At 46.6% G+C, this 144,179-nt stretch overlaps 4 protein-coding genes across 6 annotated transcripts in view; 3 read left to right on the forward strand and 1 right to left on the reverse strand.

The window, feature by feature from the left end:
- Window positions 1–8,377, forward strand: part of LOC146208213 (arylsulfatase B-like) — a 23,165-nt gene extending 14,788 nt beyond the window's left edge. The window contains exons 7-9 of the mRNA XM_084578242.1: window positions 1,271–1,567; window positions 3,727–4,253; window positions 7,223–8,377. Of these exons, the coding sequence (XP_084434368.1) occupies window positions 1,271–1,567; window positions 3,727–4,253; window positions 7,223–7,390 (992 nt within the window). The 3' untranslated portion in view covers window positions 7,391–8,377. The remainder of the gene's footprint in view (window positions 1–1,270; window positions 1,568–3,726; window positions 4,254–7,222) is intronic.
- A 9,443-nt stretch (window positions 8,378–17,820) lies between these two features.
- Window positions 17,821–55,118, forward strand: LOC146208214 (arylsulfatase B-like). The gene is made up of 10 exons (XM_084587228.1): window positions 17,821–18,061; window positions 33,344–33,447; window positions 36,494–36,653; window positions 38,212–38,324; window positions 40,030–40,140; window positions 40,953–41,078; window positions 47,758–47,884; window positions 51,016–51,312; window positions 52,790–53,319; window positions 54,813–55,118. Exons 1-10 carry the CDS (start codon window positions 17,944–17,946, stop codon window positions 54,975–54,977), a joined length of 1,851 nt encoding a protein of 616 aa, XP_084443354.1. The 5' UTR covers window positions 17,821–17,943; the 3' UTR covers window positions 54,978–55,118.
- Window positions 55,119–71,475: 16,357 nt separating this feature from the next.
- On the forward strand, window positions 71,476–108,843 carry LOC146208215 (arylsulfatase B-like). Its single transcript, XM_084587229.1, has 9 exons — window positions 71,476–71,505; window positions 80,198–80,357; window positions 91,342–91,454; window positions 93,130–93,240; window positions 94,040–94,165; window positions 102,789–102,915; window positions 105,121–105,417; window positions 106,901–107,430; window positions 108,679–108,843. The coding sequence occupies exons 1-9, from the start codon at window positions 71,491–71,493 to the stop codon at window positions 108,841–108,843; spliced, it is 1,644 nt and encodes a 547-aa protein (XP_084443355.1). The 5' UTR covers window positions 71,476–71,490.
- Window positions 108,844–140,383: 31,540 nt separating this feature from the next.
- The window catches only part of Pak3 (p21 (RAC1) activated kinase 3), an 18,506-nt gene continuing 14,710 nt past the window's right edge, over window positions 140,384–144,179 (reverse strand). For all 3 annotated transcript variants that reach the window (XM_084591927.1, XM_084591938.1, XM_084591932.1), the window contains one exon: window positions 140,384–142,379. In XM_084591927.1, coding sequence (XP_084448053.1) covers window positions 142,254–142,379 — 126 coding nt within the window. In that variant the 3' untranslated portion in view covers window positions 140,384–142,253. The remainder of the gene's footprint in view (window positions 142,380–144,179) is intronic.

Here is a 144,179-nt window from a genome sequence, read left to right on the forward strand (position 1 = left end):
GAAGTTCGTAATATGTGGGCATGCGTTATTACAGGAAAAAAATACGAATACAGACGAAAGTGTGCCCCATGTCTTTGCTTTGAAAGGTCATTGCACATTGATTATGCGTGTTTATACTAAGCATACTCTACCAGGCCACTTCCTAAGCTTTTCAGCACGCTGATGTATTCCTGCCCGAGAGCCTTCCTGCGGAAGAGGCTCTTTATTAAGACCCCATAATATGAGCAGCAGAAAAGGCGTTCGCAGAAACTGTTTGTATGTGTCAGAATCCTCGCCTGTTGTAAAGACGCTCCGATGAACCTATCGCAGTTTATAAGCGCCAAGAACGGTTGCGTCACCTTCACAAAAGCACTCCATTTTTGGGCTCTAAATCAAGTGCTACCTCATCGCAGTTATTAGGCTCTTGAAGTAACTTTTGCGAGGAATTAGGGTTTCACCAACCTAAAAGCACAGAAGACAAATATATTTCCTTCTCCGAAAACCATAGAATACTGTCCGATTTCCGTCTTCATCAAGTTTCATGCCTTACGACCCCTCCATACAAGGGGCGCCTAATGCCTCCAGTCTGCGCGCTGCCTGTGGCGACAGCAGTGCAGGCGGCGAAAGTCCGACTGTTCAGGAGGCGCGCACCACTTAAGCGGTTCAGCCAACAAGGCATACCTCGTGGCGGAAATTCAAACATCTCAAATAATTGCCACCGACCGTGTGCAGTAGATTCATCTCGACCTAGCCCACCTCGTGCTTATTGTGCTTCTTTCCTTTTAGATGCTTAGCCAAGTATACACGCGTACGCATCGGCGAAGCTTTAACAAAGTACGGGAGCGATTATAAACATCTACTCAACACCTACCGACCTAGTATCCTCTCGGGACATGCTTGACCGGCGGTTAACTAGCATTTCAATGCAACATATTTATTGTTTGTTTTGGTAAGAGGGGGAACCTTTTTTGTGAGAGGTGGCGGGTCTAGGTAGACAGTGTTCTGTATTCGCGCTGGCAGGAAGCGTGCTTGCTCAACGGCATGGCGAGTTTACGACGCACAGCTCTCACGTTCGTTATAACCGGGCGGTGCAACCGAGGTTGTTCGTTTTTATCTGAGACGAAACGTCACAACGTAAACACGCATATTTTGACGGTATATAGCTGAACCGTCGTTCGTAATAAGCAAGCGTTTGTTATAACTGCTGCTTTTATAAGTGGGCTCCCGCCCCCCCTCCCCCCCTTAAATTCATCTTTGTTAACAAGTTGCACTGATTCTCCCATCTCTCCAGGTGCTGTGGACGCCCTGGACGAGTCCGTAGGCCGCATTGTCGCAGCCTTGCACCGTCGTCGGATGCTGGACAACAGTGTCCTGGTGTTCACTAGCGACAACGGCGGCATCCCCTGGGGAGTTTTTTCGAACACCGGCTCCAACTGGCCCCTGCGGGGCACCAAGGGTACCGTGTGGGAAGGCGGGGTTCGCTTGCCAGCTGTGGTGTGGAGCCCGCTGCTCGCTCCCGGTTCCCGCGTGGTTGTACGACACCTGATGCACCTTGTCGACTGGCTGCCCACGCTATATTCGGCAGCTGGTGAGGAGAGTTCTGCTTTGCTCGCTATGCGTGCAGGCAGAACGTCACTTTACAGATGACCCGCCTGTTCCATGTTGAGCTTGGCACTAGTAGCTAAGTAAGCAATGAGCTACTGGCGCGGCTACTCCAGATGTTATTGAGTAGCGTTTGGCGACTAGCCTAATGATTTACTGATTACCTGTAATGCCCTCGAACATGAGGTGATATGGAATAGCTCATTGCGTCAGGTCCCCTCTAACTTAGGGAGGATATACCTTACAGGTGACTTCTATTACGTTCAATGTACCCTCCTAGTTTAGCAGTCGCTTCGAAAGAGACCATAAAAGAGGCCTCGATAAAGTTACTCTCCGCTTACTGCAGTGAAGAACTGGAATTAGAGGTTAAGATTTTTGCCACCTTGCATTGCAAATAATAGCGGCAACTGCGCCACTAAAGCGAGATATCCAATAAATGTCGAAATAAAGCTAACCATTCGTGTCAAAGTTTTCTATCCTAGAGTTTGCTTCCCAGCAGTGTAATGAGCATTTGGAGGAATACTTAGCTTTCTAGAATAGTCGACTTTTGTGGCCTGCTTCATTGTCGTGAAGGTAGTTAGCAGACAGAAACCACGCCCCTAAGTCAACCGGTTCTCTAGCCAGAAAAAGCTTTCCACAGAGCTATGTCAAACTATTTTCTATTCAGAGGAGTGAGCAGGCCTAGCAGGAGCTTGACAGGCGGAACCCCTAGCAGCAGATGAAATGTGCTCCAATTCATCTGCGCACTATTGTCGTGATGTCTTTGTTAGAAGTTGTGCATACATCAACCACCATTTCCGAGGGAAAGCTTCTTGATAAAACAGTTGCGACCATTTCAAAATATAATAGAGAAATTGAGTTTTCTTAAACAAAAAATCAGCTCCGTACCCAACTCTAGATCTGGATTTGGCTCTTCTTCCGTATCAATAATCTCCAAGATGATCTTTAAGTTCAGCAGAGACGCTTGAGACATTCTACGTAAAAAGGTAAAAGCTCGCTCCCGCAACGCGCAGCGACGATGCCCGAATCTCACGCTTGTTCCTGTGGCGCGCGCCACCACGTTACCGCGGTATCGCGATGCATTCAGCACTATTCTAGATTGGTGTTCCTGATTGACTTAATAACTTTATTGAGCAGAGATAAGGGAGGGGATGTGTAAGTGGAGTCCCTAAGCGGCTGCCGCTGCTATCCGCGCGCGTGTCACGAGGGCCCGTTGGGCCTCCTAGTCAAGAGCTGGATAGGGCAGCCTCCCACCCCTCAATAGTCGGCACTGCATTTCGGTCATCAGGTGGATTGTGTGGGCAGGTCCACACCAGGTGATGCAGGCCTGCCTTCTACCCGCAATCGCAGAACTCAGTGTGTATTGTGTTTAAACGGACTGGTGTGTTATATGTAACTATCTGTAGGCGTCGCCATCTAACTTCCTCCGCTTTGGAGAGCCATTTGTCTATTCTAGCTCCTCTAACGGTGCCCTCTGCAATCCTGTGCGCGATGCATGACGGGGATTTTCTGCCGCTTGCTGTAGACACTTCCTGTCCAAGCCAACCATGAGCCAAGTAAGGCTTTCGCCTTAATAATTTTGTAGTTATTTCATTATTCTCTCAACATCATCGCGGTGTATCAAGGAGGTTTGCACCTTGGGGAGTATCAAGGATGTTGTTCTTTGCTCAGAGAAGAGAGAGACAACTAAAGAGGTGATGCACCTGTTATGCAGTCGGTGCTCACTTAAAAGCCGATTGGCTAAATTTATATAATAGTCACTCTGAAATCGCGGTGCACTGCCGAAGCATTCGGGCCAATCAAGCGACTAAACCTTCCTGCAAATAAACACAGTTGATTTATCACTATTATGAAGATAAGCAAGACTATCTTTGGTATACAATGCGAGAAATTACAAGCTGGCAGTGTATACAGCGCCGTAGCATTATACCACAACTGTGGTAACCCACTGTTCTTCAGAGATACGTACATCTCCGAGCCATTATCACGTAAATTATCATTTTCAGTACATATTAAAAAATGAAGTTCGCAGACAGGAACACGGACGTGCATTTCGTATACACTGATATACACCTGAGTTACCAACAAGAAAAGGCAAACAATGTAGTTTCATCTTACAAACGCACGCTCACTGTTCTCGACCAGGGGGCCTCACCAATGACCTGGGCGACATCGACGGGATCGACCTGTGGCCTGTTTTGTCTGCGGCGAAAAGCAGCAACGACACGTTATGGCCCCGCACCGATATTCTTATCAACTTCGACACCGGTTCTGGGTTGTCGGCGTACCGGCATGGCGCTTACAAACTCGTCAAGGTCACAACTCCGAAGGCCGAAGAGGCTCGATATCCGTTCGATGACCCCGGACTCCAACGGAATGTGCCTACGCCAGGCGGCATGCCTCCTGGCCAGGGTGGTAAGGAGGCGACGGAAAGGCTTAACACGCTGATGAAGTCATCTCTCGCTTGGAGGACTCTGCAAAACTTCTATGATGATGGTGACGCAAGCAGTCCTGACAGCCTGCCACCCGACTGGCGTGAGCAAGCTGCGGTGCTGTGCGAGCCGCAGGACGGGACCATTCCCGGCCTCGAGCAGCTGCGGGAGGGCGACTACTTGTTCAACATAGAGACGGACCCGTGCGAACTTGAAAACTTGGCACCCAGCCTACCGTCGGTAAGAAAGGGGCTCACATAAAGAAGCTGAAGCTATGCTCTCATTGCCACTCAAGAATGATGTGCAAATACCCTCGAACCAATGGCGGCATGCCATGGCGGCGTCGTAGCCAACTGATCTGCACCTTCTAGCCAGCACTGATGCTGGACTAGTACAGGACAGTTGACAGCGACGTCATGACAGTAGGCCGACGCATTTGTTTGTAAAGCGTTCGCTGCTCCGTCTTTTACTTGCATTCCGTCCTAGAATATAGAAATGGGTGTACATCGTCCGCGAACCTCTTTTCTCGATGAACCGACACACAAGCAGGTTGCTTGTACCTTCCTTTTACCCAATTTCCCTCAAAGACTAAATATCAATAATGAACATCTAAATTCTGGCAAATGGCACGCGAAGGTCGTTCGCCAGAACTGAACATCTTGAAATTAAGCAAACCACAAAGCTATAAATTCACGTATACCATTCTAAACGTATCATCGAATGATTTCTAGTGACTTGCGCGTGATGGGGCAAGCAGTAAAACTTGCACAGTTGCAGCTCGCCGCCGCATTATCATACGCATGCCCTAGCTCGCCCAGCGAGGAACCCTGGATTGAACCAACTTTAAACTGAGCCACTTTGTTGCATCACTACGTTATGAGCTGCACATTTCGGCACCAGAATTTGCATTCCTACGGGCGCTCCATATAAGATGCGTCTCTCCGCAAGCGAGCCTGAGTACATAGGTGACACTGACAGGCGCGGCATCTACAGCTTGCATTATCCAATTTCATGAATCGACCGCCAGTAACTGCTACATTTTAACGCGATAGAAAATCTGACTTATTCATTGGTGTGGTCACCTTTGTGAGCGGAGAATCCCTCGAAAAATCTTATTACAGGTGACAGTGAGAGGTGACAAGGCCGGGTACTGGTTAAGCGGTGGATTGCATGATGTCACGAGACCATGTGACGTGACTCAATTGGCAGGAGCGCCCAATAACTCGGGCAGCTGTTTTGATTTGAAAGTTTGAGTTGGTAATCGAACCAGGGGACCCTTTTAATCCAAGTCAGACACGCTGCCCCCAGCCACGCAGGCACATTAATTCGTAAAGCCTTGTTATAAAGCGGGGCTTTACGCCTGTGTCGAGCAGTTTCAGATAATCCAGTAGCTTACGATTATATGCTAATCCGTATGTGTAAGATTACAGAGACACAGATTAAGGGATTGGTGATTTAGTGAGCAGCACAGTAACAAGGATCACCAGGCAGAGTTAGGCGGACGCCGTTCGCTTTCGCCTCATACACTAAAAGCGGATATTAAGTGCACCTCTCCTAAACTTTTTTTGTGCGGATATCCATCAAAATGAAGAAACTCGACGCATCTGCTTCCAGGCCTGTGATGCCTTTGAGGACACGCGGGAAGAGTGCGTTTTGCGCTTTGTGGAAGTCTTTATATACTATATATATATACTCGTGTCAGCTGCTGTTTAAATAAAGGCTGAGCTCCGAGAAATAAACAATTTGGGTAATACGAAGAGCTTCACCACCGCCCTTAGTGAAACAAAGATTGTTCAAAAAGAGAATGTTAAAGTTTTAAAGGTTACAGGTCGAGTGATTTGCATCGGTTTGGTTTGGTTTGGTTATGGGGTTTAACATCCCAAAGCGACTCTGGCTATGAAAGACGCCGTAGTGGAGGGCTCCGGAAAAGCGAAAAGCGGCCGCCGATCTCGGTATTCAATTCCGCATCATTGGGAACAGTAGTCAAGCGCGCCCTAACCACTGCATCACTCCGGCGGGACTGCTTTGTTTCAATTGTTCATTGATTAACGAAAATGGCTATAATATCCAGCAACTACAGAAGTTCATAAAACAATACAGCCCATCAGGCTATTTTTCGGAGGTGTTGTTCGAGTATAGAATTTATTCACATTATTGATCAGGTCACTGCTGAATGGTCCATGTAACCAGCCTCTCTATGTGGCATTCATATATTACGGAAAAAGAATGACTCAATAGAAAGGTCGACAGTGGTGCAGACACTGTTTAAAGAAAGTTTGAAGAGAGATATGTGAAAATGCTGCCAAATATATAAACGGAACTTGTGGCGAAATGTAGATCGGAAAGCGTATTTATGATGTGATACGCAGTATCCGCGTTCAGTTCACGGAAGTAAAATAACAATTTTTGCATGCTGCTAGTACTCACATATATTTTGTAGACGATTTTGGAGAATATCAAGAAGGCTTGGAAATTGCATGACGGTAAAGGGGGCTAGGTACGAAAAGGAACATCGGTATTATCGCCGATATTATCTCAGAACGAAAAGTGATTGGAGCTAGCTAGCTCCAGAAATTTTTGACACAGCGTGAGCTAGTAATTGCCTTAGTATCTGTTTCATGTGTTTTATCGTGAATGCAATACTACGACGGCCAAAGCGAGACCTAGAGTGGCCGCAGCTACGCCATGAATAGACGTAGCTACGGTCAACAAAGTCAGCCTGCCATGACATTTGAATTCACGTTACCCTTATGCCACGGGCAGGAGCTGCCAACTTGGGTCGCTCGCTCTTTTCATACGGGAGAGTGATATCAGAGTCAGCCTGCCAGAACCGTTTGCATTCTCGTTACCCTACGACACGCAGGCACGTCCATACGGCTTGGTTGAAGCGTGACTTTATATGTGGGCTGGTAGCTTACGCTCTCGCGTCATACCCTTAAAGGATGAGCTTAAGTGTCCCCAATAATGTAGCGCCTTATACTAATAGGGCGTGATAGGGTATTAATGTAGCAGGCAAAAGAAGCTTCCGCCGTTGTTTTCGCAATTCAGCTAGGGTTAACCAGAGCTAAACCACAACTATGTTTTTCCTCATCACCGTACAAGCAATCATGAAATGACTAGCGAGTTCTTGAAACTGATGCTTGAGGCAACCTCGGTCGGTGCATAGAAGCGAGACCTGTATATGCAAGCAGAACTCGCTTTCTTTGCAGATGGTGGAAAAGCTATCCGAGAAGCTCAATTCGTACGCGCCTATCACGAAGTCACCAGCGAAGCTTACGACGGACCCAGCTGGGCTGCCCCGAGTTCACGACTGCGTTTGGGCTGCCTGGAAAAACACGCCGCCGCAGATGCCAAAGCAGAGCTGTCTCTGCCCTTGACGCCGACTGCGTGTTACTGTTATACCTGTTGCACTCTTGCCAATTTGTTGTAACTTCATAGCATCGTGTAGGGACAACATAGGCCACAAGCGATGTGCCACCTGTCATTCGTGACGCAGCAGCCCAGTGCACTCGGTCCGACCCAGGCCGCCGCCTGTTGTGTGGCCAGCTGCATAACGTTACGTTTCTAAAATATTTGTTTGGTTTCATCACAGAGTTAACAATCCCCAGTCGAAAAAAAACTACAGAGCTGTGTCAAAAATACGACAAAATATTGTGTAGTTCTGTCGTACACGTCAGATTTTTCGGTAGTTCTGTAGTACTTTTCTGTAGTTCTGAAGTTTTTGTGAGGTCGTTTTCTGTTGTCTGTAGTTCTGTAGCACTTTTCTGTTGTAACTACAGAAATTTCTGATGTTACTACTGAATGTCCTGTTGTCACAACAAGATTCTCGTCAAAAACCGCACAGAAGTTCTGTCGTAACAGAAACTTTTCTGTAGTTTTTTTCGACTGGATAAGATTAACTACTATGCGCGTAATCACTTTTCTTCGAAAGCTTTATGCTTCTGTGCAGTGTGATTGTTTAATACCAGTTTATTCGCTAATGACCTTATGATCAGAGTGTTATTGCGTCACAAGTGAAGAGAACAAAACGGCCATGATGAAACTGCTCTGCACTTGTCTCAAATTATTGTAATTTGAAACTTTTTTTTTCGCTAAAATATCCTAACAAGGAGTGGACAAAAAAAAACCATCTTTCGTTACACACAGTGTAAGTAGGCCCTAACCACGTAAATGGCGGCGAAAGACTGCCACCGTGTCCTTCCCTGCTGTTGGCTCCCCAAATAACGCCCGAAGGACTCATTGTTGTGCACGGACACACGTCGATGGGTCAGCTGCAAGCAGAACCAGCACCCTTCCTTCCCTTTAACAACAGAAAAAAAAAACAATGCCGACAGTGCATCGGCATAGCACAAGACTGCATTGGAATGTCGAATATAAGAGCATACTGCCTAGCATTAAGCAATTATTTTAATGAGGCCGCAAGTTATTGGTACAACAGAAAATAAAAAGCTAGTCCCTAAAACTTAACAAAACAGCTACTTGTGTCACTGTTTCTGAGCAAAGAATAGCCGCGAACAAGGTAGTGGCACAAGCCTACTCGCGTGCGCTGCTGTATTTTCCCTCTTGCATGGGAAGAGTGCAGCCGTGTTCCCATTCTTCGAACGTCTGGAAAATTTTCGTAGACGGAATTATTTGGATGAAAAGATACACATCAAAAGCCGCAAGGCACTTAAGACACTTTTAAGGTGACTAAACAAGAGTGGTGGGGGAAATGCATTTATAGGTATCCTGTTGAAGTTTGAAAACTTTATCTCTCGTTTTATCTGATGAAGATTTCGCTTTTCATAAAAATTATTGATAACCTAGGATTATTACCAAAATGTGCCTGTAGAGACGCAACAGTAGTCACCATTCAGAAGCACCCAATGACTGTCTGCGTATGTCAAGGTTGATGCTATGGAAGTGCATATTCTTTACATCTTTCGGATTCCGGACATCTCACCATCTTGCCAGCCTTCCGACTGCCCGGCCGCTTACCCCGTTTTCTAGGATGATTGATGCCCGTGGTGTTTTTCTGTCATCCCACTGTACACCGTGTCCTAGACCGCCTTATTATGTAGTCTGCACCACCTTCTTGTATCACTTCTATACCAGGCATCTAGAAGAATAGTGAAAACTAAACACATCACTTGGAATATTCCTATGAGATGTAAGGACACTTTTTGTACGTCTGCACCAACAAATCAGAGAAAACAGCAGTTCCATTGACTCCGTGTCACCTCTGTATGACTACACCGCTAAGGGTTAAGCCACCTCACATCATTGAAGTGTCTAAAACGTTTCGCTCTTCGTGCCTCCATTGATTACAACCATCATAAGATTCTTCAGCAGTGGTCTATTTTCACCGGATAAAAAGCAGTGCCTCAGGGCTTATAAAATTCCGCCTTCAAGGAAGGGCACGCAATCCTCTACCAACAACCCCTGAACACAGCGACATTAGAGGTCACCGAGCGGACGAAAGCGCGACCGCCCCACTATTATAGCGATTGTGTGTTAATACCATTATTAAGACCTGACCCAGTGACCTGGCTTCGAAACTTTGGCGATGGAGACGACTACATCCTGAAATACCGGCAAGCTTTCCAATCAAAGTCTACAATTCCTAGATCCTGAACTTAATCTCCTACTTTCACTCGGCCTACCATGGCGTGACTTTGCTGTGTCGAATGTGGCCTGGCGCTGCCTTCATGAACCACTTTCTTTTTTTTTTTGTTATATGCATGGCTGATAACAATGCGTACGACATCTACCGGAATCACCAAACTCTATCACATGCCCTTTGTGAATGTCCCAAATACAATGCGGAAAGACCAATCGTGCATTGAAGAATGTTGGAGAATTGGAGAATCTTGATCCAAAATCGCTGACACCGATCAAGATTCTCGAAGAGTGGCCATGACGATCATTTACAGTGATAGTTTGCCAGGCAGCCCTACGTCTCCTGAAAGCTTCAGGCCTGTACGACAGGCTGTGACTTTCCAGTGACCGTTTCGACTACTTACTTCTTAAGCCCCCTTAGCTTCCATATTGATTTTATCTCTTTCTGCCAGTGCAGGACAGCAAACCGGTTTGTTTTCCCGCTTAATCTCACCACCGCAACTTATATTCTCCTCCTCACTGTCTTCCTCCTCAAAATAGCCACTCTCTTGCGCTGCAAGTCCCTTGCAATGCGCTTTTTTGACAAAAATAGAATGCATTATAAAAAGTGAAAAATGGCCTTCCAAACCAGACTGCGGACCCGTGCTAAAGTATTACCGGACTGTTGACGTGGAAATTTCGTATCGTTGAGCAGAAGTCCTCTACCGCATGGCAAGCCCCTGCGTGAAAAGAAAACCATACAAACGTAATTGACTGCCCTTTAAAGCTATATTTATTCCTAATGAAGCGTAGTGCATAAATGTACATGAAACACAACGAGGAATTCGCAAGCGACAGCTAACCGCATTTAAAATTTTTCTTAGTGCTTCGGAATCTGCTTAAGCAGCTAAATGATGGTTATGACACTCCCAGTTAGAACAACTGCGGTGTAAACACGCCTCTCTTAACTTTAATTCACAACACCAGGCGCAATCCCGGATCAAGAGCTCGAAGCACAATTGTAAAATGACCTTTGAACCATAACTATCGCTCAATGTTCAAATTCAAACAGATGGAAGATGAAGTCCAATTATAAATTATTTAGAGTTCGTGGGAAGATACCACCCGGTTAGCAGTAGTGTGTTGCACAATAGTGACACGTGGTGGTGACAACAGACTAGCATGACGTGATATACGTGAACTAGGATCTGCAAGGCGTACTGACGACAGGAGCCGTTAACGACATCACGTCATACTTTTACAAACGAAACTTGAGCGCCGATTTCATCAATGTTTTTTGTCTTTTTTTTTTCTCTATTCTTCCGAAGAGCCTACAAAGTTAAAATGTGACAGACGACTGCTGTAGCATTCGTTACGTCTCTATTGGCATTCTACAGGTCAAAACATCCATATATATTTTTTCTCCTAGCATAAAAATGTTTAGTTTCGATCTTTTTCACAAAGTTCTCGTAGGCATGTCTCGACTGAAAAGAAGAAAGCATACAAAAATTTAAAATCGGTGCACTATAACAACAAACAAATGAAAATTAGAAACAATTTTCCCTTAAGGCCCCGGCCTTTGGTGCCAAGAGAGGATTGCACCACAAGCTGCCTTCCGCTGTCAAGGCTGTGCTAGAAGCACATAATGGATGTTGGAAGAATATTCAAGCGCACCGGGTAGTGTGTGTGTGTGTGTGTGTGTGTGTGTGTGTGTGTGTGTGTGTGTGTGTGTGTGTGTGTGTGTGTGTGTGTGTGTGTGTGTGTGTGTGTGTGTGTGTGTGTGTGTGTGTGTGTGTGTGTGTGTGTGTGTGTGTGTGTGTGTGTGTGTGTGTGTGTGTGTGTGTGTGTGTGTGTGTGTGTGTGTGTGTGTGTGTGTGTGTGTGTGTGTGTGTGTGTGTGTGTGTGTGTGTGTGTGTGTGTGTGTGTGTGTGTGTGTGTGTGTGTGTGTGTGTGTGTGTGTGTGTGTGTGTGTGTGTGTGTGTGTGTGTGTGTGTGTGTGTGTGTGTGTGTGTGTGTGTGTGTGTGTGTGTGTGTGTGTGTGTGTGTGTGTGTGTGTGTGTGTGTGTGTGTGTGTGTGTGTGTGTGTGTGTGTGTGTGTGTGTGTGTGTGTGTGTGTGTGTGTGTGTGTGTGTGTGTGTGTGTGTGTGTGTGTGTGTGTGTGTGTGTGTGTGTGTGTGTGTGTGTGTGTGTGTGTGTGTGTGTGTGTGTGTGTGTGTGTGTGTGTGTGTGTGTGTGTGTGTGTGTGTGTGTGTGTGTGTGTGTGTGTGTGTGTGTGTGTGTGTGTGTGTGTGTGTGTGTGTGTGTGTGTGTGTGTGTGTGTGTGTGTGTGTGTGTGTGTGTGTGTGTGTGTGTGTGTGTGTGTGTGTGTGTGTGTGTGTGTGTGTGTGTGTGTGTGTGTGTGTGTGTGTGTGTGTGTGTGTGTGTGTGTGTGTGTGTGTGTGTGTGTGTGTGTGTGTGTGTGTGTGTGTGTGTGTGTGTGTGTGTGTGTGTGTGTGTGTGTGTGTGTGTGTGTGTGATTAATATTACATTTATTAATCAGTTGTCATCAACTGCTCAATTGTAGTGAAAAACGAAGACCAACGCGTGAAACAATTTACTGACATTTCGGCTGTGGAACAGTCTTCGTCAGAATGTCGGTGTCGAAATGGAAATTACAGTATTTGTAGAAAGGTATACGGCAAGATACAAAAACAATCGTACGGAAAAGTGTAGACGCATCGGGCACGTGACTACAAGGCGATGTGTGAGTCACTGTAGGAGATGATAGCGGATGGAGTATTGTCTATCTTATAAATGAGGCGACAGCAGTTAAACATACATACATAAAACATACATGTGCGAGATATTCAGTAGGTTCATCAGTTCAAAGATAACCATGTACAATTGCTAGACAGCAAAATGAAAGAAGCGAGAAATTACACAACAAATAAAACGCGGCTCAATGATCGGCATAAAGATTAGCATGCTAATCGATCAAATCCTGAAAGAGAACGATATGCTCCACCCAAGTACAAAAAAGAAAAGGACACACTAGTGCTGTAGATATGCGAAGATAATGCACGAGAAGCGCCATTTTCCTGTGCTTTTATTTAAACCTGATGTTATGTATTTTAATTGTATGTTATGTTGAAGTTATCATTTTTCTGCCTAGCAAGACACTAATGCACAAATTCCTGTGTTATTTTATTAAGGTTTCCAGTCAGAAAATTGATATGTTTTCAAAGCAATCATGCACCTCCGTTCTCCAGGAAGTTCTTCGACACAAAGCCGTAGAGAGTGCGCATACGTCATTTTCCGTGCTCGACGTGTGACGAGTTTAACACCCTGTTTCACCACACAGTGACATAGGGCGCTAAACCCGTTCTCGATAAAACTGCATACGGCTGCCAAAACTGCAGCCATTGCCAGCTTACAAATTCGCCAACGAAACGAACAACTAAGTTCACACATTACTATTCCTTGTGATTAGTTCATGAAACCTGGATGCGGTGTCGATGGCTATCATGACTGACGTGTGTACGGGACACAAATGATGCAAAACCTTTCTTACATGCAATTAGAGATGCCTACAAATGATTAGTCTTAAATGGCTGACCGGAAATCATATTGGCTTGATCAAAATGCTTTTCCTGAGCACTTCAGCCCAGCTAATGCAGAACAAGAGAGCAAGCAATGCTCGTATTCATAAAAATATCTAAAAAATCCGGAAACACGGGGGATGAAACTCAGCACCCTCCACGCAAATTCCTGAGCTTTGGCAGCGCGCTAAACAATTTTTATCGGATACAGTGCAGTTCTGGCACGCAGTGCTGTTTTCCACCTGTGTCGCAATGCCATTTTCCCATCTGCGGTTTGTTACAGCGCTCTATTTGTGTGCTGTTTTGACGCATGCTGTTCTCTAGTGTGCTGTTCTTTCATGGCACCCTGTTAGATTACCGATATAAGTTTTTCTGTCAAATTAAGTTAAAATAAACCAATAAATGAACCGACACAGCCTCTTGTTCTTGGGCAGAGAAGACACGCGTTTTGTGAATATAGCGGCCAAATGTCGTTGTAAACGAAGGAACTTATAACAAGATATACTGTGAGGACCAAGCATCTGCTGCTGTACAGACTCTGAAAACTTCACGATGCCACTATTGTACGCGAGCGTGCGCATACACACACGCACTCACGCACACAAATGAAGCCTTCTCACTGCGCTCGGTGCACATAGTTACGCTACACACGTGGCAGGCCATATAGTGACAGAACTACGGTTTCTACATGTCAACCAGAGTTCTTACCCAGCCTAATCGAAGTTCAATGTAGGCAAATGAAAATCATAATGGCGAATATACGCTGTACACAGCTGCGTGATGCATTTTTTAAAGATGTTTATTACCTCAGGGCATCAGTAGGGTATGAGATGAATGAGCTAATGATTAAATGAATGGAAAAAGGTTGGCTGATTTTGTGAAGTCCAAGAGTGAGCGCTGATGTGGTCCCTGTGTCCAAGCGAGATACGAGTCAGGATTGCTGGCTGAAAGGCCAGCTATTGTCAATTGACGGATTAGTGTCGGTTCTTCGATGGAATGCAGTACGACAAATGTGGCTACGATTACTGGGAGAACGAGACGCTGGTGACCGACAAAGATGGCAGGTACGATACCGACTTCGTCCCCGACCCAGCTGTTGACATCATCTCCAGCCACGATTTGGACAAGCTTTGAGTCCTGCACATCGTGAAAGAGCGCCTTCACTCCTAGTTTCGAGTCTCTTCATATGCACTTTTCACCTGTGTCATGGTGGCAAAGTGTGCCCTATACGCGGGTTCCGCAAAATAAATAAATAAATAAATAAATAAACGCTGCCTATCCGGTAATCGACAGTAGACGTAAGCATGAAATGGTTATAGGCATAGCACGTTGTCGCCAGAGGCGTGCAGTTTTCTGCTATAACGTATAACTCTCAAAGCGTTATGCAAAACGCCCTACATCTCCTTTCATTAGGCTCCATTGCTCGGCTTAAGCAGCTGTGACGGTGATGACATTGAAATGAAGAACGCCACAGAAGCGTCTACGGTCACGAAGAGACGCTGGTCTGAAAATAACGTAGGAGAAGCACCATGTTCGAGTGCTGTCCGAGCGTGTATGCTGCCTTCTAGTAGCTGAACAGAAAAACGCCATTAGACGAGGCCGCAACACAGTGATGGATTTGATGACGAATGCCTGACCGCGCTTTGAACGGCTACCGCGTCGACCTCTAGCGCCATTGCATGCCACTGTGGCGCATCCCTGCGAACTCGTCTTATGCGGTGGCATATGTATTACTCAGTACGTTCTAGCATCATTGCTCTCCCTTGATTTATTATTAACTGGGTTTCAGCTTATTTCCCCGACCGATTTCAATATGTCAGTATCGATGGTCACTGTTTCAGCCAACTTCCAGTAACCTCCGGTGTCCCGCAGGGCAGTGTCCTTGGGCCACTACTCTTCCTTATCTATATTAATGATATTACCGACGTCGTTACTCACCCTGTTCAAATTAGATTGTTTGCCGATGATTGTGCTTTGTATAATGAAATTAATGTTCCTGGCGACCAGAGTTTACTTAATTCTAACTTATATAGTATTAGCGAATGGTGTAATAAATGGGGAATGGAATTAAATGCTGACAAGACAGTATTTATGCGGATTATGAACAAAAAGAACCGCCATAATTTTTCATACAGTCTTCCCACCCGGAACCTTTCAGAAGTCGAAGATTACAGATACCTCGGTGTAACACTAACGAATAAACTTAGCTGGAACAAACATATTGACACTGTATGCTCATCTTCTTTCCGTAACCTTTGTTTTCTTAGACATAAGTTAAAACAAGCACCTTCCGACGTCAAACAGCTAGCATATAACACCATGATTAGACCTAAACTTGAGTACCCGTGCACTGTTTGGGATCCACACACTAAAACTAACATTAATGTTCTCGAAAGAATTCAACGCAAGGCTGTTCGGTTTATATTTTCTAAATATCGCAGCACTGACTCACCATCTACCCTAATGCTTAAACATAACATACAGTCCCTAGAATCTCGGCGCAGAATACACAGGCTAAAATTCCTCTTTCTACTAAAAAATAATAAATTATCAATGGCTCCTGATTTGTATCTTAAACCGGCATCGTCTAAGGCAACAAGAATTACGCACACCGAATCACTAACACCTTACTTTGCCAGAACTAACATTTTCAAAATTTCTTTTTTCTCGCGCACCATAACCGAATGGAATAACCTGCCATTATCATCCCTTCAGGACTTTGATTCCTTAGAAAAGGCCGTGCATTGATTTGCTGTCTTGCTTGCACTTGTGTCATTTTTATGTTCATGTTTTTGCACTTTATGTTTTTCTGTTTTCTTTTGGAATTGTTGCCCCTCCTGCCAGGACCCTTCACTGGGTCTGCAGTATGATCAAATAAATAAATAAATAAATAAATAAATAAATAAATAAATAAATAAATAAATAAATAAATAAATAAATAAATAAATAAATTGAGCACTTATGCTTACACCTATTAACAAAGTCAATAGATTCCAATGGAATACAATTTGTACCAAGTGGATTCCTGAAGAATTCTTTCTTGGCGTGTTTTTTTTTTCTTTTTACACCCGCTGCAAGCAAGGATGCAAATTCCTCTGTTTGCTAATGCCTCACTGGCGTGTGGTGCTTCTGGTGGGTAGGTGGCTTTACCATTGCGTCTCTGAATGCGATTTCGCCCTTCCCTTGGTGCTTCCACCGATGAAGGTCAATGGGACAAAAGTCAAGGACTTCAATTGCGATTTCCTGAGTAACGCAGTCATCTTTTTGGGAGGTAGAAACGCCTTTAGTATCCCTGAAGAGTAACTTATTAGGGCGAAAGCCCTTATAGGCTCATACGTCCGCATAGAGTATCACACCTTGCCTGTAGAAGAATGACGTGATTCATGAATAAAATAATAATTGTATGGGGTGGACTGTGAAAAAAAGTCTCTATACGCAAAATTTATTTGATGTGAAATAATACGTTAATTAATTAAAGTCAGAAAAGTCAATTCGACGTCGAATATTTATGGACGTAAATATAGCGTGCAGTCTTCAAAACAGCCACGGACGTCGAAATTAGGCAAAATGCGTAAAAACAATACAAAAAAACGTACAACCGCTTTGCAAACCTTTAATGTCAGGCTTCGTCATTGCATTAAAACATTGAAAGAAGTCAGTCAACAGTAAAAGGGGAAAATAGCAGTAAAAGGAAACAAAGAGTAAAAACCAAAAACAGAGAAATGTAGAAACAGCAAAAAAAAAAAAAAAAAAGAGAAGGGCGAGGAAAGAAAAAATGAGCGCAAAAAAAAGAGAACAAATAGTAAGTGAGTGAAAAGCGGCAAATGAGTGCGAAAAAAAAATCTATGTGCCTCACACAAGTTTTTACTTTGTAGTAGCTTCTTGTTACGGATGGTGTTTTCCTTCATTGTCCCTTTAACCACGTGTTTGACGAGTCCACCGCGTTTTACCCAGTCTAGGCTGTTCCTTCTCAAAACTGCGCAAAAAAATGTGCGTTATGTGCGCTGTGTGTTCTTTCTTCCTTTTTGTTCCTTGTTTTATTCCAGAAGTTTCGAAGATAAATGATCTTCACCAACTAACCGGCCAGAAGACACCTCTAGGCTTCTTCTTCGTGGCTGGTCTTGAAATAGGAGGGGGAGTGCACTGGCCGACTGCCGACGGAGTCGATACCGCCACTGACGACGTGTAGATAGTTGGAGAGTGGGGGAGGGAAGGAAAGAGCAGAGAGAAAGAATCGCTCGCGCTACACAACCACCGTCAAGGTGTCATGTCCCTCAGGGCGTCTACATGAGGTCGGCGAGGCCGGTTTCCGCCAGGAAGGAGAGGAGCAGGTCGAAGGGCTTGTGCGAGACGGGCCCACGAGGAAAGAGAACCTCTTCTGAAGTGGAAGAGGGAAGGGAGAGGGAGCGATAGCCTAAGTAAAGGGCGCCACGCTGCAGCGCGAAAGATGGACACTCACAGTGTTTCATCTGGGTGTCCGCACTGCATACATGCCGGAGAGGGGGTGAGGCCGAACCGGTGATGTCGGGAGGCTGTCCGAGCGGAGCCGACCCGGAGTCGAAGGAGGAAGGACCGGTCGGCAAAGGAAAGGCCCTTGGTGGGGAGCGGACAGGAGGGGGGGGGGGGGGGGGGGGGGGAGCACCCATCCGCCACTCTGGAGTCCGGATGGTCCAGGAGCAGGTGGCGGCGGATGAAGTCTCTCGCCACGTCGTTTTGCCGGCGTTTTGCCTTGCGAATGGTGTCTGCGTACCGTTTAATGACAGCCGGGCCTGTTCATGTACCTGACATTTCCGGCGGCGCACGGACAGACGACGAACCTGACTGTGGACGCACCCGAGAGAAACCTCGCCAAATTCCCGTACATCGGAGGCCATAACAGAACTGTTCTCGCAGGTGAATAAAGCTTCCACTTTCAGACCGACCCATGGCGATACCACTAAGAGTAATTTAAGATCAAAACAATATTTTTTGGCCGCAAACTTCCTCAGCAAATATGCATGGAAAAAATATCGTCACGCAGTAAGAAAAGAGCTCCCTCGATTGTTGGCATATCAATAGTCTGACAGCGCTGACAAGCGCTAACACTTAGCGGCCACGGCACCGGATAGCATCCCCTCTGCTCTGTCTGAACATCGCTACGTTTCCGGCTGATTTTGTTTTAAATTGATCCAGAGGTTTTCGATGGTGTGTTCCTGTGCCACTTGCGCGCGAAACCATGATGATGGCGGCATATGTCACGTCATGATGGTGCCTTTCGAAATTGCACGAATTGGCGGTGGGGCGAGCGGCCACCGCTTGGTCGGACGCCACCACCTTGTCCTTAGCGCGATGCGACCAGGTTGACATGCCCGGAGAAAGTCGACTTACCCTTGGACATTAATGTGATACGCTTTCGTAGCGCATTACCCCTGTTTACATTAATGCAATGCGCTAGGAACCGGGTGCGATGCGCTACTGTCACCTTCATGTAAACGCGACTATAGACTTAAAGCAACCAGAAAACTGCGACGATCTAGAACAATTCTGAAACAATCCCACGTGGCTGCGATCGTATAATATGTTAAGAATACCTACCAACTCGTGTTTTTGCTTTCAGATGGGAAATCAAACATTTCAGGACCCATAGGTGATTATAGTTAGGCACGCTACTCTTAGTGTACACGGGTAACGTGAGCACGGGGCGTGAAGGCTTCTCAAGCTACTCATCAGCAGCTTTTTCTCTATCCCCATGTTGTGAAACATGAAATAATCCAAATAATCCATCCATCCATTCACCCACCCAAATCCGTCCGTCCGTTTGTCCAATCCATCCAAGAGTAGCTTATGACTGTATGCTAATGAACATGTGCGAGATAATACAGGTAGAAAGAGGGTTAGAGATTAAGCTAGCAACTACATGGATGTAGGCGAACTAGGATACACAAGAGGAGCCGCAGATGGTAGCCATAAACGATATCGCGTCATACCCCTCAAGACGAAACTTAATCGCTCACCAATTTTTTCTATATTTTACCGCTCATTATTCCGACAAACGCATACAGGGTTAAAGTGTGCAGAATCCATTGCATTTGTACCTGAATGTTACGAGTAATCACATCCGGCGATAATTTCTGTCGTACTACAAAATTTTCAGTTCCGAATTTTCCCTCTGCAGTTTTCGCAGATATGTCTCCGCTAAGGAAAATTCCCTGCAAAGGTTTAAAATTGATATTGGAAAAACAATGACTTTCCTTACATGTAGTGTGGTTTGAAGAGTACAACAAGCAAAGCGGCCTAAAATACAAAGAAAAAACACCGCGACTATATCTCCCGAACCAGGTGATCTATTCAGAAGACTGGAACGGAGAAAATTTTCAACAGTTCGAGCGTTTCTCAATTTGCTCAGCAACATGGGTCAAGAAACAATATTTAGAGTACTTCTCAGTGGGTTTAAGCAAAGAAACTTCAAGGTAACTTAGAAAACGAGGTATACAAGCTAGCAGAAAAAAATATTTTCAAGACAAATTTCTCCCACTTCTTGCTATTGTAGCGAAAGCTTCACTGCGGTAGGTTTTCAAGACCTCGAGTGGCTGCAGCTACGCCGTGAAGAGGCGTAGCTACAACAACAACAACAACAAGAAAGCTCGGTCACCCGCAGCTAATGCTTTCGCTCCAGATTCGGTTCAGCAGCTTTGAACCCTTCTCATTTTTTAAAGCCACGTCTCTCCATATGTGGCTGGTTCTTTTTCATTCAATTAACGCTGACAAACTTGTTTCATATTTCGTTGCTTCTCAAATACTTGCAGCACATACTTGGAGTGTTGCTGATTTGCATGCAGTGAAAGGAGATCACGGAAGTGATCTAAAAATAGACATTTATAAAAACTTTAGACAAGTGAAATCTGAGCAAGCATCTTTATTGCAAGCATGGCGCATGCGTTCATGATGTAACTGTCTTACACAAAGTAGGAATAATTGGCCTATCTAGGATTCGACTCTAGCTACCTCGTTCATCATGCAAGGCATGTTCAAATAGGAGTGAGGTCCGCGTGAGGTTCAAAAATGTCACGCGGCGGAAATCTTGCAACTGCCAGACCGCACAATGACCTTGCATAAATTTCAAAAGTGTGGCTACTCCGGCTGCTTGGTGCACATATAGTTTCGCGGAAATGATTGGCTCAGCGAAAACAAATATGTATTCGGACGTCTGCACATCTTGTGATGTTTGTGTGTACGCATGTTCTGTTGTTCCAACGTCCCGTTTTCGTCGGGCCATTTCATCCTGCGAAATTAGGCCTATATACACAATACGTCGCGACAACGCAAGAGCGCAAGGTCAGTCTAGACTCAGTCTAGTAGGGAACTTATTCTACAGCTATGTTTGGTTTTAATCTAAGACCGCGCTTTAATTACATAAAATAAGCGCGAGAAACATCGACTATATACAAAGTCGACATACTTTATCTATTGATCAGTAACAAACAATCATGCTGGCTGTGTTCGGCATATGTTTACTGACGCTCGACGAGGGGCGTTGAATTCCGATGGCCGTATTTCCATGAAAACGAAATCCCAAATAGCACGCGTGTGCTGCGCAGTGTCAATGCGCGGTGAAGGCCGTTGTGTTGCGATCATGCCTAGCATGTGCATCATTAAAGCCCGAACGAGGTCACTAATTCTGTTGAACCACCTGCTCCGTCTGGAAATCGAATATTACACATCACATCGCGGCCACGACAGGTGCATTTCGAATGCAGAAGCTCCCATGTGCTGCGCACATGTTAGTGCGCGCATAAAAGAAGCATACATTGCGCAGTCTATGAAAGCCCGTGTACATATGCACACAAGCATGTACTAAATATGTGATTTCATCGAGCAGCATGTACTTTGTGCGTTTTGCATGCTAACTGCGATGGTTTTATTTATTTTTTTACTCTAACAACGCGCCAATAGAAGGTGAAGCGCAAGCTCATTTTGGAAAAATCCCGCCGTGGTGGTGCAGTGGTTACGGCTCTCGACCATTGTGGCCAAGGACGTGGGATCGAGGGTGGAGGGCTCCAATCCACCGCGCTATAATGGCTTTTGCTTCATCGCACATTAGTGGTCCAAAGTGTCCTCTAGAATGTTTCAGCTGCTGAAAAATGATCTACATTCTGCGATGAGCTGTAAGACAGCCGAGGTCGGCTTGGCACTCTTTTAGGCTAATCGACAGGTGGATGCATCATCTTTACGAGGGGCGTTCATAAATTCCGTATTATCGGCATCATAATTTTGTGCCATGCGTGCACGAAAGGCATTAAAATGAGCATGCATCTCTCTAACTTTAGTGAAATGCAAAAATTATATTTACCATAGTACCACGCAACACTGCTAAAGCTTTAAATCAAAGATAGGGCAGCATCCATTGGGAAATCGGAAACTCTCTCTGATATCGTCTCTCAATATTTGGTTCAGCAGCGTTGAACCCTTGTAATATTTTTTCTTCTCTTCCCTACCATTAAGAATACAGTGCGCGGGTGTCATCACCGGGACGTACAAAAAGTGAATACTCAAGTCGAGCTCTTCCCGAACTGACAAAGTTAAGGGGACTACAGAGAATATTTGTGACAGCTCTTCCAACAGTGGCAAAAGTCTATGGTCTTGGGAGGAGAATGTGCAGATACATATTAAGCTCATACCCAGATATCACTTTTTTTACCTGCTTTCCTTCATGCCAATGATAACAACTTTATGAACGCCCTTCGTAGACACACTCGATCGCATCTAAAAAGGCATCATGGAGTGTGACGCTTTTTAAATGTTTTTGTTTTTTATTAACTAAATATTCTTGTTTCATTGTTACAAACGTTATCTGAGCTATATGGCATTAGTCACCTCGAATATAAAGCCTTTACTTTCGGTTCTTTAAATGTAAATATTAGGCACAGGTCAATGCGCAGACTGTCATTTTTCATTGCTCTTAGCCTGGTAGTGCTCCCCTCCCCCTCCCCGTTCGTCTGAAGGACGGGTTTACTGTAGACTGAGAAAATCTAAAAGCCATTTTTGTGCATCTTTAACAGCTTTTTTCCATTTTCTTTTCCTCTTTTCGGCTCGTCTGCGGCGCCTCTTCTGGTCCGTACTAACAATTACATACTAGCACTGGGCCTCATCTCACAGGACACTGCGAATAACCGCAAGCGCTTAATTACCTTGCGAAGGATGACCATTACATTATGGCCCGGCTCTTTGGCCCCAATAAGGGGTCGCAGCGTAGCCGCCTTCTGCCTTGGTCTCGCGACGCCATGATAGAGAAACACAATACCGTTTGCCACCGTGTTCGCCTGCATAGAACTGCGGGGAGAAAAAAAGTAGCGATGAAATTTTGCTCTATAATCAAGCGCTATCATTACAGGGTCAGGTAAGCGCAGCTGTTGCATGCTTGTGTAATATGTTTTCTTACGATGTGAACTTCGTGGCGTCATCCAGTAGAAGTAAGTTGCTCCCCGACCCTTTCTTTTAGACCCGACATCCGCTGTCATGCGATCTTTTGTTAGGCACATGCTTGAAGAAAGTGCGGGGCACCAACTTTTAGTCTACTTTTCAAATTATGATAACTAGAAATTAAACCGAAATGTTAATGAATGTCTGAAGGGTGGCAGATCACACGGCACATACTTTTAAGCACTACAATGAACACGGGGAGAACCCTAAGTCAGCTTTGTCTGCCTCTAAGTGTCCGTGTTGATTTCAACATTTCAAAAAAAAATGCTAGCGGAGATCAAAATGTGTATATAAAATAATTTACGAGCTGATAAAATTGTTGTTTAACAAAATGATGCAAAACAATTTGCAGTAGAGAAAAAATGGCTATCTTGGGACACAAAAATATAGAGAATGCAACCTAAAAGGCTACACACACCAAACGACAAATTTCGAGCGATTTGCGGCATGTTAATCCATGGCTTAAATAAAAACGAGAAAAATTGTAACCATACGATGAGAATCCGAAACTCTCTGACGCGCGTTGAAAACACAACGTTAATTCATTGCGCCGGACAAGTAACGCCAGCCGTTGCTTTGAACTATGCTTTTGTGCCCAACCTTATGTTCTTCTCTTCTCGCACACGCTCACTACAAAAGAACGTAAGCAGACGAACAGCTGGTCCTTTTTTATTTAACCCCTTTCTATTTCATCAACTTAATGATAGTAAGGAGGCTCGCTATTTAACCCGTCTGAAGAGTCAAGCAATGGCATGATCAGCGAGAGGGAGCGTGCTCTGACGGCCGCTTGTTTGCGGAAAGTCAAATCGGTGAGTCGCTTACCCGATCCTGGTCGCTGGTTTAGCGCTACAGTCTAATCCTTCGAACTCTCGTCGTATTAATTATGAAGCATCCTGCACTATTTCACATAATAGGACCTCTTTCAAAGCTACAATTCTAATCTCTACCGTCTCTGTTCGCAGCTGCCTTCAACAGCTGCTCAACACTGAGGAACATAGCAGTAGCAAGCCTGAGCTTCTTTATCGAATGTTACAGCTATGCAGCAGCCGCACTGAGGATACTAATTGCCCTGTACTCCGAAACTGTTCCAGTACCTCCTCGCCTTGGCAGCTGAACTGATAACTTGGACAAGCTGGTGAAATCACCAAACACATCGCCACCTTGTGACAAGCATAGTGTTGCCGAGTTCGTGCCTGCCCCTTCATCTGGTCTCCAGGACCGGCAGTCATATGCATATGTGGAGATGAAAGTGCCCAGCTCGTAGATAGCGTAGCCGTGACTTGAATACCAAAAATTAGCCACTGCTCACGCGCCACTTTCAGACGTCCACGTCATAGGCCTAGTTCCCATTATTACTCCAGTCCTTGAAGGGCCGGCACTGCCGGTGTTATCGCAAGTTCGGCAACGGGAGCTTCAAATACAACCCCCATGAGTACCTTCTTGTTTCCGGTTCATCTGCAGCGGCGCCCACTTCATCTTCCTAAAATGCCGAAAATGCTGAACAGCCCGTAAGGGATCTGCGTCTGAACTTACCACGCCAATAGTCAGCCAGTCTACACGCTGAGATGGGCCTCCAACCGTGTGTCATGAGGAAGGAGTCAGCCTCGCCAATAAACTTATCAACACCACCAACCGTGATCAAAAGCCCTCCTGCCTCTCACAAGCGCCGTTCGGAAGACAATCAACCGAATCCATCTTTGGAAAGTGATGGCTCTCAAGGTGCGCTCTTTTTTTATAATCGATAACCCGATTGCGCCTACTCCTAGATCGACATCTCATATAATGACCATTAAACCTTTGGCCAACAAAAGCATCACATATATACTGAACAGGATTATCCACTCTAACTTGAAGCATGTCTCGGAACGAGAAGTTTTCGGAGCTTCACGGCCAGGAAGAAATAAGTTGTGTGGCTCCTCATTCTCAATGCTCTCGAACGACTGCAAACGCTCACGAGTCTTTTGACAGAGATTGGAAGAGCAAGAGGCTCAACTGCCTCAAGGGTCAATCGCTGTATACGTGGATGCAAGCATCCAAGGTTGTGCATCAAGAACAGCAGTCCGTGCAGAACTGGCCTTAATCAGACCTTCACATTTCAACTAATGGAACCACCTACATAATTTTGTGCTGAACTCGTTGCAGTCAGGCACTCCGCTCCGTGACCGCCACAGCTGTCTCCTGCGGCCCACGTTCTCATCCGTACTGATGACCTGCAATCAGTCCGGTCGGTCCAACATGTCAGCAGCTGCCCAGGAAAATGTCAGGTCATTCACCTGCTTGCGGCACGTATCCCGCAGTCTATGCGTATTGAATGGCTTTCACGGCATCTACTGCCTTCTCAAGCAAGACCATATTTAGCACTCGCCTCGTGACCCCAGGGTAACCATTGCCTCAGCTCCTTACTTTTGACAACCCTACAGTCCCTTCATCATGAAAGGAACACCTCGATGCGGCACACGTGCTTTATCCCTCCATGTGTGGTTCCATTCTAGGTTTTCTAATCAAGCTCCTGGCAAACATCGGCGAAATTGGTGTATGGTGACCTTAGTTTTAGAACGCTATAAAATGTTAATACCATAGCGGAGGCAATGCATGGTGGTGCGTTTAGATCCATTATTCACGAATGAAAGTTGATCAAGACGACATGTAGTTCGAAAAGCACACGATACTGGCTGTCAACCGCGCGGAGTGATCGGCAAGCGCGTGCAAGATATATGTGAAATCGGCTATATTCACCCTCTTTTAAAGCCAAAGCTTTACTACGCCCTCCTGCAGCTTGGTCTGCGTTTATTTCATATGGCCTTGAACGTACCTAGTGGCGAGCGGCCTGCGCGTCACCCACTTCATCGCGTGTGTGGCACCCAGGGCCAGCGGCGGTCGCTTCTTCTTTTTCGCACACCAGGCAAACTTCATTATTGCGTCATCGGCACATATCTCCACGAATATGCATTGCCTTACACAATGCTACACAGTATTCCTGTCCTCTGCATATCCTTCCCCGCCACCGCTGCCCATCTGGCTCCTCCTAGGACCTCCGCCTTCAAAATGCCCGCGACACCTTCGTGTCGCCTAGAATTGTAAGAGCAATTAATTCAAGCCTAAACTCGGGCTATGTTAGCAAAGACTCTAAGTGTCTGCCGTTACTGCCCGGAGTGCCAGTTCTTAACGATGTCGCTCTTAGTAAATATGCATAGTCTCCTCGTTCAAGATGCTCTCGATATCCTCGTGCCGTCTAGACCTGGCTGCGGAGTCCATGAGGTTTGCAAACATCCATGGAGGTATGGCGCGCTTTTGCTTCGTATATTTAGGTTTAGCCTTGCTAAACTTTCCCTACTTTTTATTGCTGCATACCTGAATTGTCAAAACGTGGCTTCTTTTTAGGGGAACATTTGTGTCTTGATCAGTGAATTCCCCTGTATCAATAAGAAACTACTGATCCTTCATTTGTTTCTGTCACTGTGCTTTATTATTTTTACACATTCTTTAGAAGACGCTAAAGAAAGAGCATTGAAGTCATCTCGACTGCTAGACGTATGCCCACAGTGGAAGGTCCTAATATTTTAAGTGATATTTTGGTCTCACGAAACATTTTACCCTATGGGAGAGCCGCGCATAATGTGATGAGTCGACATTTAGTGACCTCTGCCCGTCAATAAAGTCTTTGTTCAGGCATCGACCTCTCGAGTTGCTGTCTTTACTTGATGCACGCGTGTGTATCTCGGAATTTTGACGCGCGACGAGATTGGTACTAGGTTGCTGTTTCACTATGTATGAGGGGCTCGCATAAAGTGACCTGGTCCAGTGAGGCTGGAAGGTAGCAGATGTATAGCAGTTCCATGTAATAAATAAAACAAAAGCTAGATGAACACTTCAGAGGGCATGACACGATAACGATTACCCTGGCGTACATGCACTCAGCATCCAAGAAACCTGGAAGGTTGATTTCAATCAAACCCTTTCACGTCAAATCAACAACATCATTTGGCAGCTTCTCCGCACTTTCCGATAACATGTGGCCTTCATAAGTCGCATGAACCATCGAAGATTCAGAGCTCAGCCTTGTCATCAGCCAGCTACTACCTGCCAGCGCCATGCCCGTGATTTTTCACTTATAATGCGGACAACGTTGACGCCGACGACGTATTTTCTGGGTAACGAGGCATTTGACGCTATCGCGTTAAAACCGCGACAATCACATCGGGCTCTCGTGCAGCGAAGCAGAATTGCTTGCTTCACAGCGGGATTGAAACACAGTCTCGGCGCAGTTGCGGCTGTACCCACGCCGGCTGTACTCACCTCCCCGAGCGCCAGGGCTAGCGGTAACAACACACGCATGCTTGGCATAGGAAATGCAGAGCGAGAACACTTCGATGCGCGCTATCATAGAATAATTGGTTGTTTTGTAGGGTTTAACGTCCCAAAGCGACTCAGGCTATGATAGACGCCGTGATGGAGGGCTCCAGAAATTTCAGCCACCTGGGGTTCTGTAGAGTGCACTGAAATCGCACAGCACACGGGCGCCTTGCTTTTCGCGGCCGCCGCGGCCGGGATTCGATCCCGCATCCTTGGGCACAGTAGTCCAGCGCCCTAAACACTGGACCCCCACGACGGGCTGTCAGAGAATGAATATTTCAATAATATGGACAACTAACTGACAGATTATTTATTTTCGCACCTAACAAACTCCACGAACACATTTTGTATCACCCCGTCAGTCACAAACAGGTGTAAGTCAAGTCAAATAAAACTGCCCTCCATCTAACATCCCAAGAGCATTGTCTCGGCTTCAGCGGTCAACGTTTTGCGGCGCAGGCGTCACTCCAAGCCATGCATGCTGTCGAGCGTTGATGTTAAGCGTACTGATGGCGGTACTTCAGTACACACCATGCAGGACCTGAGACATCATTCTGTCTTAGGTGGCCTTCGCTTAGAATAGTGCAATGGAGGAGACAACCAGATGATATCGTTCAAGATCGCGCACGGGAAAGAAGCCAAGGTCATGCTAGACGCCATGATGCAAACGTCACGAAAGAAAACAACCACGACATCGGCGTCGACCTTCAGCGCGCAGAAGCTCGACAGCCTGCCCGGCTTATGGATAAAGCACCAAGAGTGCCCCAACACAGGAAGGTAGCACTTGTGCCGACACCCCGTGGAATACGCGGAATACAAACTGTGCAACCTCGTATATGGGTCGATGGTCATTCGACGCCGCAGACTCAATCTGTTCTTCTCAATAAAAAGCTTTTGCACCACCGTTACATCGGCCCGTACAAGGTCGATCATCGATTTAATGACCATAAATACCAATAAGTGCGAAATAAAACTGCATCATCGAAGTAGCGCCGCGCATTCTCTGCAGTCGTACATGTTTCCGACTGAAGGCTAACTATGCTCCCTTTGTGTTTTCATTCTGAGTTATTTTTTTCCGCATTCTCAGAGTTCGATCACCTTACATTTCATTGTAAATAGCAGGGTCGACGCGTTAGGCCACTAAGCTTTGTAGATGTTTTATTTTTATTCATGCTCAATGCCCTCTGCACGCTGTTTTATCATGTTTTTAATCGGCAAACATCTAAGTTTATCTATTATGATCGCAGCCTCGACCAACTGCATTGAGACTGTTCTAGATTATTGTAGTTACATTCGGCGTGTTATGCTGAAATTGTTTTAACAGCTTAGAATTGAACACAGCCACTAACAACGGTTTGTTCTGTTCTTCGACGACTGCCGAGCACCCTTGCTGATATCGCCGCTTCCAAGTTGCTCATGTATTTTTTTTGTAGCCGCTGATCAGCCGAACTATAAATACAGACTTTTCAGAGCTTTTTGGTGTCTCTCCGAGTTCTGGACTACCGTAAGATACTTACGTGGTGTAAGCAGGACGACAGTCCCGTCCCAGGTGGTATAAATGACGATAACCAAACCTTCTATAGCTCGACCATCATTTGTACGGTGTAAATCATAGCTGTCCAGCACTGTGTGCATCAAATAGATACGTTCGCATACATACATCACATACATACATACATACATACATACATACATACATACATACATACATACATACATACATACATACATACATACATACATACATACATACATACATACATACATACATACATACATACATACATACATACATACATACATACATACATACATACATACATACATACATACATACATACATACATACATACATACATACATACATACATACATACATACATACATACATACATACATACATACATACATACATACATACATACATACATACATACATACATACATACATCAGTTCAGTTCAGTTCAGTCGTTCAGTCGTGTCCGACTCTTCGTGACCCTATGGACCATTTCACGCCACGCTTTCCGGTCTCTCACTATCTTCCTAACATCACATAACTTCATCTGCAGCACCTCGATCGAGGATGCCATCTAACCACTGCGTTCGCTGCCTACCCCTTCTCCGGTGCCCTTCAACCTTTCCCAACATCAAATATTTCTCCAGCGACTCCTCTCTTCTCATCAGATGACCAAAGTAGCTGAGTTTTAACTTTAGATTTTGACCCTTCAATGAGCAGTCAGGTTTTATAGTCGACAATATCGAGTGATTTGATCTTCCGGCAGTCCAAGGAACTCTCAAGAGTCTCCGCCAGCACCTTAATTCAAACGCGTCAAGTCTTCGGCGGTCAGCTTTCTTCACAGTCCAATCTCACATCCATACATCACAACTGGAAAGACCATAGCACGAGTTATACGGATCTTGGTTGGCAGGCTAATGTCTCTGCTCTTTACTAGGCGGTCAAGGCTAACCATTGCTCTCTTTCCCAGAAGCAGGCGTCTCCTAATTTCATGGCTGCAGTCTCCTTCCGAGGTAATCTTGGAGCCCAAGAAGAGAAAATCTGTCACAGCTTCCACTTCTTGTCCATTGATGCTCCAGGACTTGATAGGGCAAGACGCCATGATCTTTGTCTTTTTGATGTTCAGTTTAAGCCCAAACTTCTCACTCTCTTCTTGTACGCGCGTCAGAAGTCTCCTGAGTTCCACTTCACTTTCTGCCATTAAAGTGGTATCATCCGCATATCTAAGGTTGTTGATACGTTTTCCAGCAATCTTCACTCCATATGAAGACTCGTCCAGACCGGCCTTCCTCATGATGTACTCTGCATATAGGTTAAATAGGCAGGGCGACAGTATGTAGCCTTGCCTCACTCCTTTCTCAATCGGAAACCAATCGGTAAGACCATGCCCAGTTCTGAGTGTGGCCTCTTGTCCTTCATACAGGTTCCTGAGGAGACAGATGAGGTGAATTGGAACTCCCATCTCTTGGAGAGCTTGCCACAATCTGCTGTGATCTACGCAGTCAAACGCTTTCGCACAATCAATAAAGCAGAAGTAGATGGGTTTCTGGAACTCTCTTGCTTTTTCCATGATACATACATACATACATACATACATACATACATACATACATACATACATACATACATACATACATACATACATACATACATACATACATACATACATACATACATACATACATACATACATACATACATACATACATACATACATACATACATACATACATACATACATACATACATACATACATACATACATACATACATACATACATACATACATACATACATACATACATACATACATACATACATACATACATACATACATACATACATACATACATACATACATACATACATACATACATACATACATGCGTACGTACGTACGTACGTACGTACGCATGTACGTACGTACGTAACGTACGTACGTTAACACAAATATGGAATACAAATAAGGAAGAATAAGAAGAAAAGTCCCGTGTTTGCATGCCGCACAAATGGGGAGAAAATAGCAGCCTGCGGGAGGTGAGAGTGTAAGCGGAGAGCTGCAAGTGGTAGCGCCAAGGCCGGGGACATAACAAGAGTTATATGACGGCGCCAGCGCGGCATATGTTCTGCTACTGCACTGAGGAGTGTACGGGGGACACTGCGCTGCGAGCATCATATATAGGCCAAGTTCAAGTGCGGGGCAGGCAAGTTCATCCGGCCGATATTCCCTCACTCGAGCTTTGGTTCGCTTTTATCCTGACATTACTGATACTATAAGCACAAAGGAAGTAAACACTGTGAAGAATTTTTCCTTGGGAACAGTTATATCGAACGTTAATTTCATAAAAGACTAGCTATAATAATCCCGGGATTAACTGCAATAGGATCATGGGCACAATCAGTTACCGCATAGACTAACCATTACAGTCACGGAGATTAATTGCTATAGTATCGTAGAGAGCGCGACGCAAAACTAGTTAAACTACCTTCATTTGAAAGCACGGCAGAACAACGCAAGAAAGTGAAGGAGTTTAACAGGTGTGCACGTGACAACACGCCTTACGTAAGATTTCAACACCTGCGAGGTCCACACACACAGTAGCGTTTTGTGCCATGCTTCCTTTTTCTCATTTTTACACAAAGTGCACGAATAAACTGCATGGGCACTTGTTCAACATGAGCGCGCCTGGCTTTCGATACTGGTGCGCATTGCAAAGTGCGAAGTCTGTAGTGTTATGTATTTACGAGTTTATTTACCGGCTAAAGTGTCGCACACGATGAGGAGGGGAAAGCAAACGATAGAATGGATAGCAGCGAGAGAGTGCGTACTAGTGGTACATGTGACACAAAAAGCGGCCTTCAATTGCATAATGTCACCTTATGCCCTATATAGCACCAGCTACAAAAAAAAAAAAATGTCATGCTTCGTGAATAATGCTGCAGGAGGTTTCCGTAATGTCGTATTTACATAACAACGGCTGCAGAGGTAGGCTTCTCGACGTACAGTAATGAAACCTTATTGCGCCGTAAGCAAAATAAAATATGCCAGAATAAAGGATTGGAACAACCACGAAAAACTAAACTGACGTTCCGAAGAATTCCTGAGCCCCACATGGCGACATCTCTTCGCCGCCTTTCTCCCGTCAGAAGGCGAACACACCTGTTGTGCTTATGGAGGCCACGCTCCATCGCTGCAGGTATGTGCGCTTTTTAATGCGAAACCATTACTTCCCTATGTTCACGGATTTCTCTCCGCAGACCGCGCCAGCAAAATCATGTCCGCAGCAGTTGGGAAATATTGAAAAGCGGTAGAAGTTAATTAGGGGTGTCAATCGATAGAGGGTGACGTAATGGTGTGTCCGAAAAATAATTAGGCCAATAAGTTAATTATGTAATTAATTAGAGGTAACAAATGTGAAAGTAAAGGCGAAAATGGTCTCATTAGTTAATGGCTAGGCGCCACATTTGAATGTATAAATACTAAAATAGGTAATTAAATCAGTCAATTAAGGGGACGTCAAGGATGTGACGACACGCAACCTAAGTCTAGCCAAAAAAAGGGCGTAAGAAGGGATTGGCGCGCAATTTGAAAGTACCAGAGACTAAAATGGGTAACCAAGAAACAACCAACAGCAGCATCAGGGTTTTCGCATTCCTCCAATGCGGATTCTGCAGTGCTCTTTAATTTTTTGAATAAGTTTTCATGCACCAGAATAAAGCTCGTGTCCATAGAGTGCGTGTTTATCTCGAGTTCTAAAGGCTGATTATAGAATCAGGGAACTCAGCTCACGCAGGCCCGAATCAAATTTACTTTCCTTAGGGGCTTCGCGTTAGGGCAGGAAACGTGTTCAGCTTTACAATCACTGCACAATAAACGTACGATGTCTCTCTCTCTCTCTCTCTCTCTCTCTCTCTCTCTCTCTCTCTCTCTCTCTCTCTCTCTCTCTCTCTCTCTCTCTCTCTCTTTCTAACCTACGACGATTATATTTATTTGCAGCCTCACTGACTTGCCTTGAAAGTGTGTATGCCAGTATGGGCTTCAGTTTAAAAAATATAGCGACGACGCTAACGAAGGCGCGACTTTCCCGTGGGCTGCACTACACCCACTTTACACCTATCGACGTTTTGCGATCGTGTAGTGCTTTGGCATCGCAATTGGTGGATCTCTCGAAAGTTCCAAGAGCCTTCAGAAGCCGTCAGTGAATAACCAACCAACAAAAAGTCAACATGCAGGTCCAGCTGCATAAACATTTTCTAGCATTGCACACACACAAGCCCCGCCGGTGTGGTGCAGTGGTAAGACGCCCGACTACTGTGCCGGAGTTCCCGGGTTCGAACCCGACCACGGCGGCTGCGTTTCGATGAAGGTGAAACGAAGTGGCGTCCGTGTGCTGTGCGATGTCAGTGCACGCTAAAGATCCCCAGGTGGTCGAAATTACTACGCAGTCCTCCACTACGGCTCCCCTTTCTCTCTTTCCACTTTCACTCCCACCTTCCTCCCTTCCCTTACAGCGCGGTTCAGGTGTCCACAGAGCAAGTGTGACAGATACTACGCCTTTTCTTTCCTGTGAACCAATTAAAAAAACACACAAACGGCGAGATGCCCGAGAACAAGTTTGATTCGTCACAGCATATCTAAAATGTGCTACTGAAAGAAAACTTCCAATTGTCGTACTCTCGCTAAACTTAAAAACGGTTAACCTAGCTTTTTTTCGAAAGAAGTGAATCTTGCGCAAAGCCAAATGATGAACACCCACTGTCGCACAGCACTGAAAAACGTTGCCTGCCAATTTGTTTACTCTATACTTTTATATAGTTCTAACCTTGCTAATTCTGCGCGCTGCAGCGTCTACCACCATGATCCAGCTTTATGTTCTGTGCCTGGCGTTCTCGGCAGTACGGGCCGCGACGGGTCCCCCACACATTATCTTCATTATGGCGGACGACATGGTAAGTGCCACACGGGCAAGCCGTGGTTCAGTATTACGTAGCGATTTGGAGTCTACTGTATCCAATTCTGAGTTATTGATTATTTTTTTATACTCGTGACAGATCCCACGCCGCTCTCTACGCTCTCTCTTTGTTACTGGCTCAAGACCAGTGATGATGGAGGTGCAGCATTGCTTCTGCTAATCACACATAGAGAAGGAGCAAATGGGAATTAGAAGTTTTAATTAGAGCACACGCTCAAAGCTTAATCAGCACAGTTAATTTCCTTTTGTCAACAAAACACTGGAATGTTTACGACATATAAGGTTTTGTTTATTTTACAATGTCTAACCTCTCAGAGCGACTCAGGCTACGAGAAACGATCCAGAAGAGTGCTGCGATTGATTTGGATAATCTGGTGTTCTTTAACGTGCACTGACATCGCGCAGTACACGGGCGGCTTGTAATTCGCCTCGATCGAAACGCCACCCGACCAGGATCGACACCGTGTACCCCAGCTCAATAGTCTCCCTAAGTCATTGGTCAAGCGTTCTTTACCGCTGAGCCACTGCTGCAGAGTTCTGGGTCATTAGGTCCGCCAGAGATGGCATTTTGGTTGGTGTAGACCCTCACTGCAAAATGTGTGCGCGACGTTCCACTCGTTGCCGGATGCCAAAGCTATGCGGCAGCCACCAATGTGTTACTCCTTCGAAAGGTGATTCCTATATATGCTCCTCAATAAGAGGTTCTTTCAGACTGCGGAGACATTTGGTCGGAAGTGGAATAAAAAATTATGGGAAATACTCGGGAGCTCCGCCTTAAGTGTCTGCCTGAGTGGCCTAGGACTAATGTGAATGCAATGGTTATGACAGGCTGAATCTGATATCACTCTGCCATATGAAAAGAGAGGCCAAAGTTGGAAGCTCCTGCCCAACGCAATGTAAGGCAACCCTACGTCCAGTTTGTGGTCGGCCATGCCAGCTGCCAGCTACCGCCTGACAGCGCCATACTAGATGAATTTTCGCTCACCACGCCAACGCCGGTGAAAGGCCGCTGACGTCGGACTTTATCGCTTTAATAAAACTTCCAACAAGATCGCCGAGCTCTCAAGATGTTCTCGTTCGAAGTTTTTAGGGACCTGTGTAGTGCGGGAAAACTGTTGTTAATAGCCTGGTCACTGTTTGGTGTCCAAAATGTTCTCGGAATTCGGTTCACTTTTCCGCCCTCATTCACTCACAAAAAAAAAACTCACACACACTTGCTGTGGTTTAGCTCTGGTTAACCCTAGTTGAATTGCGAAAGCAAAGACGGGAGCTTATTTTGCCTGCAACATTATTCCCCTATCACGCCCTATCAGTGTAAGGCGCTACATTATTGGGGACACTTAAGCTCATTCTTTATGGGTATAACGCGAGAACGTAAGCTATCAGCCCAGTCATGCTTCAATCAAGCCATATGGACGTGCTTGTGTATCGTAGGGGTAACGAGAATATAAATGATTTTCACAGGCTGATTCTGATATCACCCTCCCATATGAAAGGAGCGACCCGAGTTGACAGCTCCTGCCCGTGGCATAGGGGTAACGTGAATTCAGATGTCATGACAGGCTGATTTTTTAATGAAGAGACCGTACGAATATCTCGAGTCAATATATCCTGTCATCTCGGCAGTGTCGTGTGATTTAGTGACGTCACACAACTATCTGAATAATCAGTGCCCGGCCATGTCACCTGCTAACTATATCGTCAGCTATGCTAACCTGCCGTCTGCCTGCAGATGGGCATTTTCGCTCACAGCGCCAATGCCGAATTTTCTGGCGGACGGCATCTTTCCCATTTGTTTGTTAATAGATGATCTCGGCTATAGTCACATGTTTTTGCTTTGAGCCTGTATCCTACATCACCATTGCTGTGAAAGTAAACCATCATGGCAGCAGGGAAAATTTGTGGGTCCTATTAAGCCGAAATTACATCGGTAGCATTCAGATTGCGTGAGACGTATTAGCTAACGGCGCGTTGGTCAATCTGTTGCTTCAGTACATAACGGCACCTCGAAAACATCAACTACTCAATTTTATTACTGCATCGCGAATTAGGAATCTCAGGGCAATAAATTGGCGCTAATGCCGCGAGCATACACAGCCATCATGAGCCACAATACAGGGGAACATTTTGAACAGCGATTGAGTAATCAGTAATTCGGAACCTCAGCGCTAGCTGCCATACTGATCGTGCGCAGATCTCGATTGAGCGCGCACATCGCCAAGGGGAGAGGCGTGCCCTTCGGCGCAAGCAATAAGAATAAGGAGGAGGTTGCTGACATGGCGATGCTGCAGAATATGTCTTGACTGTGCAATACCCGATGCGCATTTTCGGTATGTCGCCTGCGGGTAGGTGATGATGTCGGTGTCGGTCTCGTGTAATCTTTCGTTCGCTTCTGAAGAAGTTTCATGGTGGCTGCTCCAGTGCTGTCTTGCTCGTCCTCAGACCCATTATTGGCCACTCTGCTGTTTCGTCCGTAACCAGGATGCTCTGGCGCCTTTTTGTGTTTGGTATGGAGTTCAATACCTCCCAGTTTTACCTTGATTCCATTCCAATTACGGACATGACACCCCCTCCCCCCCCCCCTCTGTCTTTGTGGGGTCCCCCACCACTTCCACTGGTCCAATAGGGGTTCCTGACGCACCATGGCTGAGAACTACTATTTATGCCAACTCCATGCTTGCTGTAGACACCTTCCGTTTTCGCCTTCATTCACTCTTGTTACACTCCCCAAGGAACCCCGCTACCCCACTGCCTTTCACTCTCTCTCTCCCCATCCGACTAAAAGTGCGGAGAGGACTTTCAAGTCTCCACTCTGCCACCTGCCAAGGCTGGCAGGTGGTAGGCTAGGCCGGTTATGCCTACAACAGCGCCTACAAAGCGCAGTGCAGCAACCGACGTTCATGAGCTTCGCTCTGAAATGCCAGACTCTTGTCCCTTCGGTGATAACTGACACATGTTCCTATCAGCCCCTGTGCACTTCAAGCCGAGTGAAACCAAATGCATTTCGCTCTTCACTCTCGCAGGGCTGGGCGGACACAAGCCTTACAGGCTCACGTCAGATTCCAACGCCCAACGTGGACGCCCTGGCAGCGCACGGAATTTTGCTGAACCAGCACTACACGGTGCAAACATGTACCCCTTCCCGGGCGGCACTTCTGACTGGCCTCTACCCCATCAGGATGGGTGACGATATACCGATCTCTCGCTCTTACACACATGCGCGCGCGCACGGGCATGCACACGAGCACACACACACACGCGCACAATTATACATACATACATACATACATACATACATACATACATACATACATACATACATACATACATACATACATACGTACGTACGTACGTACGTACGTACGTGTACGTACGTACATACATACATACATACATACATACATACATACATACATACATACATACATACATACATACATACATACATACATACATACATACATACATACATACATACATACATACATACATACATACATACATACATACATGCATACGTACATGCATACGTACGTACATACATACATACATACATACATACATACATACATACATACATACATACATACATACATACATACATACATACATACATACATACATACATACATACATACATACATACACACACATACATACATACATACATACATACATACATACATACATACATACATACATACATACATACGTACGTACGTACGTACGTACGTACGTACGTACGTACGTACGTACGTACATACATACATACATACATACATACATACATACATACATACATACATACATACATACATACATACATACATGCGTACATGCATACATGCGTACATGCATACATACGTACATACATACATACATACATACATACATACATACATACATACATACATACATACATACATACATACATACATACATACATACATACATACATACATACATACATACATACATACATACATACATACATACATACATACATACATACATACATACATACATACATACATACATACATACATACATACATACATACATACATACATACATACATACATAGGCACTCAGAGGGGTGTACACGGCACAGGCGAGCAGCGCCGACGTTTGGCGGCGCTTTATTTGGCTCCAGCGTATAGTCACAGTGACCAATAAACTTTCTAGAAAGATTGCGTGTAAACGTTCATAAGTAAAAAGCAAAACTACAAACAAAATTTGAAGAGTCACGCAATAAATCCATTGCTGCGGTGTCCTAATCCGGGAACGACAATAAAGACACACTAGGTGATCGGGGTACACGAGTGCATGCGAAATGCAGTGGGTTCTTAGAAAACGAGCACGACGCGGAACACCTGCACCTGCTCAGTCCGGACGGCGCGTTTTGAGAGAGCGATTAACGTTCACCCTCGTCTGTTAAATGAGACAGCTAGCTAGGATTCAAGAAGCTGTCGATTCCTGATACTTTTGTCGCTTTTTTTTTTTCATCTCTTTTGGAATCATAAGCTTTGTTCACCTCCGCTTTCACTCTTCACACATTTGCGCTTTTTGTTTTTCGTTTTCAGTGAATGGATCATGCAGGGATCCAAAAGCTTTTTTTTTTCTTTTTCAAATCGTTATTTCAAAACGTACGCACGAATGTGCGCTAGCCGTCGGTCTAGCTGGTGGCGATCTGAATTCATGCCTGACGGACCAGGGATATTTGTATATGCACACGTCGTAGGTCTGCAGCACGCTGTCCTGATTCCGGCCCAGCCGATAGGATTGGACCCGAGCATTCCCACGATGGCTGAGCGACTCAAGGAGCTCGGCTACGTCACGCACGCCCTCGGAAAGGTAATCATATTCAGTGCGTTCTTAAACAGCGCCTACTGTGCTGCTTATTAGCGTAGCGAAGAGCATCGATGATCCCAGCGATAATTAAGTACTGTCGATTCTAGATCATTTCAATTCGCAGGGGTCCAAAACGTGTGTTTATCGGGTGAAGTTAGGATTAAAAGACTGTATTTTTAATAAACCAGATGTTAAAAGATTGCTGACAACAAAGTTTTGGTTGTATGTTTCGTTAACGACTTGTAAAACATTACTATATGTCGACCACATGTATTCGATTTATTCATTCAAGACGTCTAAATATCTTTTTTTTTTTCACACTCATGCAGTTTCGGCTCGCTTGCAGCAGCCCAGCGGTGGCTGTGACGTAGGAGTACATTATAGGACACGTAAGGCTTACGCTAGACTATAATCGTCTGTTTGTCAATTTAATTCACGAGAGGTCAAAACCTAGCTTGTCTCAGAAGTCGGGAAAATAGTAAATGAAGACGCAGTATTTTTATAATCGTTGACGTGACAGCAATTGCCGAGTTCAATAATTGATTGTACAAGGTTTGGTTTGATTTATGGGGTTTAATATCCCAAAGCGACTCGTGCTAGGAGAAACTGCGTAGTGAAGGTTTGCAGAAATTTCGCCCACTTGGTGTTCTTTAACGTGCACTGATATCGCACAGCACATGGGCGTGTTGTTTTTCGCCTCCACCGAAAAGCGGCCACCGAGACAGAAATTCGACACCACATCCTTCGGCACAATAGTTGAGCGCCCTATCCACAGTGCCTCCGCGGCGGGGTGCAAATCAAATCAATTATTTATGGTTGAAGGCAGGTGCCACTTGGTGGTCTCTGCATACATATATCTTACGTATTCTTTAAAACAAAAAAAGAAGCACGGAACCGAATGCTGCAGTTTATACTATTTCAAAAAACAAAAGCTTTGAATTAGAGAATCCGCATTAGATGGCATGCGCAGAACCTTTATGCCACCGCAACCTTCATTTTATTTAAGACCGATCTGTATAGACACGATAAAATTAACAGCGCGGGGACACATCAGTACAAGACGCAATTAGCCTCGTTAAAATCTGTATCTTGCACTTGCAAAAACACATGGACACATGTCTTAGTAAGATGAAAGGTTGCACAGAAATCTCACAATTACGGCCAGTTTCGAAACACGTGGTGTACCTCAGTTGTGCCAGCTGCGCAATGCACAAGTCTGGAATTAATTTCTAGATTTGCATATGCGCTGGTCATATATAAGCAAATCTGAGTTATACTTTAGCTATCAAACGCAATACTTGCTTCGTGTAAAAGGTCACGAGCTTTTAACTGACATTCTAATGCAAGAAGTGGGAACGAATTCACATTTTCAAGGTTGCATGGAATATAGTGGAGAAAATTTAGTGAATGAGTAGACAAAAAAAAATTGGCAGTGACGAATGACATTTGCGGTACGGGTCTGCGGTGAACTTACCTCCTCTATTAAGTTTTGTTTTTAGCTAGGAAACGAAGACGTGTAATACAATAGCTAGTGATGTCGTCAGGAGCTAAAACTGGTCCTGGCGGAGCCCTTCGCTTATAAGCAAGGAAAATTAAGACATTTAAATGTATAGCTGAGGCAGCTTCGCTTGACTCGGGGGACAGCAGTTCCTTACAGGCGGCATCGGTAACAGCAATAACCGTTTATTCGCCCTTTCTTATCTTTCAGTGGCACCTGGGGTACTGCGACACTGAGTACCTACCTACGCGACGTGGTTTCGATACTTTTTACGGTTACTATAACACGGCCAAGTACTACTTCACGCAGAAACTGAACTTTGTGAGTTTCCTTTCCTTGAACCTTTACTTTGCGGGCGTGTGCCTGCTCGTGTATTTCATAAATTATAGCGTTTACATGACTGCTGCCTGAATAACTTGTGTCTTTGATGCATCCGATATATAGAAGCTAACCACTCTCCGGGAGAAAGTGAGAGAGAAAATAAATGCGAAATACATTTCTCAAATGCGTCGACGCTTAATACCTTCATCAATGCCATCGCCCGGCTGATGCTGCTAGAAAGAGCCATTTTTGTTTTTGTATTGGAAAGAGGAAGCAGGGATTATAGACGTGCCATGCACTGCAAGAAAAATAACTTATCATCGGAGGCTGTGGTGCAAGTAACGAGCAACAGGTGTTCAATAAATGATTGCATGAAAACTATACCCAAGTGAATCCGCTTCATGGATGAGGCACAACTGCATAGCATGAAAACCAGATAATGGGCAGCACGAAAAAAAAAAAGAAATGTAGGGTCTCTGATGATGTCCTCATATTAGGATCTGTGGTAGCTTGCTTCGCCCTCGCCCTTCCTTTCCGCGTCGTCATTCTTAAAACAGAAAAATCTCGCCTGCCCGAAAATGAAAAATGAAGCCTTGTCCGTATGTATAACGCCTATAAATATTTAAAGATCTCAGTGGCAGACGCGACAGTGGAAGAAGCAGGTGTTTCTTGTCATCAGTCAGAGCCCTTGTTCAGCTTAAGCGAGATTCATATGCGTGTACACAAATGGCAATTTAAACAGCGAGTATATGTTGCAGGCAGTTGGGCCGCTTTTTTTTTTTTATCTTATTTCTCTCTCTGTTGGAACGCAGTACAACATTTGCGGTCGTGATTACTGGGACAACGAGACGCTGGTGACCGACAAAGATGGCACGTACGACACCCACCTCATCACCGACCGAGCCGTGGACATCATCTCTAGCCACGACCCCGACAAGGTTTGCGCACTACCAGACTAAATGCGCGCCTCCAATCCTGCTTTCGAGGCTCAACATTTTTTTTCTGTAACTGTGGCCCGCTGGAAGCTACAGGGTAATCCGTCCCAGATTGGACGCTATACACAATATGAAATGCGTCTATACGCTGCAGCGGCGTAAAGGCGCATGATCAAAATAATCCCTCAATATATAACACTTGGTTTATGTAGCCCTGTTTTTTTTTTTTTCAGTTTTAACATGATAGCTTTATAGGCCCCGTCCCCCCTAAAATCAGGCGTCAGCTTTGTGAGCGACAAATCACGGCTGCGCATCTCACAGGTGGTAGTTGGAAGGTGAAATTGCCGTGCATTCACTGGAAGTTTGGTTCAGTGACGCCACCAGACCACATGACGTAGCTAAATTGACAGGCACTGCCAACTCCGGACTCGTCACTGAGATGGAAAGGTGCCATCACAACCCACCCTCCCTAATTTACACGAGATGACCATGTAAGCCCAGCAGGCACTGGATGCTAATGAGTATATCCGAGGTAATAGATGCACAAATTAAAAGGCTACTGAATAAGTGAGTACCAAAACCCAGTCAAGAAAAACTACGGAATCGTGGCAAAAATACGACAAAATATTTGGTAGTTCTGAGGTTTACAACAAAATTTCTGTTGTGAACGCTGAAATTTTGTGTAGTTATGTGCTACTCATCAAGTGTACTGGAGACTTTTGTTGCGAAAGCAACACTATGCCAGCCGTTTCGTCTCTTCAGCGTGGTCGCACCTCGGCCGTGGTGCCGACTCCACGAATGACCTTGAGCCAAGAAGAAACCGCTGGTGATAACAACTAGGTAGTTGCCGCCCTGGTAGAAGCGAACGACAAAAAGCGAGTTGTCCGCACCCAACGTTTTCGCTGCACATCCGGTTCAGCAGCGTTGAATCCCTATAATCTTTTCTGTAGTACGTTTCAGTGTTCTGTAGTTGATTGTACTTTTCTGTTGTGACTACAGAAAATGATTATGTTACTGTAGAAATTCCTGTTGTCCTAACAGGTTAACTTTCAAAAACAGCACATAATTTCTGTCGCGACCACAAAGCGTTTGCGGTAGTTTTTCTTTTTTTTTAAGCAGTGGCCAACCTTGTCGTCTTCAGACATCTTTCCGTTGAGAAGGCGGCAAAGTCTAAGCACTTCCTCGATGCACTTCGTGCATGTCTCACCTGGAACCTGAGCTCTTTGTGCAAGGGTCCGCTCGGCTCTCTTTTTCATAGCTGAAGTGTCACCGAAGCACTTGGACATTTCGTCCACAAACCGGGTCCAAGTGGTATGCCCTCGTTATTCTCAAACCAGAGCAGGGTGGTCCCGGCGAGGAAGAAGACAACACTACCGAGCTGAGCAGTCGGATCCCAACGATTGTACTTGCTGACTCGTTAGTAGTGGGTCAGCCAGTCTTCAACGTCGTCATCAGATTCACCTGTAAACGTGCGGGTTTCCCGATGCGGTAGTCAAGACCTGTAATTGTTCTGAATCTTGTGCCTGAGCCTCTTGAGTTGACATGACATTGTTTTCCGACTGGAGAGGAGGCAAAAACAGCTAAGCGGCGGCTGCGACAAACGATCAGCAGATCCAGGCCAACTTTCCCGCCGACCTCCACCAAATATTGTTACGGATAGGATGCGTTCATTCACATATGATGGGGGAAGAACTATAGGTAGAACCGGCGGCCAGGCCAACGTCCTTCACACTTCGTCCGTCTCCTCTTCCAACCAAACAGTCGCTTCCATTTGTTTCACTTCAGTGGCCATGCGAACACTCAAAATTGAATAGTCAGCACCGGTGTCCACTAATGCACTGACGATGGTGCGGTCGTCTAAAATAACAGGGATGCCCAAAGTAACGTGATTGTCTCCTTATTCGACGGTATCTGCAGTTCTCATCGGATTGACATAGCAACGACGGGAGGTCTTCAACGCAACGACTACCAGAGGCCTCGACGAGGGCTCGCGAGCGGCTCTGTTCTGCTAGCGAGGAGCCATGAGTGGATGGAGACGAGCCCCTTGGCGACGGGGGGCGGTACTGATTGCCGAGGAAATCGGGAACGCTGCTCTGCCAGATTAACACGCGGTTGTCGGCCAAACCGAGGAGGAGGGGAGTCGATGCAGAAGTATCGAAGACTGACGCGTCAATACGAGCAATCACAGTACAGATGGCACGTTTATCCGCAGTGAAAGGAGAGATGGAGGCTGCTAGGCGAGCGCCAAACGTCGGCTTTTCGTCGGGGTGGAGGGCGATCATCGTAATACTCTACCCAGGATACGCCAAGGGCGTGGGGGAAAAAAAAAGGGGGGGGGGGTTCAATTGACAGCGCAAGAATAGGCGGTGGTAAAAGGGAAGTCGGACGCTGCAGAACTTCCACATAGGTGGGACGGGTGTAGGCTTGCGGCTGCGATGGTGGGTGCTTGTCGGCAGGCGAAAAAGGGCGCTTGAAAGCCTGTTGCCCCTCCTCACGCACAGTGGTAGAAATCGAATCTGGCGACGGCTGCAGAACTAAGTTCTTCGCGCACGACTGAATCAGCGCGAGCAAAGAATCAGGATGCTGCTCGAAAGATGTAAACGCCTCAGTGACTGCAGCTACATGGAAAGGTCGGTCGTAAATCGTTGCAAGGAATCAAGTGAGAGTCAACAGTGAGTTGCGCACAAGTCCTACGAAAAACTGCTCTCTGGCGCCCCGCATTAATTAGTGCCGCACTTTCTTGTCCTCGAACATGGCGGTGTCAGCTCGCCTGAAGAGGCGTGTCATGTCTTAAGTGTGTGTCTGGGCAATCTCGTTTGCATCTCAATGCGACAGTGGAGAGCCCGTTCAGAACATTCACGGCGATCTGCGCTGTTGTAGGACTCGAGCAGTTCACGACGGAATTTTCGCCATGATGTTAGCATTTGCTCGCGGTTTTCGAACCAGGTACGGGCGCCATCCTCCAGACTGAAGTAAACGTTGCTCAGTTTGGCAGCGTCGTCCCACTGATTGAAAGCAGCGACACGTTCGAATTGAAGGAACCAGTCCCACCCATCCTCAAAAACGTCACAGTGGAAAGACTTCGGGACTCGCGGGGTCTGAAGGGTGTAGTTACCGGCCGACGCGACGCCAGTGGCTTGCTGAGCAGGTGTACTAGATGTCATAGTGGTAGCTAAGGGCTGAAACTCCGGAGGTAGTCCCTGCAGCAGTTATCCGATGCCGATGATAATCCACTGGTTCCCAGAGACCGTGCAGAGAAGTGGCCCATGAAGGTCAACGCCAACGCGATCAAAAGGACGGGCCGGGCATGGAAGTGGTTATAAGGGGCCAGAAGCACGAGGTGTGGACGACTTCCGGCGTTGGCAGGCGATGCAGGAGCGGACGTATTTGCGAATATAACCGTACATGCCACGCCAATAGAAGCGCTGAAAAATTCTTTGATACATTTTGGCCACACCAGGATGGGCACAATGAGGGTCGGCATGAAAAGAAGCGCAAATTTAATATCGTAAATGGCGGGGAATGACGAGAAGCCATCGTCCACCATCGGGCATATAGTTACGGCGGTAGAGAAGTCCGTCTCGTATTGCGAAGAGTGGTGCTTGATGGCGTAAAGTCCGAGAAGGCACAGCATTGGGAGAAGTGGACACGATGTCGACAAGAGATACGAGCCACGGGTATTTTCGCTGCTCTGCAGGCATATCAGCGATGGTTAGAGATGAGAGGACGGGACCAGCCGCCGAAGAGCAAGCAGCGTCGCTGGATAGGGGAGAACGAGATTTAGCGTCGGCATCCATGTGTTTACGGTCAGAGCTAAATATAACGCGAATGTCAAATTCCTGAAGGCGGTAACACAGGACGTTCCACTTCCATCGCTATGGTCGAGCGTGGCGCTGGTGAACACTCGCAAGGTTCTTATGCAGGCAACATTAATACCCAATACCCAAGAAAGTAGCAGGTGGGACAGCAGCCGATGTAGCTGAGTTGGAAGAGCACCGGACGCGATATTCGGAGATCGTGGGTTTGGTTCCCACCATCGGCACGTTGTTTTTCCTCCTACTTCGTGAATTACTTTCCCCTAAACAGATTATATAACTAATTTATGTGATTACCAAAGTAAAAATTTAAAAAAGGACATAAAGTACAATCCCCAATGCTTTCCTTGGCCTCGCCGACTGTTGGCTTCTTTCCTTCATATATATACAGCAGTTCGGAAGAAGGCACTATGAACCAAAAGTTATATCATTATAAAGAAGACTGACACAGCCTTAAAAACATGTCAAGGTTTTACTGACGTTTCGACTGGGGATCAGTCTTCATCAGAGTGGCATTTTACAGATCAGGATCAGTTTTATAGGGTTTTGAGGGAGGCAGCTACAGTGCGCCTTAGTTAGACACCAAAGGAAAAAAGAAAGACGAAAAAACAGACACAAGATTAAAAAAGCACATATATATATATATATATATATATATATATATATATATATATATATGTGTGTGTGTGTGTGTGTGTGTGTGTGTGTGTGTGTGTGTGTGTGTGTGTGTGTGTGTGTGTGTGTGTGTGTGTGTGTGTGTGTGTGTGTGTGTGTGTGTGTGTGTGTGTGTGTGTGTGTGTGTGTGTGTGTGTGTGTGTGTGTGTGTGTGTGTGTGTGTGTGTGTGTGTGTGTGCACGCGCTCTTCCAGCTCAGATATTCGGAGGTCGTGGGTTCGGTTCCCACCATCGGCACGTTGTTGTTTCTTCTACTTTGTGTTTAATTACCTTTCTCCTAAACAGATTGCATTCCTAATTTATGTGATTATCAAAGTAAAAATTTAAAAATGACACAATCCCCAATGCTTTCTTTGGCCTCGCCGACTGTTGGCTTCTTTCCTTCATGTATTATAACGAGCACCCTCATTTCCCCTTCATTTATCTGCTTATATATATATATATATACCGGGTGTCCCAGCTAACTTGAACCAAGGGATACAAAATGATACATTTGAGGTAGGTCAGTGAAACCAATTGCATTCAACTGCCAGCCTCCTTGCGCACTACAAACAATTTTTTGTTTTGCAATTACTTAATTAGCTAATTATGTTAATTTTTCTAATTTAATAAATATCGACTTTAGACCAAACATGTGAATTGGAAACTTGTAGAGCACCTTCAGAAACCCCCATTCGATTAATAGCAATAAAGAAAGTCTCACGTGTATCTTTTTTTCTGGGCTCAAAAGAAAGCCCGCGAAATACAAATAATACCACGTGACTAGCGCATTTGTGCGCCGCGATTGTGGTGCTCTCAGTCGTGGTTTGAGCGAACGAAATTAGCGGCGGCCGTGTCTTGGCCCCGTTAAAGCGGCAGGCCGATATGCCTGCAATGGCTTCTTCGCCCGCGTCAGACAGCCGGCCCACGTGACGATGCAAGTAGCGGCGAGAGCGGCGAGCCGACACCACGGAATTCTAACAAGGCCTGCTTCTCTCCCATCAGCGAACGTCACGACAAACGGATGAGCGATACGGTATCAGCCACTGAACCTGCGCATACAGGCTTGGGTAAACGGGCGAGATGACATCATGTGACTCGACTAAAATTCGCGCTGCATCTTCATTTGCCGGTTCTTTATCGTCATCCGCTTGTCGTGATGTAAGCTGCTGCGGTGCGTAGGCCTGGCCAAGATCGCGGTGGCGACGGGCGAGCTCGAGCTCGCTCCAACCATCGCCAACATTTCTGCCTGCCGCTGCAACGGGACCATCGGGTCACGGCCGCAGCTGATTTCGTTCGCTCAAACCACGACTGAGAGCACCACAATCGCGGCGCACAAATGCGCTAGTCACGTGGTATTATTTGTATTTCGCGGGCTTTCTTTTGAGCCCAGAAAAAAAGATACACGTGAGACTTTCTTTATCGCTATTAATCGAATGGGGGTTTCTGAAGGTGCTCTACAAGTTTCCAATGCACATGTTTGGTCTAAAGTCGATATTTATTAAATTAGAAAAATTAACATAAATAGCCAATTAAGTAATTGCGAAACAAAAAATTGCCTGTAGTGCGCAAGCAGGCTGGTAGTTGTATGCAACTGATTTCACTGACCTACCTCAAATATATTATTTTGTAACTCTTGGTTCAAGTTAGCTGGGACACCCGGTATATATATATATATATATATATATATATATATATATATATATATATTCCGCCCGCGCTGTTTTAAATCTCGCACTGGGCTGCGTAAACCTTTTTTATGTGATTGCCGCTCAGCCGAGGAACAAGAAGTCGTTCGGAAACATTTGGTCGGAGGTTCGTCACCGTTAAGTGAAGTGACGGACTGAGAGCCGTCACGAGAGCTGTGCTAGTTACATGATTGACTACGCCAACGATCTATAACACAAGTGACCCATTAGCAGCTTCACTGTGGAGTGATGTGACCTACTGCAGAATGACGTTCGGGTGGGCGTCAACGGGAAAAATAATCTGAACTTATAGAGTGGTTTCCTGAATAACGCAGTCACATTATGATGCGGCAGAAACACCCGTAGCGCTAAAAAAAAAAAACTAATCAGTCTGGCGTAGCTTCTTGCTGTGGATGGTGTTTCACTTTATTATTGCTTGAATCAGGAAAATTTAATCAGTGATAATTGTCTCGAAAAGCACGGCATTGTACAATACTGGCTGTGTCTGTGTACCGTTTCATGGCAGCCCCTGTTCATCTACATGGCACCTCTGGCGGCGCACGGACAGACAACGAACCTGACTGTGGACGCCCCTCAGAGGAACCTCGCCAAATTCCCGTACATTGGAGACCACAACAGAACGCTTCTCGCAGGTTAGCGAAACTTCGAAGTTCAAACCGGCCTCCATGTGGATCCTATGAAAAAGTAATTTAAGAACAAAGCGATATTTGTTGGCGAACAGCTTTCTCATAACAGCGTTCAGTAAGAAAAATGTTGTAACTGGTGCCGTATCGGTTGCAAATGACCACCTCTGCTCTGAATTTGTTCTCCGTTACGTATTCGGCTTTATTTGCTCAAACCCGGTCCACACTTCCTCAGTGGGGTGTTCGTATACACGTAAGCGAAGCCAAGGTCATATGTATCACTTAGTGCGCAACCCAGTACGGGAGGAGCTCAACACACCCTGTCGAGCGTGTGTTCACGTATCGTTTCATGACTCTTGAAACTTTACAGTAAATGCCCATGAAAATTGCAAATGCACATGCAGGAGTATCCGATGACATCGGATATGTACGGTTTTCATAACATCTGTAGCATTCGTGCAATTTACTGCGACACATGTTTTCGCGGATGACCTTGAGGTGTACTTGAGTAAAAGGACGTGCTAAATGTATGCGTGCCCCAGCAACTATCCTGTTACAGCTGGAATTTGTTTAAGCGATGTTCGTTGTATCGCTATCTGTCGATGAGATGCCGTGAGAAATATAATAAAGTATCCGTTTCTCGTGCTAACAACTATAAAGTTTAAGTTCGCATTTGTATTCTTATATAGAGAAGTGAGATAGCACAGAGAAAGAAACGGCAGACAAGACGGGCACTCAACTTCTAACAATCTAGCATTGACAAACCAGCCTGATAGGTGGAGACAAGCAGGAAGAGAAGGCAAAAAGAAGTAAAGGTAATTCTATATACCATCCTGCCGCTCGACAAAAGCATTTATTCATCTGTGAGCGCGCTAATAGCCAAAATCAGTTGCGCAAAAGGAAGTGGAAGTGTGAAAAACATTTAAGAAACAAACGAATCCACAAGACAGAAAAGTGAGAGCAGTGTCGAAAACCCTTTAGCATAAAAATATCATTAAGAAATTAAATAATAGGATTAAAAACAGCAAAAACATTTCTAAAGAAGCTACTTTAGATGGGGAATTAACGCTACTACTCCCAACAGGACAGAAGAGGGATTTTGTCTTAAGCATAGTGCTCGATTAATGACTACGACCGGCAAGCAAGCATGGGGTAACAGGCGCCGTGGCTGATGTTTAGGATATCTCAGACCACCTTCATTTAGGCTTAACCGCGTGAAGCCTAACTGGCAACATAAAATAGAAATTGCGGGGCTTCAGCTATCCTTGAACCACATTTCAAGAGTGTTGAAACATCGGCAGCAGTCCCTGCTGCCGCTATGATCTTGGCTAGCTTCCGCGCTTGGTTAAGCTTCTTGGCAACAGCGTAATCTAGCTTCTCGTTTTCTGCAGCCTCTGTCTTTAGCGAGGTGGCGTATGTGCATGGCGTGTTTATCTTAAATATAAGACTGGCGCAGATAAACTTTATGAATACGACGATGCATAGTGCGAGGGTGTATTGCAGTTGGAGCTTCATGAAGACGACGATGTTTGCTACAGAGCGCGAGAGAGTATTGCAGTTTTACACGAAGCGTGCTAGACTGCGGCGACAGCAATACAGTATCTCGTGCCTCGGCAAGATGACGATGCTTGCTGCATAGCGCGAGAGTTTACGTCAAATGTTTGTAGCCAGACGACATTGAGATTTGGCATGGGAGAGGTAGAACTTAGGCTCTAAACATTTCCACCAAAAATTGCGAATGCTGGTAAAGGAAATATGAACACAGCTCTATGGTCCCCGGCAGTTCTTTACGTCGCCGAAAACCTGGTACCTTGAGCAAGAAGCATGCATCGTTTCTTGTAACAGTGCAGTCCCACCGTCCACAGAGCTTTCAGTGCAGCAGCGTCACAAGCGGCAAATCAGAGTTTAATAAGAATGAATGACAGCGCAATTAGACGCGCTACTCCTGATGGTTCTGTGATGCGATGTAAATTGAATGTAGGGATTCCACCTGTGAAGATATGGATGGCGGAAAAAGAAATATTTGTGTCATGGGGCGTGAACTGTATTTTGTGTAGAAAGCCGGAGACTTGAGCATGGGATATAGATTGTGAAAGTAGGTTTTCTTTTTGGGTGTCCTACTGCACAAAGATTTCCAATTGAAATCCCGTGGAATTCGGTTCTTAGCTGTAGAAAATGATAACGGTGTTTCGTATGCTATCAGGTATGCATAGCGTGTGTAAACGCCGAATGTCTGTTCGCCATGCTGATCTTCACATCATACTTACACGAGAGTATTTTGGGGATTCCGCGCTACAGATTTTATTTCATTTCATTTATTGATTCCATAAGGGCCCGAAGGCATTACATAAGGGGGTGGTGGGGACATATAGTTTTGCAATTGGCAGTAATTGGTGCTTTGAAAACTCAGTCATCTGTACATGAGTTTATCAGTGTTGGAAAAAAGTTTTATAGTTAGATGTATTGCATGTGAACCGGTGCTCTTTTGAAGTCCGCCATGTTGTAGTGTTTGAGAAATAACGGCACTAATGACAAAAAAAGTTATTTAGTGCAATGTTTTGACGCTGCGTTTTTGAACGCGAAAAGCGACAGCTCGAATCCCTTCCTCTGCCAGATGCCTTTCTGAGTGTGCAATAAAATTTGAGGAAGAGGGGCATTTATCATCCGCTTTTAAGAGCAGGTTGCTATGGCGTTAAAGGGTCCCCCGAGATCCCTAGGCCGACAACCATCAGCCGGTACGAAATGTGTGTGTTTCGGATGACCATGGTGAGTTGCGGGAGGTCAAGCAGAATCTCGCGCCCTAGGTTGACCAGTGCCAAGCGTGATAGGGTAGTCTTTATAGGGCCATCCTGCACATTCCCACCAGCTGCGCCAACAGTGGCGGCGATGCTGCTCACAACAGCAACGAGCCTATAAGCTGACCTATAAAATAATGTTCGTGTCTGCTAAGCGATATCCAGGCGGAGCTTACGTGTCCATCGAATTGGTTTCGGACATTGAATAAACGGGGACTTTCATTTACGTGTTGGTGTTTCTACTGCCGTTTCTGATAAAGCTTCAAACTACAGTTGTGGCTGCCACCAGAAGCCACTACCAAGGGCAAGCTTCAACAAGAGCTCTTGACTATTCCGTCTCTCCAGGCGCTGTGGACGCCCTGGACGAATCCGTAGGTCGCATCGTAGCGGCTCTACACCAGCGCCGGATGCTGGCCAACAGCGTGTTAGTGTTTACCAGCGATAATGGCGGAATTCCCTGGGGAGATTTCTCGAACACCGGCTCTAACTGGCCCCTGCGGGGCACCAAGGGCACCATGTGGGAAGGCGGGGTCCGCCTGCCAGCTGTGGTGTGGAGCTCGATGCTCGCTCCTGGTTCCCGCGTGGTCGTACCACACCCGATGCACCTTGTCGACTGGCTGCCCACGCTGTATTCAGCAGCTGGTGAGCCAATTTTTTCTTTTTTTCCTGGGAGTAGTGTCACTTTGATCTTTACAGATGATGTATGTTTGTTCTGCGTTCACCTTGGCACCAACAGTTAAGGAAGCAATGATACTGGAGCGGCTTCTCCAGATGTTACTGCGCAGCGTTAGGCGACTAGGATAATACTCTACTGATCACCTCTAATTCCTTCAGACATCCGGTGATATGGAATAGCTCAATGCATCTTGTCCCCAGAAATCAAAGGAGGCACAATCTATAAATTGTATACCACTCTACCTACGTATTTTTCGTACCCTCCTCCTTCTTCTTCTTTAACTTGTTGGCTTCATTCAGTCAGCGGATGGCTGAATATTTCAAGTGGAGTAGCTGCTTCTCACGAGGTCACAAAAATGGGCCTCGAGTAAGGTTACTCTCGTATTACTGCAGTGAAGAACTGAATTTCAAGTTTGAGATTGTTGCTAATTCGCATTGCAATGTCGGCAACTATTGCGCCACTACGACACGACTTCTTGTAAATATCGGATTAAAGCCGACCATTCGTGAAACAATTATCTATCCTGGTTCTCTCGCACCATTCTTATGAGCATTAAGAAGAAATATGTAGCTTTTTACGTATACGTCTGTGGCCCCGCTTTACCATTTAGGTACAATAAGAGACGGAATTCCCTCCTTCTAGTTAACCGGTTCCCTTGCAAAAATAAAAATTGACAGGACCATATGAAATAGTTTCCTCTTCAGCGAAGTGAGCCGGACAATTATTAGAAAAGACCTACGGGCACCCGTTAAATTTTCTTACGATTTATGTCTTCTCTGGTCGTAGGAAGCCGCCCACTTTTAGGCTGCATAAACTCCCCCTTTCAGACAAAAGCTTACTGTATAAATAAATTAACAAAAATTGAATTTTGCGTCACTGAAATTCAAATTCGTTTATGACTCTCAATCTGACATCGGCTCTCCTTCCGTACTATAGACATTCCATATAATCTTAATAGTGTTGTACTCAATTCACTATAATCCGTGGCGTATGGAAGAAGATTGCAGCTTGGAAAATATCAGGGCTGCTACTCTGTGCTAACGGTTAGAGAGGGACAGTTGAAGCTATCATGCATCTTTTACGCAGTTGGTGTTCACTCAACTTGTTTGCAGTACTCTTTGGTGTTGATCATAAATAATGACTATTGTGACATTACCCCACGGTGTCATTGGTAGATGCTTCTAGACGTGACAAGTTTACGAAGGAGAGCGCCGTAAAAGAAAATCAAATACGTGGTAATGTATTAATATTCGGACCTGTTCATGCCTTCCGATACTCCATCTAATCAATTGTCATTTTCATTTAAATTTTCACCATTTCGTGTTCACAAATGAGGACCCTGAAGTTCATTTCTTATACGCTGTTATGTGCTCTCATTAAAAATAACAAAAGGTAAACAACGCAGTTTGATCCTATACAATGACGACCATTCTTCTCTGCCAGGGGGCCACATCGGAGATCTGGGTAACATCGACGGGATCGACCTGTGGCCTGTTTTGTCATCGGCGAAAACAAGCAGCAAGAGCACATCATGGCCTCGCACCGAATTTCTTATAAATTACGACACCGATACCGGGTTGTCGGCGTATCGTGATGGCGATTACAAACTCGTTGCGGTCACAACTCCGAAATCTAAAGATGCTCGATATCCGTTCGGTGACCCTGGACTCCAACGGAACGTGCCTACGCCAGGCGGCATACCCCCTGACCGTTGCAGGAAGGGCGCGATAAAACGCCTAAACACGCTGATGGCGTCTTCTCTAGCTTGGAGGACTCTACAAGGCTTCTATGGTGATGGCGAAATAGGCCGTGCCGAATCCCTGGCACCCGAATGGCGAGTGCAGGCCTCTGTGCGGTGTAATCCGAGGAAGGAGACCGTTCCTGGTCTCGAGCAACTGCGGGAAGGCAACTACCTGTTCGACATAAAGAGGGACCCGTGCGAGCTTAACAACCTGGCACACAGCCTGCCGTCGGTAAGAACAGGTTTCACAAAAAAATTTTTAAAAAAGCTGTAGCTATGGTTGAACGCCAGCCCAGGAAGGATAGCCTCGAACCAATAATGTAACACGGCGATTATACAAAATAGGGGCCGTTAAATATTTAAAAAGCGCAGTCTGGTTATTTTTTTCTGTTCACTACCTAAAGTAAACGACTAATAGAATCAAAGCAACTTTAACATAAAACGACTAAAACAGCAGAAGAAGTTGTTTTCTTGGAAGGGTATTCGACAATAGTTTGCCAAGCAATCAGGTGATTCGAGGAGTGTACATATAACCTGCCCTTATATCTGTGATCTTTATTTATTAAGGAAAAAGAACTTAATTAAGTCGAAACATCGCCCATAATACAGGCACTGCGCAAGTAGTGTGTTAGATGCATATATAAATGTGCCAGAAATATAGACCCCAGTCTTCGACAAAAAGTGGAGAGACACCAGCCAGAAAAGGTGGTATTCAGTTGACAGTCCGTATCTGTTATCGCCTTCTTACAAGAGGTGGCAGGAAGTTTAAGACTTTTTGAAAACAGCTGAGGATTAAATGTAATAAAAAACACGCCAATAACCCCAGCTCTTCTCAATACATTGGCCCATTAGCTCAACGGGAAACTGCGGCAAATAGAGAACCTAAACACTTAAAAAGCAGGACCATGGAGGAGGAGGAGGAGGAGGAGGAGGAGGAGGAGGAGGAGGAGGAGGAGGAGGAGGAGGAGGAGGAGGAGGAGGAGGAGGAGGAGGAGGAGGAGGAGGAGGAGGAGGAGGAGGAGGAGGAGGAGGAGGAGGGAAAGTCACAGTCTGTCAATCAGGCTAGTCTCTTTTAAAGGACCATGAAACTCGGAAAATATTGTTACGTGGTGACAAGCAAGAAGATGGCACAACATGGGGACAGAATGAACGAAGATTTAATGGCTGGCCTAGCGCGAGGGCTCCTCTCGCGCCACTGCCGATGTTCTTCTTCGCAACAATATATAAATCAATTTCTAAAAGTCCGGGCAAACGAACAAGTTATCGACAGGGGGCCAAGGATAGTGATTAGTAAGGGAATAGAGCGAATCCGGACCACGAAAAGTTACTAACTAGAGGAAGAAGACTAGACTGGAATGCATCTGGAAGGCGCTCTCGGGCCAAGCGTGTCAGGTTACCGGTACTTCTCATAAGGAAGTAACATAATGGTTATGTGCACTAGTATTCACATATGGGCGGGCAGTTTTTTTAAATTAATAATATGGCTTGAAATATGATCCAGGGCAACGGGCTGAGACAAAAAAAAAAGTAAATATTAAAGCCACTTACCCTTGGGCAACGACAAATGATTTCGCTAGCTGGCTTCTGAAATAATTGACATAGTTTAAACTTGTTTATTTTCTATCGTCATACCAGCAGTGATCAAATAACTTTTGCGTTTTTGGAGACGTACACTGCATAGGCAACCTCGGTCGGTACACTGAAGGGACAAAACTTACATTGCAGGTGGTGGCCAAGCTGTCTAAGAAACTTCAATCGTATGTGGCTATCACGATGGCGCCGGCGAATATTACAATGGACCCAGCTGGGCTTCCTCAAGTCCACAACTGCGTTTGGGCTCCCTGGGAAAGCACACCGAAAATGGCCAAGCAGCGCTGTCCCTGTCCATGACCCCCACGCACTGTCAACACCTGTTGCATTAAACATTTATTGTAAGGTTATAGCGCCGTATATTGTGTATGAAGTTCGCAGCATTCACACCTGTATAATCTCTAGAGGTTTGCCGCTAATGAATAAAATGTTAATGAGAAACAAAAAACTGACCAGTGCTGCCCGACAGTGCAAGATTACGACTATAGCTGCATCGATTTCACTAATTCGGGCACAACACTGACCATAAGCACCCACATTCGCGAATAATTCCACGCTGTGAAGCATCATCCACATTCGCGAATAATTCCACGCTGTGAAGCATATCCCTCACAACTATAATTAACGACAAGTTTTGGTGAAACGTTCTGTCAAAGCACGAAAACCGCTTTTTGTATCGCCATTTGTCAAAAGGTCATCGAGTGATGTTACGAGGGCTTCGTAGTTTTGTTTCATTTAAGCGACGATGACACCGCAAACCACGGAAAACGTTTTCAGAAGAGCTGTAGCGTCGAGAGCAAAAACAAGTAATCAACGACATGTACCAGGTATAGTATTACCAAACTGCTGACGCCGAATTGATATTTATAGTTGATCAAAGCCCTTCACCGCATGTAAACCTGAATCTGTTGTAACGGGATCAAACTTCAACCTAATTTTTGGTAGCAGACATGTTTTGCAATGAAATGTAAGATGATGTTATGCATACATCGCCACGTGATATTCTTCCATGACAAATAAATAATTTTATCTAATTTCTTCCCTTTAGTGCTTATATGCTTTCGGTTTAAACAACAGAGCAATGGCTGTGGCATCACCCGTCAGTTTCTGTCACATCAGGCATAAAAAGCAACTGTGTTAATTGCTATCGCTACTTCGTCGTTTCAATTCCCTACAACAATAAAGCCAGCTAGAATAAAGAGCCATAGCCACGATTGCATAAGCAGCCAATATATCGCAGTTGTCTTGATACCTCATATTATCAATGAGGTATTAACAGCTTGCTTAGAGGAAGTATTCAGAGACTTGAAATGGGAGCAGTTAGGGATAAGGGTAGATGGAGAATACCTCAATAATCTGCGATTTGCTGATGACATTGCCTTGCTAAGTGACTCGGGGGATGAACTGCAAATAATGATTGATCGCCTAGACAGGAAAAGTAGAAAGGTAGGCTCGAAAGTCAATGTGCAGAAGACTAAGGTAATGACTAAGGGAAGGAACAGCAGTTTACGTTAGGTAGCGAAGTACTGGACGTAGTAGGCGAATGTGTCTACTTAGAACAGGTAGTAACCGCAGATCCGGACCATGAAAAGGAAATAGTAAGAATAAGATTGGGATGGAGCGCATTTGGCAAGCACTCGCAGATTATGACTAGCAGTTTACCGGTATCGCTGAAGAGGAAAGTATACAACAGTTGCATCTTACCTGTACTCACCTACGGGACTGAAACGTGGAGGCTAACCAAGAGGGTTCTACTTAGGTTGAGGACAACGCAGAGGACTATGAAACGAAAAATGGCAGGGGTAACATTAAGAGAGAGGAAGCGTGCAGAGTGGGTCAGAGAAATAACTCAAGTTACTGACATTCTAGTGGAAATCAAGAAGAAATGGGCATGGACGGGACACGCAGTGCGAAGAGCGGATAACCGATGGTCGCTTAGGGTAACTGTTGTAGACGTAGCAGGTATAACAAGCAAAACTGTTTATTTATACATCAGGCAATGGCGCCCGTTTTTGCTCTGCCTGGCGCGGTCGCCCATGCCGGGGTCTCCCGGCGGTCCGCCTGGTTAGCTTGCCGCTTGGGGCGCTTTCGTCAGTGGCGCCCACAACACCCCCCTTTCTTGAAAGGTTTGGTCTCACAGGTCCAGGCATTCTGGTCGCTTACAAACACGTCCACTTCTTGTGGTGCTCGTGTCCTGCAACGGTTGCAGGTGTCTTGCTGTACGTCTTGCTTGTCCTCTGTCGGTATGTACAACGTAAGACCTTGGTTCTGATGTTGGCTGTGTTACCACGCCCTGTGATGCAGCTTCAGCGAGGATGCGCACCGCTGTGCCTGGTGGTAAGCGCTCTCAGCTCCGTACCTTGTGCCGGGTGTCGTATGATCGTTTTGCACGAGCTCTGTAGGCTTCATTATTTTGTCTGAATTCGCTGTCGTCCCACTTCGGAGCTAGCAGCTTCGAACTGCTTGGTACTGTGGTGTTCAGACGACGACCCATTAAGAGTTCTCCTGATGAAAACCCTTCCACGCTGGGTGTGGCCCTGTAGGCAAGTAGCGCTTCGTGTATGTTGGAAGACTTCCTCAAAAGCTGTTTTGCTGTCTGCACAGCCCTCTCAGCCATACCGTTGCTCTGCAGGCAGTAAGGGCTTGAGGTTGTGTGTGAGGTTCCTCAGTGATGCACTAGTTCTTTGAACTCTGTGGAAGTGAACTGCGGCCCGTTGTCTGTGCGTATTGTCCGTGGAACACCGTACCGTGAAAACATTGGCTCCAAGACTAGGGCTATTTTTTGTAGCTGTCCTCGGCAGCTGTTCTAGCTCGAAAAATCGGCAGTAGTAGTCTACTATTACAACATCCTCTTTCCCCTCCAGCGTGAAGAGATCCATGCCGACTGTGTTCCAAGGGACTGCTGGCGATGGGGTTTGAAGCAGGGGTTCTCTTTCTGGCTTTCTGTGCTCTCTGCAAGTTGGACACTTCTCCACGTAGTCTTCAATGTGCTTGCCTATGCCTGGCCACCATATGCATTATCTTGCCCTCGCTCGGCACCTCGTTGTGCCCAAGTGGCCTGCATGGAGTTTTTCTGGAGCCTCTATCTACTCTGATGTCTGGCAGGATGATTATTCTGTCGCCTTTGAATAGCAGACCATCAACGAGCGAAATCTCACTAATCACCTCGACGTAACTTTTCAGGTCAGGTGACAGCCCATGCACAGTTGGCCATGATGTAGTGCAGAAGGTAGCCACCCTGGAAAGTGTTTCGTCTGACTGGATGCTGGCCCTGATTCTATCCAGCATTTGGTTTGAAGCAGGGAGCTGTTCAAGTGCTAATTCTTCAAACTCGCGCACTGCACTATCGAGAGTTTTTTCTTTGCTGGTTTCCCAGATGGCTTCCGGGACAGAAGGTCAGCTGTGTACAGCTTTTTGCCGGGAGTGTGGAACATCGTGTACACGTACTCCAAAAGGCACATCCTGAAACGTTAAAGGCGAGGACTCAGCTCTTCAAGTGGTTTAGTCGTCAGCAGCGGTAATAACGGCTTGTGGTCCGTTTCCCCGTGAAAGGTTGATCCCAGCAGGTATTTGTGGAAATGTTCGCAAGCCCATGTGATTGCCAGTGCCTCCTTTTCAATTTGAGCATATCTTTGTTCTGTATCCGTAAGGGGGCGTGATGCATATGCCACAGGTAGGAGCTTTTCGTGCGACTGCTGTAGAAGTACAGCTCCAAGACCGTATGAGGAAGCATCCACAGACACTGTGTGAGGCGACTGAGCATCGTAGTGAGTGAGAATCGGCGTCCTGCTTAAAGCTTGCTTGAGTTTGTCAAAACTGCTGCTGAGCTGGGCCCCAGTGCCAGTCGGCGTCTTGGTGGAGCAAGTCTCTGAGAGGCTTCGTAAAGTCTGGTAGCTCTGGAAGAAATTTCGCTAGGTGGTTTGCAGAGCCCAGCAAAGACCTGACTTCTGACACATCACATGGTGGGTCGAGCTAGACTACGGCCCTGACCTTTTCCGGGTCGGAGCTGACTCCTGTTGAGTTTACGACGTGTCCTAAGAGTGTTACTTCTGTTTGTCGAAAGGAGCACTTGTCGATGTTGAGGGTAACACCTGCATCTTCCAGCTTCCCCAGCACCAGCAGTAGGTTGGTGTCGTGATCCTCAGTTGTCTTCCCTGAGACAATGATGTCATCTTGTAGACAACTCACACCATCTAGTCCTTCGAGCACACGGAGCATTTCTCGTTGGCAGAACTCTGGCGCTGTGGAAATTCCGAAGGGAAGCCTCAGGAACTGGAACCTGCCTACTGGTTTGATGAAGGTTGTGTATTCGCGAGAGTCCTTGGACAGTGGCACCTGCCAGCACCCTGCTCGTGCATCTAGGCGGCTGAAAACTGCTGCACCTGCTAATTTTGCAAGACACTCGTCCACCGTAGGCATGAGCACACGTTCGCGTATTATTTGTTGGTTGAGTTGACCGTTGTCCACGCAGATGCGCAGCTCATTGTTTGTTTTTTTTCGTGCGACAACCATTGGAAAACACCACTCGGTTGCTCGCTCAATCTTCTGGATGACTCCGAAGTCTTCCATCATTTCTAGTTCTTTCTTCACAAGTGGAAGCAGTGGAAGAGGCACGCGCCTAGGATAACTGACTGCATATGGCTCAGCATCCTTTTGGCTTTGATGCGGTAATCAGTCTTCATGCCTCCAAGCCCAGACGTTAGCTTTGGGTATGACGCCGAGAAGTTGGGGACATCAGTTGATTGTGCGAGGGTTTTGTCCAGCTCAAGAGGGCGCTGTAGAATCCCAAGTGATTATATAGCTGGTCGACTGAGCAGCGGTTCGTTTAATCCTTTGATGATGAAGACTACTTCTTGGACTTCAGTGTTGCGCCAGGTGACTGTTGCATCGATGTAGCCAACAGTGGCTATCGCTGTCTGGCCTGGGCCTATCAACAGCTGTTGCGTTGACTTGATGGGTTCCATGACGGTTCTGTCGTACTGGTCGTATGCGATTGCAGAAACATCCGCGCCGGTGTCGACCTTGAAGGTAAAAGGCAAGTTGTTCACGGTAGCAGTAATCCTCCACGGCGTGTTCACTCCCACTTTGATTTCCCCTTGATATAGCTCTCCGAGATCTTTTGGTCGTTGTCGGATACTCGAGGTCTCGTCCTTCGGCTTAGACATGCAGACGCGGGAGTAGTGGCCTTTTTTCCCGCACTGGTTGTACGTCTTGTCTATCGCGGGACACTGTGTCTTAGTGTGGTCACGTACACCACCACACCACTTGCAGCGTTCGTCTCCCATCTTGTGTGTAAGTTGAATGCGCGACTTGAAAGGCACCTTCGCTTCGTTCTGGCGAGTTTTGCCGTTTGTCTGGCCGCGAATTTCTCCCATGTCGAGAGCTGGCTGTTCGATGGAGTGAATTTCCTTGTGTTGAAGTTTCATGCTCTCTGAATTGCGGACAGCTGTGATTGCTTTTTTGAGAGTGAGTTCTGCGTCAAGCTGCAGGCTCTCGCTGAGTTTTACGTCTCGCAAGGTGACCACGAGCCTGTCCCGAATCATTTCGTCTTTGAGAGTTCCGTAATCGCATCTTTCGGCCATCTTGAACAGTTCAGTCGCAAATGCATCGACGTTTTCATGCTGCTCTTGTTTCCGAGAGTTAAATCGCGCTTTCTCATAGATGACATTCTTTCGAGGTAGGAAATGCTTTGCAGAAGCACTCACCACGGCGGAGTATGATGCCATCTGTTCGTCAGTCAGTTTCAAAGCAGCGTGCACGTCCTCCGCTTCTTCGCCCATGCCGTAGAGTAATGTGTTGATTTGCGTCTCTCGTCCTGTCTTGTCAGACCGGAGATGAGTCGGTAGCGTTCCCACCTGCGGTGCCATCGTGTCCAATCGTCGGGCTTGCGGAAATCGAGCTTTGTCGGCAGTTCCACGACGAGCGGGTTGAACGTCATTCTCGGAGTGCCGCTCGCGCGCTCTTCGTTCGCGCCGCGAGTGTCTGGCATGACGCTGCGGCCGCTTACGTTAAGCTCGCTGTCCTTCTGGGTGTCACGCTGCGTTGGTTATCCCGCCGCTGCCACCATGTGGTAGACGTAGCCGGTATAACAAGCAAAACTGTTTATTTATACATCAGGTAATGGCGCTCGTTTTTGCTCTGCCTGGCGCGGTCGCCCATGCCGGGGCCTCCCAGCAGTCCGAATGGTTAGCTTACCGCTTGGGGCGCTGTCTTCAGTGGTGCCCACAACAGTAACAAACTGGATTCCAAGGGAAGGAAAGCGTAGCAGGGGGCGGCAGAAAGTTAGGTGGGCGGATGAGATTAAGAAGTTCGCAGGGGTCAAGTGGATGCAGCTAGCACAGAACCGGGTTAATTGGAGAAATATGGGAGAGGCCTTCGCCCTGCAGTGGGTATAGTCAGGCTGATGATGATGATGATGACCTTTGACCATTGTCATCCCTTGGCCGTTGAGAACCAAACAGATGGCAGAAGAAATTCAATAAGGTCGATGCCTTAAAATGCAGCCATAGTAGTACAGGCAGGCTGGTAGTGTCAGAGGCCCTTCCAAGGTGACTATGCAAGAGCACCCGTTCCTATATATCGGGCGTGGGTGAAGTGGTGCTTGGGGCAGTACAGTTAAAGCTGAAGTGCAGCCTGATCCTCGAAGTTGTAAATCGTTGTAAATGACGCAACGCTGCAAATCGGAACATTCAACTAGATACCCTTGGACAATCACTGAGATCTGGCTTGTTCGCGAAAGACTTGTGAGCGTTTACAGTCGTTCGAGAGCAGTGAGAATCGAGAGCTACACAACTTATTTCTTCCTGGCCATGAAGCTCCGAAAACCTTTGGTTCGGAGACACGCTTCCAAGTTTGGGGGGTAATCCTGTTTGGTATATCCTTGACTCCATTGGTCAAATATTTAATGGTCGATTTTGGAGTAGGCGCGCAACCGGATTATCGATTAGAAGAAAGCAGCGCTTATCTTAAAGGTAGACTGAACAAATATCCAAGATTATTGAGAAAGCACCGCAACTGCATTCTTAAGAGACGATTACACTAATACAGACACATAATTCTAGTTAGTTTTGAGTGGATGGCTGTATTTTTGACGTTTTCTGAGCGGCCGCCGGGTCAGAGGCAGCACGCTCCCGACTGTGATGATGATGATGCTACCAACTTTATTTTCCACCAGATTAGGAGGCCCCCAATTCTCGCCCCCGGCACGCAGGCCTAAGGGACGGGAGCAGAGACCTCCGCGATCAGAAGCAGGCAAAGAGGTCTTGGCTCTTCGCGGCTTCTTCCGCCAGGCGGCTGGCTTGTAGCTGTGGAGCAGAGACCTCGCTCCGCAGCTTCCCAGGCTTCTCTACAATTTATATTTGTTTTAGCCCCTGGGGAGCTAGTACATTCCCAGATTATATGGTCGAGGGTCCCTCTCTCCCCACAGTGCTTGCATTTATCGTTTCTCCTATCTTCCATTTGGACATAATATGCCCAGACCGGGCTTACAAAGTTCCCAGCTTGCAGGCGCGGCCATGCGACTGCCTCCCTATTGTTTAGACTTTTATCCGGTGGTGGCATCAGTCTCCTGCTTAACCTGTAATTTTGAAGAATCTCCGTATAATTTTGCAGACGCTCGTCCATGTTTCGGCAATCGGGCGGCTCCACAATTACTCGGAAGTAGAGAGCTCGGGCTAACTCGTGGGCCGCTTCGTTGCCAGGAACGGACGCGTGTGCAGGGGTCCAAATTAGGCGAATTTTCCTGTTTAGTCGTCTACTGGCCAGAATCCTTGCCGCTTCCGGCGAGACCCTACCCTTTCCAAAATTCCAAATAGCTGTTTTGCTATCGCTGATTGTGAAATTGGCTTGTGTTCCGACGCAAGCGAGCGCTATTGCAGCTTCTTCAGCCGTTTCGGCGTTGCGGCTTCTAATGGTGGCGGCAGATACCGGGGCACCTCGGCCGTCGACCACCGAGGCGACCACCGCCCCCATTTTGCCACTTGCCGCATCCACGTACGCAACCGACTTGCTGTCCATCGAATCGAAGCGTCTGATTAGTGCTTCTGCTCTCTTCTCCCTCCTCTCTGTGTTGAATATGGGATGTATGTTACGAGGGAGGGGGGGGGGGGGGGAATGATTAACAGGATACTTGATTTTTCTCGTAGTCCTCTATCTGTCTGCAGGCCTACCATTTCGAGTATAGTTCTGCCCGTGGTCGTTCGACTTAACCTTTCCAGCTGCGAAACTCTGACAGCCTCCGCTATTTCGTCCCAGCTATTGTGCACTCCCATAGAAAGGAGCTTCTCTGTGGATGTGGTAATTGGTAAGCCCAGTTCCCTCTTTATGCACCGTCGAATGAGAGAGTCTAACCTCTTCTTCTCCTCCGACCTGATATTTAAGAACGGCGTGGCATAGCTCACGCGACTTATTACGTAAGCTTGGATGAGTTTAAGCAAGCTTCTTTCCTTCAGGCCTCGTCCTTTCAAGGCGATTCTTCTAAATATTCCAATGGCTTGTGTGGCGAATCCCTCTAGCTTTCTGATTGTTCCATTATTATATCCATTTTCCTGAATGAATAGTCATAAGATTCTGATTTGATCTACCTTTGGAACTGGTTTTTCTTCTACTTTAATGTCAAATTCTCAGCTGCGCTTGCATCGGAGTGACTTTGGGTTATAGACGAATAATTCTGATTTTTGCGGCGAGCATGATAGACCCCTTCTGGCAGCGTAGTCTACGACAGTGTCCGCCGCCGCCTGCAGGCGCTCCTCAATGCTCGCATCACTACCCTGGTTAACCCAGAGATTGATGCCATCCGCATAAATACTGAAATTTAGCCACTTTATGCTCCTCAGAGCATCTGGGAGGCCCCTCATCGCCATGTTGAAAATGAACGGGGAGAGAACCGAGCCCTGCGGTGTCTCCCTGCTCCCTAACTTCACTGTGGGGGACTGAATGTCTTGAAACTTTATGCAGGCAGCTCTGTTTGACAAGAAGTCCTTGATGTACTCATATGTTCGTTCACCTACTCCGATTTCTTGGAGACCGTGGAGGATCGCTTTGTGTTTAAATTTGTCAAAAGCCTTTTTCAAGTCCTGGCGGAGAATCACTTTGGCGTCTCTAGAACGCGAGTCGATTATGTCGTATTTGGGTCAGAGCATCACGTCCTGCGTGCTCAAACCCGGTCGAAAGCCGACCATCTCGTGCGACCACAGGTCGTGTTTCTCCATAAAGCGCGTCAATCGTGTCTGGACTACATGCTCCATCAATTTTCCCATGCATGAGGTTAGAGAAATAGGTCTTAGATTTTCTAGTTTCGGGGGTTTGCCCGGTTTTGGGATTAGAATTACGTTTGCCGACTTCCACTGCCGAGGCAGGTGCCCTTTAATCCAAATTTCTTGCATATACTCAGTAAGAGCGCTGATGGAGTCATCATCCAGGTTTCTTAAAATTTTGTTAGTTATCCCATCAGGGCCCGGGGCCGAGTTTTCTCCTCGTTGGAAGCTCAGTCATACTCTGGGAGGGGGGCACTATGAGTATCGCCAATGTACATGTTGACTAGTGCATCCATAAATTCCGCGTCTGATACCCTTAAACGCGTGCCTGGCTTTTGATAGACTGGGATATTGAGTTGGTCGGATCTAATAGGTGTCTCAGCAGATCCCACGTTCTGGAAAGGCTCATGCCCCCTTCCATCTCGTCGCATCTGCTACACCAATTCTGTTCGCATAATTTAACCGCATAATTTTCAATTTCTTTATTATGTCTAGCTATCCTCCTTCTAAGATTACGGTTCCACTTTTGCTTCTTTAGTCTGCGTTCCATACCACGTTTTGCCTCCCACATGTGAAGCAGTTTGCTATCAGCTATCTTCGGGGCATCGTCCCGTGACGTCACAACTACCCTCAGCAACCTCATGACCACGCGATCCCGCCGCCGCCGCCGCCGCCCCCGCACCTGAAGCATGCCTGAAGTTGGTTGACCGGCTACACGCAGTGTCGGTTCCCCTGTGTCGGGCCGTGCACAATGCGGCGAAGTGCGGAATGCTGCACGCGAAGGAGGTCGTGGGATACGCGTACGGAGGGCGCGTATTGCGGACAATCGTTTGCGCGCTGGGAGGAAACAATCAACAACAAAAAAGACGTCAGTCCGTGCACTTTGTGTGTGCCACGGGGGTAGGGTGGCTAACGGGGGAAAGGAAAAATGAACAAGTGCAACCGCTCGCGATGGGGGTGGCTAGGGAGGCAAGGGAGGCAGATAGTTATGACGTGATATCCGGTTTTGTCAGAGCTTTCGCAGAAGCCCGCTAGGTGCGGCGATTTGAGAAATATTCATTAAAATACTTACTTTCAGCTCATTTCTGTTCATAAAGTGGATTGTTTTGGCCACTCCGAATGCGATGTGACCAAAACGCAGTCCCCTTCTTTTCAACCTTTTTTTTTTCCCCCTTAGTTTCGGTTTAAACATGTGAGCGTGCACCAGCGCCATCCTCATCCCTAGCGACGGATGTGAAACATCCTGTTATACCGCGAGCGTCACGTAGCACGTGATCATTAGGTAGGGCGGCAGCTGGGCTACAGTCCTCTATGATGTCACACAACTTTCCCGATTATTTTTTCCCCCTTAGTTTCGATCGTTATCTTTCACGAAGGGGCATCGTATAGAGTCAAACGCAAGAGGAGCCTAAACACGAATGTATCAAAGCTCGAGCGAGGTGCACCAGAGATTCCCTCCACAACGCCCGGAAGACCGCTCTCTGCGATCTCAATTGTGAATTTCTAGCTGCGGCTCGGATATTATAGACCCTGAACACGAGCACCGATTTCGGCGAATGAGTGCCGAAGTATGGGACTCGACCCCCATAAGTACACCCCGTTCAAGAATCCGGCGCTGAACCCTGACTATATTATGTGGATGGTGGTGCGTAGGGTCGACTATTATAGCGTAAGTGTAAAAAATATCAAAATTCTATCGGAACCTCGCCAGTGGTATATTAGCCTTGTAATTCACAGTGACCATGACAAATCACGTTTATACACGCCACAATGCCGAGCAAGATCTCGAGTTAAAAAAAAATATTCCACGGTGTACTGTGGTAATATTATCACAATCTTTTTCATCCTGCACTTATTGGCAGTGTTGGAAGAAACAGCGTTGGTACCACTCCTTCACACAGATGCAGTCTTGCTGGGATCCTGAAATCGCGAATCACATCGATCGGGTTAAAATTACACGCATCAGGCGAGAAATGCCGTCCACAAACGTAGATAAACGCTTTCTTCACCGATGCTGGTTGTCCGATGAGCTGTAGCCACTATTTCCGGAGGTTGGCGTCCTGAGGCACTTTATGCAGAATGCTTTGAGAATGATTTGCCTAAGCCAGGGACTGCACAATGTGGCAACCTCCCGCTAACGTCCCGTCAAAACGACAATTCCACGCTTTGACAACTGCCTTCGCGAACTCAGAGAGTGAGAAATCCAGCCCAGAGCAGTCCTGCACCCGTCGCGCACACGGCATAACAGAAAATCGCGGTTGAGGTCAACGCCAGGGATGCATAGCGTGGAAACAAAATTTCTGAGTTGCGCCGAAGGGCGATGTGCAACATCGCCGACGATGAAGCAGACGACGAGTGCCTCCTGCGGTGCATCGGCAAGCAAGCGCGCCAAAACGGAAGTTGCGGCGTGCGGCAAATTGATTGATTGATTGATTGATTAAAACTTTAATTTCCACCGATTTAGGAGGCTCCCCGCTCCTGGCACGCAGGCCTAAGGAACGGGGGCTGGAACCTCCGCGACTAAGGACTGGCGAATATACATTGGTTATTCGCGGCCTCAGCCGCCAGGCCGACGGCTTTCTGCTGGTCCGAGATCTCTACTTCCGGGCAAACGCGGAGCCGCCCGACTGCCAGGCGATGGACGAACGTTTGCAAACGTATAAAGAAATAAGCGTGCGGCAAATCCTTCAGTTGTGACGTGTCAGGGGGCGAGGCCCAATGATGAGGGCTAGCCATTGCGCGTGCTAAAAAGTTGAAAGGAGGAGGAAAGCCGCGAAGGCGACGATATTCAAATTTTGATTGCAAATAACTCCAAACACCGCATTTCAAAAATTCTTGCGGGAAGATCATCTTAAATCGACATTCTTTCACGTTCTAGTCATAGGGAAACTGTATGGCTAGCTCTTTAGAGCCCCTTTAATATCCATTGTACCCCCATAGCGCTCTGTGCTTCATTATCGTGGCTTCCATCTGCCCCTTCACCCTGATGGCCTGTTCATATTTTTTCGTGTATACCTGTCTTTCGTTTATCCATACTTCGAGGTACTTATATTCTGCGGTCTCGGTCTCGCTCCCTTGTATTGTCAACTTTTTATCACTGAAATCGTTGTCAGAGGCCAAGGCCGTGTTTAGGCGCCATACTACAGACGTCACGAACGAAAACAACCACGACATCGTCGCCGAACTTCAGCGCGCAGAAGCTCGACAGCCTGTCTGGCTTATGGATAAAGCATCGACAGTGCGTTGTTGTTGTTGTTGTTGTTGTTGTTGTTGTTGTTGTTGTTGTTGTTGTTGTTGTTGTTGTTGTTGTTGTTGTTGTTGTTGTTGTTGTTGTTGGAAGAAGGAAAAGGAAATGCACGGACCTGCTACTGGCTCTGTAGCTGAGCCACCTCCGCTGCCTCGTGCAGACAGAAGAGAAAATAGAGCAGAAAGAAAAGGAAGATGGAGAGAAAGACGCACGCCGCAGCAACAGCCGTCGTCCACCATCGAAGCGGTGGCGGGTGCAATGACGGCCTACAACAGATAAAAATTCGGTGACAGGCTAGCCCCCGCCGCAAGCGGCGGTGACCTACCTGCCCCAGCCCCATCAGAGGAGTGCCGACGTAGGACGTTACCGCTCATGCCGACACTCCGCGGAGTACAAGTTATGTAACCACTTTTATATGTGGGCGCCCATTTGAAGCCACGAACAGGATAAAGAAAAAGCGTTTTAAGCGTTACTTCGACCCGTATAAGGTGAACTTAAAGAACGACTTAAAGAATAACGTGAATACAAAGTAGCCCGAAATGAAGCTACGTCACAGCAAAAGGCGCCGCGCAGGCTCTGCAGTCGTACATATTGTTACGCCGCGTAGCGGAGCACTGAGAAGCAGCAGAAGAAGCGGAGGAAACGAGGCGCGCGCAGACTGATCCGGGTTTTCTGAGCCGTGTGCGTCCGTCTTTCATACGAAGTTCACCTGTATTAAAACCATTTCATCCGTTACAATATTTTCGGCTAAAGGCTTACTACGCTCGCCAATTAAGACTGTGTTTTCAATCTCAGTTTTTGTTTTCCCATTATCAGCATTTTCTAAGCCCCGCCGGGGTGGTACAGTGGTAAGACGCCCGACTACTGTGCCGGAGTTCCCGGGATCGAATCCCGGCCTCGGCGGCTGCGTTTCGATGGAGGCGAAACGAAGTGGCGTCCGTGTGCTGTGCGATGACAGCGCACGTTAAAGATCCCCAGGTGGTCGAAATTACTCCGTAGCCCTCCACTACGGCCCCCCTTTCTCTCTATCCACTTTCACTCCCACCTTCATCCCTTCCCTTACGGCGCGGTTCAGGTGTCCACAGAGCAAGTGTGACAGATACTGCGCCTTTCCCTTCCCATGAACCAACCAACCAACCAGCATTTTCTAACGCTCAGTTTTCTAATGCTCAGCGTCTTACATTTAACTGTAAATCGACGCTTTATGCCACAAAGTTTCGTTTGTTTATTCATGCTCAGCATGCTTCTAGCATGCTGTTTTATCATTTTTATCGGCATATACCTATAGGTTAATGTGGAATGATCACGGCCTCGCGCAATTGCTTTGAGACTGTGAATATCGTGTTACTTTCGGCGTCCTATAATGAAAGTATTTTTTTTTTTAAGCTTTAAACAGAGCACAGCGGTCAACAGCGGTTGATTATATTCTTCGAAGACTGCCGGGCACCCTTGCCGCTATCCCCGCTGCCAAGCTGCCTATGTAGTTGTATGTAGCCGCAGATCAGCCTAATACAAAGACATTCTTTTCAAGGCTTTTTCGTCTCTCTCTGACTTTCGGACTACCGTGACCCATTTTGGTAATGCAAGCAAGACAGTAGTCCCGTCCCAGGCTGTGTGTACCATATACACACGTGCGCATGCATAGAAATATAAAATAAAAATAAAGAAGAACAGGGAGATAAGCCTTGTGTTTTCATGCAGCACAAGCAGGTAAGCGATAGCTGCCTGTGCGATGTGAGAGTACAAGCGGAAGCTTACAAGTGGTAGCGCCAAAGCCGGAGACATAACAAGATTTATAGAGGCGGTGCCAGCGCAGCAGATGTTCTACTGCGACGCTGAAGAGTATACGGGGTACACTGCGCTGCAAGCTTCATAGACCAAGGTCAAGTGTGGGGCAGGCAAGTTCACCCGGTCGATATTCCCTTACTCGAGCATTAGTTCGTTTGTATCCTCTCCTGATACCATGTCTTAACGTCTTTTCCCTATATAAACCAGAAAAGAACTGAACGTTGTGCAGAGGTTCATTCGCACATAGTAACTGTTTTATTGAAAGTCACTCGCATAAAAGGCCAACCATAATTATTCAAGGACTAAGTGCAATAGGATCATCAACGCATCAGTAAACGCATAGACTAACTATTATAGTCATGGAGAGTAACTGCTACACTCCCGTAGAGTAAAGAGCGGGACATGAAACTCGTCAGGTTACCAATATAGAGATATTAAAGAGGCACGGCAGAACAGTTGAAGAAAGTGAAGGATAGCTGTGCACGTTGCAGCACGCTTATATAAGATCCAAACACCTTTGTGGTCCACGCATTTGTTGTTGTTGTTTACTAAATACATATGGCACTACCCACACAGGGGAACTGGCAAATAATTCGACAGCAGAAAGTTTATGAAGTATGCTTACATGTCTAAAAAGGCAATGATTGGAGGGGTAGAGGGAAAGAAACGAAAAGGTGAAATAAATGGAATAAAAAATTAAAAGTCATGATGCACATGGAAGAGCGACACTGTAATTGTATAGAACAAGTGATCTTTGAAAAATTTAGCAAGGCAAACGATTTGATTCCGGTAAAAGTTTTGCATGGCGGTAAAAACAGGCCTGTTACTGTGGCCAAGGATGGTGGCACCAAATGATAATAATATCGGGCTATTTAAACTGAGGCCGAACTGTTGCACTGGCTTATCCATCAACCGTCTACTCAACGTTTGTTACTTAACACGTGAAAGAGCGCGAAAAAACTGTCTGTGCTCTTGTTCAACATGAACGCGCTTTCAAAACTAGTGCGCATGTGCAAAATGAAAAGTCTCTAATGTTGTTATACATTTACAAGTTTATTCACCGAGTAAAGTGTCGCACACGGTGAGGAGCAGTGCAAACGATACAATGAAGAGCTGCTACAGCGTGCGTAAAAGTGGTACATTTAACGCAAACAGCGACCTTCAGCTGCATATATCCTTACGCCCTTATTGCTGCAAGCCATAAACAAAATACTGCCTCGTGAGTAACCCTGCTGAAGGTTTGTGTTATGTTGCATTTACATGACAACTGCGGCAGATACACGCTGATCGTTATACAGTAATGAAACTTTATTGCGCTGTAAACAAATAAAAATATTCCAGAATAAAGGATTGGAACAACCTTTATCCCTGAACCCCACACCGTGACATCTCTTCGCCGCTCTTCTCCAATAAGGAGGCAAACTCGCCTGTGGTGCTTAAGCAAGCCACGGACAACTTCAGGTCTGCGCACTTGTTGTGTAAGTTTTCATGCACCAGACCAAAGGTCGTGTGTATAGAGCGCGTTTGTATTTCGAGTTCTAAAGGCTGTCAGGGACTCTCCTCACAAATGTCCGAATAAAATTTAGTTTCTTTAGCAGCATCGCGTTAGGGCAGAAAACGTGTTCAATCCTTACAATCGCTGCACAATAATAGCACGGTATAGTACAGCGTATCTGAGTGTTCTTTTTTTTTTTCTCTCTCTGTCTCGCTTCAACATATGACTGTTCTATTTATTTGCAGCATTACTGACGCCGTGAAAGAAAGTGTGTACACCAGTACGTGCTTCAGTTTAAAAAACTATCGCGACGCTCGTGAAGGCGTGATTTTCCCGTGGGCTACACGCATAAACTACGCCCATTTCCCACCTATCGTCTTTTCACAATCGTGCAGTGCTTTGGCATCGCCTTTGGTACGGACTCCACACCATGACTTTGGCGCTGGGCGCACAAGTCATCTGTAGCATAGGGGGTCTGTGCTAACGCCTCAAGCGCTGACAATGTGGCCGAGAAACTTCGCTCATTTAACGCAAAGTGGTATCTCTCGGAAGTTCCTGGAGTGTTTAGAAGCGCTCAGTGGGAAACCGACAAAAAGCCGACATGCAAGTATACGACCAGCTACATGAACAAAGCCTAGGGAATATAGTGTGGTGCATTTTCTAGCATCGTACAAAAAAAAAAAAAAAAAAACGCGAGATGCCTAAAAACAAATTCGCTCTGTCACAGCATATTTAAAATGTGCTACTAAAAGACAACTCTCTCCCGTCGCACTTTCGTTAAACTCAAAAACGAGTAACCTCGCTGGCTTTCGAAAGCAGCGGATCTTGCGTAAAGCCAAATGAAGAGCATCCACTGTCGTACTGCACTGAAAGACGTTTCCAATTTTGTTTACTCTGTACTTTTTTATAGTTTGAAGCTTGTTAATTCTGCGCGCTGCAGCATCTTCCGAAATGATCCAGCTCAACGTTTTGTGTCTGGCGTTCTCGGCAGTATGGGCCGCTACGGATCCCCCACACATTATCTTCATTATGGCGGACGACGTGGTAAGTACCACACGGAAAAGCCGTGGTCTAGTATTACGTAGCAATTTGAAATTTACTGTATTCGATTCTAACTCATGCATTTACCGATCCTTTTTTTTTTTTTTTTCGATCCTTGAGAGTGATTCCATGCCGCTCTCCACGCTCCCCCTTCGCTACTGTCTCAAGACCAGCCATGAGGGAGGCTCAGCATCTCTTTCGCTAATCACCATGTACAGAAGAAGAAAATAGAACAAAATTAGAGGCGTTAATTACAGTGCGCGCTTAATGTTTGTTCAGCACAATTAATTTCCTTTTGTCAACGGAACGCTGCATACGATATATACCACGTTTGGTTTATTTTACGATTTCTTACCTCTCAGAGCTGCTCAGGCTACGAGAAGCGATGCAGAAATGTGCTGCAAATAATTTTAATAATCTGGTGTTCTATAACGTGCACTGACATCGCGCAGTACACGGGCGCCTTGCTTTTCGCCTCGGTCGAAACGCCGTGCTGCTGCTGGAATCGATGCCGGGTCCCCTAAGTCATTAGTCAAGCGTTCTTTACCGCTGAGCCACTGCTGCGGAGTTCTGGGTCATTAGGTCCGCCAGAGATGGCATTTGGATTGCGGTAGACCCTCGCTACAAAATGAGTGTGTGTGCCAAAGCTATGCGCAAGCCACCAATGTGCTACTCCTTAGAGAGGTGATTCCTATATATGCGCGTCAATAAGAGGTTCCTTCCGACAGCGGAGAAACGTGATCGGAAGTGGAATAAAAATTATGGGGAATACTGGAGCTCCGCCTTGGTGTCTACCTGAGTGTGCTATAGGGCTAACGTGAATGGACGGTCGTGGCAGGCTGATTCTTATACCACACTCCCACATGAAAGGACAGGCCCGAGTTGTCAGCACCTGCCAAGTGCAATGTCAGGCAATCCCAAGTCCAGTTAGTGGTCGGCCATGCCAGCTGCCAGCTACCGCATGACAGCGCCATACTCCTGAATTTTCGCTCACAACGCCAACGCCGGCGGACGGCCGCTGACGTCCTTTAACGCTATCTCTTTAAAAAATTAGCTGCGGTTTAGCATGTGATTAAACATGGAGTTACTCGAGAGCTATCTGCATGGCTACGCTTGGGTTCGGCTTGAAAGTAAAGACATGGCTTCGGCACACAGTAGTTTACTCTGTGATTTCCGCTTTATTTATGCCATAGGGGGCACTTTTGACCACTTAGGTGCGATGAGGCGAAAGCCTCTATCGCGCGGTGGTCCGGAGCCCTCCACTACGGCACCTCGTTTCCTCTGTTTTCACTCTCACAGTCGCGATGACGCGATAGCGTAAGCTTTCAACCAATATACAAAGCCTCACTTTAACCGAGCTGTACGAACGTGCATGCGTGGCCTAGGTATAACGTGATTATATACAATCGTTTTGGCAGGTTGATTGTGATATCACCTTCCTATATGAAAGGAGAGCCCCGAGTTGGCAGCTCCTGCCAAACGTAAAGTCAGGAAGCCCTACGTCCCGTTAGTGCTCGGACATGTCAGCTGCCAGCTACCGCCTCCCACGTCTTCTTCTTCTTCTTGTTCTTCTTTCTTTGCTCTTCGGCCAGGCACGGAGAAGCACGGACAGGCATTGGACAGGCGCGGACAGGCACGTTGAAATGGCAAGACTGTGGCCAATGTAGCTCTCGGTACAAAGTTTCGAACTGCAAGCTGCGTCCCTCGCCGAGCTTTCAAGGCGTTCTCGTTTTACGTTTTAGGGACTTGTGTAGTCGGGGTAAACTGTTGTTAATAGCCTGGTCGCTGTTTAGTGCTCGAAACGTTCTCGGAATACAGTTGACGTTTCCGCTCTCCGTCAAGCACAAAAGAAACTTTTACTCTAATCCACTATCTACCTATCACAACCATAGTTTTGGCGCCATGCTTACGGTCAAGTATCTCGCTTTCCCTCAGGACGTTGCTAAACGCTTACGACGTAGAACGCGTCTCTCATAATATTATCATAGAAAAACGTGGTAAGGAGCAGAGCAGCCCAAATGGCCTTTTTAATGAATCGAAGCTCAAGAGGGATGGAGATGACGCTCGTCCATGTTCCAAGACGTGGTTCGGCCACTTGGTGGCGCCGGAAGAGGGACAGCAGTATGGCATTGCCCCATCCCTTTCAAGAGACCCGATTCTGTATAAGTAGGGGAACGATGGATAAGCGGGGCAAGTTATACATGTGAGTCTCTGGCTCTGGTTTGGACCCTAGAAACGGTTTAACGGTCTAATACGGCTTCATTCTAGCGACGTGAACTACTTCAGACTTGGGCTGTCGAGAGGGGCGGACAGTGCCTTGTGGGAGCACCTCGTAGTTCTGTAGAGATCGCCAAGCAAGGGCGACCGCGGCCACATATGAGGAGAAGCTGAAGAGGTGACGACGGCAGCATCCGGCCGAAGCCGAGGTCGCGAGCGTTCCTCCGCTCTCGTGCCGGCGCTGCTTCCTTCTCTTCGGCACGTGCCGGACGCATGCCACGCGAGTCGCTACAGTTCAATGCGGAGCACCTCGTAGAGGCCATAATAACGCCGAAAAAGCTTTTCAGAGCGCCCTCGCAAGTGAATCGGACTCCACACCATGACTTTGGCGCTGGGCGCACAAGTCATCTGTAGCGTAGGGGGTCTGTGCTAACGCCTCAAGCGCTGACAATGTGGCCGAGAAACTTCGCTCATTTAACGCAAAGTGGTATTTTTCGAGTTTGAGAGAGAGACGGGCAGATCGGATCCCAAGCAGCACACAATACGTGGCCCACCTGGGGCCCGAATGGGCAACTTGGGCTGGGGCACGGTGTATGGGGCAACCACAATAACACCCATGAGGGCCCTCTACAGGGATCAAGCGGGCAAGCCTGCTTTTTCCATCTGGGCATCATATAGGCGTGGAAAGGGCTAAGTGAGTACATATTCCCACATCTGGCCCTCAAGGGTCCCGGTTAGGGAATTTTAGGGCTGATGCAAAGAAAATTTTGGCTTTGTGTAGAAAAAGCCTGGGCTAGTACCGGCCAGGTGTTATATCTTCGACTTCCCAATGCGCCTTTTTACGCACTTTGCGTTCGAATGTGAAAGTATCTACGGCGCATTTTATTACTCTCCTGCCTATTGGAATATGACCTAAATTGCCCTCAGAGTGCTTCACATACAAGAAATAACGAAACAGACGGGGTTTTTTTTCTTTGTTTTTACTGTACTGACAGTTTAAAGCCCCAGTCTATGGAAATCCGGTGTCGGCATTGTCGGCACCGGCGTTGTGAGCAATAAATCACCGGCATGCCTCCGGCTGGGGATAGTTCGCAGGTGACATGGCCGGGTAGTGGGTAATCGTCGAGGTATGGGATGTCACGGGGTCATGTGACGTCTCTTATGAGACGGAAGGTAGAGGGCAATGAAACCCAGTGGGACCCTTACGCATTGAGTCCGAAGCGCACCCCTAGGCCATGCGGACACATCGTACGGTCTGATTGAACTGGGTCTATTCCAGGCATAGTGCATTAGCTTAGGACTATATGCTCATGAGTATATGTGACCCGAAACCGAAGTGCCAGATGAGCTTATTGCCATTTAGCCTAACTATACAACAAATCGTCCGCCAACTTATTGTTTTGCTTTTAGCCCTATGATGAGTTCCAAGGGTGCTGAGCGGCATTTGGGCTTTCTCCTGTTGACAGCATAAGATGCCATGCTGCGTAGAGACACAGTGGTGGTCGTGCTTCTGATTAGCTGGCGGCAGCTGTAGGTTCTTGTTCAGCGCCATGCACCGAAGCAGCGTTCATTACAGTCTTTCTATATAAGAAAGCAAGCGTAGTAACTTCATCATTTTGTAGCGGTAAAAACACGGACACAAAGAACACGAAACACAAGGGACACCCGCTTTCGTGTTCTTTGTGCCCGTGTTTTTACCGCTACAAAATGATTCCAACACGAAATTACCAACTAGCCCAACTTGACGTTTTAACTTCATCATCTTCGTTTCTTTCCAGCTTGTTCCAATTTTACGGTGTGCATTTTGCAGCGTCAGATGTAAGCATCCTGTTTTTTTTGCTTATGCTCCGTCGTCGTTAGCGTAGTAACACATCGGAACACGCACCACGCTGGTTGGCCAAAATGTCCATCTGATTGGTTCAAGCACAATGATGACATTCCTTACGTCACGATTCTTATTTGGCAGCACTATCTTCTCGTCGTCTTTTGTGTGACTGCCGGACGTCCGCCTCACACGCATGGATATGAACGGATGGACACATGTGCGGTACTTTGTGTATGATGCGTGAATATAATCTATCCAACGCTTGCATGCTGAGTTCATCCCTTCGCGTTATTTAGCTGCCATTGGCTTTCCGCATCATTCTAGCTGTGGCTGTAGTTTCCATCATATCCAAGAGGTTAAGGGTTCATCCGAACCGCTTTTTCTTCCGTGTCGTAAACAAAAAAGCAGCTGCAAGGAAGAAAATACAAGAACGAACGATGCCGGACGTTCAACAAAACGCCGCTCGTAATAAAATTAGAGCGCGATGACCGAAATGACACAGTGCAGTAAGGTTACCTTTGAATTATCGCACATCATCGTAAGCCTTGACATAAATAAGGGCTAACGACCCCTCCTCGCAGCCCCCTTAGCGCGACTAACAGAAGGATCGAAAAAACAACGAAAAACGCTCACCGCGGCGCACATAGGATGAACGGCAGCTGCCTCGTTCCCCCTCGATGCTCATTTTCTTCGATATAGGAATGCAGCCCTGTTAGCCGCTCGGCCAGGAAACAATATATAGTCAACAATGCGTGTCTTGAAACCCAGTATGGAGTATGAAGGCATTTATAAAAAGACGAATGACACGACCACTAACTACTAAATCAAAGTATCAGTCAAAATTTGCCTTCCACTTAACGTGAACCAAGGTCTGATAATATATGCCGGCATAGTCCACGAGAGCACAATTCCATTACAGTGTTCGGTGGTCACCTGGTATGCGCACATAGACGGTATGAGATGAGGATTCTTCCGTAATTTTATACGAACTTTTCTATTATTACGGCGAATAGACTATCCTCGCGATAGCAGGCGTATGTCTTCACGCTTTCCAGTTGCAAAAGCTAAAAAGGATCAAGACCATGTTTAGTTTTAATAAATACTGGAGAAAAAAACAAGGCCAAATTTAGCTTGAATAGAATCCTAAAGAAATATTTGGCGCCATTTAGTTAATATTTACGTTGTGTTCAACAGGCAAATATTGAAACTCAGAGCATGCGTGAAAACTTTCACTTACAATTATAGCTAAAAATGTTTTAGAGAAATAACAAAAGCATAATTTCTGCGAGAACTGATGTGTTCGTTTTTTTTCTCTCTCTCTTGTTTTGAACAACAGCGTGGCATCACAGCGACTTCTAGAAGCGCTGTGAACATTGTCGTTAAACACCTCTCAACTTTGGACAAATTTTCAAAGGCTAGAAACTCAATTAAATAATTTTGCTAAGCAGAAAGCTAATTACACAGGGACAATGATTGCGTATGCTAAGTGACCACGATGAGCCATTTAGAGAAGTCCTCTTTCCTTGTTGTGGTCAGTCCTACTTCGCGCAGTATCTGTGTCCTTGATGCCCTTGTCCCTGCACAACGACAAGAGTGAGAGCTTGCTCCGGTTTCTTACCGAAAATAATTTACACGAGTTTCTATAATATGCCTTATGGCAAGCTTGCGTAAAAAAAAAAAAAAAAAAAAGCGACCACGATGAATGCGCGCTGCAGAATGGGGCACGTGCTTATAAAATTCTATTTATGGTTATACGGGTTAAGAACCCTGCTCGTAATAAACGAACCTGTGTTATGTAGAATCCATCTAAAACCCTACGCCTCATAAGCATAGGAAGAAAAGCTAAAGGGTACGCGTTCTACTCATGACAAATTCATCGGTGTACGGTTACTGTACGTTACAATTTATTTCCGTTACAAAAATGTATGCACACTCAACGCTTATCAGCTCAATAAAACATGCGTCTCCCGTTGTTACCATACAAAATCAGTGCTTGCCTCCGCATGTTGTGGGAGACACCTGAGCTGCCCCTTTCCTGATATGACGTGACAGCGCTAGGGGCTCCCATATGGGCTTACACTGCGCATCTTCGTTCGCGTACATGCACTCTTCTACTCGTTTAATCACTCCTCTTTTAATTTGTGCACAGATTACGTCACACATGCTCATTACGTCATGGTCGTGAGCTACCAGCGTATGTGAAAGTCCACCAGACATGCATATAAGACCCGCTTCAACAAAGTCCTCCGAAGATGCCTGCTTGGCTTATAGGAGTTGCATTCTGACTCGGAAACCAAGTGACCCGATGGCTTTGAACCCCACCTCGTTCTCCCACGTGTATTGAGCTGCCCGAGTCAATATCTCCTGTCATCTCGGCCGTGTCGTGTGATTTAGTGACGTCATACAACTATCTGAATAATCAGTGCCCGGCCATGTCACCTCCTAAATATACCGTCAGCTACGCTAACCTGCTAAAGTGGTATCATCCGCTTAGATGTGCGGATGATACCACTTTAATGGCAGAAAGTGAATTGGATCTCAAGAGACTTCTGATGCGCGTACAAGAAGAGAGTGAGAAGTTTGGGCTTAAACTGAACATTAAAAAGACGAAGATCATGGTGTCTTGCCCTATCAAGTCCTGGAGCATCAATGGACAAGAAGTGGAAGCTGTGACAGATTTTCTCTTCTTGGGCTCCAAGATTACCTCGGAAGGAGACTGCAGCCATGAAATTAGGAGACGCCTGCTTCTGGGAAAGAGAGCAATGGTTAGCCTTGACCGCCTAGTAAAGAGCAGAGACATTAGTCTGCCAACCAAGATCCGTATAACTCGTGCTATGGTCTTTCCAGTTGTGATGTATGGATGCGAGAGTTGGACTGTGAAAAAGGCTGACCGCCGAAGAATTGACGCGTTTGAATTGTGGTGCTGGCGAAGACTCTTGAGAGTTCCTTGGACTGCCAGAAGATCAAATCAGTCGATATTGTCGACCATAAACCCTGACTGCTCATTGGAGGGTCAAATTCTAAAGTTAAAACTCAGCTACTTTGGTCATCTGATGAGAAGAGAGGAGTCGCTGGAGAAAGATTTGATGTTGGGAAAGGTTGACGGTCGCCGGAGAAGGGGTAGGCAGCGAACGCGATGGTTAGATGGCATTCTCGAGGCATTGCAGATGAAGTTATGCGATGTTAGGAAGATAGTGAGAGACCGGAAAGCGTGGCGTGACATGGTCCATAGGGTCACGAAGAGTCGGACACGACTGAACGCCTGAACTGAACTGACGCTAACCTGCCGTCTGAATGCAAATGGGAATTTTCGCTCACAGCGCCAATGCCGGATTTTCTGGCGCACGGCATCTTTCTCACTTGTTCGTTAATAGATGACCTTAGCTAGTCACACGTTTTTGCTTGGCTCCTGTATCCTACAGCGCCATTGCTGTGAGAGGGAACCATCATCACAGCAGGGAAAATTTGTGGGCCCTGTTGAGCAGAAATTACAGCGGTAGCGTTCAGATTGCGTGAAACGTGTGAAATAACGGCACGTTGGTCATTCTGTTGCTTCAGTGCATAACGTCGCATCAAAAACTTCAACTACTCAGAGTTATTAACCGATCTCGAATGAGAAACCTCAGGGCAATAAATTGGCGCCTATGCCACGAGCATACACAGCCGTTATGAGCCAGAATAATGTTTTGAACAGCGAATGCGTAACCAGTAATGCGGAACTTCAGCGCTAGATGACAGACTATGAGGATCGTGCGCAGATCTCCGATGAGCGCTTATCGCTAAGGGAGAGGCATGCCCTGGGTCCCAAACAATTAGAATAAGAGGGAGGTTCCTGACATAGTAATGCTGTAGACTGTGTTTTGCCTGTGCAATGCCAGATGCGTATTCTGGGTATGTCGCCTGCGGGTAGGTGGTCGTGGTGACTACGGTGTTGGTCTCGTTGTGTAATTTTTCATTCGCTTCCGAAGGAGTTTAATGGTGACTTCTCCAGCCCTGTCTTGCTCAATTCGGACCCATGATTGGCCACTGAGTTGGCTTCAGCCTATTTCGTCCATGACCACGAGGCTCTGGCGCCTGTTTGTGTGCGGTATGTGACGGGGAGTTCAATACCTTTCAGTTTAACCTTGACACAATTGCGATTTCGGAACCTGCTCCCCCGCAACGGCGGCAGTTCGCACATGACGCCCCCCACCCCCCCCCCACCCCCCCACCCCCTTTTTTATGGGGTCCCCCAACACTTCCACTAGTCCAACAGGGGTCATTGACGCACCATGGCTGAGAACTACTATCGACACCAACTCCATGCTTGCTGTGGACACCTTCCGTTTTTGCCATCATTCGCTCTTGTTAAGCACCCCAATGAACCACGCTACTCATTGCCTTCTAGTCTCTATCTCCCCATTCGACTAAATGTGCGGATGGGATTTTCATCTCTCCCCTCTGCCGCCTGCCAAGGCTGGCAGGTGGTAGGCTAGGCCGGTTAGGTCTACAACAAAGCGCCTGCAAAGCACAATGCGGCAACCGACGTTTACGAATTTCGCTCTAAAATGCCAGACTCTTGTCCTTTCGGTGATAACTGGCACATGTTCCTATCAGCCCCTGTGCACGTGAGGCCGAACGCATCCAAATCCATTTCGCTCTTCCCTCTCGCAGGGCTGGGCGGATACGAGCCTTACAGGCTCAATCCAGATCCCGACGCCCAACATGGACGCACTGGCAGCGCACGGAATTTTGCTGAACCAGCACTACGCGGTGCAAACTTGCACCCCTTCCCGCGCGGCACTCCTGACTGGCCTCTACCCCATCAGAATGGGTGAGGATATACCGATCTCTCTCTCTCTCACGCACACACACACACACACACACACACACACACACACACACACACACACACACACACACACAAATAGACACTCAAAGGGGCGTACCCGCAACAGGCGAGCATCGCCGCCAGATCTGGCTCCAGGGTGTAGTCGCTGTACGTTGCGGATAAAATGAGTAAAAAGCGAAACAACAAACCAAATTTGAAAAGCACGCTTCAAACCTATTAGAGTGCAATGGGGGGGGGGGGGGGGGGGGGTAAAAACCGAACTTCGCAAACGAGGACGGGACAAGAGAAGAACACAGGGCGAGCGCAGATAAGTTAGTCTAGGCACGACAAATATGTTTCGGTGATCACAACCCCTCACGATACCAAGGAACCTATCGCCGAGCCGAAAACGAGAGACTCGACCGCCCAATAACTGTGGAAGAAGTTTACGCGGCCATAAGGAATACGACCAGAAACACGGCAGCAGGAGCCGACAGAATCAACAACGCCCTGATCCGAAACCTGAGTGATTGATTGATTGATTGATTGATTGATTGATTGATTGATTGATTGATTGATTGATTGATTGATTGATTGATTGATTGATTGATTGATTTAGAGGAAGGGAAAGGCGCGGTAACTGTCTCACTTGTTTTCTGTGGACACCTCAACCGCGCCGTAAGGGAAGGGAGGAAGGTGGGAGAGAAAGTGGAAAGAGAGAGACAGAGGAGCCGTAGTGGAGGGCTACGGAGTAATTTTTACCACCTGGGGATCTTTAACGTGCGCTGACATCGCGCAGCACACGGACGCCTCTTCGTTTCGCCTCCATCGAAACGCAACCGCCGAGGTCGGTTCGAGCCCGGGTACTCCGACACAGTAGTCGGGGGTCTTACCACTGCACCACCCCGGCGGGGCAGTGACGACCTCATACAAGAGCTCGTAAGCTTTCTAAACAAACACTGCGAGGCGGAGACGGTTCCTGAAGACTGGAAACACGCCGAAGTAATTATAATTCCTAAACCTGGCAAACAGCTCCAAATTGAAAATCTCAGGCCCATCTCGCTGACGTCGTGCCTCGGCAAGCTTTACGAGCGAGTGGTGATGCTCAGACTGCAAAAGTTCATGAAAGATAATGACCATGTACCCCATACCATGTTCGGCTTCAGAGCAAAACTCTCGATGCAGGACGTGCTGCTTCAAAAGAAGATGTGCTCCGCAACGTTCCCCGAACAGGGTGAAAATGTCACAATGGCCTTGGACATCAAGGGAGCATTTGATAACGTCCGTCACGAAGCGAACCTTAGAGGCCTAGACGACCTGGACTGCGGACGTAGAATCCACGAGTACGTCAAAGCCTTCCTGTCAGATAGAACTGCCACCATTGGCAGTCTTCGCGTTCGCTTTCTGAGACGGACGCCACTTGTTTCGCTCCGCAAAAGTTCAATCTGCGAATGCGGTATTTGACTTCTCATCTCCTATCCTGTGTTACCAACGGATACCTGAACCTTGAAGCAACACGGGGACACCGGACTTTCGACGGTAGGCCCAATTTTCTGTATTTTATGAGTCTTTTAAAAATTTCTGACCGAGGCCTAGGCCTAGCTCGACTCCGAAGCCTCGCTGGGCGCTAGGCGGTACCCGAAGAGGCTGGGAGCGGCCCCAGAGCGTCGCGACTTGAGAAGAGCAAGATTATGGAAACCGTGGAGGGAAGAGACGTTTCCGCCAGCGATATTTTGAACGGACAATGGTTCGTCAGGAAGAGAAACCGAAACGTGGCCGTCAACAACGCCCAAGCCGACCACGTTGGAACGCTGAGCCAACCCAAGCCGAAGCCCCCTCAAGGGAAGAAGCTGGCCGAAAAATCGCTTGAGCGACAGCAGGAGCGAATTTCCAGCACCGCTAACAAGATCATTATTCGCCTCAGAGGCGGAATTAACAGTATTATCAACATCGTAGTAAGATTGAACTTGTCTCGAGTTATCACCCAAGCCGCCGGCCTGGACCTGACGACCACGAAGGGTGACATCATCTCCCCAAACTCTACTCAGCAATCAATACTGGTCGCTACCACGGATACCGAGAGAACTTACAAGTACGCAGCAATTCAAGCTCTGAAGATTGGACCCAACATAATTGAAGCCATGCCGGAAGACTGAGGCAAAGGCGTCGTTCATGACGTATCACTCGAATATTCAGCGGAGGAACTTAAATGATAAAATGGAGTGGGACTAATCCGCAAATCTCCGGTACTAGGAGACTGGGAGCGGGATCCAAAACCATTCTGATACTTTTCGAAGACTGGTTTGTGCCGAAATGGCTTAATTTCCAGGGAATCAACATGAGGTGCTACTTGTATAAGAAGAAGTACGAAGTCTGCACAACATGCGGCAGGCTGGGACACAGAGCTGATGTATGCCCAGGCCCGACCAACGTGAAATGTCGCGGCTGTGGTTTGGAATATCCAGGCGCTGGACACACATGTGAACCTAAGTGTCAACTCTGCGGTAAAGACCATGTCCTAGGAGACAACAAATGCCGCGAAATATACAGGATGCCCTACCTCTCAAAGAAGAAAATGTGGGAGAAAAAGCTAGAAAAACAACAACTGTAATCAACTTACTTCAGGAAGCAAGGGACCCATCCTCTACTCTTCGGAACAAGAGCACCAGAGACGAGAATCCCGAGGAAGGAACCGGGTAAACACGGACCCACGGTCAAGGACCCGATCGAGATCAAGATCAAGCTCGACAACAAGAGTGACCTCGAAATCCCGGGACACGAGCCAGGGACGAGGACCTGGCCTGCCTCCCAGAGATCCCAAGAATCCATGGGGCCAACCAAAGTCAGCAGACAACAAGACGGTAAGCTTCGTTAGCAAAACCTCCCAGGCTGAAATATAGAGAGATGGAAAAACTCAGAGGCGAAAACGCAGAACTTAGAGAGATGATCAAACAAATGAGTCACGAAATTCAGGAACTTAAATCTAAATTCACCGAAAAGCCCACGGCTAAGAACCCTCCGGCAAATCAATCAAATGAGGTACCAAAAACAAATTTGATAAGCAACTCGATAATATTAACACGCTAATCCAGCAACTTCTAGGGGCTCAGGGACAGATGCAAGTGCAGATTCAAAATCTCACTAAACAAATGCAGGAAGCATCCCTCGCCTTCTCTGAATCCAGTAACAGAATCGCAAAACTAGAAGAAACAATGGGTAATAATCATGGACAAAAGCTATAATCAGAAAGACAACTCCACGAACTGGCAGTGGAACTGCCGAGAGTACCAGAGAAAGCGAGCGCTATTGCAACAATACATAGAACAAACTGCCGACAAACCCATAGCTATCATGATACAGGATACTGGGAAAAACCCAACCAAATTGTTTGGATATCAAAGCCACAGCAGCGATAGGGGCGAAAAATCCAAAGTTACGACTTTTATCCAGAGAAACATAGCCGCTACTAATCACGAGATCACATCTCAGGATATAGAAGCAGTTTTAACCGAAATCATCACTGGAAGAAAAAACCGAAAGAGTATCTTTCTCTTGAATATATGCAGCACTCCGAAGCAAAGCAAAGTTAGGTTTCAAGTCCTATTCCGAAAAGCCCTAAAGATCGCAGGAAATAACCCGCTTATCATAGCGGGTGACTTTAATGCAGCCCATCAGGAATGGGGGTACGATCGGCAGGATCCTAAGGGCAGACAATTATGGGAAGACATGCAAACACTAGGACTCACCCTGCATACTGATCCAAATGTACCCACACGCACGGGTAATAGCGTCAGCAGGGACACCACCCCGGACCTGACCTTAAGCAAGAATGTAAGTACAGCGGACTGGAAAAACACCGAGCTAAACCTAGGTAGTGACCACTTCATTATTGCACTCACATTAGGAAAAGGAATCAAAATTAGAAAACCCAAACAACCCAAAATCACGAAATGGGAAAGATTTAGGAAAATAGGAGAGACCGAGGGAATTGAGAAAATCGACGATATCGACAAGTGGTCAGAAACGCTAAAGAAACATGTGGAGGAAGCAACAGTCACTCTAGAAGACGAAGATGCACCACCGAGCATCGATAGCAAACTTCTAAACATGTGGAACAAGAAACAGGGCCTAGAGAAAAGCCTAAAAACACAAAGATGGAACCGCAATATTAGGGGAGCACTAGCTCGACATAATAAAGAGATGGAGACATACGCCATCAAACTAAATCAACAAAACTGGTCTAGCAGATGTGATGAACTGGAACAGGGCATGAGCCTCTCCAAAACATGGAACATTCTACGACACATTCTCGATACGGAAAAATCTAAAGCACAAGCCAACGTAAATCATACTAAAGTTAAGCATGCCTTCGAAGGCTCGGACGAACAAGTGATGAGTAAATTAATCGAAATCTACATCGGACAAACGGAAACCGAAACGTTACCAGCATATTAGGGGAAACCTAACCTAGACTTAGACGCCCCCATCACTAGGGCTGAAGTCCGAGCTGAGATTATTGGATTAAAGACAAGATCAGCCCCAGGACCTGACGGTATCACGAACACTATTATCAGAAATCTAGACGACGAGTCAATCACAGCCCTGACTGAATACATGAATAGGGTATGGGAGACTGGACAACTACCGCAGGCATGGAAAAATGCCAGTACAGTCCTCATACCCAAACCGGGGAAGCCGCCAAAAATAGAAAACTTAAGACCCATATCACTGACCTCGTGCGTGGGAAAGCTAATGGAACGCGTTATTCAAACGAGACTTACCAAATACATGGAGCAAGAGAACCTCTGGCCACACGAAATGGTGGGCTTCAGGCCGGGGCTAAGAACACAGGACGTGATGCTCAGACTTAGATACGATATCATACCACATGAATCTTCAGATACAAAGACTATTCTCGGACTTGACCTAACCAAAGCCTTCCGACAATGTCAAGCATAAGGCATTGCTCGAAGGTCTCCAAAACGTTGGGGTTGGAATCAGAACCTATAACTATATCAAAGATTTTCTCACTAACAGAGAAGTCACCATGAGCTTTCAAAGCGCCAAATCACCCACAGTCACCTTGGGTAGCAAGGGAACGCCACAAGGCTCTCTATTGTCTCCCTTTCTATTTAACATTGCTATGAGGGGGCTACCAGCACCAACTCAAGCAAATACCTCACTTAAAATTTAGCATGTACGCAGATGACATAAATCTCTGGATAAATAAAGGTAGCGACGCAGAGATAGAGAACAAACTCCAGGCTGCCGCAAATAATGTGGTTCAGTACGCTGCGGAACGCGGTCTATCCTGCTGACCGCAAAAGTCATTCATTCATCTATTCATCTATTCAAGATGCTATTCATCTACAACCCCAAATATAAGAAAAATAAAGCAGACAAAGATAAATGTTGAAAACTACCCGGTTCCACAAGTAGAGGAAATTAGAATTTTAGGAATGATCCTCCAAGCAAGAGGGCAGAACACAAACACCATCAAAAAATTGGACAACTACGCAGCCCAAGTTACGGGCATATTCAGAAGAGTAGCGCTTAGAGGACACGGTCTAAAGGAACGCAGTCTACTCAAAATGACACAGGCCTACATCATCAGTCGCATATGTTATGCCACACCTTTTCTCATTCTCAAAAAGACAGAACGTGAAAAAATCGACGTCATAATTGGAAAATGTGTTAAACGCGCACTAGGCCTCCCTGTCTCCACATCAACAGAGAAGCTGGAGAAAATGGGGATTCATAATACATGGCAAGAGCTCACTGAAGCTGTCAGAATCCCTCAACTGGAAAGACTAAGTCAGACGGAGACAGGCAGAGCCATCCTAGACTGGGTCGGACTCCAATCAGACAGAGGCCCACAGATGAAAACATCTATCCTACTCAACATAAGGGAACACATACTGGTACCACCCTTACCTCGAAACATGCACCCAGACTGTAGTCTGGGTGCATGCACCCGTGACAAAGAACGCAGAGAACACAGAGCCAAAGCCATCGCTAAAAGAATGAAACGCAAAGCAGTCGATGAAGTTGCTTATGTAGACGCATCATGCGGACGACATGGAGCAGCCGTCTCGGCAGTAGTAAATGGAGAAGGTGCACCTAAAATTGCGGTCTCAATACGCACCCGTGACATTAGTACAGCTGAAGAGGTCGCAACAGCGCTCGCATGCACTGGTACACAGGCCAAAACTATAATCAGCGACAGCAAAACGGCTGTCTGGAATTTTGCAAAAGGACGGATCTCAGAGGAGGCCAAAAAGATTCTTCCCACAAATCCCATTACTAAAACCATGTACATCATATGGATAACAGCACACGAGTCTGTCCCTGGCAACGAAGCTGCGCACCTGCTGGCCCGAGATCTCTACCACCGGGCAGCGGTAGAACAGCCCGAATCAAGGGAATTAAAGATTGCGCTATCACATACAATGAGATCACAGAATCTTACAAACTAGATCGAAAAGTATACCCTCCCCCAGATCGGTCTCTCACTAACAATGAAGCACGCATCTGGAGGCGATTACAAGCCGATAACTACATCTGCCCTGTCTGGGTTTTCTTAACACAGACCGGGGAAGAAGATTCTAAATGTAAAAATTGCGGCCAAAAAGGCACGCTAGATCATATAATATGGCAACGCGCCGATTCCCCAGGCGCAGAGAAACCTGGGAGGTTTGGCTGCGGAACGGAGATCCCACCGTTCAGCGGCACGCGACCCGCCTGACGGCTGAGGCCGTGAAGAGTGCTTGTAACCTCACCTGACCTCAGCCAGCGGGGCCCTCCTGAACCGCTCCCCGGCTTGCGTGCCGGGGGCGGCAGATGAAGGGCTCCTTTTCGGTGGGAATAAAGTTTTCATTCATTCATTCATTCATTCATTCATTCATTCATTCATTCATTCATTCATTCATTCCACCACCGGCATGGGAGACCAAAGCGGTGGCTTACTACGGCCTACTAAACGGCCTACAACAGATAAATATTCGGTGGCTGGCTAGCCCGCGCCGCAAGCGGCGTTGACCTGCCGTCCCAGCCTTGTAGGGCCAGGAACAGCCACCCTTCACCACCTCCTGTGCGATGTCAGCGCACGTTAAAGATCCCCAGGTGGTCGAAATTATTCCGTAGCCCTCCGCTACCAGCTCCCCTTTCTCTCTTTTTACTTTCACTCCCACCTTTCTCGCTTCCCTTACGGCGCGGTTCAGGTGTCTACAGAACAAGTGTGACAGATACTGCGCATTTCCCTTCCTGTGAACTAATTATTATTATTATTATTATTATTATTATTATTATTATTATTATTATTATTATTATTATTATTATTATTATTATTATTATTATTATTATTATTATTATTATTATTATTATTATTATTATTATCATCCCAGTGCGGACGGAGCGTTTCAAGAGAGCGATACACGTTCACCCTCGTCTGTTGAATGACAGCTAGTTAGGATTCCCTTTCGTGGATCACTTGCCTTGTCGAGGCGGAGGGGCTTGTGAAACTCGATAAAGTCGTGAGCTCTGCTGTGTAGGGCCACCCAAGATAGACAAGTCACGGCAGAGAGTTCTGACAAAATGTGATTCACTGGAGACGGTAATCGCAACCCACTCCAGTATTTCCTGCCAATAAAACCCTATGGCCAGTCGCAATAGCATTAATGATAGGGCGCCGGAAGATGAGCCCCCCAGGTTGGAAGGCGTCCCACATGTTACTGGGGATGAACAAAAGGCGATTCCTAGTAGCTCCAAGACGGATGAAGCGGCTGGGCTAAAGCCAAAAGGACGCTCAGTTGGGGATGTGTCGGGAAGCGACCGGAAAGTCCAATGTTGCAAGGAGATATATCACATAGCAACATGGAATGTAAGATCTATGACGCAAGGTAAACTGGATGTCGTCAAGCGAGAAATGGACAGGTTGAACATTGATATCTTGGGTATCAGAGAGCTCAAGTGAACCGGAATGGGAGAATTTAATTCCGGCGACCATTATGTCATTTATTGCGGGCACGAATCCAGAAGAAGGAATTGGGTCGCTCTCATAGTAAACCGAAGAATGGACAAAGCAGTACTAGGGTACAACCCAAAAAACGACCGAATGATTTCACTTCGGATCCAAGGTCACCCTTTAAACATAACGGTTATCCAAGTCTATGCACCAACCACTACTTCTGATGAAGCTGACGTTGAGAAATTTCATGCTGACCTGCAATGCCTTTCAGACCGCACTCCATCACCAGACGTCCTTTTTCTCATAGGAGACTGGAATGCTAAGGTGGGGAGTGAAGAAATATCCGGAATTACAGGCAAGTTCGGTCTTGGTGAGCCAAATGAAGCTGTGCAGAGGCTAGTAGAGTTTTGTCAAGAAGACAACCTGACCATAGCGAATACTCATTTTTAACAACACAAGAGGCGCCTGTACACATGGACTTCACCGGACGGTCTGTACAGGAATCAGATTGATTATATTCTTTGCCGGCTGAGATGGAAAAGCGCTATACCAGCAGTAAAAACAAGGCCTGGGGCCGATTGTGGAACCGATCATCAGCTTCTTGTTGCCAAATTTAAGCTTCGATAATTTAAGCTTCGATTGAGGAAAACGCAGAAAACTAGAAGGCCTTTCAGGTATGATCTGGATCAAATTCCATCAGAATATGCTGTGGGAGTGAAGAATCGATTTCAAGAATTAGATCTAGAAGACAGAGAGCCTGAAGAGATGTGGCCTGATGTTCGTGATATAATACAAGAAATTGCTACTAAGGTAGTTTCAAAGCAAAAGAAATACAAGAAAGCAACCTGGTTATATGAAGAGTCTTTGCATATAGCTGAGGAAAGGAGGATGGCAAAAGTTATGGGGGAAAGAGAAGGATACAAGGTTCTCGATGCAGATGTTCAGCAAATAGCAAGGAGAGATAAGAATGCCTTCCTGAACATACAGTGTCAAGCAGTTGAGGACAACAGCCATTTCAGGAACACAAGGCAATGAAAGATATCAAAGGAAGCTTCTGTGCTAAGCTGAGCGTGATAAAGGACAAACGAGGCAGGGACCTCACTGAAGCCTCAGAGATAAAGAAGATGGGGCAGGAATGCATAGAAGACCTGTATAAGAAGGGCCCGGGTGTGCAAACCCAACATAAGACGGTTGTGATTACTGTTCTCGAGCCGAGCATCCTGAAGAGTGAAGTTGAATGCGTCTTTGCCAGCCTTGCTAAGAACAAAGCTAGCGGAATTGATGGCATTCCAGCTAAGTTGCTTCAAAACCTCAACCATGGCGCTGTTAACGTTCTGTATACATTATGTCAGCAAACATGGACAACCCTGAAGTGGCCACAGGATTGGAGGAGGTCAGTTTACATCCCCATTCCAAAGAAAGGCAGTGCCAAAGATTGTTCGAACCACCGCACGATCGCGCTTATTTCGCATGCTAGCAAGGTGATGTTGAAAATCCTCCAAGGTAGGCTGCAGCAGTATGTGGATCGGGAGCTTCCGGACGTGCAAGCTGGATTTCGCAAGGGTAGAGGAACTAGAGACCAGATTGCCAACCTTCGCTGGATCATGGAAAAAGCAAGAGAGTACCAGAAACCCATCTACTTCTGCTTTACTGATTATGCGAAAGCGTTTGACTGCGTAGATCACAGGAGATTGTGGCAAGCTCTCCAAGAGATGGGAGTTCCAATTCACCTCATGTCTCCTCAGGAACCTGTATGAAGAGCAAGAGGCCACAGTCAGAAAAGGGCATGGTCTTACTGATTGGTTTCCGATTAAGAAAGGAGTGAAACAAGGCTGCATACTGTCGCCCTGCCTGTTTAACCTATGTGCTGAGTGCATCATGAGGAAGGCCGGTCTGGACGAATCTTCAGCTGAAGTGAAGATTACCGGAAAACGTATCAACAACGTTAGATATGCGGATGATACCACTTTAATGGCAGAAAGTGAAGTGGAACTCAAGATACTTTTGATGCACGTACAAGAAGAGAGTGAGAAATTTGGGCTTAAACTGAACATTAAAAAGACAAAGATCATGGCGTTTTGCCCTATCAAGTCCTGGAGCATTAAGGGACGAGAAGTGGAAGCTGTGACAGATTTTCTCTTCTTGGGCTCCAAGATTAACCTGGAAAGAGCCTGCAGCCATGAAATTAGGAGACGCCTACTTCTGGGAAAAAGAGCCATGGCTAGCCTTGACCGCCTAGTAAAGAGCAGAGACATTAGACTGCCCATCAAGATCCGTATAACTCGTGCTATGGTCTTTCCAGTTGTGATGTATGGATGTGAGATTGGACTGTGAAGAAAGCTGACCGCCGAAGACTTGACGCGTTTGAATTAAGGTGCTGGCGGAGACTCTTGAGAGTTCCTTGGACTGCCGGAAGATCAAATCACTCGATATTGTCGACTATAAAACCTGACTGCTCATTGAAGGGTCAAAATCTAAAGTTAAAACTCAGCTACTTTGGTCATCTGATGAGAAGAGAGGAGTCGCTGGAGAAATATTTGATGTTGGGAAAGGTTGAAGGGCACCGGAGAAGGGGTAGGCAGCGAACGCAGTGGTTAGATGGCATCCTCGATCGAGGTGCTGCAGATGAAGTTATGTGATGTTAGGAAGATAGTGAGAGACCGGAAAGCGTGGCGTGATATGGTCCATAGGGTCACGAAGAGTCTGACACTACTGAACGACTGAACTTAACTGAGCTAGGATTCAAGCTGCTTTCGTTTTCTAATACTTTGTCCCTTTTTGTTTTGTTTTCTGGAAACGTAAGCTTCAGATCCGCTTTCACGTTAGTTCTTCTCTTCACATATTTACGCATTTTATTTTTGTTCGTTATCAGTTAACGGGTCATACAACAATCCAATAGTTTTTCTTCTCATTCTTATTGAATAACTTACGCACTAATGTGCTCTAGCCGTCGGTCTAGCCGGTGACGATCCGACCTCTTGCCTGATGAACGAGGGATATTTGTATATACACATGTCATAGGTCTGCAGCATGCTGTCGTGATTCCGGCCCAGCCGAGAGGAATGGACCCAAGCATTCCTACGATGGCCGAGCGACTCAAGGGGCTCGGCTACGTCACTCATGCCATCGGAAAGGCAAGCACATTCAATGCGTTCTCAAACAGCGCGTACTGTGCAGCTTATTAGAGTAGTGAAGAGCGTCGGTGATTCCAGCGATAACTAAGTAGTCGATTCTAGATAATTCCAATTTGCAGGGGACCAAAATATGTGTTTATTGGGTGAAGTTATGGTTAAAAACTGTCCTTATAATAAATGTGAGGTTAAAAGGATATTGACCCCAAATGTTTGATTTTATGTTTCCCTAATGATTTGTAAAAGATTATTACATGTCGACCGCATCTATTTGTGTCTTTGTTCCAAGCATCTAAATATTTTTTCTCACTCATGCAGTTTCGGCTCGCTTCCAGCTGTCCGGCGCTGACTGTGACGTAAGAGTACATTACACGTCATGTGAGGCTTAAGAGAAGCACACTGTTATCACCGCTTTGCTATTTTAATTCATGAGAGCTCTAAAAGCTAGCTTGTCGCAGAAGTTTAAAAGATAGAAATGAAAACGCAATATGTATATAATCGCCGACGTAACAGCAATTGCTGAATTCAATAATAAATTATATAAGGTTTGGTTTGATTTATGGGGTTTGACGTCCCAAAGCGACCGGGCTCTGAGAAACTGCGTAGTGGAGGGCACCGGAAATTTCAACTACCTGGGGTTCTTTAACATGCACTGACATCGCACAGTACACGGGCACCTTGCTTTTCGCCTCCACCGAAAAGCGGCCACCGAAGCTGAGATTCGACCCCGCATCCTTGGGCACAGTAATTAGCGCCTTATCCACTGTGCCGCTCGGGCGGGTTGCAAACCAAATCAATTATTTATAGTTGCAGGTAAGTGCCACTTGCCTGACGGTCTGTGCATACATATATCTTACGCATCCCTTAAAACAAAAAAGAAACACGAAACCGAATGCTGCCATCTATAGTATTTCAAAAAGCAAAAGCTTTAAATTAAAGAATTCGCACTAGGTTTCATGCGCCGAACATTTATGCCAGCACAACCTTCATTTTATTTAAGGCCGATGTGTATAGACGCGATAAAATTAACAGCGAGAGGACGCATCAGTACGACACGCAGCTAGTCTTTTTATTATCTGTGTCTTGCGCTGTTATCGCTACTGCCACCCTCGCCAAGTTGCAGAGAAATCTTACAATAACTGCCAGTTTCGAAACCTGCGGTGTATCTTAGCGGTTCCAGCTGTGCAGTGCACAAGTCTGGAATGAATTTATAGATATCCATATGCACTGGTCATTTGTAAACCAATTTGAGTTCCACTTTAGCGATCTAGCGCAATAGTTGTTTCGTATACAAGATGACCAGCTTTTAACTGAATTCTGCAGAAAGTGGGAGCGCGAATCTACATTTTCAAGGTTGCATATGGAGAAATATTACTGAACGAATGGACAAAACAAAATTAGCAGTGACGAGTGACATTTGCGGTACGGTTCTGCGGTGAATTTACCTCCTCTAGTACGTTTCATTTTTAGCTAGGAAACGAAGACGTGTAATACAATAGCTAGTGATGTCGTCAGGAGCTAGAACTGGTCCTGGCGGAGCCCTTGCCTTATACACAAGGAAAATTAAGACTTTTAAATGTGTAGATAGGCAGCTTCGTTTGAATCGGGAGACAGCAGTTCCTTATAGACGGCATCGGTAACGACCATAACAGTGTATTCGCCCTTTCTTATCTTGCAGTGGCACCTGGGGTACTGCGACAATGAGTACCTACCTACGCGACGAGGTTTCGATACATTTTACGGTTACTATAACACGGCCAAGTACTACTTCACGCAGAAACTGAACTTTGTGAGTTTCCTTTCCTTGAAACCTTTACTTTGTGGGCCTGTGCCTGTTCGTGTATTTCATAATTTACACTGTTCACGTGGCCGCTGCCTCCACAACTTGTGTCCTTGATGCATCCGATATTTTGAGGCTAACTAGTCTCCAAGTGCAAGTGAGAGATAAAATAAATGCGAAGTACATTTCACGAAGTCTTGCATGCCTAATACCTTTACCAATGCCATCGCCCGGCTGATGCTGCTAGCAAGAGCCATTTTTGTTTTTTGCATTGGAAAGAGAGAAAAGGGGTTAAAGACGTGCCATGCACTACCAAAACAACAGTACCCTATCATCGGAGGTTGTGCGGCAAGTAACGAGCAACATGTGTTCGGTAAATGAATGCATTAAAACTACCCAAGCGAATCATGGATGAGGTAGAACTGCATAGCAGGAAAAGAAGATACTGGACCTTCACGAAAGAAATATATATGTAAGGTCGCTGATGACTTGTTTATATTAGGTTGTGTACTCGCTTTTTTTCATCCTCCCTTTCCGCATCGTAATTCGTAGATTAGCAATATCTTTCCTGTCCGAAAATGGAAAATGAAGCCTTCTCGATAGGCATAACGCCTAAAAGTGTTTAAAAGAGCCAATTGACAGACACGATAGTGGACGAAACGGGTGTTTCTTGCAATCAGTCAGAGCCCTTGCCAGCTCAAGCGAGATTCATGTGCGTTTACACAAATAGCAACTTAAAAACCGAACACATGGTGCTGGTCGTTGGGCCGCTTCTTTTTATCTTATTCCTCTCTCTGTTGAAACGCAGTACAACATTTGCGGTCGCGACTACTGGGACAACGAGACGCTAGTGGCTGACAAAGATGGCACGTATGACACCCACCTCATCACCGACCGAGCCGTGGACATCATCTCTAGCCACGACCCCAACAAGGTTTGTGTACTATCAAGACTAAACGCGCGCCTCCAATCTTGCTTTCGAGGCTCTCCATCTTCTTTCCGTAACTGTGGCATGCTGGAAGCTACAGGGTGATCCGTTTCAAATTGGACGCTGCATGCAATATGAAATGCGTCTATACGCTGCAGTGTCTTGTTTACTAACGTAAAGGTAAATGAGCAAAATAATCCCTCAATATATAACACTTGGTTTCTGCAGCCCTGTTCTTTTTTGTTTTCAGTTTTAACACGATTGCTTTATAGGCCCCATCCCCACTAAAATCAGGTGTCGGCGTAGTGAGCGAAAAGTCACGGCCGCGCATCTGACAGGTGGTAGTTGGCAGGTTAAAATGCCGCGCATTCGATGGAAGTCTGGTTGTGTGACGTCACCAGACCGCATGACGGGGCCAAATTGGCAGGCGCTGCCAACTCGAGTTTCATCACTGAGATGGGAGAGTGCGATCAGAATACACCCTTTGACGATCACATAGTTCACTTTGCTTAATCAACTAACCATGACGAAGGGGCCAATGTACCTGAACAAAAACCTCTGGTAGAAGCCTCGCTTTCGTAAAGGTGTCCAAAGCCACACGAAATCTCCAGGGGCATATGTGGCCTAAACGTGGCGTTTGTCATAGAGTTGTTTGGAGTGGAGTTTCGAGGAGAAAATGCGCAAGCGGGCCATGCGACGAGCTTCCTCCGCATGACATACCGCCTGATAGATAGAAGGGTTGTTGTAAGCAGAGAAAGGAAACATGGCGTCTAAAAACGTGCGAGCATTTTGATGTAGAGCGAATAGAACGGAGAGCACCCCATGATCTGGTGCTTCGCGGTGTTGTACACGTGTGTCACGAATGGTAACATGTCCCAGTTCCGGTGGTCCGATGCGACATACATGGCCAGCATGTTGGTAAGGGGGCGGTTTGTGCGCTCAGTGGGACCGTTGGTCTGTGGGTGGTGAGGTGTGTAGTGGCAATTGTAGCCGCACATCCGAAATAATTCATGTACGATGTCGGCAGTTTACTGCCGTCCGAAGGCACTGACGATAACACGGGGAGCACCATAACAGAGAACAATCGAGTGCACAATACGTCACTTGCCTTGGCGGATGCGAGATTCTGCAGTCTCCACGTCTTGTCAAATAATCTACACCGACTGTAACCCAGCGCCGTCCTTCTGAAGACTTGGGAAATGGCCCAAGCAAGTCAATACCAAATTGTTCAAAAGACGCCGGTAGTGGCTTTACTGGTTTCAGAAGGCCTGCAGGAGACGTGGAGCGAGACTCGAGGTGCTTGCACTGGTCACAGCGGGACACGTGTTGTTTGCTGGTCTTACATATTTCCGGCCAGTAAAAGCACTAGTGAAGTCTGTGCAATGTACGAGAGAACCCAAGGTGAGCTGATCCGATGTCGTGGTGAATGCCGTACAGCACATGATTGCGGAGATTTTCCTGGACAACTAAAAGCACGGCTGCCCCATCAGCCGAATAATTATTCTTATACAGGAGTCCGTCTTGCATGATGAATAGTGTAGAACGTGTCCGCAGCAACAAAAGGTTGCAACACGAGGTCATTTTGTTGCTCTCGGTGGAGGGTCTCTGTATTTGGAAATGGTGTGGAAAACGAGGCCAAACATTCCTCTGAGCCTGCCTCCCAGGTAGTTGGCAAAGCATGGCATGACAAGCAGTCTGCATCACTGTGGCGACGACCACTTCACAGGTGACACAAAAGTCATATTCCTGTAGGCGTAAGGCCCAACGCGCCAGACGACCAGATGGATGGCGTAGGCCTATATGAGCCAGCATAAGTAATGATGATCAGTAACGATCCTGAACGAGTGTCTATAAAGGCATGGGCGGAACTTCAGGACAGCAAAGACAACAAATAGCTGGGCATCCCAGTTCCGTTACGGTGTAATTGCTCTCTGACGTCGCTAAGGTGTGGCTGACAAAACCAATTAGGCTCGGCACCAATATGAATCTCTACGAGCACCGCCCCAAGGCCGACGTCACTAGCGTCAGCGTGAATCTGCGTGGCTGCGGCAGGATCAAAGCGGCGTAAAAGGGTGCCGAGGACAGAGCAAATTTCAGCTGGTTGAAAGCCGAATTACAATCACAGTCCGGTGTCCAAACAAACTACGAGTCCTTGTGTAGAAAGGCAGCTAGGGGATGTGCAACGTGCGCAAAGCTAGAGACAAAGCGGTGGAAATACAACAGCAGTCCAAGAAAACTCCGAAGACTTTTGTTCGTACGTGGCTTTTAAAAGTTTCTAACTGCAGAAAGCTTCTCCGGATCAAGTTGAGTGCCGTCTTTATCCATCAGGAAGCCAAGGACAAGAGTTTATCGTTCTCCGAAGTGGCACTCCTTAGAATTCAAGATGAATTCAACCTTAGTCAAGGACGATTCCAAGGCGTTCATTGCGTTATTTAAATGTCTTTTCTTCAAATGCCTAAAAAAATTATAGCGTCATCCAAATAGCACATACAAGTATCCCATTTGATGACACGAAGAACCGTATCCTTTACACAAGCCGAACACCATTACAATAAATTCAAACAGGCCGTTAGGAGTCAAAAAGGCAGTCCTTTCTTTGTCGCACATCAATACCCAGAGCGTAGATCAACGGACAAGAAGTACGACGCTGAGCGCAGACAGTCGACAGCGTTATCAATGTGCGGCAGTGGGTACAAATGTCCTTTTTCTTGACCGCATTCAAGCGACGATCATCGATCGCCATGAATTGTACTTCTTTATCACTAGTATTACTATAGTGTACTAGAATATGACGCAGCGTGTTCACGGAGGCCTCGCAGCTGCCGCTGCTGATGTCGAAAGCCACGAGATGGCGCCACCAGAGCATGGGCTGTCACTGCATACATCGCTTCCTATACGCGCTGGTGCTTTCCGTGCATCGCAGCCAATAGTTCCTTGCTTAAGAACGCTAAACCGTCAGTACCATACCATCGAACCGTTCGTAGCCGTACGTGCAAGGGGTAAAAGATAATGCAACAAGGCGGCCGCGCACCTTGCTCCAAAAAAAAAAAAAAAAAGCAGCAGCAGAAGACCGTAAAACTGAGGCAATGTCGCAGACTGTGGCTTTTTATTGTGACGAGGTCGGTCAATGAATAGAAAAAAAAAGCGTTAGAAGTATGAACGGAAGCTAACAGAATCGATGAACCCTGCAGATCATTGCTAAAGTACCAAATTTGTGCTGCCGTGCACACTCCGCGACTCTCTTTCGCTAAGAGCAGGGCTCCATTCTTGCCAGCTGCAATATGTGCAGGTACAAGGACCTTACAGCAGGCACTGCTTCCGGACTGCTGCTGAGGAAAGGGTGAACACAAGTGTGATGCCCAAGCTTTGTATTTACAGACGCGTGTACAACCTCCACGAGCAGAATTTATTACCAAATTTATGATCAAACGGAGGCAGTGACATTGACTGATTTTGGCATGCTTTTTTTTGCTTTACCTCTCGCGACCGGTTGATGCCTTTGGCAAAAAAAAATGAAGTCTTGTAAGGAAATCAAACATAACCACTGCTGCTGTGACTATGTCTGCATGCTCGCTCACATCAAACAGCATCACATCTACTACACTGTTCCTGCAAGCTCTTGCTTGCTCAAAAAGGCAGTAAAAGTGCTCTCGAGTTTTCTTTTACTGATGGGGCTGGGACAGGTAGGTCGCTGCCGCTTGCGGCGGGGGACGGCCTGCCACAGAATTTTTGTCTGTTGTAGGCCGTCGTTGCGCCCGCCACCGTTTCAGCGGTGGAAGGCGGCTGTTGTTGCGGAGCGCGTCTTTCTCTCCCTCTTCATTTTCTTTCTTCTCTATTTTCTCTTCGGTCTGCACGAGGCAGCGGAGGTGGCTCAGCTACAGAGCCAGTAGCAGGCCCGTGCATTTTCTTTTCCTCCTTCTTAAAGCCACAACAACAACAAATAAGGCCTGAGATGAGTAAAGAAGCAAACACCTGTCAAAAAGCTCCATGAAATCAGCATATGGGGCAGGTCCAGCAGTGGTAAGCAAAAGAATCTTCTGTAATATGCGCCGTTCCTGCTGACCACTCGAAGTTGAATACCTTTTGTAAGGTCAGACAGCGGCATGCTTGCCATTATTTTTTTTTTTGCCATTATTCAAACCACCTTTACAAGAACCGTACGAGTCGAGGTTCCGTACAATACTTTCCGCAGGTCGAAATGCGCCCTGCTTCAATCCGCCGCCACAGAGATGCGCTGAATAGGCGACGCTGGGCATATCATCTTGGGAGAAATTCACCGCTTTGTCGAAAAAAAAATGTCCTGGATTTCGTGCATTTTATGCTTGCAGTAAACGACTACTTCGTGGTTTGGAGTTCGATGGCAACTCCGATAGATAGACGGGACACAAAGCTTGAGCAAGTCTTCTGTTAAAGCTGCCTCTGTGGTGGCACCCATCACAAACATCTAGGTTCGTGGTCAGCTTCCACGTCCATTGACAGAGCTCTTTCGGTTGTTCCTCTTAGTGTTTTGGTGACAGTCGAGTCAACCACAGAGCCTTTGCGCATCCCCTGAGGTCTTGGGTACGATGGTTTCTCTGGTAAATTACTCTGGGCATTGGGAATAAAAATCGTAACGGCATCAGCTCTGGCTTTCCATGTGGTACGCGGACTTCGCCGTTTATAACGTGTACAGTCTCTGAGAACGCACGACGGCTCGAAGTACAATTCACATACTGAACATATGTTTTATCCAGGGTCTTGTCCTTGCGATGTGAACGCCTTTCTCAAACCTTCAGGCACGCTTCGTCTTGTGGAACAGCTAAAAGCGACGGCTTCTCGCCATTAGTCCAGTGGCAGCCTGTTTTGCACCCAGGTGCAAAGTAGTGCTGTTGCCACCGACGATTCGACATTTCTTGACTATTGGACGGCCAGCAACAGTAAAAGCACGTGAAATGACTCACAGGGAAAATTCAGAAAGAGACTCTGGGACACGCGTACCCTTCACTGCTCACCATGCCTAAAATGAAGTACAAGCGGTGTAGGCCAGCACCCCGACAGGCCATGCTAAAGCAGCGCTACCGCGGGAATCCGATTTAAATATCGACGAGCGCCGCTTCACTCAAAGGTATGGGGAGTGGTTGCGCCTGAACACACAACCCCATATTCTAGGTCGCTATAGCATTACGGGCACGGCCCGCGGACTGGAAGACTCCCGAATCACTCCTTTCTGCAGCATCTCTTGGACTTGTTCGTGAATAACTTTGCACTCGGCTGGGAAACTCGATACGGTTTCTGCCTGATGGGATTGGGATTCCCCGTGTTAACTGGACGTCGAATGCGAGAGTGTGGCATTTAAGAAAGAGATCCTGTCTGGAAAAAGTCAAACACAGAGGCATGAGACGCGACAATGTCCTGCAGTGCACATCGATGGGTAGAGGTTAGCGGCTTGCTGATCATCGCTCCTAACTCATCAGAAGAGTCCGGCGTCTTTGGTGTAGTTCGGGGGCAGTCAGAAATGGCCGGGATAGCTTCGTTTTGTGAGTTTAGAGCCAGCCGGCAGACGCACAGGCTGAGCGGATAAGTTCACGGCCCACACGTGCTTGCACCCGTCTTCTACTTCGACAACAGACCGAAGGAACAACACACTTTCTTCAATACTACATTGCAGGTTCCCGGTTCAATTATAAGTTGGCAATGCCCCATTCGAATTCCGGAAGATTGCGCGTTGACAAAAGCGGCTATTTGAGTTAGCAAGACCACTTCTTGCGCGAGAAAAAGCAAATAGTCGCGACTCGTGGGCGGAACTTCTACTAAGGCTGTTAGCATGTGTCGTCACATAGAAATTTCGCCGGCTCCAATGTCGAGTGCTGCGTCACACTCGCGTAAAAAGTCGATGCCCAGAATGACGCCATGCGTGGCACGAGGTAACGCAACAAACTCGGTCCTGTAACTTGTGGACACAATTAAACAGAGGCTGAGCAACGGTTGACAGGAGCTGAACTTTTGCCCCCAACACTGCAAAATGTGGCCTAGTGCGTTCTATCATCGGTGGCACCTTGTAGCTGAGAGGTCAACTTTTCACGTACGATCCGCGAAACCACTGGGGCGATGTTTCAGAAGCAGGAAGGTCGATGCAGACGACAATTGTGACGTCAGGTAATCGACCAAATTTTGGGGAAATTCGCCGCGACTAGAGTGCCTCAAACGCACGACGCTGTTGCATCACGTCAGCTGTAGAGGCAAGATTCCCTTTCGTGGTGAGAAAGTTGTAAACGACTTCGGCGATTCTTTCCCATTCCTGACGCGGCGACGACGGGAGGTCTTCAACACAGCGACTACCAGAGACCTCGCTCTCGAAGGTCGCTGTTTTCAGTTTTCCCGGCGAGGGCTAGGCGAGCGGCCCAGCTCCGCTCGTGAGGAGCCGTGATTAAATGGAGAAGTGCGCCTATGCAGGTAGCGGTACTGACGCTGCAGAGGGGATGAGGAACGCTGCTCCGCCAGATTAACTCGCGGTCATTGGCCAAACCGAGGAGGCGGAGAATCGATGCGGAAGCCCCGAAAACTGGTGCGTCGATACGAGCAATCACAGTACAGATGGCCCGGTTACCCGCAGTGAAAACAGAGCGCGCGGCTGTCAGGCGAGCGCCAAACGCTGGCTTTTGTCAGGATGGATAGCGATCGTCGTAATACTGCACTGGATACGCTAAGGATGGGGGGATTATTGATAGCGCGAGAATAGGCGGTATAGTGAAGGGTAAGCAGGACGCTGCAAAATTTCCACATAGGTGGGACGGGTGTAGGCTTCCGGCTGCAATGGTGGGTGCGTATCGGCAGGCAAAAAGGGTTCTTGAATGGCTGTTGCACCTCCTCGAGCACAATGGTATAGAAATGGAAGCTCGCGACGGCTGCGCCGTGGCTATAGAACTTGCTTCCGCGCACGACTGATGCAGCTCAAGCAAAGAATCAGGGTGCCACTCGAAAGAAGGAAACCCTTCAGTAACTGCAGCTGTATGGGAAGGCCGGTCGTAAATCGCTGCACGTTGTTGCAGTACGCTCGAGTGAGAGTCAACGGTGGGTTGCCCACAAGGCCTAGGAACAACCGCTCTTTGGCGCCCCGCATTAAGTGCCGCACTTTCTTGTCCTCGAACATGGCGGTGTGAGCTCGCCTGAATAGGCGTGCCATGTCTTATACGTACCTCTGGGCACTCTCGTTTGGCATCTGAACCCGAGAGTGGAGGGCTCGTTCAGAACGTTCGCGACGACCTGCACTGGTGTACGCCTCGAGCAGTTGACGACGGAATTCTCGCCATGATGTTAGAATTTGCTCGCGGTTTTCGAACCACGTACGAGCGTCATCCTCCAGTCTGAACCATATGTTCCTCAGCTTGTCAGCGTCGTCCCACTAGTTGAAAGCAGTGACAAGCTCGAATTGAAGGAACCAGTCCACCACATCCTCAAAAACGACCCCGTGGAAAGAGACTCGCGGTATCTGCAAGGTGTAGTTACCCGCTGACACGACACCGGCAGCTTGCTGAGCAGGTGCACTAGATGTCATAGTGGTAGTTAAGGACTTAAGCTCCGGAGGTAGTTCCTGCAGCGATCAACTGAAGCGATGCACTGGCGTGGCAATAGAGCTTGCGCGACGTCTTCCGGGTGGTGTATCTTGCAGAGGCCAGCGTTTTTATCCCGCATCTCTACCAGAACGTCACGTATTCTGTAACCAGGGGACGAGACACGAAAGCCCAGAACTGTAATCCAGGGGGTTTAACCCCGGGGGAACCGTTTTTGTTCTCCTCTAAATTGAATGCACATACCCATATAGGGAAATCGGCCAATAATTGGCCAGGGTGCTGATATATTTGTGTTTGAGATGTGTAATTACGTCGCCAAAATAAAATGATTGATAGGGAAGAGAGAAGGAAAGTAAAAGATGAAACACCGAAATAAAAAGAGAAATCATAACACACTTAGGAGATGAACACCGTGAGATTTGTTGCTGGAAGCGAGACGTCTCCTGGTAACGCTAGTAATATATATATATATATATATATATATATATATATATATATATATATATATATATATATATATATATATATATATATATATATATATATATATATATATATATATATATATATATATAAGGAAAGACGCCAACAGTCGGCGAGGCCAAGGAAAGCATTGGGGATTGTACTTTATGTCTTTTTTTTTAATTTTTACTTCAAAAATCACATAAATTAGTAATGTAATCTGCTTAGGGGAAAGAGAAATAAACACAAAGTAGAAGAAAAAACAACGTGCCGATGGTGGGAACCGAACCCACGACCTCCGAATATCGCGTCGGGTGCTCTTCCAACTGGGCTACATCGGCCGCTGTGATATATATATATATATATATATATATATATATATATATATATATATTATTTTTTTTTTTTTCAAGTCATGCGCCAGGCTGCACGAAGCTTTTTTCTTGCGATTGTCGTATCGCTCCCAAAAAGCTAATCAGTCTGCCGTATCAATTCTCGCTGCGGATTGCGTTTCACTTTATTATTGCTTGAATCAAGAACATTTTACCGGTGTTAATTGTGTCGGAAAGCGCGGCATTGTACAAGACTGGCTTTGTCTGTGTACCGTTTCATGGCAGCCCCTGTTCATCTACATGGCACCTCTGGCGGCGCACGGACAGACAACGAATCTGACTGTGGACGCACCTCAGAGGAACCTCGCCAAATTCCCGTACATTGGAGACCACAACAGAACGCTTCTCGCAGGTTAGCAAAACTTCGAAGTTCAAACCGGCCTCATGTGGATCCTATGAAAAAGTAATTTGAGAACAAAGCGATATTTGTTGGCGAACAGCTTTCTCATAACAGCATGCAGTAAGAAAAATGCTGTTGTAACTGATGCCGTACCGGTTGATTGCGTATTCGGCTTTATTTGCTCAAACCCGGTCTAGATTTCCTACGTGGGGTGTTCGTATACGCGTAAGCGAAGCCGAGGTCATAGATCATTTAGTGCGCAGTCCAGTACGGGAAGAGCTCAACACACCCTGTAGAGCGCGTATTGAAAAAGCGTTTCATGACTCCTGAAACTCTACAGTAAAAGCCGATGAACCTAACAGCACATGCAAAAGTATCTAGTGACATGGAATATGTACGTTTCTCATAACGTCTGCAGCTTTCGTGTAATTTATTGCGACATATGTTTTCGCGAATGACCTTCAAGTGTACTTGAGGAAAAGTACATGTTGAATATATGCGTGCGTCAGCCACTATCCTGTTACAGCGGGATAGTTGTTTGAGCGGGAATCGTTGTATCGCTGTCTGTTGATGCGACCATCCTCCCACCGGACAAAATCATTCATCTGTGAGCGCACTAATAGCCAAAATCAGTTGCGCAAAAGAAACCGGTACTGCGAAAAAAGATTACAAAACAATCCACAAGGCAGAAAAGCGAGAGCAGGGTCCAAAAACATTTATCATAAAAATGTCACTAAGAATTTAATAAGAATAAAACAATAAAAACGTTACTAGCAAAGATATATGTTAGGTGGGGAATCAACACAAAATCAGTCTAAATACAAAGCCTCTACCCCCAACAGGATAGGAGCGGGATTTTGTCTTTTAGCACAGAGCTCGAACGACCACGACCGGCATGACAAACATGGGGTCGCAGGCGCCGTGGCATGATGATGTTCAGGATATCTCAAACCACCTTCATCCAGGCCCACCTTCCTTCCTTCCCACATGAAGCCCAGCCGCCAACATAAAATGTAAAAAAAATGCAGGGGTTCAGCTATCCTTGAACTAGGTTTCACGAGTGTTAAACCATATCGGCCACATGTCGCTGCTGCCCCTTCGATCTTGGCTCGCTTCCGCGCTTGGTTAAGCATCTTGGCAACAGCATAGTATAGCTTCTCGTTTTCGATGGTCTCGGCACTGCAGCCTGTCTGGCAAAGCTACGGTCTCTGTCTTTAGCGAGATGACAAATGTACATGACCTTTGTTAAATATAGGAGTAGCGCAGATGAAACTTTATGAAGACGACGATGTTTGCTACACAGCGCGAGAGAGTATTGCAGTTTTACACGAGGCGTGCCCGACTGCGGCGATAGCAATACAGTCCTCAATTGTTCGGAATCATACAACCTTGAGATTTGGCATGGGAGAGGTAGAGCTTCGGCTCTAAAAATTTCCACCAACAATTGCGACAGTCGCTAAAGAAAATCTGAGCGCAGCTCTATGGTCCTCGGCAGTTTTTTACGTCGCAGAAAACCTGGTGCCTTGAGCGAGAAGCATGCATCGGTTCTTGTAACGGTGCAGTCCCACCGTCCACAGTGCTTCCGATGGAGCCGCCTCACCAAGCGGCAAATTACGGAAGTTTAATAAGAATGAATGACAGCGCAATTAGACGCGCTACTTATTGATGGCTCAGTGGTACGATGTAAATTGAATGTAGGGGCTCCGCCTGTAAATATATGGATGGCGGAAAAAAGAAATATTTGTTAGGACGTTAAGAGATCCCCCGAGATTACAACACCGTCATCCACCAGACTATACGAGATGTCTGTGTTCCGGATGGTCAAGGTGACCTATAGGAGGCCAAGAAGAATCTCATGCCATAGGTTGGTCAGTGTCAAGCGAGATGGAGTGGTCCCTATAGGGCCATCCTACACCTTCCCACCAGTTACGCCGACAGCAAATGCGACACTAATCAAACCAACTGCCGGCGCCTATATAGCTTCCCTATAAACTAATGTCCGTGTGTGAGAAGCGATACCCAATTGGAACCGCAGGCGGAGCTTAACTGTCCGTCGAATTCGTTTCGGACCTTGAATGAACGGGGGCTTTCATTTACGTTTTGGTATTTCTACTGCCTTCCCTAATAAAGCTTCAAACTACAGCTGTGGCTGCCACCAGAAGCCACTACCAAGGGCAAGCTCTCCAACAAGGCATCTTGATCCTTCCGTCTCTCCAGGCGCTGTGGACGCCCTGGACGAATCCGTAGGTCGCATCGTAGCGGCGCTACACCAGCGCCGGATGCTGGCCAACAGCGTCTTAGTGTTTACCAGCGATAATGGCGGCATCCCCTGGGGAGAATTCTCCAACACCGGCTCTAACTGGCCCCTGCGGGGCACCAAGGGCACCATGTGGGAAGGCGGGGTCCGCCTGCCAGCTGTGGTGTGGAGCTCGATGCTCGCTCCTGGTTCCCGCGTGGTCGTACCACACCCGATGCACCTTGTCGACTGGCTGCCCACGCTGTATTCAGCAGCTGGTGAGCCAATTTTCTCTTTTTTCCTGCTAGTAGTGTCACTTTTATCTTTACAGATTATGTCTGTTTGTTCCGCGTTAACCTTGGCACAGATAGCGAGGTAAGCAATTATACTGGTGCGTACTCTTCAGATGTTATTGTTGTGCGTTAGGCGACTAGGGTAACACTCTACTGATCACCTATAATGCCTTCAGAATCCGGCGATATGGAATAGCTCAATGCATCCTGCTCCAAGAAAAAAAGGAGGTACAATCTATACAATGTCTATCTCTCTACCCAAGTATTTTCCTTATCATCCTTCTTCCTTAAATTGTTGGATTCATTCAAAACCAGCGGATGGTCGAATATTTCAAGTGGAGGAGCTGCTGCTTACGGAGTCACAAAAGGGGCCTCAAATAAGGTTGCTCTCGTAATAATCCAGTGAAGAACTGAAATTCGAGTTTGAGATTGTTGCTAGCTCTCATTAAAATGGCAACAATGGCTGCTCCAGTTTGGCAAGATGTCGAGTAAATATCGGAATAACGCCGTTCATTCGTGGCACAATTATCTATCCTTGTTCTCTCGCACCATGCTTATGAGCATTAAGAAAAAATATGCAGCTTTCTCCGTAGACATCTGCGGCCCCGCATTACCATTGAGGTATAATAAGAGACGGACTTCCCTTCTTAGTTAACCGGTTCCATTGCAAAAAAAAAAACATTTTGATTTTGACAGGACCATATGAAATAGTTTGAAGTGAGCAGGACAGTTATTAGGAAAGACCTGCGGGCACCCGTTAAATTTTCTTCCGATTGAGGTCTTCTCTGGTCGTATTCGCTTTTCGGGAAGCCGCTAACTTTTAGGCTGCATAAATTCTCACCTTCAGGCAAAAGCTTACTGTATACAGAAATCACAAAAATTGAATTTTGTGTCATCGAAGTACAAATTCATTTCTCTCAATCTGACATCGACTCTCCTTGCGTATTCTAGATATTCTAGGTAATCTTAATAATTTTGTACTCAAATCACTATACTCCGTGACGTATGGACAAATTTTGCAGCTTGGAGAATACCAGGCCTGTTACTCTGTGCTGACGGTTAGAGAGGGACAGTTGAAGCTATCATGCATATTTTACGCTGTCGGTGTTCACTCAAGGGCAACTTAATTGTTCGCAGTACTCTTTGGTGCTGATTATAAATAATGACTATTGTGACGTCAACCCCCGGTGCCATTGGTATATGCCTCTAGACGTGAGAAGTTTACGAAGGAGAGCTTCGTAACAGAAAATCAAATATGTGGTGATGCACCAATATTCAGAACTGTTCACGCCTTCCCATACTCCATCTAATCAATTGTCATTTTCGTTTAAATTTTCATCATTTCGTGTTCACAAATGAGGACGTTGAAGGTCATTTATTATACGCTAATATTTGCTCGCATTAAAAATAACAAAAAGTAAACAACGCAGTTTGACCCCATACAATGGCGACCATACTTTTCTGCCAGGAGGCCACATCAAAGATCTGGGTAACATCGACGGGATCGACCTGTGGCCTGTTTTATCATCGGCGAAAACAAACAGTATGGGCACATCATGGCCTCGCACCGAATTTCTTATAAATTACGACACCGATTCTGGGCTGTCAGCGTATCGTGATGGCGATTACAAACTCGTCACTGTCACAACTCCGGAATCTGAAGATGCTCGATATCCGTTCGGTGACCCTGGACTCCAACGGAACGTGCCTACGCCAGGCAGCGTACCCCCTGACCAGTGCAGGCAGGACGCGATGGAACGCTTAGACACCCTGATGACGTCATCTCTAGCTTGGAGGACTCTACAAGACTTCTATGGTGATGGCGAAATAGGCCGTGCCGAGACCCTGGCAGCCGAATGGCGCGAGCAAGCCGCTGTGCGGTGTGATCCGCGGAAGAAGACAGTTCCTGGTCTCGAGCAACTGCGGGAAGGCCACTACCTGTTCGACATAAAGAGGGACCCGTGCGAGCTTAAAAACCTGGCACGCAACCTGCCGTCGGTAAGAACAGGTTTCACGAAAAAAAGAAAAAAGAAAGCTGTAGCTATGGTTGAATGCCAGTCCAGGAAGAAAAGCCTCGAACCATTGAGTCAAGACAGCGATTATACAAAATGAGGGCGATAAAGATTGCGCAGATTGATTACTTTTTCCTGTTCACCACTTAAAGCAAACGACTAACAGAACCAAAGTAGCGTTATACATGAAGCAACTAAAACAGCAGGACAAGTTGTTCTTCTAGGAGGGTTTTCGACAATACCTTGTTCAAGCAAGCGGTCAGGTATTAGAGAAGTGCACATATAACCCGCCCTTGTATCCGTGACCTTCGTGTATTAAGGGGAAAAAAATGAATTCAGTCGAAATATCACCCGTAATACAGGCACTGCGCAAATAGGTGCATATTTAAATGCCCCGAGGCAATAAACATCGCAAAAAATTTGCTAGAAATAGAGACCACAGTCTTTTAGAAAAAGTAGAGAAATACCAGCCAGGAAATGTGGTATTCAGTTGACAGTCCGTATCGTTTATCGCCTTCTTACAAGAGGTGGCAGGAAGTTTAAGACTTTTTGAAAACAGCTCAGGATTAAATGTAACAAAAACACACGCCAATAACCTCCGCCCTTTTGAGAACATTGACCCGTCAACTCAAGGGAGAAACTGCGGTAAATAATTGAGAACCTAAGCACTTAAATAGCAGGAACATGGAACTTGGAAAATATATAATGCAATTTCTAAGAGTCTGGGGTAAAGTAACAAATGATTGACAGGGAGCCAAAAATAGTGAGTAGTAAGGGAATAGAGCGAATCCGGACCATGAGAATTTACTAACTAAAGGAAGGAGACTAGACTGGAATGCATCTGGAAGGAGCTCTCGAGCCAAGCGTGTCAGGTTAACGGTACTTCTCATAAGGAAGTAACATAATAGTTATGTGCCCCTAGTACTCACATATGGGCGGCCAGTTTTTTTTTTTTTAATTAACAATATGGCTTGATTTTTGATCGAGGGCAACGGGGCAATACAAAAAGAAATATCAACGTAACTTACCGTTGGGGAATGATTAGTGATTGCGCTAGCTAGCTTCCGAAGTTATTGACATAGTATCAATTTATGGCTATGTTAATACCAATTCAAGCCTGTTCATTTTTTATCGCCGTACCAACAGTGATCACATAACTCTCGCGTTTTTGGAGACGTGCACTGCATAGGCAACCTCGGTCGGCACACTGAAGGGACAAAACTTGCTTTTGCAGGTGGTGGCCAAGATGTCCAAGAAGCTTAAGTCATATGCGGCTGTCACGGAGTCGCCGGCGAATCTTAAAATGGACCCAGCTGGGCTTCCCCAAGTCCACAACTGCGTTTGGGCTCCTTGGGTAAACACACCGCAAATGGCCGAACAGCACTGTCCCTGCCCATGACCCCACGCCCTGCCAATAGGTGTTGAATTAAAAATTTATTGTAAAGTTACAGCACCGTGTGCTGCGTATCAATTCGCAGCGTTCGCAGCTGCTTAATTCCTAAAGGTTTGGCACTAATGAGTAAGATGTCAATCAGAAACAAAGAACTGACCAGTGCTGCCCGACAATGCAAGGTTACGACCATAGCTGCATCGCTTTTACTAATTCGGGCACTATACTGACCTTAAAGCACCCACATTCGCGAATAATTCCACGCTGTGAAGCATGTCCCTCACAACTATACCTAACAACGAGTTTTGGCGAAACGTGCTGTTAAAGCACAAAAACCACATTTTTATCGCCATTTGTCAGAAGGTCATGATGTGATGTTACGTGGGCTTCGTAGTTTTGTCTCATGTAAGCGACGACACCGCAAACCACGGAAAATGTTTCCAGCAGAGCTGTAGCTTCGAGAACAAAATCAGACATGCGATCGACTAAATGTGCCAGAGTGGTATAACCGAACTGCTGACGCCGAATTATTGCTTGTTGATGATCAAAGCCCTTCACAGCATTTAAATCTGAATCTGTATGAAAGGAACCATAGAAACTTAAACCTAATTTTTGGTGCAGCTGTTTTGCAATTACAAGTAATTTATTAGTATACATAGATTACCACGTGGCAATCGCCTATGACAACTTTTATCTAATTTCTTCCTTTTAGTGCTATATGATTTCAGTTTAAACGGCCGAGCGATGGCTGTGATATCACAGGTAAAGTAACTGCGTTATAATCACTGCTTCGTCTTTTCAATTCCCTGCAACGATAAAGCTAGCTAGAATAGTGAGCCATAGCCACGATTGCAGAAGCAGCCAATATATCACATTTGTCTTCATACCGCATATGATAAGTATTTACCTTTTACGTCATAGCCATAATTTGACAGTTTAAACCCAAACAGATGACAGAAGAAATTCAATTATAGATAGATAGATGAATTTATTGAAAGGAAAAGGCAGAGAGGTTGGCCCGAATAATTCAAATCTGGCCTGCTACTCTGCACTGGGGAAGGTGAAGGAGAGAAGAAAGAAGGTCATGATGGGTGACGATGTGGGAGAAGGTATATGAAATATATATACAGACACAGCAGCTTGTTTTACAAACGTGAATCAAGTCCGCTGGCACTCAAATAACGGCAAAGAGCGCGCACTGCCTGGACGCCCTTCCCCTTGTCCTGCCAAGCGCCCAGCAGCAGTTCCTCCGACAGAGGCCTCTTGTCTAAACGCTTCAAGGAAGCAGCTAGCACATTTCTTTCGTTCGCATACTCTGGGCACACCAATAATACATGGTCCACAGTCTCTGGGATGCCACAAGTTGAACATTCCGGTGAGTCCATCTGTCCAATTAAATGTAGGTACTTGCGCGTGAAAGCCACGTTTAAACGAAGTCGATGTATCAAGCATGTCTGATGACGCGGAATATCACGCGGAACAATAAATTTAAATGTTCGATCGAGCCTTCTCAGACGGATGTGTCGGGCGTCTGGTTGAGCCCAGTAAGTTGCTGTAGCAATATTCATATAACTCTTTAGAAGACACGTCGTATCCGCCCTTGAAAGAGGCACAGCTGTTTGGAGGCCATTGATGTGTGCGCTTTTTGCTTCAACATCGGCCTGCTCATTCCCATGGAGGCCGCAGTGGGCAGGAATCCATTGAAACATTATCATGTGGCCTTGCAGCTGAGCAGATGTGATGAGCTCCATAATGTTTAGTGCCAGGGATTGATAGGCAGTGTGGCGTAAGAAGTTTTCCAAAATTTGTAATGCAGTCTTCGAGTCCGTGAATATACACCCTTTTTGAGGTGGTTCCCCACATATATAGCGAATAGATTCTCGAATGGCTACAAGTTCGGCAGCGGTTGATGTAGAGGTATGTCCCAAAAGGAAATGCAGAGTCGTTTTCTGAGCTGGTATGACCACAGCTGCAGCGGATGCCTGTGCTGACACAGATCCATCGGTGTATACGTGAATATAACTGGGATATTCTGACCAGATGTGTGCCAGAGTAAGTTGTTTGAGTCCACTAATTGGTACCATTGATTTCTTTAATATTCCGGGAACACGAAGGTGCACCAAAGGTTTATCCATCGTCCATGGTGGTTGGGTGGGACGGTATGGGAGGGCATATCCTGTCGGTACTTGCGACTGATGGCAGCGGAGTGCACTTGTAAAACTGCAGTCCGGCCTCTCATCCAGAATCTTGCTGAGTGGGTGAAAACGGTGTCTTGTAAGTGCTCGTAAATATACACGAAGTGGTTCGTGGGACAAGTATATGGACATTGGGCGAGCGTGTGCCTCTTCAATTGTGCCTTTGTTAGAGGTGCATCTGGGCAGTCCAAGGCATATTTTCAGTGCCTGCGCTTGCACGCTCTCTAAAGTCCGCAAGCAGGAAATGCTCATACTAGAGAGTACTGGGAGACTGTACCGGATGTAGCCAACAAACAGAGCCTCGTAAAGCCGTATTAAGGAGCGCTCAGTTGGACCCCATTTGATGCCAGCTATGTACCGAAGTACATGGCAAAAATTAATTAGCCTCTTCTTCACCATAGCAATATGTTTCGACCAAGATAGTCGGTGGTCGATAATTACTCCCAAGAATCTGTGCCTGGAGACGTATGGTATTACGACTCCATGAAGGGTAATCGGGTAGCGGCTGACACATTTTCCCGTAAACGCGATAACTGCACACTTTTCTGCCGCTAAAAATAAACCTTGACGCCGTAAGTACATCGATGTTGATGACACAGCTCGTTGCAGTCTCGCACGTAGTTGTGGGCGCGTCGAACCAGAGGCCCAGATGCAGATGTCATCAGCATATGCACTTATGTGGATGTTAGTTGGAAGTTCACTCACCAGGCCAATTAGCGCAACGTTAAATAAAGTTGGGCTGAGAACTCCTCCCTGTGGAACTCCACGACTGACCTGAAAGTGGGTAGTATCTCCTTCAGGCGTAGTCATGTAAACAGAGCGGCCGCTGAGATAGCTTACAATCCACAAGTACAGCCGGCCACCAACTCCCACGTCGTCAAGTCCATCAAGAATAGCTTCATGGAGGACGTTGTCGTAAGCTCCCTTTATATCTAAAAAGACAGCAGCTACTAGTCGACGGTGACGCTTTTCGTGTTCTACTGTCGCCACAAGGTCGATGACGCTATCAATGGAAGAGCGTCCGCGGCGAAATCCAGTCATCATATTCGGATAAAGATCATTACTCTCTAGATACCACTCAAGTCTTGCCAGCACCATGCGCTCCATAACCTTTCCAACACAGCTTGCTAGGGCAACTGGCCGGTATGAGGTAAGTTCGAGAGGAGGCTTTCCAGGCTTCAAAAGAGCAACCAGGCGGCTAATTTTCCAGTGTTGAGGAACAGTACTAGAAGCCCATATATCATTGAAATAATTAAGTAGTGCAGTTCTACCATCCTTGCCTACGTTCGATAAGGTTGAATATGTAATCCCGTCAGGACCAGGTGCAGATGAATGCCGACAAGAAGCAAGAGCGGCGTCTAATTCAGCTATTGTAAAGGGCACGTCGTATTGATCATTCGGCGAAGGTGGTGCAAAAACCTCTGAAATTGGTAACTGTGCCTGGTTTGTGCCCACAACCATTTTACAAAAATCTTCAGCTACGTCAACTTCATTGCGGCGTTGGTAAAGGGCCAGGGCACGAAAAGGGTGCCTTTCTCGCGGAGGTGTGCGCAAGCTTCTCGCAACATGCCAGATACGCGACAGGGGCTTACGGGGATCCAGTGATGAGCAGAACTGTCTCCAACGTTGTCGTCCTAACCTCTCCAGGTGACGCAAAACTTTTCGTTTAGCTCGGCGAGAAAGTGCGAGATCTTGCGCGGATTTCGTTCTCCTGTACTTCCTTTCAGCCCGCCGACGGATCGCGCGAAGCCGCTCGAATTCCACGTCGATGCTGGACACTGACACCGGCACACTAACATAGCGAGTGTTCTCATTGAGAGAGGAAGTAATGAGTCCCTCTATTTGAGATGGTGACTGGAGGTCCACGCTGGAAGTCTCCACCGCTGCCCTAAAGGCGGGCCAGTCTGTGTATTGCACACGAGGTGAAGTGGCAGGTGCAAACCACTTGATGCATATGTACGTTGGTATGTGATCACTCCCATGTGTTTCCACATCACTACACCAAGAAACGGAGGGATGGAGGCTTCTGGAAACAAACGCCACATCCAAGCAGCTGCTGTAGGTTGTTCCGCGTAGAAACGTCGGTGAGCCGTCGTTTATATTGACGAGGTCTTGTGTATGCATAAAGTCTGCCAGGTCTCTTCCTCTATTGCTCATTATTGCACTACCCCACTGAGGGTGGTGAGCATTAAAGTCCCCCACAATAATACGAGGAGCTGCACAACACTGGATTGTTGAAAATAGATATGATTTGTCCAAGCCATCCCTCGGTGGAATATAAGCGCCTATTACAGAACATACTCGTCCTTTCAGGGTTAACGTCAAACAAATGTAGTGGTTCGTGTTGTGGGGCTGCAGAGCATGGCGGACGTGCGCAATGTCTTGGCGTACACATACCAGCACTTTGCTTGTTTCGTTTGGTTCTCTAGACCATAGCAGAACATATCCAGAAAGGCGGAAAGCAGCCGGCATGTTGGGCTCACAGATCACAATCACAGGAAAGCGGTACTTCTGTACCCGCTGTCGGAAGTCACTCAGCCGACCACGCAGGCCTCGGGCATTCCATTGCATCACTACACTGCGGCGCAAGTGCATCGTCACAGAGGTGGGGTTAGTTTGTTGCGCCATTGTGAATTATTGCAATGCCGCCAAGAGCGGCTCAAATGCGTCCAAAAACTGAACAGCAAACTTTGCTGTTTGCGTGTTGATGCTGGAGAGCAGCACCCGCATTGAACGAACCAGCTGTTTCAGCATTTCTTTTACCTGCTGGCTGTCGGGATTGTCGGAATTTTCAGTACGTGTGGCAACCAAACTGGGATTAGTCCTGGCGTTGGCCTTTGGTGGTAGAGCTGGCCACTCAGCATCAGAGGCGGTAGGTAATACAACAGCCTCTGTCTGATCCTTGGCCTGAGACACTGTCTGCGACATTACAGCAAGAGTACTTTTAACAGGATTAGACTCAATCTGTTGTGGCACCTGAGCTGACGTTAACTCTGAAGTTGACTTATCCAGGCTAGGCTTGCCTTCCGATTCCTTGTGTCGGCGTCGGGAACGGTGCTTGCGACGACGAATAGACGCGGCCGCTTCTTGATGAGTCGAGTTATCTCTCACCATCTTTTTTAGTATACGTTTTTCATCCCGAATTTTAGGACAGTCCTTATCCGTCGCTTCATGGGCACCCGAGCAGTTCGCACACTTGACAGTCTCCGTCTGGCATGCGTCATGAGGATGTGTACCGCCGCATCGACGGCAGGATACCTCGTTTCGACAAACGGCGCTCACATGTCCGATCTTGTGGCATTTGTGGCACTGAACAGGTCTTGGAACATACATCCTAACTGGGTGTCTCACGTAGCCCACTTTAACGTGGGATGGGAGGGGTTCAGTTTCAAAGACTAATTTAACGCACTTTGAGCGGCCGAATCGATGAACATCCACAATGCGCGCCGTAGATTTGATCAGCGTGCAGAGATCGCTTTCACTTATCTCGGGGTCAACGTCGGTGATTACACCTGCGGTAGTCTTTTTCCCATGTGCAAGAAAGGAACGGACCGGCATGTTGCCTAGCGCACCAATTCCTTTCAGCTTGTCCACTGCAGCCTGGGATTTGACATCCACGGTCAGGACATTTTTCCAGGGATTAATTCTGACTTCGTCAACTTCACCGGGAACCAGCTGGTCGAAAAACTGGGTCAGGTGCTGTCTGTTTATCACATTCAAATTCGCCGTTGCCGTTGTTGGTACGAAGGCCACGGAAAAGATCCCTTGCTTCTCAGCATTCTTCTTTGGTGTCTCACTCATTACTGACGTTCGGCGCAGCTTCCTTTTCAGGCGGCGGGACTGTACAGGCGTGTAGCTGTTGTCGGAATCCATCTCAGTCACTGTGGAGTCATCTGCCGAGTCTGGAAGCTCCACGTCCGCGACGTCAAGGTGATCCGTCGAGTACGCTGTAGCCTGTTCGATGGTGGCGGGTGGGCGCAGGGGTCGTGCGCCCGCCATCCCGAAGGATGTCGAGATCACAAATAGCTCACAGCGATATAAAATCCAGAAAAGTGGAAGAGCGCTAGCTTCAGACGTTCGGAAACCTCCACTTCTTCTCAAATTCAATTATAAATTGTTAACTGCCGTTGGTGAATAACACGTGGCGATTTATGTGCTATATGCAGTAATGTCTTACAATTAAGAAAACATGCGATAGAAACTTGGTGTTGTAGAAGAAGTTTTAATTAAGGATTTTAGGAAGAAGGATTTCTTAGCCATATTGTCCTCTACTGCCGAAACCGTACTCCCGACGATTTTATGTCAGGCCGGATATCAGCTTCCTGGCAGCCCCGAAATCAGTATGCAACCGCCGATCCATCTGCAAATTCCGCCACAATGACCGTGCCACCTTTTCTCCTCGCCGCTCACTTTCGCCGCGTCGCCGCTTCCAGTCTCCTCTGCGACGGTGTTCCAATCTTGCTAAAGCGGAAAACTGAATGCCGCAGTTCCTGAGGCGAGAACTGTACAACGGGTGAACTGCAAAAAGGCCTCACTTGTCTCCCGCAAATCTACTTGAAGTGTCTGTTAAAGGCGTTGTATGTACTGGCTCTGGTCGACACCGAAGCTGCTGTTTCTGCCATAGCTGCAAGTCTTCGCCGTTCATTGCGCAAAGCGACGACTCCTATCTCAAGATTATCGCTATGCACGCAAGTGCCCGGCCTGTAGAGCCTGTATAGCGGCGTGCACAGCTCGTCAGCATTTAGGAAGTTTTGTACACAACAGAAGTCGCCGTTTTGCCTTCCTGCTTTCATGATCTTATCTTGGATTGGGATTTTTCTATCGCCCCATCATGCGGTGATCAACTGTGCTCGTGCTGAACTGGAGTTCTTGTTTGTTTGTTGTTGTTTTTTTTGCGTTTGATGAACCGTTGCCGGATGTTCCTTTTCCCAAAGTCATCGTTTCCGAAGATAACTGACCTTCATGCGTGCTTCTTCGTTCAATTGCGCCCACCGCTCGTGCTTTTTTCCCGGAATATCGATGTATTTTCACACTATCGCCCGTCTTTCTACACCGCAACTCTTCCTCTGGCTTACGCCGTACTTTCTATATCAGCTGGCCTCACCGCTCTCCGGATTTATGATCCATTCTCATTTCCCGTATCCCTGTGTCGCGGTGAATGCCTCGGCACCATCGAGCTCATTGATTACATTCTCACCGATGACGCAACAACCGCTTCGCAGCCCACTCACTGCCATGGCTGCATCCAGCACCTCCACCAAATGAGGATTAATTTACGACGTTTAGATCGGCGAGGAAGCGGGGCGATCGCGACCAGCACTGCTGCTTCTTCGTCGGCGTCTAGCGAATTAAGGATTCATCTTTTTCTCCACAGTGTATACACTAATTTAAGGACAATTGCGCGGCACGCCCATTCATCAATTTATAACAGCCTAAAACATGGAGGCGGCATTGTATCGAAATTACTCTACCGAACAAATCCGGTTCGGCGGATTCGACATAAACTCCGCCCCAAGGCTTAGACGAGGGGACTTTCGTTTGGGCATTTTGCCGCACCTTTTAAAAGCATCTCTTAGCGCTACGACTTCCTGGTCACTAACAGCCCTCGATTCGGGCTTATAGTTTCCAAACTCGCAACAGTAAGGCTATGACGTCCGGCTGAGTAAAGGGCTGTCACGCAGAAGCCCTCTGCCGCCCACCAAACACTGATAGTGAACTGTGTCTAGAAATGGCTTTCGAGGTGAATTTCATTCGATGGATAAATAAATCACGCACTCTTTATTGCTCAGGGGACTACAACGTGGCTGTGTTAGTGCTACCCTTACCCTTACCTTACTAAAAAAAAAATACCCGATGGTTGTGCGGCGTACCACGCGAGCAGACTTGGGAATTTCAAATACAGAAAGAAGGATGAAAATATTGGAGATCGATGGTTTGGTTTGGTTTGTGGAGTTTAAAGTCCCAAAGCGACTCAGGCTATGAGAGACGCCGTAGTGGAGAACACCGGAAATTTCGACCACCTGGGGTTCTTTGACGTGCACTGACACACGGGTGCCTTGCTTTTCGCCTACCAGCGAAAAGCGGCCGCCAAGGCCGGGATTCGATCCCGCGTCCTTGGGAACCTTTCTTCCCGCCACTCCGGCGGGAAGAAAGGTAAAGGGCAATTGAAAGCGAGGTGGTCGGCAGCAAGAACGAAGAATAATGCCCCACCTTCGTTTGTGCCTGGTCTACAATCGTGTCAAGCTGGAACCCTTAGAACATGATCCCTTCACCGATAGTCAAGATTCTCCTCGGAACAATGCCTCCGCTTACTCGGACTCCACGTAAACGGGCGGACGCGTACGCTGAACAAGATATAAACCTTTCAGACAAGCAGGTAACGCAGATAGCCAATATCATAGGACGAGTGGCCAGCCGCAACTATGGACAGGGAGAGTGGGACACGCTGCATATAGCGGACGTCGTCCTCCTCAGCCGCATCGCATACCACCTCTCCGACGACATCCTCCCATTCAAGCAGAAAGGAAAGACCAACGTCATCTGCCGGAAGGCGGTTGAACCTGCCTTCCGTTTCCCCTATTTGCTAAAATGGGTAACTACACAACTCTGTCAAAGAGATTATAGAAGCCAACGGTCGGGCCATCTTGACCGCCTACGCATCACACTAGGTGACTTTGATCACACCCGACGGAAGCTAACTCCTATGGCAGTTAGGATATCACATTCCGCAATGAGCACTGCACGCTGAATCCGGACCATGGAACAACGGCGCAACATGAATCCCGAAATACACATGTGAAGAAAACAAGCTAACACGTAGCCATGTACCAATTAGAAGACCGTCGCGATGTTATGCACATGGACGCTGCCCTTCATAGCTACAAAGGAGCTTCCAACGTTGCGGTTGTGCTGGTGAAAACATATATTGGTACAGAGAAAAAGCTGCCTCCGCGGACACGGTGATACAGGAGATATTAGCGGCACTGTGCATACAGGACACTGAGGAAGCATAATGGTCCATCTAGCCCCACCCATCGACTATGCGACACGGAACACCAACCTGAAGACCATCTATTCCTCCCCTCCCTCCCCCACTTTCCGATTTTAGAAGTCCATACAGAAAAAAAAAAAAGGTAGACATTCGGGTGAGCACTTGTTCTGTCTTTCTTAGTCTGTCCTTGTCCTTGTGGTACCACATATAGATGGATACAGACACTTTCTCCTAGACATCGCACTGAGCGCACTACCACCACAAACTAGAACTCTCATCCGCTGCGAATTGCCTACTTACTCGAATCCCGTTGGGACCAAGGCACGAGGGTATTCCTTGTAATGAATGGTTCAAGCGCAGACTTGATAAAAATCTTTCCAAGAGTCGAGGGAATCGTCTCCCAGCCCCCGCGGTAGCGACGATGACGACGGTGTACCTTACTACCACGAGGTCACCCTTACTGTTGCGAGAGTAGCCGCCAGTGCTCACCATCCCATCATTTCCTCTACTCACGCAAGACAACAGTTTAGGGGTAGTTCCAGACCAACTCGTACGCACTGTTAGTAACAGCCAGCCGCATACATGCGGCCCGTCCTGCTCTCCCAAGAAGGGTGCTTAGCCAGCCGCCGACCAGATCAACTAGCGAAGAAGGCGCGAAGCTGAGGCCAAAAGGCTCCCGGTGTGTTAGAATAGCTCAGAGAAAGGGCCACAACATATTTAATGCGTTGGCATTCAACCGCAAAAAGCATCCGGCGTTTGCGCGCGAAGCTTACGACTCCAGGGCAACATCCGGACTCGGAAGTGCATCCCCCACCTACAAGCATCTAAACCACGTACATGTTTCAACTAAATACAACCAAGATTTCAAAAGACGGCCCGTGAAATTGAGAGCGGTTGAGAGTCATCCGGCTTAGACTTGCATTTTTCCCTTCATAAAAGTCGATTAATTAGCAGATAATAAGTTCACTCTTTAATGTTTATTGCCTTAAGGAAAATATGTCCCTGCTAGGGATGTACGAATAGTGCTTAATCCGAAATGAATTAATCTAGAACAAATTGTGCAGCTCCGCCACCGAATCAAATGAGTATAGTGTAGCTTCACTACCAAAACGAATCGAATATCTAAACTAGTGTTCGCTACTTCTGCAGATAATTGTACAAAACGAGTAATAACGCCGAGGACTGAAACGCCAGCGGCGGCGGTGGAGCTAAGCTGCTAAAAAAAAGCAACGCTAATCTCCGCTAAAGTTTCTCCAAATGAATTCAACGCGCACTTTATGAATGCATCTGTTTAAGAGTCACCATCTATTATCAGTGATGAAACAGGATATAATAGAGCAACAACTCAGGAGACGAGACAGCGACAGAACGTATGAACCATAACCACCGAGATTGAGCATTAAGGTGAGATTGGTGAACTTGGTAAAGTCTTGCATGGCTTGTAAAGTCTTAGAAGTCATGCATGAGCATTACGCATGCATGCTACCACACGATGGACTACGCAGTGGCACTGAAAGCAGCCCCGCACGTACACCTTCCTGCAGGGCGTACCAACGTCGCTCGTGTTTTTCGAGAAGTCGTCGAAGAAAAGCGCTACGCACGGCCTTATCGGAACCTCGTGTCAGTTGTTCGAAGCGGACTCAAAAAATTCTTAACATATTCGATATGGTTCCAGTAGTTTCCAAAATGCACCATTTAATTCGTTCGAACTTTGCGATACGAGGATATTCGATTAGCTATTCCAAATTTTTGCCATATTCGCGCCACCGCAGTCTTAACAGAATATGCAGACCGTCTCGGAAAACAGCTAGTTGTGAACTTTTCTGTGCAGGCTTGTTGGTAATTCGTGACAGCTAAAAAAATGCATCACGGCGCAAATTAAAGACAGTCTGAAAAAAAGGCGCAACACCGCAGCTCAATGGTGTCCTGTCTCTTGTTCATCCCTGTCTTGAAGTTGTCCTGCGTTGAATTTCTGGCTAGTTGCGTCGTTTGCATCAGAGGTAAGGTCTACCAGTCCGTATTCATTGGTCTTCAAAGCAACGTATCTTGTGAACACCTGTTGGCGCACATCTATTGCCTCCTTCATCGGCGTACCTCCATCATGACAGATGCACTGCACAAGAGGGTGGTGCCATGGGTTAAAGTTTCAGCTGGTCTTCACTCCGCTAAGGCCTACTCGTGCTGAAATGAAGTGCGCAGGCATCCTGCGTTACAATGAACGAACGAAAGAGTAACTCGGTATGCTTGTCCTCTGCTGGGCAATTAAGTCGCAAATCTCAGAACAAACGTACAATTTGCCTTTGTTTTTTGTTGTTGTTGTTTTTTCAAAGAAACGGTTTGACGCTGCTGAACCGAATGTCGAGCGTTAGTTCAAATGGGTCGCTCCCAATGCCGACTTCGGATTTTATGTGGAAAGGCATCTTTAACGCAATCACATTAAAACTATAATATTATGTGCAAATTGTTTCTGTCATCAGATGTGGCGGGGACCACTTGATTGTACAGACCGCAACAAAATAATTATAATAGCCACAGACGGTTAGGGCAAGATGGGAAGGAGGAGGAGGAGGAAAAAAATTATTTAAATAAGAAAAACGTAAACACTACCAGGAGGACCTCTTAGTCCAGGAGCCCTCTGGCTGTTCCTTCTAGGTCAGCCCGCTCGACCAGCTGCAACTGATCTGCAGGTTGCGTGGCTAGAAGGGCAGCCTCCAGGAGGATGGGGTGAAGTATTTGACGGGAGGAACGCAAATGGGATGTGGGCATTCCCATAAGTAATGGTAGAGGGTGGGTGGGGTGGCGTTGCATGTGGTGCACTGTGGTGGAAAGTCCGTGGGGTGAAAGCTGTGGGCAAATTGAGGAGATGGGAACGAATGTGTCTGAAGTTGTCGCCAGTACGTGCTGTCGAAGAGAAAGCGTGTGATGTGGTGGCGGGTACGTGGCACGGCAACGACGATAGTAGTGAACAATTGTAGTGTAGCCAAGAGGTTCAATGGGGGTGTATAATGAGGTTTGGGGAGGCCATCCACCGGCACCCGGAAGCTTAGTTCTCGGGCAAACGCATGAGTGCGCTCATTTCCAAGGATGTCCTCATGCCCAGGAACCCATGCGATGGTGATGGGATCGGGAGGGGTAGATAGAGTAGATAATATTTTAGCAGATAAGTATGAGAGGGTTCCTCGCAGGAGATATCTGTATGCTGTTTGGGAGTCTGTGCATATTGTGGTGTGCTGAGTCTGCAACTGACTGATGTGTGCAATAGCGAGTGTAATGGCCAAGCATTCGGCCTCGGCGATGCTAGTGCAGTGGATGGAGGCGGCATTGAACGTTGAGCGGCGAATGTTCGTGAACACAGCAGCGCAGATGTGAGGAATGCCCGGATTGTGTGAAGCATCCGTGTAGATGATATCCTGGCGTGTAGAGTACTGATTGGAAAAATATGAGGCACGGGCTGCGCGACGCCCTTTGTGGTGTTCGGGATCCATATTTCGTGGGAGGGGTTTTAGCTCGAGGAGGCTCCGCAGATGCGGAGGGATGGCTATATGAGTGTGAGGTGAGGGATCAGGAGTATTGTAGCCCATTGAGCGCAGGGGATGAGTGCCTGTAGATGTTGTGCGGAGTCGACGTTGTTGGCTGGAGAGATGCGCCTCCATGATCTCCTCAACATTGTTATGAATGCCTAATTGAAGTAGCCGAATCGTACTTACATGTCGAGGTAAATGGAGGGCGGCTTTAACGGCTAAGCGGTGTAGGACGTTAAGTTTATTGAGTTGGATTTTGGTGATGTGGTGGTAGGGGAGGTGGTAAGCTAGTCGACTAACGATAAGGGCGTCTACGAGTCTTAAAGTGTCTTTTTCCTTGAGGCCATGATTGTGGCTTGAAATGCGACGAATGAGATGTGTGACCTAGTTGATTTGGCACTGCAGGAGGTGTATGGTGCGGGTGGCTCTAGTGTCCTGTTGAATGTGGAGACCCAGCAGTCGGAGCCGTGGTACTTTAGGAATCGGAGTGTTGTCAAGGAGTACGGTGATGGTTGGGGCATGAGGGGAAGGCTTGATGACTAGGAGCTCAGATTTCTGCAGTGCACACGCAATACCTATAGCCTATGTATATGTGTGGATGGCATCTGTAGCGAGTTGCAAAGTATGTTCAACTTGGCCAGGGCAACCCTTAGTAGTCCATAGTGTGATGTCGTCTGCGTATATTGCGTGCTGAAGGTCAGGTATAGTTTCGAGTGTCCGGGCTAAGGGAGTTAGGGCGATGTTAAAGAGGATGGGTGAGAGGACTAAACCCTGCGGTGTGTCTCGGTTAGGTAAATAGGTGATCGGGGAGGTGTAGGACCCGAGTGTTATATGAGCCGTGGGTTTGGCTAGGAATGCCTCAACGTAGCGCCAGATGCGTAGCCCGCAGTTAGTTGTGGCAAGGGTAGACAGAATATGGTCATGGCTCACGTTGTCAAATGCCTTTTGTATATGAAGTGCAAGTATGGCCCATGTGGCATGTTTATGGAGGGTATTGTTTAGGACGGTCTCTTTCAGGTGCAGTGGAATGTCTTGGGTGCAGAGATATGGGCGGAAGCCGAATTGAGAGTGAGAAAAAAAGGCGGTAGATTCGAGTTCAGGTTGAAGCCGTCTAAGGATTACGTGTTCATAGAGTTTGCCAAGACAACTTTTGAAAGAAATGTGGCGTAGGTTGTCTAAGGAAAGGGGTTTTCCGGCTTCGGAATGAAGTTGATTGCAGAGTGTTTCCAAGGGGCTGGTAAAAGGCCCTCCCCCAGTGTTGGTTGTAGTAAGCTGTGAGTTGAGAGAGAGATGTATCATCGAGGTTGCGAAGGAGTTTGTAATTCGGTCGGGTCCGGGTGCGGTGCTACGAGTGATGTGGGCGAGGGTGGCCCGTACCTCCGCTGTGGTTATGTCCTTATCCAGCCTTGGATTAGGTGGGGGAGAGGATGGGGGCGTGGAAGAAGGTGGGAGGGGGGGCAATGTATGGCTGTGTGAGGCATTGAAGGATGTATGGGCCTTGTTGTGCTGTAGTGTGAACGAGGCGGTGCGTGTTGATGGCTGTCTGTTTGGTGGTTGTGGGGTCGAGCAGGGTTCGGAGAATATTCCAAAATTTTCGCGTGCCTAAAGTACCCTGAAGGCTATATTGCAGAGGTTTCGCCAGTTGGAGATTGGGAGGCGGAGTTTTCTGTTGTGTCGTTGTCTTTTCCATCTCTTAACGAGGCTTCGCCTTGCATCTCAGAGATGCAGAAGATGATCAATTTGGGGTGCTTGCGGAGTGTTTTTGATGTGTTTAGTGGTGCGTTTGAGTGCAAACTGGAGCTTATCTACCCAGGCGTCTAGTGGGAGATCGCTGTCTTCGAGAGTGACTACTGCTAATTGCTCACGAAATTCTTTCCAATTAGTAAGATGCTGGCTCTTGGTTGTGAACTGTTTTGCTTCATATTGCAGTTGAGTATGGATAATATAATAGTCGCTGCCCAGTGTGTCTAGAAGTACGTTGTAGAAAATGGGAGAGCGAATGTTGGTCAGTGTAATGTCTGGGGTGGTGTCTCTGGTGGTGCTAGTGCCGATTCGGGTAGGGGCGTTGGGGTCCGTGATGAGGATGAGGGAGTGTTGCATAAAAGCGTTGGACAGACGTGTGCCCTTGGGAGTGTTTTTAAGGCATCCCCAGGCTATGTGTCCGGCGTTGAAATCACCTGTCAGTGTGTGTGACACAGATATGCGTTTAATGTCGGCCAGAAATGTGAGGAAGTGTGTCCATTGGCTCGGGGTGGGCAGGAAACGTTCGTTATGAAAAGGCTGGGGGCATCTGGTGTATGCGGGAGTATTTCAGTGAGCATATGTTCAATTACTTGGTTGCTTAGTGTATGGTCTATGGCCGTGAGAGTGTTTTTGACAAGAACCGTAGTGCGTGCATATAGGGAGGTGCTATTGTATACGATCAAAGTGGGCGAGCAGCCTGTGTCCTGAAGGGCTATGACATCCGAGGTAGTTGCGTGGTCCTGAATGCAGAATTGTAGTGACGCCCTTTTCCGTCTGAAGCTACGGCAGTTCCATTGCCAGACTGTGATGTCGGAGGCTGCAGACCGACGCGTCTTCTTATTGTGTGCCATTTTCGCTGTGCGTATGTTCCGTGCACGGCCCATACTTAGCTCGCGCGCGGATCTTGTCCGAGAGTTCATTTAAGTTCATTTAAAATACCCCGCCGGGGTGGCGCAGTGGTTACGGCGCTCGACTACTGTTCCCAGGGATGCGGGATCGAATCCCGGCCTCGGCGGCAGCTTTTCGATGGCGGCGAAAAGTAAAGCGCCCGTGTGCTGTGCGATGTCAGTGCACGTTAAAGAACCCCAGGTGGTCGAAATTTCCGGAGTCCTCCACTACGGCGTCTCTCATAGCCTAAGACGCTTTAGGACGTTAAACCGCACAAACCAACCAACCAGTTCATTTAAAATAGAGCACGACACGTGTGACAGATTTTCTCTTCTTGGGCTCCAAGATTACCCGGGAAGGAGACTGCAGCCATGAAATTAGGAGACGCCTGCTTCTGGGAAAGAGCTATGGCTAGCCTTGACCGCCTAGTAAAGAGCAGAGACATTACACTGCCAACCAAGATCCGTATAACTCTTGCCATGGCCTTTCCAGTTGTGATGTATGGATGCGAGAGTTGGACTGTGAAGAGGGCTGACCGCCGAAGAATTGACGCGTTTGAATTGTGCTGCTGGCAAAGACTCTTGAGAGTTCCTTGGACGGCCAGATCAAATCAGTCGATATTGTCGACCATAAACCCTGACTGCTCATTGGAGGGTCAAATCCTAAAGTTAAAGCTCAGCTACTTTGGTCATCTAATGAGAAGAGAGGAGTCGCTGGAGAAAGATTTGATGTTGGGAAAGGTTGACGGTTAAGGGGTAGTCAGCGAACGCGATGGTTAGATGGCATCCTCAAGGCGCTGCAGATGAAGTTATGTGATGTTAGGAAGATAGTGAGAGACCGGAAAGCGTGACATGATATGATCCATAGGGTCACGAAGAGTCGGACACGACTGAACGACTGAACTGAACTGACTGAACTGAACGACGCGTGTCCCGCATTATGATTTGATGGGCGACCGGCGGCAGCACAAGGGTCACACTTAACGTTGGAATCCCGGATGGAACTCCGGCAAGCTGCCAAGGCATGCGGCCCCGCACAACGGGTGCTACGCGCCTTCGAAGCGTCATTCCTCAGCTTACATTCTTCGAAGCGTGCCCATACTGTGCACAAAATGTGCCCAGAGGTACATGCAGATCCTCGCACACCTCGAGAAATGAGAAAAGATACTGTGTTGGCTTCACTGATTTATGTTTTTATTTGCGCTTATTTTCTTTTAACATTTTTTCTATCGAACTGCTTTGACACAACATGCGAATCACAGGCCGCGGCCCCAGTTGCTGCTGCCTCTTCCATCTTGACTCGCCTCCGCGCTTGGTAAGCATCTCGGCAATGGGCTTATCTGAGTTGTTCGATAGTCTCGGCAGCGTCTGGCCAAAGCCTCCTGGCACGGCTGGAGTACCTGTCTTTAGCGAGATCGCCTAGCTATGTCTATGGCATAATGCAGCGCGGATGAAATTTCATAATGACGGTGCTTGATGGACAGTGATAGAGTTCAAGGTCACAACTGCGCAATCCAATGACCTTGAGGTTGTGCACGGGAGGAGTAGAGCTAACGCTCTAAGATATAAATCTGGACAATTTTATTCCTCGTTTTAATACTAAAACACTAAACATTCTATTAGCATAAAGGCCGGCGACAACGTCCATGGTACGAAATTCGGTTGAACTCACGCAGGTGCAAGCTGCCACAACGTACGTAAGCGGAGATGTGCATCATGAACGTTGAAACGTACGTAAAACACCATGACCTCATTAGTCATCTCATCGTGCATTCAGTCATTACGCAAAGTAGCCCGTCTAAGCCCTTTACAGATCGACGTAATGTAAGGTGTAGCCTGCGCAAACATTACGCATATTCATGACTGTATTAGGCTAAGTAGTACGGTCTCACCACATTCATGCAACGTAAATTAAAGCGAGTTTGTAAAACATTAAACATGGTTATGACTCACAGTCATTATGTAAAGTAACATGGCTCAGTACTTTACAACGTAACATTGTAGTGTAGGCTTTGTACAATCGTTACGTAAGGTAATGACGCACAGTCGCAGTTAAAACTCAAAGTAGCATGACTCGCATTTAAGGTACTCAGTGTAAGCTTACTTCGTACAAACACTTGGCATAGCCGTCATTAATAGTCATTAATCATTATGCAACGCAGCATTACTCAGCAATTCACAAAAACGTAACATAAATTAACGTAGAGCTTTTTCGTCCTCACACGCCGAAATTTCAATGCATCGATCCTGTCGACCTATCTTCCCAGTTTTCTGGAAGCTGCACCACCGCCACGCTAATTGTGTGTGGTCAACTGGCTAACCGCACATACAAATGCGCCGCCGTAAGTTCATCTTGTTGAGCATATACGACTTCTCGCACATTTCTCCGAGTTCACCTCCGAGGAAAAGTTCGCCAAATGAGTATTTTACGAAATTTTACTTGTACGAAATGGTACTTTTTGATCTAAGGTAATCGTTACAGACTGTCTTGTGCTCAGTTCTGTAGTTTATTACGTATAAAGTACGTTATGGCTTGAGCTATGTATGCATACATTTTGGTATGATTCAAGTCGTAGGCACACGGCTTTTCCCTCGGCCTCCTTCCACAATTTCGTGGTAAAATAAAGCATGTATGTATGTATGTATGTATGTATGTATGTATGTATGTATGTATGTATGTATGTATGTATGTATGTATGTATGTATGTATGTATGTATGTATGTATGTATGTATGTATGTATGTATGTATGTATGTATGTATGTATGTATGTATGTATGTATGTATGTATGTATGTATGTATGTATGTATGTATGTATGTATGTATGTATGTATGTATGTATGTATGTATGTATGTATGTATGTATATGCATGTACGCACGTACGTAAGCAATTGTTTTGCGCTCTTTTTGTACGCGTGCATTTCAGTAAGCGTAACGCTGTTATCTTAGCGACAGTCATCATTGTATGTATATGCATGTACGTACGTACGTAAGCAATTGTTTTGCGCTCTTTTTGTACGCGTGCATCTCAGTAAGCGTAACGCTGTTATCTTAGCGACAGTCATCATTGGAACACTTTGTAGTTTGGGGCAAGTTTTATACCACACATACTCCTCACCTTACATTCGTAAGCTACCATATTATGTTTAAGACCACCCAACTTTTATATCCCCTCACCCCTTTCCCCCGTGCGGGGTAGCAAACCAGTTTCTTCTTCCGGTTAGCCTCCCTGCCTTTCCTCTTCCTCCTCCTCACTCAAGTCAACATAGGCATAAAGTCCCACTCTAATCAAGACGTACGAACGTGCCTGCATATATAACCTGGGGCAACGTGTCTTACTTAGGATCCAAGGTTACGGAAGGGCTAGATTCCGATAAGCCGCAGCTGGCAATGCCTTCAAACTCGGCCATGTCACGTGATCTCGTGACGTCACACAACCTGACGACGATTCAGTGTATATGCTCCGCCATGCCACCTACCAGCCACCACCCGCCAAAGGTATTCACCAGAAAATCCAAGGGGGGGGGGTCGCTGCGTCGAAAACTGCAACTGTGAAGGCCCGTTCACACTTGCGACTAGCAGCGGTCGCGCGACCGTTTTGGTCGAAAAGCGACTGCCGCGGGCCGATCGGGGACTGCTCGAATTTCTAGTCGCGCGACTACTAGTCGCAAACCATTTCACCAATCAGCGAGGTCCCGGAGTACTCAATCGAGCACCTTCTCAATGCAATTAAAGAATACCTTTTCAACAAACGGCACCCGGAATTCAAAGGCAGCGAGAAGGATATGGCCTTGGAGGAGATTGGAAAGATATTCGGACTATCCGGTAAGTAACATGAACTTTCGAGAAATGGGTTTTTCACGCAGGCGCAACATTTTATATTGACACCACGGTTACTGACACCGTCTATATTCGTCGTCGGCGTTCTCGCCTGAAAAAGCTGAAGTGTCTGGCAAGCGGCTGCTTTGCTGTCATCGCCCTGCAGCTCTCCTACTCCAAATTCGTTTTTCGAGAAGGCGACAGTCGCAAGTGTGAACATCGGTAGTGGCGAGCTCCTCTCGTCGCGCGACCTCATCTAGTCGCAAGTGTGAATAGACCTTGAGCGTGTGAGGAATAGGCACCGTTCTCCATCATAAGCTCAGCCGTGATAAAATTTTGTCAACGATTAGTACTGGTCGATTAGGTACAAGCTGTTATGTAAAAACAAATATGAAACAATGTACGCGATAGCGTTCGTGTCGCAGGTGTATGGTCAGCCAAGACATGCATATTGTTACGGGGATGTATTTAGTGTAAGTTGCGGTGCAGTGGGCGGAACTCGGCGCAAAGTCTTCTCGGGCCGTGTAGCATCCACTCTGTCTGCGTCGTCGTCTTCCACAACACTTCATCGTCCACGCGTTCCTCAGTCGTCGTCGTCGCCTGTGAACACAACCCTTCTCGGTCACGCGTTTCCCGGTTAACACTATCTCCCTCGGCAAAAGGCAGCGTCCCGGTGCGTATTAGGCGTGCGTTGTACAGGGGGAATAATATGGCTTCAGGCGGGACACATGTACTATTTCGGTAGTGGGTGTAGAGGACGGTGACTTTGGGCGAAGTGGCGTAATCTCATATGTTACGTCAGTCACTGGGCGTAATACAAGATGAGGAGCGGTGTAGTGGGGCGAAAGTTTTTCGCACAGCCCCACACGGCGGGACGGGAGCCAGAACAATACCAGAGACCCGGGCGGATAAAGAACATCACGGTGGTGAGCGTTGTAGTGGCGCCTTTGTGCTTTTTGGGAGACAGAGAGCTTGTGACGAGCAATCTGCCGGGCGGCATCGGCTCGGGAGATCGTATCGCGGGCATAAGTTGTGACGGGGCCAGCAGTGGCAAGCAAAGTGTCGACGGACAGTAAGGGGTCTCTTCCAAAGAGAAGATAGAATGGAAAGTACCCAGCACTTCCCCCAAGATGCTACGGGGATGTATTTAGTGTAACTTGCGGTGCGATGGGCGCAATTCGGCGCAAAGTCTTCAGGGACCGTGTAGCATCCACTCTGTCTGTGTCGTTGTTGTTGTTGTCCAAATAACTTATGGCACATACCCACAGAGGGGGATCGGCCAAGAATTGGGTAGCAAAGAATTTTTTTTTTAATATACTTGCATAAAAAGAAATATATATATATATATATATATATATATATATATATATATATATATATATATATATATATATATATATATATATATATATATATATATATATATATATTAATAATAATTTGAGGGGTAGAGGAAACGAAACAAAATGGGAAATAAGTGAAATATAATATGAAAAGTGGTAACACTCACGGGAGATTGACACTATATTTGTAGGACAAGTGATGTTTAAATATTTAGCAAGGAAAACGATTTGAGTGCAGTAAAAAAATTTGCATGGCGGTAAAAATAGACCTGTGACTGTGCCCAAGGATGGTGGCGCCAAATGATAACAATGTCGGGCTGCTTAAACTAAGGCCAAGCTGTTGCAATGGCCTTTCCATCAACTGTTTTCTCAGCGTAGTAAAGCGGCGGCAAAACAATAAAAAGTGATCTAATGTTTCTTGTTCACCGCAAAATGCGCAGACGGGAGACAGTGCCAAACCAGACCTGTAAAGATAGAAATTTAAAGGTGGGATGCGGCATCGCAGCCTTGTTAGTGAAATCTCAAGTTGCCGTGAATGACATAATTTTCTATTCCAAGAATAATTTAGATGCAGGTAGTCCTCAGATCTTAAAAGATGTCCGTTTTTCATATTTAATAGAACGTTTCTTCGAAACCTCGCTGCGGTGATGTACACGGTCGCCGGAAGGATAGATAATACGGGGCCATTAAGGGACTCTTTTGCTAAATTGTCAGCATATTCATTTAAATCCACATTGCTGTGGCCTGGTACCCATACCATATGTACAATTTTCAAATGTTTTGGGATCAGGGAGACAAAGGTTTTTACTATTGCAGAATCCACCGACGAAGAGAGAGATGTACACAATGATAGAGAGTCGGAAATTACTGCCACTTTAGAAAAAGAGGAGTCTAATTTACGTAGAGCGAGTACCACCGCCAGAAACTCCGCCTCAAAAATTGGGGTGAAGTCCGGAAGCCGGACAGAAAAAGACCAGTCTAAATGTGGACAATATATACCCACTCCCGCCTTTTCATTACTTTGAGATGCGTCAGTAGCTACAACTAAACTAGCAGAAAGACTTCTTAAATGATCTTCTAATAATCCGTTTATAATAACGGATGATAAGTTTTTAGCATTATTCGGGAATATGTCGTCAAAGACAATTTTAATAGATGAACCGATGGTTTGTATGGGTAGAATACTAGGAAGGGAAACATTTAAGGGGTCCAGCAAATTTTTGACCATAACAACCTGCGGGGTGTGAAATTTAGACCAATGGACACCGAAAAAGGAGGTCGGTTGACAGCAAAAAATAGACATAGATCGGTGAAACTCTGATTCATATATCCTTAAGTACGTCTGAACGGTTAGAATTTGTAATCTATATATCAAGGGTGGAATCCGGGCTTCAAGGTAGAGCACATTGTTGGCAACAAATTTTGGAAGTCCCATACACAAACGAAGCGCTTCTCGCTCCAAAAGAACAAGCGGTCGAATTTTATAAGCTGCTGATCCAGAAAACAAGACTGAACCGAACTCTAAAATTGGACGCACATACATAACATAAATCATTAAAAGGACATCTCTCCGCATTCCAGACCTGGGACGACTAATTCGGCGCAACATGCCCACGGCCCGAGCCCCTTTCGTAGCAATATGGTTAATGTGGGGCTGCCATGAAAGATTATCATCATAAGTGACCCCTAAATACTTTAATGATTTAACCTGTGGTATTATTTGTTGCTGATACATTACAGACAGACTTACAGAATCTTTTATATTAAATACGAGGACTGCGCTTTTGTTGACATTTAATGTGAGACGCAAGCCACACAACCAATTCTCAATAGAGTTTAGGTACGTTTGCAAGTGGAGATAAAGGGATTGAATATCCGATGCAGTTGCAAAAAACGCAATATCATCAGCATATACGTAAGTGCGAACGTCATGATTAATAGGTATTGAGCTGAGTAGTATATTGAAAAGGACTGGTGAAAGGACTGCTCCTTGCGGCACTCCCCTGGCTTGCTTATATCTGCCAGAATGGACGCCATTTAATGCACAGTAAAACTCTCGGTTTTGGAGGAATTCGGATATCCAGGCTACTAAATAATGTGGAAACTGAAGAGATTTTAATTTTTGCAATAGAATGCTATGCTCAACGCTATCATAGGCCTTGGCTATATCTAGCGTTATCAAGGCAGCGTGCATTTTTTGGCGCCGCGCTAGAAGAACTCGACTCTCGAGATCAGCATGCGCATTCCAGATGGAACACTTTTGACGGAAACCAATTTGGCAAGGACTGAGGATATTTTCTTTATTCATGAATTCCGAAACACGTATAAGTATGACTCTTTCAATTAATTTTACAATGTTTGATGTTAATGCAATTGGTCTTATATTATCAATAGACAAGGCACCGCCTTTATTCTTAAGTAAAGGAATTATTTTGGCAAGTTTCCATTCTGGGTGTATCCAAGCATGTTTAATGGAATAATTTACTAGCTCTAATAACGTCTGAAGTGACTCGTCAAAAAGAATTTTTAACATTTTTGAAGTTACTTTATCAGGACCGGGAGCAGCGGCTGGTAATCTCATAACTATTGGAGTAAGCTCAGAAACGGAAATTTGAGGATCATAATTAACAGGTTCCATTGGCATTACAGCTATCGAGCCCGAAGGTAGTGCAGACGAGAAACGTTTCTCCAGTCCTTTGGCAATTTTTTCAATTGTGCCTATTGCTTCATGGGGAGTCAAAATAAAGGAATGTAGATTTTGTGCTTGCGGAATCTTTTTCCGCGAGCGTAAAAAACCAAAAAGTGCAGTTCGATTGCCTGATTTAGAGAGGAAATCAAAATGCTTTGCATCATACTCGTCCTTCGCTTTTGCAACTGTACGTTTAAATGTAGCTGCAATGAACTTGTAATCCTGCCAGTTTTTCGGGCACTGGTTGTGGAGAAGCTTTTTCCATGCCGCCTTTCTACGTCTGTAATCTCGGGAACAATCAGCATTCCACCGAACAGCTGAAGTATTCACCTTTGAGCTCCGTACCAAGATCTCAGACTTCTTACGGCAATCCTCAATCACCGAGCATAAGCGTTTTGATTTTTGTTCTTCATCCGTGTTAGTCAATGATTCAAGATTAGAGCGTAACGTTGACTGAAAGTTATTGATAAATGACCTCAACTGAGAAGTCGCTGGAGTTACAGGGTGATTAACCTCAAACGCAATCGGTATGTGGTCACTAGAGGTGCCACAATCAAGTGTTGACCAATTATTAACGAAGAGACTGGGAGAGGTAAAAGTTAAATCTAACACAGATTGACTGTGTTTTCTTATAAAAGTGGCCGAACCCGAATTTCTACAGGAAAAGTTATTATTTGTTACCCAATCCCAAAGACGCTTGCCACAACTATCTGTCTTGTAGCCCCATGACACATGATGCGAATGTGTCGTCGATCGTCTTCCAGAATACTTCGTCGTCCACGCGTTCCTCCGTCGTCGTCGTAGTCTGTGAACACACCACTTCTCGGTCATGCGTTTCCCGGTAACCATATATCAGTCCATAAAACAGTTATATGAGATTTTATTGCGCATAAGCAAGTATGGCTATCATGCACAAAACGCTAAGTTTATAAAACTGTTTTTAAAACACTTCAAGGAATGCGAACGGCAGAGTGCGTAGGCGGCGCGCTGTTCGCATTTCACCTCCGTACTCTAGTAATGCGGACACTTTAAGCCTTGTCAATGACCTTATTGTCATGTTACTCATGCGTGTTTAATACCTGCACTGTAAATGAAACGTTAGCCACATGCGAAGTGCTGTAATACCACAGCGTTGGCACCTAAAAGACCTCTTCTTGTCATAAGAGCACACAATGACAAAAAAAAAAAAAAAAAAAAGAAAGAAACGGAAAGAAAGGGAGGATGCAGTAAAAAAGCTCGGCGAGTACGACCGCTAACGAACGGCCGTTGATCCATTTCGTAAAGGGCCGGCATACGAAGGCAAATGTGCTCAAAGTTATATTCGTTTAACTACTACTTTCACACTCCGAGGCAAGAAACCATAACAATACGTCTATTTACTTAGGAAGAGGCACCATTCGACACTGTGAAAAGCTGTCTTACCTGTCGTCCTATCCGGCCGTCAATCCGCCGGCCTACATCTGTCGGGGTTTTTGATGTTCGGGAAAAACAAAATAACGCAAGGCATTTGCGCCTAGTGATGTTGTTATATCATCCAGGAACGCAACATGTGAATCCTCTCGTTGCACGATGGCCCCACACAAACTAAAAACACTAAAAAGCCGAAAGCAGTTCGCAAACTCGGCGCCCTGTCAGCTGGAGCAGACAACAGCTACCCGTACCAGCATGCACAACGGCCGCGCTGTGCCGCTGTGCGCAGTGGCGCCGTGAAGTCGACCTATCCCAAGGAGGTTATATAGAAGTTCTATATAACCTCCTTGGCCTATTTGTAACATCCATAAGAGTTAGCTTGTATGAAGCGATGCATACTAGGTAATCCGCCACGATGCTGTCGTTGGCAGCAGACGACGCAGCACGTCACTGCAACGCGCAGTGCGCGCAGACGATGCTGCGCGCACATCTGCACGAGTGCGAGAAAGCAAAGGATCCCTAGCTCTAGCGACGCCGACGCGAATGGTTCGCACGGGACAACACGAAGAACGACGTATCAAACTACTCACCAGAGCTAGAAGTCACGAATGTCGGCGATGTCGACGGGGCGGCGCAGGTGCAGTCGCATAGTGCAGTCAGTCGTCTGTGAGTAGAGTCAACAGGTGCGCGCCGCACTGCTTTGCATTTCTTAGCACGTCCGATTTTTCGGGCACAGCGTCGACGCGTACGTTCCTCACTTATATATTGCAAGATCTTAGACGCGCGTAAGGGCAGAGCACGAAAAGCCGCGTATTTGCTCGGTAGACCAAAAACGATAAGGCACTCGCTTCATTCAGCCTGGCTGCGCTGACCGCCGTCTGCTGCCAATGGCAACATCATGGCGGGTTACCCAGCACGCATCGCTTCAAGCAAGCAACAGCATGGAGGAAGCAACACCGATCTGTGACGTAAGTGCAATGCGGCGCTTCTGTCCTGTCGCCAGGCTGGGCTGGTTGGGGGTGAAAACTAGGCTTAGGGCCATTAGGAATACATGGACCCAAAAAATTGAAAAGCAATTTTCTAATTTCACGGCGCACCTATGATCTCGTTATTCGGTACAGAGCAACCATGACAATTCTAGAACAGATCACGAAAGTATGAAAATTCATTAAAGAGGCGAAGTATTTTTTAAATACCGCGAAACGTATGGGGGCACAAGTTGGGAGGGCGACCCATAGAAACACATGCAAACACAACTTACCGCAACATTTTACTCGGTTCAGCAGCGTTGACCCCTTCTCATTTTTTGGTGAACGTCTTGTATCACGCCCCGACATCACGTTGCATGGCACACTACATTACCTTGCAAGTACTGCAAGTCTGACGACTTGCGGGACCGTTCACAGCACAATAAACTGACCGCGCACAGTTGCAGACGGCAATGCACACCGGCGCTGTCGCTACCAGACGCTCCGGAGCTGGAGGCAGCCGCGGTGGGTCTCGCCTGCTGCGCCGTCGTCTGCTACAATTAGCGATTCTCGTTCGGTCCATATTGTGGTATGGAGTTTTACAACTGCCTTTTAAAAGTAAAACCCCTGTCACACGGACAGTTTCGATCCTCATTGAATTCGATCTGCATTCAATTACTCAATACAGATCGAGGTTGTCAGACGGCAACTTTCAAGTACAATCGAGCTCGAGCCTGCTTGACTTCAAGCTGCTTCCTGAATGGATCTTGAGATTTCAAGCACACTCGAAAGCGGTCGTCGTCACCCTCGTAGCGCACATGAGGAAAATTTCTCAATGCTCATTGAAAACGCCCGTGTAGCATGGGATGCTTCAATCCTTCTTGAAAACCTCAATGCAGATCGAGTTCAATGAGGATCAAAAGTGTGATAGGGGTATAAGTTTGCCTAGAATGTATCAATTAAGCGACAGTTTTATCAATCGAATTTACTCCATGCGGCATCATATGACTGTAAACAAAACTACGTCATTCGCTACATGAGCATTTTGGGGGTGTCTGGATCACAACATAGATTATTCAGAGAGTTTTAAAAGTAGACCGTCTCCGCAATGGCGCAGCATACTTCTTCAAAGCGCTGGCCAATGTTTATCGACCGGCCACCACTTCTGGTGCTCTGCGAAACGAGAAAAATGTTGCGGTAAGTTGTGTTTACATATGTTTCTAAGGGTCGCCCTCCCAACTCGCACCCTCGGCAATTGTTATTATATGAGAATTTTGTCTTCCAGAAGAGGCCGGGAGGAGGCACCCTCCCTCCTTTATCTTATCTACTGGAGAGCCCTGCAGAGGCATTGAACGAGTGTACTGTAGCGAATAAATTTTTCTTCGACTTTTGAATATGATCGGTTTGGTTTGGCGACTCAGACTATGAGGAACGCTTCTAGTGGAGGGCCTCGGCAATTGCGACCACCTGGAACTCTTCAACGTGCACTGACATCGCAATGTACATGGGCGCCATGCTTTTCGTCTCCATCGGAAAGCTGCCGCCGCGGCCCTGATTTTGCTTCGCGTACTTGGGTACAGCAGCAGAGCGCGTATAACCAATCAGCCACTGCGGTGGGTTCATTAGGAAATAAAAATCGCCAATGCCGAAGCTTTTGCGGTACAGTTCGGCTTCATTATTAGTGTCCCAGATCCTTGATGATAACTCACCCCTGCAAGTTGCGTAACTCTCTATAGACCTGCAGTCCCTGCACCCGTTTGTCTGCACAAACGGTTTCCTCGTCAATGTCTCCTAGCTTAAAAACTTCAAAACGCCACTGACCAAATGGTATATCATTTAGAAATAAAATCAAGGCCGAAGCTTCGATCAGGTATCGGAGATAGTCTCTGAAAAATACTACAGCGATGCGCGCGCTGGAAAGCAGCAAATAAAAGCTTTCACGCTCCCCTTCGAAAGACAGTCTCCTTTCTCTATCCTCTGGCCGCCGCCGATCATGGATTGTGAAGTCAGTACCCAGGAATTACCGGACAGCAGCCACTGGTCGCTTTCTCTGACTGGCGGGTGAAAGGTGGGCGTAGACCAATCTCTAGCCTCTCCCGGGGTGGGTTGGCGGTGTGTAGGGAAATACTTGTCTGTAATTCGAAGAGAAAGTAAACTTTCGCCATAAGAGGGGGTGCTTGAGGTTGGAGAGGTTGCCGCTAGACTCCTGTATCCTCGAGCTAGGCCATCCGCAGCATCGTTACCCTCAAGCCCCACGTGACCGGGAGTCCGAGTGATTTAAGTGCTTGCTGGTGGAGTTTTAGGTGTACTCATCAATGTATGATGGTGTCTGCCCTTGTTGTGGAGAGACCCCAACCACATAACACGTCACTTGGGGATGCTTCGGCAACAGACCCCGCGGTTCAGACAGTTCAGACACAGAGAGGGAGAGAGAGAAAACGTTATTGTCGGGAGTAGTCTTTACTGGGTCTTAGTGGAAAAGCAAAGTGGCCGTTAGCTGGCGGCTTGCGGCGACTTCTTCAGCGCGGTTTACGGCGCCCAATTGTATATCGGGGTTTCGCGTTACGCAGCACTTCCTCCCAGGATTCAAGTGAGGGAGTTTCTATGAGAGCCTTGAGAGGCGGGTCCTCTGGGCAATCCCACAGAATATGATTAAGGTCGGCTTCCTCTCCACACTTACTGCATGATGAGCTCATGTTGTCCGGAAATATCCGACAGAGAAAAATCCGAGGAACAGTAGGAGACCTCCCTCAGATTTGGAGACCCAGAGAAAAATGGTGTTCCAGGCCAGAGCCACAGCGGTGGTCATTGGGATACTGAAATAAGGTTTTCACCCAGAATGTATAATCTCATTTTGCTCTTTTTCTCATTTTCTTTCCTTTTTTTAGCAAATAAAAGTTTTCAACAATAGACCACTAATTGTGCGAGTCATTCGCTGTGCGCTTCTCTCCCGCCCGTATACCGCAGCTTCGGTCCGCTGCCGAGCGGCGCTGGAGACTGAAGAATCTCAACTCGTCCGACCCCGAGGTTGCGGCCTGGCGGCTGGCCACCGAGAACAGGAAGAACGAACGGCGCAAGGCCAAGCGAGAGGCGGAGACGCCGGAGCAGAGAGAGGAGCGCAAAATAAATATAACCTCGATGGGTAGAAAAAGCTATAGACGATAAGGTGTAATTAAGAGAAACCTGCACCTCTCGCTACGTATATCCTGGCATAGCTGAGCTAAGCCACTGCCAATTTCCTTTTTGGCTTACCGCAAGTACCTCTGAAAGGCATGCCACTGGCAAGTGGTAGCTTTTCTGCAACTTCGCTGTCCGCCTAGTCCTTTTAGTCGAAATCCCAGCGTATACCAAGTGAACTAGTATCTGATATGTGCCAGCTTGCTCTCCGGGAGTTGCATCAGTCGGTCCTCATAACTTGCCTTAGCTGCCGCCTGCCGCGCTATGGAGGAGGACCATCCAGCTTCTTCCTAGATTTTCTCCACTGCCTTGTTTCGGCACTTCTAAGGCCACCTGGCCGACTGCCCTTAACTGTCGCTCGGAAAACTCCCATGATCCGGCGGAAATGCACAAATTCGTATTAACATACGTCAGAGCCGACACCGCCACCATCTTCCACAAGGCTTTGGTCACTTCGTATTGGTTATATGCCCACAGTGCCCGACGGCCCAAGACACCCTTGCAACGTGTCGTTTTCCCCCGCATACTTTTTTCCTACAAAAGGAGATGAAGGTTCCCCTCTCTCCCACCTATCTTATTATTCTTAAATTTTGGAGGTACACGTTTTTGGGAGGGAGGAGGGAAGTGGTTGGGTGTGCTCGGCCTGCTCCAATTTACCCCTGCCAAATAGTGGCAGTGTTGAACACACAACTCCGGACACCGGCTTTTATTCACGTTGGCGCTTGCAACGTGCATAAAAAAAAACGCATCTCGATGAGTACAAATGGCAGGATAAGCACAGCATCAATATTCTAGAATGGCACAAAAAATTATGGTAATAACACGTAACTTCCAGCCAGAGTTTTACTGCCCTGTCTTTATCTGCTTATACTCAAGCCAGGCAGTGCGCATGGCCTCCCAAAGCAGCTTTTGCGACTTGTGGACCCTCCGCCATCAGCCGCAATTTCCAAAAGGAAAGTGCGTACGACCTCCCTCTCCACTTGTGGTACTTTACTAGCAGCCTTGTTCTGACGCATCTATTTTTCGTGCATGGTTAGGGCAGTGTCCGTTACTATATTGCTGGTCTAGCTGTTTAATGTGAAATTACGCTCACCCGCTTATAACTGGCCTTCGACAGCCCTACCGCCTTCGTGTACCGCTAATAAAGCCGCCGCTGGCAACATAGCAGAGCTCTGCCATCTCTGGATTCACCTTGCTCTGTAGGCTGTATTCCCTTTTGCTGCGATGGCACGCTCGACGCCGTGCTCGAGCAGCGACTTTTGCGGATGTTTGCCTCTACGGGCTTCCAGCCTGGCTAGCACACCGTTTCGAAACACAGCGCTGAAACCCGGCGAAGCGAGTCGCAGGTAGGCTCATCATGTACTTACAAATGATAGATCTCTGTTGAACTTGGAGGGAAGCGAAAGTTTCTTGTGTAAGGCCATGCCACGCTCATTGCTAAGTTTGGTTTAAACACATTGTGAGACATGTTTTCACTTTCATCTTTATCGATTCCATTGTATGCAACTGAAGGTAAACGTTCATTACACTAGGTACAGCCGGTCATCACGTGGCACTAAATTTGACCGTCAAGTGACTTTGACCTAATGAAGCACGGATGGCCACAATTCCGTGGTGTCCACCCGAAGTATACTGCTCCTTTCTTTTCCCAAAACCTGAAGAACGGAAAGTACTCGGAAAGACTGAGGCAAAACAAAGAGGCGTCTATGTGTTGTGCGATGTCGGTTCACGTTAAAGATCCCCAAGTGCTCAAAATCACACCCCCCAATTTCTCTTTCCACTTTCACTCCCACCTTCCTCCCTTGAATTACGACACGGTTCAGAATTATTTTTACCTTCAATGTTTTTCACGGTGAAATTTGCTTACATACTGACGGCTTTAAAAGTTGACGTAGTGAAGCTGTCGCTTTAAAATGTCCTGTTTTTTACCATCTCTGTCCTGTAGGTGGCATGAACGCTCACTGGCCTGTATGCTACATTATGCGCTTTACGTCCTACCTCAAATACCAATTTATTTATTTATTTATTTATTTATTTATTTATTTATTTATTTATATACGAATACCTCGAAAGCCTCATTGAAGGAGTATTTCATAAGGGAGTGGCACAATAAGCAGATGAATCTCTTGATGGATGATCTGTATGATGATGGGCCGGCTTGGTCCACGACGGCATCTAGCAAGTCATTGCAATCCCTAGCTGACTGAACAAAAGATGACAAATGTGCAGATGTCTGGGCTGGGGGAGGGTACAGCTTTCTCATAGTTTGTGTAGTCAGTAATGCGGTGGGCGGGGTTGATAATGAAGTTCAGGAAAGTTCAGAATAGCGAACCTGGCTAAAGATCTTTAGGGTACAGTTGGCTTCAAATCCCATCTGAAAAGTGCTGGCCATGTTGGCAGTTCTTGTCAATGGCTTCACAGCTTCAGAGAGACTGATAAACTGACCTTGGCAATACCTATGAATGGTGGCTGTCCAGGTGTGCCTCGAAAGTTTGGCAACGGCTTCAGACAGACAGGCAGAAAGATGGAAATGAAAACAGTGGCAAAATAGATGAATGGGGGGCTTAGTTCTACCTTACCAAAACCGAATTAAATTAGCGCCGACCATTCAAATGAATTGAACACGTCACCGCCCGAGATTAGAGGAGTGCTGCTGCTGGCTTCAAACCTAGTTTCATTCCCCATAAAACTGCAGCAGTGACCCGCTGATAATACGAACTGCTCGAGAGAAGACACCTGGGGTAACAAGTGGATTAAACTCTTTTTTAGACTTGCATTCCGAGCACGCAATATCATGCAGCTGAGTCACAGGTTTGGCTAAAAGGAAATTTTATTTTTACAAAACATGAAAATTACACAATTCAAAAGTTCAAAAAAATAATTGTCCTTAAAAATAACCATTTCATTTGCATAGACACAGTCAAGAAGATTATGCAAGTGCTCACTGCTTGCCAGTGAGTTTGACTAGAGTGTGACCTTTTCTTCTCTCACCTCTCACAGATGGCTTGGCAGAGATAGCTAAGAAACCCCCAGTAGTAATTCCCAAAAAACTCTTATTCTCAATGTGCGGCACATCACCATCAAATAAGACATGTCAGTTTCCAATGTCTCTTATTGCTAGCCAAGGGCTACATTCAAAGCACTGTACAGATCTGCTGCATCAAGTTGAACTAAAAGGCACCAAAGGTGGCGGTACAAGCACTGTGAACATGACAAACACTCTGCTGTGGCAAAACAATTGGGTTGAAATGCATCAAAAATCTCGTAGACTCATAATGCTGCAAAGTAGTGTGTACACAGCACAAAAAAAGAAAAAAAATTGCACAATCTCAACCTAATCTGTTCACCAGCAAACAAGGAGAGCCTAGCAGTTCACTGAAGAATGTTCAAAGATGCAGGCAGAATTGGAATGTTGTCACTATCTAATGACATTAATTTCAATATCAGGAAGGCACTGCATAATTAGCAGAATAAATGTTTAATCCAACACTGACTTTGGCTCTCTAAAAAGCACAATTAAATTAGCAGAACATACGAAGAATAAAAAAACGCAAGGTGAGAATATTAGATAGTGTACGCCAGCGGAAGCAACAATGCTGAACTTAACAACATTACGCACGTCTCAATGGAACTGCAGTTTGAAAGCTAGTAAACGTACAGTGAAAAAAATTGTTCAGCAGTATTAGATACAACCACCCTGAAAGGTTAAAGTGAAACAGTGATGTGTACTTTCAAAGTGTGTCAATTTAAGTTTGCATAGTTTGCATAGGAGAGTCTGACTTCACAGTGTGCCAGGCAGTAAGAGGAATAGTTGAGGAAAAAAAACAGCGTGACACCTCTGACCCTATGGTGTGCGATTCATTTGAACACATGGCAGAGGGTGGCACAGCAATTGGAAGGCATCACCGTGTTTGAGCTGGCTGCACCGTTGAATTATTTAGCAGCTAAATACACTAGGTTAGCTGCAGGCTTTCTAGATCCAAATTGAAAAATCTGCTCTCTTCAAGAACTTTGAGCACCAAGTCCACCAAATGCCACTCACTCTTGGATAACAAAAAAAAAAAATGAATTAAAAAAATGAAAGGAATTCACTCACGAGAGGACCTCGACCACTATGTACTGGAAAGGACTGGTGCAATGGCCTGAGGTCTGTCAAAACCTATATGCGAATTAAGTAGCACAAACCTCTAAAACACTTGAGAAGAATGAGACAGATGAAGACTGGAAGAAGGGGAGTCAACATTCACATCCTTGAAAACGATCATGCGTCTATCCTGAGCAAATGTCTGGCTCCGCAAGAGCTTAACACAGTGTAAATAAAATATGCTCATATAAAATCAAAGAACAAGAATGAGAAACCGAAAGTTGCAAAGCAAACAAAGGAAAGTTCCACCGGATTGAGACGAGGAACGCAGTCTCCTCACGCCCTTCGGAAATCTCGCGCATTGCACCGGATGCACATACCAGAAGTAAATCCATGCAAAAAGTACATCGTGGCTTTCAATAATACACAGGTAAACAATGGACTGCTTGTTGCAGCAAACCTAAAAATTGGTCTGCAGTCACATCGGGAACTGCCAAAAAAGATGAGCGTCGAGACCACACTGTCTTTCAGATAATGCATCAGCAGGAAGTCGGGTCACGGGGGTAAAAAAAAAATCGCTCCACATTAAAATCAGGCCTTGTTGAGAACTTTCTTGGCAGCTCGTATCAAGGGCACAATGGTGGACAGTGATGCAGCCTTCTGTAGAAAGGGGTGCTCCAGTAGCTCCTGAGCGGTGGCACGCGCCTCGACATCCACCTTTGGGGAAAAAGCCATGCAGCTCGAGCCAATGCAAACGCAAAACACTGCCGCCAAACCATTTCACAATACAGCAAACTATCGAAGAAACAATCTCTAGGTTGGTTGGTTCATAGTGCGAGTGGATAAACTCACATTCTGTTGCCTCTTCTTTGTTGTTGGCATCAACCTGTTTGCTGTCGTCTGCTGTAGCTACCCTTTGGCAGAAGTGCCTGAACTAATCACGTACCCTGTTCACCGACTAGCCCAGTTAAGAGCATTGGTACTCATGTACCGTCAAGTGTACTACAAAAATGAACACGGCGGAGCGCGAGAACGGCGATGCAACGAACTCGAGCGACACTGAAACTTAAAATTTGTTTTCGTTCCTCAAATGTATAACGAGGACCCTGATAGCAGTGAAACAGAATGCGATTTGTTTGTTTATTTATTTTTTTTGTTTATGTTGTTTAACATCCCAAAGTAACTCGGCTATGAGAGACACTGTAGTGGAAGGCTTTGGAAATGTAGGCAGAGTGTTTTGCTGCAGAGAGACTCGCACCTCCAAACAGCCCCATGACACCGAAGGAGTGACCTGATGACACGTCGACATGTGCCATTTTACATACGGTTCATAATGGTATCAAGATTCAGAGAACAAATTAGAGGTATCTGGGAGGTCATATCACTGATGACATCACGACTCTGAGAACCAATCAGAAATGCTGTACGCATCATGCAATCTAGTCACGGTTACCAACGCACAACAAGCAATTAACAACTATGCTGTAAAACGGGTGGTTCAACTTTCTGCATTTTTGACCTATATCCCTTACAGCATTTATCATTTGTACCTCAAAATGTATCACAAATACAAGGCTTGATAATGCGTGATCACGTCTTGTAGACTGTGCTCAAGTGCTAGCAACCCCACCTAGACAATTCATGTACTGTTGCAATATCATAACCATGGTTAGTTACCACTGGCATGCCATTTCGCTTACAGCATTTACAGAGGCGATAGTTGTAATATGCAATGACAAACTCACTGCAACGTTGGCGCGCTCATAACTCTGAGCAACGCTCTCATGATAAGGGGCAGGTGCCAGCACAGGTTAGCGCTCCTTATCACGGAAGTACACACCCCAGGCACACTAGCGATAAGGACTGTGACAGGCCCCCATTTCGTAAGAAAGATTGATGGTACTATTTCAGTACATCCTGTTTGATCCCCTTGCACTCCACGATGGTATGCTTATGCTCAAAATGTGCATGTCAAAAGCAATGCATATAAATAAACAAACTTCCACAGCAGGTATTAATTCTTTTATGGCTACAAGGACTTCACATGTGGACAAGATCCGCGAGGACGTCATTACATAGAAAGTGAGTGAAAATTAATTTTTCCAAATCAGCAATAAATAAAGCCTACAGTTTTGAATAAAACTAAGATCATGTTACTCAGATGTGGAAACAAGAAATCATGCATCAAGAATTTCATGAAACTGAGGCCTAACTGCGTTGAACTTTCGATATGATGTGCCAAATCGTGTTTCGTCAGCATGGGTATACAGTTATGGAATTCAAAGCATCATGCTTTACTGTGTCAGCAGCCAGGCAGAGCAGGTAGATCGTGCTAAATTTTTCAACAACCATCGAAGAACTCGAGTGTAATGCGGTAAAACCTGCCTTCTTCAGCTTGTATTCTGACTCAGCTGACCGCAATCAGGACTTAACTTTATGTGCGATCGGATGTCAGCTGTGGCTCACCACCCAAGAATTCAGCGTTCTTCATGCAACTGCTATGATATTTAGTACTAC

The sequence above is a fragment of the Amblyomma maculatum genome, chromosome 1 (genome assembly GCF_055883805.1).
Source record: "Amblyomma maculatum isolate TAMU_Amacu chromosome 1, ASM5588380v1, whole genome shotgun sequence".
Classification (NCBI taxonomy): Eukaryota; Metazoa; Arthropoda; class Arachnida; order Ixodida; family Ixodidae; genus Amblyomma; species Amblyomma maculatum.

Bases quoted from the DNA above. Each gene is read 5' to 3' on its own strand.
- LOC146208214 (XM_084587228.1), top strand. From the start codon at position 17,944: ATGTACCTGACATTTCCGGCGGCGCACGGACAGACGACGAACCTGACT. The intron at 40,141-40,952 runs GTGAGTTTCCTT...GTTGGAACGCAG, and splicing joins TCACGCAGAAACTGAACTTT to TACAACATTTGCGGTCGTGA. The intron at 51,313-52,789 runs GTGAGCCAATTT...CTTCTCTGCCAG, and splicing joins CACGCTGTATTCAGCAGCTG to GGGGCCACATCGGAGATCTG.
- LOC146208215 (XM_084587229.1), top strand. The intron at 80,358-91,341 runs GTGAGGATATAC...CACATGTCATAG, and splicing joins CCTCTACCCCATCAGAATGG to GTCTGCAGCATGCTGTCGTG. The intron at 93,241-94,039 runs GTGAGTTTCCTT...GTTGAAACGCAG, and splicing joins TCACGCAGAAACTGAACTTT to TACAACATTTGCGGTCGCGA.